The following is a 144179-nucleotide window of genomic DNA, read 5'->3' on the forward strand; positions in this document are numbered from 1 at the left end:
TCAAGAAAAGGAAACATGTAACAGAAGCAAGTAGTATTTCATATTTTCAAAATGGTCTAACAGGAATGGAAAGCAGAGGGGTTCCTTCCTACACGCTGCCCTAAGCTAACATTCACCCTGATGAATACCAAAGGGAAATTACAAGTTTCCTTAAAAATGTTTGCTGTTCCTGCAGAGCTCATGTTGCTTAGAGGGATTTACAAGGCTTCAGCTTTGCACTGGAGCTTTTGTGTTGATAGGGCATCTTTCAACAGGAAAAAAACCCCATGTAATTCACAGAAGTCACCACAAACATTCCCCTGCACAGCTACTTCTGCCAGCACAGTAAAATAAAACAGCAGTACTATACAAGAGCACAGGGCCAAGGACTGAAGAGAAATAAGTAGAACAGAAGTTAGTAATATTTATTCTCACAATAATTAACTGCATTTTTTTAAAAAAATCACATTTCCCTGCACACTAATTGTCATTCTTTAGTGAAATTGAGATAAACCATCTCTCGCAACAATCATCACTTACTATATGTAAAAAGCAAACTAACAACAAGAGTATCTTTCAGAGCTTAAATGTCCCTTTGGTATAAATATAATCTTACTTTGGAAAAAATAAAATGATTAAATCATTTGTTAGACTGCAATAAAAAATAAAAAAAAAAAAGCAAAGCAACAGATGAATGTCAAAGCAACACAGTAGTGGTGGTCCTTGGCTTAGTTTATGAACCACCACAGTATATCATTGCTAAAGTTGGTGTTGGACAAATTTGGTCTTAACAGAAAACTGTTTTAAAACCAGAGGAAATACCCTTTGTAGTACATGTAAGAACACAAAGTTTATCATGGCAAGAAGCCCTGCCAAAAGTTTACAGAAAAATATTTCTGTGCTACCAGACAACCACAAGAGACAATTTTAAAGTTAAAGAATAGGATGTTTCCCAGAGCCTTGTGCAGTTATTAGAATTTCCAGCCTAACATTTTGAGGGGATTTTAAAGCATTCAAGCTTTGTGCTCTTCTAATTTAAACAAAATTTGGCACCTAGAATAATAAAATTTTGGCTACTGTCACAAGAACTTTATCTACAAGCGTTAACAAGAATAATTCCAGTTTACTACATTCTCTTAGATGGATGCTACAGGGATGAAAGTTGCTAAAATTGTGCCAGATTAATTTTACTTCATAGACCTGGCTATCTGTCTGTGTACACGGCTGAGATGCTCTCCAGCCCTTCCACATTTCCTCCAGCATTAGCAAACCTCAAAGAGAAAATAGACACAAACCACTCTGGTAGAGAGAGGAAAATCTACAACCCCAAATGATGGCTTTGTAATAGTGCCACTAGTGGGTTCAGCCTCAAGAGGCATTCTAAGTGTTAATTTATCTTTTGCATCATCTAACTACACTAATCCTAATGCTCCATACCATATGCCTTCTGTAAAAGCTGTCCAAGCCACATCAGGCCGTTATCTAGATACCAGTATACAACAGTGTCTCCTCCACTGGCTTCTAACTGTGCCATCAATGTCACTCATAGGGACTTGTTAGGATTGCGAGGCCATGACTGCATAGAAGTAGCCAACACACACTTGACCCGCTTGACCGGGTAGGGATGGTTGTAAGTCAGGTGCACTGTATGGGGTTCACAGTACCAGAAGTTATATATGTGCAGTCATACCAAGGGGCTTCCTTTGGGAATGAGGGCTGGTATCAAGCCTCAGACTCAGCCTCAGATTAGAGGAAATCTCTGAAAATTCTGGCCGTTATAACAAGACGATGAAAATCAGATTTTTCTCCTCCCAGGTAAAAGCCCACTGCTGGGTGTTTCACAATGTCACCTCTGTGAACATCTGCTTTCCCTCAGCTTCCCTCAAAGTCAAAGCAAAAGACAGTGGAACAGGTATTCCCAGGAACCAGCCCAGAGCAGTGGCAGTAGAGAAGGGATTCAACACAGCCCAACCGGTGGCAGCAGATGTTACCTTGCATCCTCTCCACAGCTGCAGAGCAGGGCCAAGGCTAAGTGGCCTCAAGCATGGGGTACCCCTGGTAGCTTAGGAGATCAGCACACCACGTCTCCCAGCTCTGCCCCTATGGCAAAACCTAACCAGTAACAAGTACCACGAGTGTCTGTTTTATGGTCTCACTGCTGAGCACCAGGGCAGGACACCTGAGCTCCTGTCAGTCCTCTTACCAGCAAACCTAAGCTCTTGAGAAGGGCTCTGCCCAGTGAACAAGGGAGATCTGACAGCACTCAGCTGCCTGCAAGTCCCTTTGAATGTCCCTGTGAAAGGAAATCAAAACACATTAAAAAAACTGAATGTGTGGTTTATTATATTTAAGATGCTATTTGTCTATAGGGTTTAAATATGTCTGTCACATAGTTAACAGTAAATGAATGTAATCTTACATGTTCAGTATTTTGATACACAGTACAGGACTACAAGTGTGGTAAAGGAGCATGGGAAATTAATATTTCCTTGATGCACGTATCAAATCCTGCAGCACCACTTAAAAGCTCAGAGTAAGGACTCAAGCTGCAGTATTACAAGCGCTACTAAATAAACCAAGAGACATACCTATATTAAACATTACAGAAACAAAACGACACAAGGGTTTAATATTTAAGATTTGATACAGGATTAAAATACTAATATTTTTAATGTCCTGGCTTCAAATTAATAAATATAAAAACAATATAAAAATATACACCAGTTGATAAAAGGATGCACTGAGTAAGGTTAGAAAGCTAAATTTCACTTTCAAACGTATGCAGGTAAGTCTTTAGGGAGAGGATTTCTGTGTAGCTGCGACTGGTCTTTCGGAAGAAGTCCAAGCTTGTGAGCTGTTCAATGTCACGCACACGCGCAGTGTGCATTTTAAGAAGATCTTCAACCCACTTTGATTCATCCTCCAAGCTCTGAAATGTAAAAAAAAAAAAGTTTTATAACATGCCATGTCAAAAATCAGCTTTGAAAGCAAACACAACCTTTTTAAACATCGGGTCCATTTGAAGAATCTCTGTGCCCTATTCAGGAATGACTAAGGTAAACAAGTTCCAAGAAAACAGATGTGAAATTTAACATGCAAAATGATTCCTATAGTTTTAGGATGGGGTTTTAGGATGGGGTTGAGACAATGACCATAGTCAACTAGGAAAAGTGGTCCCCATGTTTCAGGTTTCAGAACAGCCATATGCTTTTAGAAGATCCATTGGTCACTCCATATTTTTTTATCTCTCAGAAAGAGCTCCATATTAATCAGCTGTGAATTACCAAAGCCCAAACACTAGGCTGTTTAACTTTGAACCCTACCCCTACACATTATTTTCATCTGACCAACATATCATCTAACAACATTATTTTAATCTTTCCACTTTACTGTTAGGAGACCATTATGATTCATTCCACAGTTGGAACTATGGGGTTTATGTTGGTATCTATAAAATCCTGTTATTGGAACATACGTATTATTCGCCGATAGAAAAAAAAGACTTTCACTAATCATTTCCCAATACAAAAAAAATAAAAAAATAAAAAAATCAGGAGGGTGATATTGCCAGAGCAATCAGGGTCAGGTTGCATGGGTGTAATCTCTCTTTGGGGACTGCTCCTGCTGCATACCTTGTGCCAGCTCTGGCACACGTTAGAGCCATCCACACGCTAATGTAACTCACCAACACATCAGAAAAATCAGCCTGCAAAACACTGCAGTTACTATGTTTGAGCGCATTAACCAGCCCAGTGACACGTCCCATGAGCGACGCAGCCAGCCCCGGGGACTACACTGCAGGGAGCAGACGTGGGAAAAGGACAGAGCAAACAGGACTTGTTCCCCTTTGACCTCTCTGGCTGGTACATCTACACCACTGCTGGGGAAGCAAGTTAGGAATGGAGGGTTGGCCTCCAGGCATTTGAACACCATGTGTGCAACTTGGAAATCTTGCTGATAAAAATGTATTACTCCTGAAAACGAGCCCTTTTTTGACTGTGTCAGCACAGTCCTCCTACAAAGTGATCCTATCACCTATGAAGACTAAGCTTCAGCAATGCCAAAGCCTACAGAAGACCATAGATGTGCCACAGAGCAGGCAGTGGGTCACCCTGCAGAGGCCAGGAGGGTGAGAGGGATCGTTTGCACAGAGAGGACACGAAGTACCAGCTATGTCAGAGCTGGCTGCTCTAAAGCAAATATCCATGACCCAGTCAGCACTTGTCTGTTTTGAAGCTTTTCGACTCCAAACCAACTTTCCTTTCCACGTCACTAGCAACTTGAGGCCCCAAACCAGGTCTGGAACATGAAGAGAAAGATGCAAATTAAGAGGCAGGAGAAGGGAGTGTGCCCCGGCAGGGCCATGCTCCAGGAGCGTCACCTGGCAGCAGGCAGCCGCGGGAAACCTCCTGCCCAGCCTCCAGCCTGCTCTGCACACCAGGCCTCAGCCACGTTATTACTGCAAACGGAATCACTGTGTTATTTTTGCTGTCTTCAAGCCTTCCTTCTGAGCAGGAAATTTGCATTTTACAGAGCTCAGAGGTAAGTCCAATTGCTACAAAGCTCACCTGGAGGACTCCTAAGAGTTTGCAAAAGATCTGCAGTATGAATAAATCACAGGACTGTGAGGTTGGCAAGTCCAGCAAGACAGAATTTGTATGACCCCAGAATATCAATCACCTGATCTAGGTTTTAGTTTTTCCGTTCCACAACTGTCCCATGAAACCTCAGGTCCAGCAGCAATGATTTGAAAGACAGCGATCAGCTAACATGGTATTATGTTACTGCAGAACAACAAATAAAGTGTATACATTTAAAACGCTAGTTTTCTCCATCTGTGCTGGTTAGTCCCACCTCAATAGGACAGTGAGACTTAGGAGGAAAAAACAACAATTGAAAATATGGAGGTAAATAGAAATAGGCAATCAGTTTAGGAGTCTAAACTAAAATCCACTGGAAAAGATACCAGATATTCTGGACAAAAGGATCTCTGGATATTAAATTATTAGCTGGAATTTTTGGTGAAAGTATAGACAGGTGGGTGAGGAACTCACTTATTAAAAGATAAATTTAAAGGCTTTGCTTAAAGGGATAAGAGTAGACTGGAGGGAGTTTTTAGTAGGGTGTCTTCAGCTTCAGTCTTGGTAAAGATTTTGTGTAATGTGTTGATACATGCTTTTTGTGCCAAGGTCATTAGTGTGCTAGCAAAAAAAAAAACAACCCAAACCTAACAACAATTGAGAGCTCCTGTCAATGCAGAGGAAGACTGGAATAACATACTGGAGGATGCAGCTGTGGGAGCCCTGGTAGAGTATGAAATGGGGTTATCCACAATGACAGCAAAAATTTCTGCTAATCTGGGAGCTTCTCGGGTGAAACAGCAGATAGAAGTACCTGGGTGTACTGGTTGTGCATGATTGCAAGCTACCGTTATAACACAGCTCTGGAAAAGTAAATCAGATAGTATCAGAGGAGTTTTGTCCAGTGGAAAGAAAATAATTTCCATTTTGAGATCTCACCTGGAGTACTTTATTTCATTCATGTTCCAGAAAAATAAAAAATTAAAAATGGACTCAAACAGATGCATAGCAAGGCTACTAAAATGCTCATCCTCTCTTACAAGGAAAGCAAAGATCTCAGGTGTCCCATGAATAGAGAGAAATATACGCCTTGGGAATCATCATAAATCATCACTAGGGTAAATCCCAAAGAAGCCCAGTGAAGGGCTATTTAAGCCATACAAAAATGTTGACATAAGAATAAATGGGTATAACCTCACCATGAATAATACAGTTTGGAAATGTAACAAACTCAAATGAGAAGAGTAGCCGTGTTCTGCAACAGCCATGTGAAGAGAGAGTAAGCGTGTGCAACAAGAGCGGAGTTGGTGTGGAAAGCTAATATTTCTTCAGATCTTAAGAAAGCTGTATAGAGGTTAAGGAAAAATTCTTGTCTTATCCCATGCATTTCATCCATAAAGTATGTGAGGTTTTACACAATCACTTCTTTGATCAAATAAGATAGAACACCATGTGCAAAAGTAAGACTGACACCATATTTGAATCGCAAAATATTGCTTAACTGTATTTTCATTCTAGAGCTACATTTAAATATTTTTGAAGTGGTTCTTTGCTATGTAAAAAGCGTAGACCAGTATCTGCTAATAACCTTGTAGTAGCACTGACATTCCCCCCAGAACTGTAAACACACACACAAGAAGTAGCATGACCTACAGAGAAAAGAATCTTCAGTTGGAATATAAGAAATCAAAGAGTAAAAGAGGCCATTATTCTAAAGAGTTCATAAAAAAGATTTCAACAGTTTAAGAGTACCATGACAGGCAATATAAGGAGGAAAATGATTGACTTTGTAATCAGATTGCATATGGGCAGAGATACAAGGACAGAGGCACTAATAACTGCCAGGTTACTAACTTCCAGATCACCAACTGGATCTCCATTCAGAGGAAAGCAGTCCAGAGAAAAAAACACAACGAAATATATTCTGAGATTCCTGGTAGAAGACATGTCTGCTCAAAGCAGTTAAGAGTCTAAACAGGAGGAAGCCAGACCTGTTCAAGAGAGAGGGATACTGCTCCAGAAGCGTGGTTTTAAGAAGAGGGATCTGAAAGCAGGCGATGTTTGATGAATGAGAAAGAGACAGTGTTCCAGGTGAATTGTGTACAGAGTTGGAATTACTATTTCTGCCTGTAGTTGGAATAGGAGTCTTAACTTTTTGTGCCAATACAAAATTCATAACATTAATGCGTTCATTCAGGAAATGGTCTCCTGGCAGCCTATAGTGAAGTGTCTGTGTGCAGGAATCCACACAGCTGTGTAATGGGAGAACAAGTTCAGGCGGAAGGACAAGTCTAAATACAGCTGCCTGGGAGGACTGCTGTCCTTGCAGAGCGCTGGAGCCCGTGGGGACCCGACTGCTCTCCGGCCACGATCAGCTGCCGAGTGTGTATGTTACTTTCTACAGTGCTGACCAGTACCTTTGTACTTCACCAAGATTCTTACACTATGGGATCTTGCATCCTAAAGGAAGATAGCAAAGGAACCAGAAAGGTGTCTGGTTATCGCTGTTAATAAGAATCCAAATGTTCCCCTTGAATCCAGACATGTTCTGGAAACAGCAAGAGCTGCCATCTACCCTAGGCAGGTTTTAGCATATAGTCTTAATACTGTGTGGGTTGGATATAATCATGCTGTCTGATGCATCCCAACTGCCATAACAGACAAGACTATATCATACCTGTATACGGAAACAGACCTCAATAAAAACATTAGGCTGGCTGCCAGCATGATATGTCTATGCACACAACCTCCTCGCAATCTGCTCTGAAATTACACTGACAATGTCTGCCAAAACATAGAAGCCTACAGGTTGTTTACTGCCAACCTACTGTATATGTCAGTTCTTCCAGATTTTAGGTGTGGTAATAGTTCCACATTTTCTCTAATATCACAGAGGAGTGCTTTTGTCTAATGAGCTGAACATGACATTTAGAGTCCCTACCCTGTGCTTTCGCTCAAGACATCAGTGAGCATTAGCATCTAATAGTAATGGGGTTTCACACGTCCCAGGGATACATTCATGATGGGGCTATAGTAGTGCAGCAGAACTTACATTGCAGCTCTCATCATTGTCAGGCCGGTGGGGAAGGATGTATGAGAGAACAGAGAGTGGTCCATCACATTTGTCGGCTGGTTGAGTGAAATCTAAGCAGCTGGTTATGATGGCATAGTAATGAGTAGGAACAGGGATGGCGCTGCCTTCCACAAACCTGGAGGAATAAAGCAAACATTTATCCACAAAGGATAAACTTGTTTGGAAGAAGGTTACACAAACAGCATGGTCGTTCCTCCCCTACGTGTGAGGACACATGTACGCTGTTGAGATGCCTTTGATTCCTAAACACTGTCTCAAAATAAGCATTCAATTAGCTCATGTTTTGATACTGTGCTATAGAAATACCACACACCAGTGCTGAAAAGCTTCTTCAGTTCAGGGACAGAGAGAAAGCATTACTGAATTAATGAAAGGCTCAACTATTTAACTCAATAGCACTGCTATAGTTAGCTCTGGTATCCAGTTGTCAACTCTTAAATTCTGGACAATGTTAGAGAAAATCAATTATTTGGAACATAATTCAGCTTTGTCTCAAGAATGAATGAACATTTAATTTCAAAGTCAAGGTGAACAGTTACCTGCTGAATTTTTACCACTGTTCCACCTACAGGGGCATTCAGTTTTGATGAACAGTAATTTTAGAAAGAGCTGGAATATTTTATCTCCTCCCAAATTTTGAGTAATGTGCAGATAATGAATTGTTTAAGATAAAGCCATCATTAAGAGAAGCAACAGCAAAGCAATTTAAAGACAAACTCTTACTGTTTTATTTTGTCAGTTGTGTCATGTAAACCATCATAGTCATAGTCAAAGATTGGCCCACTTATAACATTGACTCCATTTCGTTCAGTAGCATATCTTTTCACCAAAACCCTTTGGAAATAGTTCCATACCTCTGTTGGGAGAAAAAAGAAAAAAAAAAAGGCAAAAAAATATAAAACGCACCAAAATTTGGGTAAGTCAAAACATATCAAGATTATAAACATTTTTTTTTTCCTGAAAATAAAAATCCAGTGGACATAATTCACAGAGTGGTATGGGAAATCAAAGACTAAGTATTACAGATTTACTGCAGCTTCATTCAGTTTGGTCAATAAAGCTTATTCAGACTTCTTTGTTCTCTGTTGATTTTTTTTTTTCTCCAACCAGTGATAAAGGAAATGCCCAGTACCACTCCCAGGCTGGCATTGCCACAGACATTGCACAGAGAGTCTGCTGTTCCTTCACCAAGCAGTAGAAACAGCTATTCACACGCCTTCTGATGTCCCTGTAAACACTTCCTTTGTCTTTCTTATCTAGTTACAGGGAACGATGATGTGTATAATTCTAGAAAGGAAACAGCACCATGATTAAAAGCAAACCCCAAACATTTTAAAAGAAAGGGAAAGACAAAGGTCATATTCTTCCAGTTAAATTCTCCTTGGAATCAAAATGTCTCACTTTTAAATTAGGTGCCATCAGGGATGACCATATTATGGCATAGCATCTCATTACAGCAACTTCTGGGAAGAGCAGGATACTCTTTCTCCCACCATGCACTCCTCAACCTTAAACAAGTTAAGATGCTTACAGAGACTAGAAACACAGTGGAATCTCCAGTTACATAATTCTTCTTTTTTCCTTTCTATTTTAACATTAACAAAAGTGCGTGTAAACAAAATATCTCAGACTTGTAAAAGTTTAATTTTTGTCTTGTCAGCTCAAACTGTTAAGTCTGTGGCTCCCCAGTGCCGATGGCAATGCCAGCCCCAGTTCCCCAGTATGCCTGTCCAGAGACTCCTCAGTGCCACACAAATTCCCTGCTTGGCCTGGTGCAGGGGCCCCACAAGCAGTGGTCTAACAAGAACCTCAGCTGCGGTAACCATGTGGCAGTACCACTCTTCCAGTTGCTTGCTCCTCCAAAGCATCAGCCTTAACAATAAAAATAGCCCAAAAAGGAAAGGGTTTTTTTCTCCCCCTGAGTTTTCCGGCTGAATCAGTTTCCCACTTAGGTTCCCACTGCAGCCACACGGAGAGCAACACCAGTGCAACAGGAAGCCAGCCCAGGGGCATCATCTTGCAGCTCCAACAAGGCAGGAGCCGCTTTATCCAGACTCACTACTGAAAAGATGGATACAGAATTATTGCCCGGGGGATGTGATGGAACAGCGAATTAAAAAAAAAAACAAACCAAACAAAAACAACAAAGCAGAGGAGGGGGCCTCTGCAGCCAGCACTGCCACCAAGGCCAGCATAGCATAAAACTGCCACCTCGTATTTCCCTTGTAGTGAAAAAAGCTCCGTATAATGAGTTTATAATCAGCTCTCAGCATTGCAATCTGCACACATGCAGTGGTTTGTAATTCCCCAGGAATGACATTAGCTCCAGCATTTGTTCTCAGGGAATCCTTTACCCACTTGTGATGAAGAGGAAGGCCACTAGACAAAATGAGCTACTACTAAGTGGGTTTTTCTGCTGTGATTAGCATCTCAGCTAATTTGCTTAGACTAACATTATCATAAAGAGCACTTTTATGAAGTGATTTGAGAGTAGGAAATCCCCAATAATTTTGCACTCTGTAATCAGTTAAGTGCCTTTGCTCAGATTTCCAGCAAACATCACCACTTGTTCCTACTCAGAGGTTTTTCAGTTAAAAGCACTCTTTTCTGGTTAAAAAGAAAAAGCCTCCCATAGGCTTTGATGTTTATCCAAACCTCTCTGGCCTAAAGTCTGAATTGGAAATCTCACAAGAACAGGCTCTTGAGATTCTTCCAAAGCTTCTCAATTCCTGCCAAGCCAAAAATGCCACCAGAATAGTCATGGGTTTCCTACCTCTTGGCAAAACTAGAGAGAAAAGGGATGTGCAGACAAAAGAAATGTTAATACTATATCCCTACAGTGCTGGAAGTTTCAGACAGGTTTAAGTCATTCCTCATTTTCCATAAATTGGTTTCCTCTTCCTTATTCTTTATATGTAATAAACATGTTTGTTCTCCCTTTAAGGGCATGGATAGAAAAAACAAAAATAATCACTTAGCATGTTGCTGTAGTTCAGGGACAAGTGCACACTCCCAGGCTTGTGCACACTCCCAGGCAGCCGCAGTTGAGAAGTAAAAACACATTGCCTAAATACATTCTGCACCAGCTTGGGATACAGACAAGAAAATCTGAATGGTCTTGCCCAAACTGAATTACTGTGGCATGAAGCATAATTGCTGAACTACAGCACCTCTGTGCTCTTAGCACAGCACTAAGAAAAATAAACCTTTCTTAAAACTTGAGCCTTTCTTGTGGTACTTTGCCTGCCCATACCTAGAAGTATACAGGTGCCTACATGTATTGTCTGCTGACTATGGGTAACTGAACTTTATGTTCTAAACTTCTCCCATCAGTTCATTCTATAGTCCAACACACATATTAAAAAAAACCCAAACAAACATACATGTTGGGAAAGAAAAGTAAAGCCATGGAAAGGGCACTTACTTTTGAAAGCAGGATACATTGGAATGATATTTGTTATTAGAAAAGCATCATATTTTGCTTCTGCAGAGGAACTTAATTCTGAAAACAATAAAACAGGAAAATATTAATGTGATTAATTATCAGAAACTCAAAGAATATAAAAATTATTTGAAAAATGGCTTCAGAGATTAATCAAAGGAAATACTGTCATCTAAACAGCAATCTGAAAGCTATATTCAGAAGTGCACATTATATGCATAAAATTTGTCTTTAATGCAACAGCTGAACATAGAATGTAAGGATTTTATCCTTGCTTCAACTGTCAGAGTTCAAAATATTTAATAGCTCATCTTTGCTTCAACTGTCAAGACGGTTCAAAATATTTCATCTACTTTTACAGTCTTAAAAGTCAGTGAGCTGCTCTGCAGGCTGTTGCAAAAGAGGCAAACAATTTCCAGGGAGGAGTGTGGGATTATCTTTTTCTTCTGAGCAAGCCTCTGCACCAGGAATTCCATACCAGAAATCCACCATAAAATATTCAGCCACTGAAGGCTGAAGGAAGACAGAGGAATGAAGTTCACAAGCGTGAGACAGTTGTGTCCCTTGAATATTCACTAATCCCAGAAGATCACTGCACCAAAACTGAACCAATGTAACTGCAAAGGAGAATCTAGGACATGCATTTACACAGGTTTTCTACTAACACCATTTCTATAGGATGGTAGAAATTTTTAGAGTATGCAAGAGTCTAATTTGGATTTATAAGTCAAATATATATTTTTATTACCGCTCTTTGAATTCAAAATTAACAACTGACTAGATTCCCAGTTGATAGAAGCTGGCATCTATCTACTGACTTTAAAGGGCCAACTTTTGAAAACTGTCCTCTAGCTTCTATTCCTACTCCATGAAATTATTCATTCGCCTTTATTTTTATTAATTAAACTGGGACACTTCACTGCTTTGGTGCATGAAGCTGGGCACCAGTTTGGAGCATCTCTCATGGAGCTGAGGGATCACAGCCATGACAGCAACTTGTGGCACTGGGTCCTTGGTCCTCAGCAAGTGCAGCAAGAGTAATGTATCCAACCCCCCGGGCCCCATACGTGACACCAGTACAGGAGCAGCTCCTCTGAGAAGACATCACAGAGGAAGAAAACACCCCAGAGACAGGGGAAACTGAATCATTCCTACCTATATTCTTTCCCAATGACCTCAAAAAACCCCTTGGTCTGTTTATACTGAGCAGGAAGGCAGTTCATACCTAAGGTTTTCCCTAACAACAACAACAAAAAAGATAATTCCAAAACCTCTAGATATTAAAGGCTATATGAACTTACGGGGAGGGAAAAGGAAGCCATAGGAGAGCTGTTTGTCACCCCTGTAGGCTGCACAGCTCTGGCTGTTTCCTGGAGAAATGCGGAGGTCGGGCCTCACACAGCTGGCCAGGTGTTCCGGGACACCAGATACCTCTGCCTGCATTGAGGAACATAGGCAGAAATGACAAGAAAAGTAACTCCAGCATTTATAACTAAAAGAAAACAATTTCATATAGTCATAGGTTACACGAAATGCCTTGTGCAGAGTAAAATAAACTACCGAGCTGTACAACCAAATCCTTCCCTTCTCCTGTTATCCGCTGCAGAGCCTCTCTTTCACATAGCAGAAGTCACCATGGGAAATAATTCAAATTATGTCGCTGATTATTCCATCATAATTAAACTAATCCCCATCAAGCAAAACTTAAAAAAATAACAGTAGTAAATACAGCCCTTCTGCCTTAAAACTATTTCCTTCTGAAGGAAAAAAAAGGCATTTTGGCATTGCTTACAATGATTTTTCACGTTATTCCTGGTGGGAAAAATCTATTTGGATAAGGGAAATTCTAGGACTTCAAGAATACGGGTACTGAACAGATTTCCCCAGGGCTTTTTAAGCACTTTTTCAAGAGCAAAGACAGCACTAACCTGTTTAGAAATAGTGTAGGATGTCCAGAGAGGCATCAGGAATGTTTCACTGTAGCCACTTTCAAAGTCATGGTGATGCAAGATATTATATTTTGTGCGGTACAGTACTGCAGGGCGCCCATATAGAAGATGCTTTTCTACAGATCAGAAGAAATAACATTTATTACTGAAAGCCTTGAAGATGAAAAAAATAAAGGGTTGGCTTTCCAACACAGGCTGATTTTACAGTGCTCCTTAATGGGATACTGACCCTGAATAACTACTAAGGAAATCTCATAACAGAGAGGAGCAGTTCTTCAGTAGTTTTGATAGGAATCCCCATTCTAGGCTCACAACCTGCTTATAAGTCTTTTCTGCACTTGAAAGCTTGTTGGGGTCACAGCATGGAGAGAGAGAGTTTCTCCAAACACTGGAGACTCCACAAGGATCCTATCACTCTTCCCCAGAATTATTCTCCTTCCTATGTTTTTTTTTGTAAAGCCCCTCTCAAAAGCGAGGCAAAAATGGTCACTCACTAAAAGAACACTTTTTTCCACTTGGCTGATACAGATGATGTTCTGAAGACTGATGTGCTTTTTCTGTCAGGAATATCAAAGAAAACAAACCAACGCTTTTCCTAACTTTGGCTACAAAAAGACACCTCCAACTCTGCAAAGCTAGCGCTTTTTTTTCTGTCTTGGTGGTACATTATGGTTAAATGTCACTAATACCTCTGACAATCTTGCTTATAAAAAGACAGAAACATCACTGAAAGAGATAGAAGTAAAACAAATTTACTGGCTCTTCTTGCCTCGTGCTGCAATGATTGCAATCGATTTTGATAATCATTTGCCAGACAGGCTTGCCTCGCTTTTAGATATCAAAACATGGAAACAAGGAAAGCAGCCTAACACTGTTCACAGATAGGCATTTAACCTGAAAGAAAAGTGCAAGTTTTCTTAGTGTTTGAGTCCAAATAGAGAATACTTTTATAGGACACAGAAAAAAAAGAATAAGGGGGGCACTTCATTCCACTTAACAGACAACTTACAGATGAGCAAGTGAGATTGGTTTAAATGCTTGTATCTTAAAATACATCAAAAATACTATTTTTATATTACTGAAGTAAAGAAGCATCAAAACCTTAAACCAAATAAAGATGGTGAGATATCTAGGAGTACAATGGTGAGCGTGTTGTGTTTTTTCCAGATGCCAGAAATTGCCACAACAGGAAGTAGCTTGTCACTAATTGGGAAAATCAGTTTAACAAGATAAATTGTCTTTTTGCAGCTTTCGACTTACAAAGAAAAGGAATCATTTCACCTCTAGAAACTAAAGGATAGGCTGCATTGCCTGTTCAAAACAAAAACTGAAGAAGTAGCTTCATAAGGGACTTAAGAAAATCTTAGTCATCTGAGCAATATGATTTAAAGTATCTCAGAAGTCCACATCTAAACTCAGAGCTCCAGAAATTGCTAATTTGGACAATTGTTATCGTGAGGAGAATGCTGTGACTTGTTATACTGAACCAGATCATAACTGTGAGAAGGAAAGCTCTGCTTTGGTGCACCTTTCAGTCACTATTATTGTTCAGAAAAGCTGTTCCCATCCCCTCCCCTCTGGTTCTGTTGCTATATTCTAACCTGGACCATTGCCCTGGTGCATCCGGGAGCAAAGCCACACAAAAGTCAGCACTGGCATACAGCAGGGACTAGTGTCCAGGAGAGCAGGGGATGCTTTCTCCTGGGAGTAACATTAACTCAAACACTGAAGAGGGACACAAGTGCACTGAGCATCCCTGAACCAGCAGAGCATTTCTGCACTTCCCAGTCAAGGACTGTCAAAGCAGCTGTACCGTCCTTTCTACCAGTGACGTGGTGAAACATAAGCCTGAACGATACTGGTAAAACTGTGCAGACGTAGCCCATGTTTTTTACCCCATTTATAGCTTGTGGTTAAATGCAGTACTGCCTCGTGCACCCTCTCCTTTCCTCATCTCCCCATTTCCACAGCAGAGATCAAACCTCCTAAAGGGGATGGAAAGGAAGAGTGCTAAAACTCGTATCACTTTGAGCGATACTCTAGTCCTGGTTACAACAAAAGATAGTGTGCACTCCCTCATGTGAGTAGCACTTATCTTGCCCACTTATCTCATGTAGGTCTACGTGTTATTTTGATAGTTATTTGATAAGACTGTTTACTACACATTAAGTAAACCAAAGCAGGAGCTTCTCTCATACCAATGACACAAAGTAACTTGCAAAAGAAAACAAAAATAGCTTTTATTAACGGAGGCATCAGGATCTCACCTTCTGTTCCTTTGACGTGAAAGCGCTTGTTGAGTTCATCCAACTTGTTCTTCTCAAGAATAGAAAAAAGGAACAAGATTAGGATCACTGGAGCATTCTGACAACTTGTTTTACTAGGCATCTAGCAAAACAAAACTAGCGCTATAAAACACCGACATTTTTTTTTGTTTCCTGTTTTACAAAAAGCCGTATCAGTTCCAAAAGAGCACAAACACTTCACAGGAAGGATCTGGGAAATTCTTACAGATCAAACCCTCTCTAAATAGATAAAATGGTTACAACTTTGCTAGGCAACTACTGCTAATAGTGAAAGCATCAGCAGATCTTAAACACCTACCTTATCATCACATGTACATCCTATATCAAAATCTGATGCAGAAGGTAGAGCGACAGGATAGAGTGGTTTAGCAACTTCATCTGGCACAGTTGGTTTATAAACATTGGCTCTCAGCAGGTGATTTAAACTTCCGTGGGTGCCATTATTTGGAGCTGGCTTTAATCCAAGCAGATCTATGAAGCCACCAAAAATGAATGATGGTTAGATTGCAAACATGTATTCAGCAGCACCTCTGCCAAGCCAAGACATGTATTTGCAATACTGTTTACACCCACCACATGTTAATGCTTTTAATGTAATAGAAGTACTAACCCCTTGTCCAAATCATAAAATTGCAGATTCTGCCTGAATAGTATGGTAGTATTTATGACAAGAAGGTCAATTTGCATCAAGACACTGGAAGAGACTTTTACTATAACTACTTCTGCATCTTCCAGTGCAAACCTATGGTCAGTGTGCTAGCCTTACATCAGACATCTGGAACACAGTGTTATTAGTCACCTGCTTTACAGATAAGGGATAATTACCTTTTTGGTATTTCATGTTTTGGAAAAAAAAATAAAATAAGTGAATGATACCTTTGGTTTGAAACTTTTATCACCCTGGAAAATCAGTATTGAAGAAAAGATCCTAATGAATATGTGCATACATCATCAAATTCTTCTTCATGGCTACAGTATGATTTCAGAAAACATAATCATAGCATGAGATGCCATAGAAAATTAAGTGATGCCCCTGAGCTGCTCCATGAGCCATGCAGGTGCAGAAGCAGTCTCTGAGCAGAAACCTCCTTCCTAGACTGCTCAGGTGTGGACACCACACACTGTAGTGGTGTGTGTTTGATATCTGCTAAGCTGCATACAGTAAAACTAACGTAATCCATTTTATTGGCCAGCTGCTAGAGTAGAGCAAGCTGAGGCCCTGAAGAAATGCCTGCTGGCCAAAAGGCAAGTGCTTGAGAAGTGGGGACTGGGGAAGGGACACAGGGAGAGAGTCAGGACATGAGCTCATGGGTGCCTAAATGAAGCCCTGTTAGCTATCAGAGTGTTTCTCCTGAAATTTCTCAAAAAGGTAGCTTACCACACATGACATTGTAAAGTTCAATATTTTCAAAAGGAGGTACTTTGGTCTTGTATTTGAAGGTAGGGCCATAACCTATAAAGACAGTCTTAAAAAAAAAATAAAAAAAACAAAACCAAAAAAAACAACAACAAAGAGAGAAGAATACAGAAGAAGAGCATTAAAAGGTAGGATATTTTTCAGTGAATATTTACATTTTAGAGACCTCCAATTTCTTCTTGCCTTCAATGGCCCTCCCACAAAAGTATCTGCATTGCTCATACCTGCATACTGTTTATCTTGTTGTCATAGCCATGGTCTCCGTGGAAGAAACATTTTCCCGTTGGTTTCTTGTAAACGTCCATAGCTTTCCTAAATTGAAAAAGTATTAGAAAATTTCCTCAAAGGTGTAGGTATGGTGGCTGACCTGGCAATTCAGTTTGAGTGTAGGAGGGATAAGGTTACAAGGCAACGTATTGCTTATTTTTCTTGAATAGCAGTAGTGGGGACTGCAAGCTCATCCAACACCACCAGTTTCTCCCTCTGCTCCTCCTGTAAGTGTCATCTCTTACTCACTGATAACAACCTTAGCATCTATTTACTTGTTTTCTCAGACTTTCTCATATCACATCATCTCCTATAGACTGGAGATATTTTGGACCATACAATTCCAATCCTCAAAAGGCCAACGGAGGCTCCTAGGAAAGCACTTTCATGATGTTACAGTGCTGCAAATGTCATACAGTACTGTAAAATGCTTTCACCCATTTGCCTTGCACCCAATGAACAAAAATGGGAAGTAGAAACAAAGCTGGAGGAAAGAAAAATTGTCATGAAGATAAATGGCTGAGAAAATAAGTGCTCTATCATAGGAACACTAATTATCAGCTTGTTACTGAGTACTTCTTTTACAAAACATGTGGAAAAGTATTGTGAAATAGGAATTATAATTACTGGCTTGTTCCAGAGTACTTGCTTACAGTTTAATGAGGGCCATGTACATGCAGTGGACCAGATTATCCTACAAGTTAATTTCTTCATCTGCAGTAAAATGATGCTCAAAGTTTGATTTTGGCCTTGTAAATTACTAGAGTTACAGCAGTCAGATGTGTAACTACCATTTTCCTGGCTGTGAATATACAATGAATTACAGTTACATTAACAAATGAATTACTGTTGAATACGATTTCAGAAAATCTAACAAATAAATAAGCCAGAGAATGTCTGATGTAATTAATAGGAAATTACTAAGTGTAAATCAACTTGGGCCATCCCATCAGTTCCAGTAAAATTCTTAAAACTAAAACTTTTACAGGCCTAAAACTCAGAGTGTGATTCTTTGAAATGTACATGAACCCTAGCCACAAAAACTGCATGGGGAGGCAGGCCAGCCAGCTAGTGGAATTGTGCAAGAAAGCAACTGGGGTTTCTCATTCACTGCTTTAGCAGAGTGATCCTTGCATAATTCACGGAAAGATAAGCACAGATGTCAGAAGGCACTTGCAACACACCGTGTGTTTGCCTGGCAGCTATACGGGCAAAAGACCCTACCATAATTTAAAGCTTGTCACAGACTGCCATGAGCCAAAAGCTGTGTCATCTTCTAAGAACCCCTGAGTCAGCTTCATGCATAAAGACCTAGCCATTCTCATACTGTAATACACAACATGTGCCAAAACAATCAAAACAAGAATGTATGTTAAACCAGAAAGGGATGCACAATTCATAAACAAAGGCTACTCCTCTCCTGTTCACTCTATACATATATATGCCAACCTGGGTTTCCTTGCTCAATTTTTAGCTAAGAATATTAAAAGTTGTCCATAATTTATAACTGAAAATTCAGAGGCATATGCAGAACAACCACCCAAACCAGGGTGTTCTCTGAGCTAAAGCATCCTGGTTTTCTGTGGATTTGTTTTGCAACACAATACACTGCCAGCACTTTGATGACCACTCTTCCAGTTGTTCTCAGGTATTCACCCACGCTGACAGTGTCTCCATTGTCTTCCCATTCACCCATTGCATTGCATCCACTCAGCCTCTTGTTCCCCTGGTCATATACGCCTTTCTCTTCCTCCCATATTCCCTGCTTCCTGGTTGGAATAAACTTGCACCTCATTAAAAAAGCTTATAAGCTCCTATATTTTAACCAGTTAAAAACCACACAGCTGCTTGAGGAAACCAATTTAGGTTTCTACCCTCTATCTAGTTACTAATTTTCCCAGACTCTAAAACCAATTTTGTGTTCAGAGCCACATCCCCCTGCAGCAAATGTGACTGGTGATTGAACCTCACACCAGGAGTTCAAAACTCCCCTTGCTCACAGGGTACAGGAGTGCGTTGCTGACAGACAGGGCAACCCCAGGTGTCTTATTTTCTCAAAAAACCCCCCAAAAACAACCAACCCACAGGCTGAAAATCAGGAGGGAAGCAAAAGCAAGAGTTTACCTTGCCACATGCCATTTGCGGTCCACCAGTAAATGGACATCCTCAATTCTTCGGTTGTAAGCATAGTGCAAACGTTTAGGCAGGTGCTGTTTCAAGTAAGGCTTGAAATGCTGGTCTGGCTTTCTACACTGAAAAATAAATGGTTACAAATAACACTGCTGTCAGTTAGATTAGACACACATAAAACCCAGAACTACAGAAATCAAACTGTTAAGGTCATTATTGATGATGTCTTGAAAACAAATTGTACATCTAGTGTATGTATTCCATCCCTTTCTGTGCAGTATTTACATAAGTCCAGGGCCCAGGGAGACATTCAAAGATGTATTTGGAAAGCTTCATTCTCGTGATGGTCTCACGGATGAAGAATTTTATTCTAGCTGGACCAAAGCTCAAGTTTTGGATGAAAGTTCAATGCTCAAAATACATTTCATCTGCAGATATATTTAAAGCCATCTGGTTACAAAATTTGATTTTTTTCTATCAGCTTTTATTTTAAACACTTTTTTACCATTAAAAGCAAGATTACAGCTGAAGGCTATCAAATAAACTTTTTCAGTGTCTTCAGATTGCTAGTAAAATATTTACCCTAAAAGATTACTTTCCATTTCTGAAGGAATGAATAAATAGACTCAATTCAGGGAGTCAAGATGATCAGGGAGATTCTGGCTCTTCACTGCCCAAAAAGGTTATAAAAGCTACTACAGCAGCAAACAGTGGAACTTATGACAAACATTAATCTGTATTCATGAAGGGCACCATTTAGCACTCTTTATGCATGTTAATGGTTGATTTTCCTGCCTAAAAAGGAGATTTTCCTGAGGAGAGAATGTTGACTAATGGTCCAAATTAAGATGTGAATGGTGCAGTGTAGACAGAGATACCTCCCAGTCCTAGATACTTACTGTCAGGTTGGCCACAATCACTTTAGGGTCATCTGTTAAAGGAAAATAAAAAAGACAAAAATATAAAAGATGAACAATTTGCAGAAGAAATCACAAGGTAATAATGTAGCTTTACAGAAGCGTTCTTCCTAAAAGTTGGCTGATCTTTACTAAAAGCACACTGTATGTATCAGATAAGATATGAATATGAACTTGAATATGAACTGAAGTTTAACTGTGTACTCTTTACTTAGTGATATTGTAGTTGCTTAGGTAGTGTTTCTCACTTTTTATTATTTGGCTCTTAGTTTAGTATTTATTCTATTTTATGAAAACATATACTTTCAATTCTTTTGACTGTTCTCCTTTAAAATAAAAAATCATCCCCAAACACAACGACCTTCCTTGAAAATTTTTGAAAGCACATTTGAATGCAACAACACAGAAGTAGTAAGATAAATACACAGCATTTTTTCTCTCTTTTAACATTTCACATATTTCATAGCCTACTACAGAGTAGATGAAAAGCCACAGTAAAATATTCTAGTTATGTCTTCAGACTATTGAAGGGACATGCAAGGATGTAGAAAGCCCAAAACCAGCAACAGTCCACATTAACTCAATTTTCTTCCAGAGTGGGGTGAGGGATTGGGGGTAAGCATTTTTCAGCCCTGAGAGAAAAAACAGGCTAAGACAAAATCCTAGGAAGTTAAAAATCCCTTGCTTAACTATTACTGTTTTGTTGCTTAAGGAATGAGCTTGCTGAGCCTGAAATGAGTTCTGCTGAATCTCAAAACACAAAGCTACAGGCTTATTCATTGCAAAGGTGTGTCTGTAGTACTGAGGCAGTATTATGGAACAGGAAAACGGATAATGAATAAAAAGTTGGTAATTTGCCATTTGAGGGGGATAACCCCAGTTCTAAAACTAAGCAATATGCTGCTTTGTTCTACGTTCAAACTGCTGATTTATAAGCAATTTCAAATATCCAAACAAGGAAGCTGCAGACAGAGTCCAAAAGAGGAAAATGGTATTGTGGGAAAACAAGTAGTATGACTCAGAGGTCAGTCAGAGAAGCTGATCTTTTTGGAAGATACTGCCATTCATCCTCCGAAGAAAACTAGTTTTTTTCAGCAATTTTAGAATTCAATGGTTGAAATATCTTTAAAAAAAAAAAACAACCCAAACCAACAAACCAAACTCTTCTCAGAACTGAAATGTAAGTTTTCAGTACACTGTAAAGTGTAGGAATTCAGTATTTATGCTAGACTAGTAAGTTGTGTCATCGTATGCACTATTTTCAGGAAATCTTTACGCACTCATCCCATATTTGTAGAGCCTAAATACCCAGGTAAATTAGTTAAAATAAATGCATACATGAATCATTATCTAAAAACATTTTATCACATTCTTATGATTTCTGCTACTATTCTGAAAATATTTAATCTTCAAAGATCAATTTTTTTGTGAAATCTTCCTCAACCAAAGTATATCTGAAGCGTCATGAGGGGTCAGTCGGCTGTACCAGCTATCTGATCTCCCCCTCTATCAAAAGTTGTCACCCTTGTCACACATTGAAAAAACATAAGTAGTTATAGTTAGTTTATGAGTTTCACAGTTTGCATGGTATCTTAAACTGCTGGCAAAGCCAGTTTTTCCCTGAACCAGAGCAGTCATGCTGCTGGCACAAGCCCCGTCCTGGCCCTGGAGGCGTAGCCTCAGCAGAGCAGTGGTGGGGCAGCTGGGTCTGTAACGCTTTAAACCACAGGACTGGCTTCACAGAGCTCCTGGGTGAGCCCTGAGCGCTCTCATCAAAGATCAGCTAATCTCAAACACAAAGTCAGGGTGAATTTCTAACAGCATGGTACCAAAAACCAGCAAGTTCTACTGTCAGCACTGCCCCTGAATGCATTCTCTAGATCTCCTTATACCCTTCAACATCCCCAGCCTGTTGCTGTTTAGCAACCCACACTGCTTCTCATCTGTACCAAAAGTATGAAGATACTGAATTCGAAATTAACAATTCACTTTTTTCTGTTAGCTCAGAAAATGTACCACTTAATATCCAGTCTGTACAGTGCTGAGATCCCCCAAGTCCCAGTTTGTTGACAGAGGGGAGAACTGCATGTATAAAACTCACAACGATGTGTAAGCTGGCATGTGAAGCTTGCTTTGAGTTCCCACTCCTCCTTGCTATAAAAGGGTGGGTTTTAACCCAAAACATTTCAGCCATCCACTTGACACAGCATTACTGCTGTGGGGTCTGTGACTCTACAGACCAGGAAGAAAGCAAGGAGCTGGTCTTCATGGGCTTCCCTGTGAACAGTCCTGCTGACACACTGCAAACTCAGATCCTTTGGGCAACGTCAGCCTAAGTAAGGGATGGACTCTAGTTCTCAGGACAGGTACAACTTAAAGCGGATACAACTTAACTTACATTTTAGGTTATTGCTAGACCTAGGGCGAATTCGCCCTAAAGATCCAGGCAGCAAAATTATATCTTCCACGTTAGTCAGATAGTTGCTTAAAAATTCAGTTCTTTCACAAGTAGTGTCTTCCATCCCTGCAGAAGGAAAATGCAAAATTAATTCAGCTTAATAATAAACATGTTTTCCAAAACAACACAAAAAGAGACCCCAAACAGCCTATGTATTCTTTTCTTTTGGATAACTCTTATTCTTGTTCTTTCCAGTCATGTCATTCCAACATCAGACACTCATAGGAGTCGAACTAGGGGTGATTGTAGCACTTGCCTACACAAGAGAAATACCAATTTCAATGTCGTAGAAACAGTCACCACATATACGATGCGTGCACTGACACATCTCCAAATGAAGCTCACGGGAAAAAAAAAAAAAAAAAATCAAAGTCTGTTTCTAGTTTAGTGTACTACTTTGGGGATTATTTTTTCTTAAACAAAGGATTTTAAGAGAAATTGCACACAAAAGGTATTGTCTGTTGGTGGTCCGTTCTAAGGCAGTGCAGATAAACAATTCTCTCCTACAGCCGTTTGTGGCTGGAAGGAATGTATTGCCAGTCACAGGCAGTTCTCAGCACAAAACATGCGTCCCCTGGAAATCATTCCTGTCCCTTACCCTTCTCTCCCCATAGCCAGAAAGGAGGCATATTCCATTTTATTGCTAATGTAGCAGTTCCTGTGAGACTTTCATAACCAAAGATCTAAACAAAACAGAACCTTTGGTAGCATTGCTAAAAAGTTATGCAAAACCAGATTTATCTCAGACATGGTCATATTTTTCTTTAATAAGACTTTCTTTTTCTTTTGTCTTTGTTAGTATTTACTATTTCTTCAATTTTAAGTTACTTCTGATGTCTGAAAGAATGAGATTTATCAAATAATATCTCTGCTTTTGCATGACTCTCCATTTGACCCTGAAATATCTATTTATCATTTTTCTTCTTCCTCCACTATTTTGATGACATTTTCCATCCAAGCTGGACACAGTCTATTACAGATATTCCAGTCTTTCTCCTGGTAGGATAATTTGACCCAGTAATTGTCATGGAAATGTCTCCCTCTAAAGTCCTACTCCTCTCCTCATGAAAAATAAGGCAGTACTACTAAATTATTTCACAGAATCATCTAGGTTGGAAAAGACCTTGAAGATCATCTAGTCCAACCATTAACCCAACACTGACTGTTCTCAACTACACCATATCCCTAAGTGCTATGTCAACCCAAATAAATCCTTCCATAAAACCTGCCAAAAAGATAACACTAGGCACACAATACCCTTCCAACACATGCAAGGAGAGCTGCACTTAGATGTGGTTGAAAAACTCTAAGTGGAGCTGTAAACACCCAAATCACTGTTATGAAGAACTGTTTTCCAGTAACAATTAATAGACAAGCTTAGTGGTCTGTCCACATTGACTGGTTTTGAGATTTGAACTACTAGAAAAAAACCAGCACAAAAGTATCTGAAATGGAACCATTCATTTAAGCCAGCTACTATAAGCACAGCTACATTGCTGAAGCATTTATATATGTGGATTTAAAAAAACAAAACCAAACTGTTTATTTTACCATGATCACCAACAAATATGACATTGACACATCGATGTAGTTTCAACTGTTTCAGTCCATCCATTAGTTGTCCTACTGTTTTGTCAATCTCTCTCAGGGGATTCACCATCATCTGTATAAATATGCAGAAAGGAAAAAAATTAATTCTGTCATTGCAATGTTCCCTATTCTTCTACAAATGGAGGCCCTTTGGCAACACTCTGATAGGATAACCATCCAGGTCAAGAGGCAAAGCCTTGGCTGAGCTGTTACACCTACAATTATCATACCATTTCTTTTTCTATAACCACACTGATTTCATCATGACAAAGCCCTGCTGAGATGCTGACACAAGACAGCAAAAGATCTTTATGGCTGATCCTAGGCCTCCCATGGACACATGTACATTTAATAAAACAAAGTATAGATATTAGAAAAATGCATGTGACTTTGGGATTCAGTTATTTCTTACAGATAAATAGCAGTACTTTTAAAAGGCTATTTTATGTGAACAGTTCAGGCAAAACGTGAAATGAAACTTTGGACTTGGGTTTCATATGCCAAGTTGCTTAATGAAATTCACTTCAAAGGACATCTGATACTAGGACGACAATATGCAAGTCACTTGAGTAGCACATGGAGTCGGAGAAGGCGTTCTTCAGCTTCAAAGCCAAGAGTTTCCAACATCTCAAGTGACAGTTTTGGCAAAATTGTCAGCAGGCCCCAGAAGACATGAATATTGTACTGTGATTTCTTCATTTAAGTTTCCTGTTCATTAAGAAACAAAACAGAAAACACCAAGACATGTTCACAGGATTGTGTTTTCAGCTACAAGAAAATGAAACATTTTTTACTAGATGGCACAGAGAAGAGATATGTTTTAAAGTAAGATTTTAGGCAGATGACTCAGATTTTGTTTTGGTTTTGAGAAGAAAACATTTCTTGTCACTCCATGCCAATTTTCTCCTTGCCTGTCTGTTTGATTTGGCTGGTCCAAGTATCCGCAACAAAACATTCTCCCAGTGACAAACAGAATGCTAACAAATTCTGGATGAGAAAAAAACTAGATTTTGGCAGAATTTTCTAAGAAAAAAATAAACACCACATTAGCATGACCGAGAAAGATATGGTTCAGAAATTCTCCCTCTGCCCGAGTCATTAAGGGATGGATGTTAAACAAGTCTGATAGGTTATGAGACAGGAAATGTCATCTCTCATGTGGCACTATAAATACAAGAAGTAGCTCATGAGAGATTGAATCACAGAGGGGAACAGGAGGAATAGTTTCTTCAACATATGGAAGCAGTTCAGGCAAAGGGTGAAATTTTGAAATATTTTAATTCAGGAAAACCTAAGTAGTCAGTTTAGTTAGAACTCAGAAATATTTCAAGTTTAGAAAAAAGAAAATTGTCTCTTTCAGTATTCTTCCACTCTCAAATATAAAGAATTTATTCAATGAATGGGAATTCCATTTTTATGTCACTATTTGTATAACATCAATCATATAAGGAAACACAACTTTTCCTCAGAATCCGAAGCTTATTCAAGGAAGCTGGAAATCTAGATGGATCTCCCATTAATGTTTACTTTTGTCAGCAGGCTTGAGGCTTCTTTTAAAAGTACTAATAAAAAAAAGAGCAACAGTACTTCCAGAGATTTCAAGTGATGGTAATTTTGTTTAGCTACCTTCATCAGTGTACTCTGTAGACCTGCAGAGATATTTCTGAAAGTGCAAGAAAGTCAGTCTAAATGAAAAAATAATCTTTTTAAAAGACACAAAAAACTCACACAGTAAACCACAGCAAAATCACCAACTTTGAAGTTTTCACTACTTTAATGTGTTCAAAGTAGCTCTTAAAAAGGCCCTCACCAATATTTCTTCTTCTCATTGCATTCCGTCTCTCTTTAATTTTTAAATTCAGCTATCTTTTATTATTCTATACAACACTCAAGTTCTTCTGCAAATGCTCTTTGCAGACTAATGCTGGCTGTAGGTGGCATATTCAGGCAAGGATTTTGTGTGGACATGCTGCTCTTACAGCTCATGTTCTTTCCCAAATCCAACTTCCAAAGTGTTATTGGCAAACAAATAAAACTCTTGCATATACCTTTCTTCACCTAATATGTTGATATCAGGGCTGAAAGGCTGTACAGAATAATTTTATCTTTCAAGATATATGAATCTCTAAGATGGTGCTACAATAAAAGTTGGTACTACGGTGAGAGCTTTGGGTATGGGATCGGAGACATACAGGTCACAGTCGGATTCTCTCCTGAGTTTTCTCTTTAGAATAAGCTTGATTAGAAGGAAGAATTTCACTTTATCCCTTTTTTTAATTTTACTTTTAAATTTGTAGGATCCAGCCTGTACTATATTCCATTGTTCTCAAACAGCACCAAAAGATTAAGTTGCAGACATGATGTCAATTATTGTGTAATCTTATGATGGTTATTTTCTGAAATAATAGTGATAAATTTTCACAGTGGACTTATCAGGAAGAGTTCTTTAGGGATAAATTTGGATGACCTTTTCATCCAGAGAAAGAAAGGAAAAAAATAAGAGTCCCATACGCACACATCAGTAGGAATTTTAGAAGCTACCTACTATACTTTATGCCAGAAGGGTATAACTTGGAATGGTAAATTAATGAGTAATAGCAATATCATCCATAGCAGTAATCAGTTCTCAGGTAAATCTATATTAAAAGTTCTCTGGAAAATTCCTTTTTTCTTATACGTGTTAATTTTTTGCATGTGCCTGTATGCCATGCCTTACTTAAAGAATCAGTCTCAATTAAGTTGAATCATGCAACAAGTCAGAAAACATCTCCAACAAAAAAGCTACTTAGAAGAGTGTTTATAGCCTCATGGAGTATACAGTGGAGTGTCAAGGCTTTTGTTTAAAGCCTAAAGGAGAAATATTTAAGTTGTTTATTTGAAGAGTTTTTGAATTATCCAGTTAAATTTCTGAAACTCAAATAATACTGAAGTGGTCTATGACCCCTCCCAGTGTGTGTTAGTGCCAGGTGGAAAAAGACAGTACACTAAGGAATACGCTTTTTCTCAACTTGCACCTTTTTCTAATAAAGCAATTTCTATTTGACCTTTTTCTTGTGAAAACAGACTTACGCACCACTTCTACTGCAAATACAGCATTTAGAAATCATGTAATCAAGAATCCCCTAACCTCCAAAGTCTCAAACTGGCTTTAAAATATGTATTTTAAAAACAACAACTTTTTAATGTTCTTTCCCTTTTAGATTTTATGAGTCACATTTTCAGGACTTTTCCACAACCACAATGACTAGACACAGTCAAATAATCATCAGGCTCCCATGAGCTAGGGAGTTAAGGAAGCTACAACATATTGCAGAATTTGTAATAGCTCAGAAGGGTGAGCAACACCGGTAATGTCTTCCCATGGATTTATCTGACATTGCCTCCAGCTGATGCCTGGATTTAAAAATATAGAGATTATAAAGATGGCTTTCCCTAATGCAAACAGAGTTTGAAACAAGAAAAACGTATGTCCCAGAAGATTTGGTCTTGTTTGGCTGCTTTCCTTTGGGTCCTTCGGTACATTTAGAGAAGTTTTGTCTGCAAAATCCCAACCTGAAGCATGGAGTGAACTCCCAAATTGAAAAAAATAAAGCTAGAGTAGTGCCTAAAAAATGGCACTTCCATCATAAAATTTTGGAACATATGTAAACTTACTTTCTTCCGACGAGCTTCCGCAGCATATTGATCCACTCTATGTACTTTTCTTCTTCTTTTCTTTGGAGCTGCAACTGGTCTTTCCTGTCTCCTCTTAGGAGGAAGCTTTCTCTTAGGTCTCTTAGGCGGAGTAAGAGGGGAGCCATAACTACTCTCCTGTACTGGCAGGGAGAGATGTCTGGACTCAGAAAAAAAGCCTGTCTCAACTCACATCAGATAGTAACGCTACCTGTACCAGATAACCCTGAGGCATAAATGCTATGGCCATTTCAAAAATTTAGGCTTTTGGACAATTTAGGATCTGTCTCTTTTTAAGGAGGAATCCACCAAATTGTACTGAAAGCAGAACAGCAGTTACGAGAGCAGACAGCATAAAAGCAAATTAAATTGGTGTTTCAGAAGATAGGTGTGGCTTCTGGTTTTGAAAATGTATAGTTACATGGAGGGCTTTATTGATCAGATATTAAGTCATTAATATCAAAATTTAAGTAAACAATTTCAGTTCAAGTAAATTCATTGCATACAATTTAATGAGTGTCTGGGGTAGAGTGCTGTATGAGTACTAGAGCCTCTCCAGTCCAAACGGCTTTCTGCAAGGTTTCCCACACCAACTTTTTGGCTGAATCAGTGATACCAGGTACTCTCATCAGAAGCATTAGCAGGTGCCACATACACCCCATTGAAATCACCAGAACTCCACAAGCCACTATCTGGGGACTGCAGGTCTGCAGGACAAAACTACAAGGGTGAGACTCAGTTACCACAGATCGTATCCTTCACGTCAGCTAGGCACAGCATATTGGTGGCAGAGCCTCAGAAAGCTGCACTGCTACCTGCCTTACTACCAGCTTTATGGGCAATTTGAGAATTTAATTTCCTAGCACTTTCAGCGTGGCATCTTATTGGCTAATGTTATTGTGCATAAATGCACAAATACCTGAGATAAGACTTATAAAAGGGAAAAAAAAAAGTTAAGACATAAGTGGAAAAAACTACTATCCCATTAATCAGCTTGTTCATAATTTTAAACTGTACAGCTTTCACTGACTTTACACAAGTTACAGGCTCTTGGCACTGCTTGGGCTTGCGTGTGAAGTGCTGATGGATGATGCCTACTGGGAGATAGTAACTACAATATGCCGCATATAACAGAGAACGCCGAGTGGGCTTGAGAAGAGTTGGAGATTTATGATGATACTTAACTTCTGTGTACTTAGGCAGCTTCTCACAGTTGTTCAGTTACAGAGCTATGTAAACAGGGAAGGGAAGGAAGAGGATGTTACCATCTGCCATGCTGTTTCATTGCTTCCAAGGCAAGCAGCTGGAAAGGAGATTCTAAGTCCAGTCTCATTCGTCTCTCTCCAGAAAGGCATTTTAATAAAGCAGCACCAGTTTTCTGTTTTTAAAATGCTTCAAGCTTTGTGCAGTCCTGATGAGAGGAGCGGCAGGGAAAGGAAGGATTCTTGTTTTACCGTCTCTGAATCGGCTCAGACAGAGCTCCACAATGCCAGAAACACGCGCACGCAGGAGACCCAGGTCTGAACACTGAAAACGGCCGTCTCCAGACAGCAGGTTAGAGGAGCAGCAGGAATGGCTTAGCAGCGCCACATTTCAATGTGTTTTAGAGCTCTTATGTAGTATATTTCTAGAATATTTTATATTTTATAAAAGTTAGCTAGGGAAAAAAAAAAAAAAGCCAAGTTCTTATTAACCAGCCAAATCTTAGTCTTGCTTGAGAAGAGTCAGAATAGAGTTATGGAGGAGGGAAATGAATCCCTCCCCACTTACAGAAGGGAACTGTAACATCATAAGGGTAACTAGCCAGCCAAAGCTCTGCTTCTTGACCCGGACGGACCAACCTACCAGAGTTCAACTGCAAAAGCACAGAGGGAAACAAACAAACAAAAAAAAAAAGCAGAAGTAAATCAAGAGCAAGCACATATTTGATAACTCCCATAACTCCTCCTGGAGATGCAATGAAACCCACTGAAATACTCCTTAAGAAGTTTATTCATGTGTCCCGTCCCACACCCCGAAAAAAACCCCAAACCCCCCAAAAAAATAAAAACCAAAACCTAGAAAACCAACATATTTAAACAGAAATTCATAATGTTAAAAGATATGCAAAGTTACACTAGTGGACACTGGCCGTAATCTGTATTCCATTTATATCAACACTGGCAAATCATCAATAAATTTTAAGTGCTACAATGTCCCTTTATTTCTAGCGACACTCTGCACATAGGCTATTGTGCATGTCCTGCGAAGCTCTAAGTACCATCTGCTGAAGTCTGGAAGCTGAATATTATCAGTAATGGATGCCATTAGACCTTTAAGATTATACATTTAAAATACATTTAGAACATTATTTGACATAATAGCCTGTAGTAAACATTCACTTTACTCCAATGGACATTTGTAAGATTTTGAGGTTTTCAAGGTATAAAACTATTCCTCAAGCTACAAATGCAGCATAAAGTCTTCACTCATCAAAAGAAGAAATAAGAAGCCCATCTTAAATATAACACAGAATTGTTAAGAGCTTGTTTTCAAACATTATTGTTTGGCTGATCTGCCTTTGCATGAAGTCAGTACTACTCCAACTGTCTAACTGGTGCCAGCTGCATAGAAGAAAAGAATGATTTCACGGGGAGGTTGTGCTCTCTGCATCAAGGAAGCAGCTGGAAGGGATCCCTTTGAGGACTTCCTTCCCAGCTGATTTATGCCAATTTCATAGCTCCTAAAAATTGTATTAAAAACAGTATCAAGAGAAACAATATATTTCCTAGTTTTTCTATCCTGAAACCAGGCCCCTAGCAAATCTCAGCATTTGTATTCATTCCCATTCATTTCCATTCACAGAGTTATGTCCACTGTTTGAACTACAAACCCATACATGCTCATTTGCTATCTCGTCTGTTCTCAATTTACTAAAAATCAATTTCATGCTGTTCTTGGGTTTAACACAAATGACATAAATCAATTTATTTGTAAAACTTACATAAGCTATTAATTCACACTTATTAAGAGCCAGAGATTTGCCTTGCAATTAGAGGTCAACCTTCAGAACCATTCAGAAGAACCCCTAAACAATAAGACCCTTTGGGGGCTTTTCGCTTTTGTAATGACTTTTCCTATGATGACACAATTACACTTCACTTTGACACTTAAAATTAACCTGAAACTAGATTACCACATTGGATGCTAAACTGGTTTGTTCAAGACTACAACTTAAAGAACAAGTTCAATGTCATCATCTTCATATTGTCCTTTAAGTCCATGGAAAGAGTCCCACAACTCTGTTGAGAAGTGGTTGTCTACAGATAAATAAAATTAGTTTTGTCAGTCATAAGTCACACATATTTATAACACTTCAGTAAGAGGAGCTATAAAGCATCATTCAGTACATTCTCCAATCAGAGAGCTCTCGTTACAGATAACTTTCTTGACCAAGTCAGACACCTCTCCTGTTCCGACAAAATGGAGACATATCAATGCCTGTTAATTTAGCAAGAGCGTTGACAGATTTAAACCACCACTTATCCAGAAAAAGGGCTACTTCTTCCTATTCAGTATCACGTGTCAGTGCTGGTTCGAAATAAATCCTCATACCTGCCACTTTGGGACCATGGCTCAAACTGCTCCAAACAAGGATGCTACCCACAGCCAGTTCACAACCACTGAAAACTTATTTAAACAGTCCAAAAAACTCAAAACTTAAAAAAGATTAATGCTGGTTCTCTTTGCTCTCTTCAGTAGAGGACAGCTATCAGATGTATACCAGACAAGTAAGAAACTACTGCTTGGTACCTGGCTGCTTAGGGAGAACTGTATTACCTTCCAAAGGGTAAGTATGTGATACACTCTTAGTTTTTGAAGATTTGCAAACATTTGTTTACCCTTTAAGAAGCATGTTTAAAAACTTAAAGTCTTGTGAGGGCAATCTGCAGGCGTACATTTGCACTGAAACTAGGGGACCTTTGCCAGATGTGAGAGATCACTGGAGATACCAAATCCCAGCCACTCCAAGTAGCAGGATATTCAGGTGCAGAACGAACTTACCCTCCCCACAAATTGCAGAAAAGTGCATAGTCTTTGAGGTCTTGTCACCCTGGACAGTGTTGGCAGGGAAGCAGTATTCATCAGTCCCAGCCAGCTACCCAAAGCTCAAGCAAGGGGTTAAACTACTGTAGTGTTTTGCACATAAATTTTCATTAAAATACCTTACGGTGCTTCAAAACTTTTTCCAAACTCGACAGTCCAGCCCTGAGGGAACAGTACTGGCAAAGCTTTCTGGACCCCTGTAAGACCTATATGAAACTGGAAATAGCAGCTTTTTACAGTTCACGACAGACTGAAATTATTACTTTGGCTACTGGAAGCTGTCAGCTTTAAAAAAAAGCTTTTTCTTCTCTGCATTTTTGCTCAATATTTTCTGCATTATATTTTTATTACTTTTAAGAAGGATAAATTGCTAGAGGGAAGTTAAATGATACTGTTACACCCAAATATACTCCTGTCTTTGCCAAATAAATCTTTCCATTTGTGTTATCATATCACACAGAGAAATAGCCTTCTGAAAGGCATGGGCATTCTCTCAGAAGTGTATCTCACATGATAAACCCTTTAGACAATAACTTTGCTTTCTCTGGCAGAGGGGAAGCACTGCAGAAACAGGTAAAAAAAAAGTAGCCAAATTGTTACTCCTGCACAGTGGCAAATATTCCAAAAATATACTTGAGACAGGCTTTTACTGCAGAAGAAAATCTGTACTAACCTCTGAGTTGAAAGGACCATATCTGTGGCCAGCAGCATCTGGTTGCTCAGAGTAGAAAGCATAAACATAAGGCCTGAAAGAAAGAAAGGTCTTGTTCTGGATAGCTTTCCTTCGACAACAACAAAAAACCCCGAATCGGTTAGGTCAGGTCAAATCAAGTCAACCTTCCAATGAGAGTTGGCTTTATGGAAAAAGAACTGTTTCTCAGTCATATGTTTCCATGGTTTGATTAAGCAATTAGTTGTTCTACAGTTTTATTAAATCCAAGAACACATGCGGGGAGGCACATGGGGTACCATCTGAGGACACGCGCTCTTTCTAAGTCTTGTAGAAGACATCACAACAGCAGCTTGCCTCAGCTTTGCAGCCAGCAGCATGTGGGGACTTGTGTACTAAAAAAAAATATTAATAATTAAAAACTTAACAATTTCCCAGTCCTCAGGGTTCAGTTCTGCAACTGCCATTGACTGAAAGGTTGTTAAACCATATTAAACTCAGTAGGATAAGAACAATCCAAGTTAATCCATGTAACTAAATGCTTCTTGATAAGAAATAAATCCATACCATACATTTATTGAGAAGAATCAAAATTATGATGGTTAAAAGCAGAGATAAAAAAACCCTACCTAAACACAAATCCCAAATAAATCCTTAAATCAGTGATAATGAGCAACAGACAAAACTATTTTTAGAAATAAATTTCCCCTTGCTCTTCCAGATACTTTTAAGGAGAAGACAAGCTAGCAGTTATCCAACAGCAGATGACAATAAGTGAATTACCTTTCATTGTCTGGAAGGGTTAGCCACTGCAGTATTGTTAATATTCTGCGCTCATGGGGGATGACACTGGACCACAGAATACAAAAAAATACCTTATTATCATAGAATACAAAAAGTATCAACACAGCCTTGCAATGAACTGATCCTAACATGATTAAAATCAATCATAACAACTTAAATTGATTTTATGTATATGCCATATCTTTCTAGCTTGCTTGATACTGATACTTATTTTGCAAACAGAATCACTTCACATCTCCTGTACATCCACATATCCCAAGAGAAAGATGATTAAAAGTTTGTAAGTGAAGTCAGAACTCAGGGCAGTAAATCTAACTGCTCTAAACGGAGTGAATAAAGATCCATTGTGGTAGCTTAAACCCAGATGAACCTTTATTATGCACAGTGGTGCTGCCATTGGATAGCTGGCATGAGTAAAAACCATTAAAATGCTCACATCAGGACAGGTTTAAACAACACCCTGCTCTGGTAGTCTTGAAGACACTGGAAAAATTCCCATTGACTTAGTAGCAACCAAACTGAGAGCTAGGCTGGTGTAAATCAAAACAGAGCCATACGAAACTCCAGGCCATCAGCACAGTGATTTGCACAACTTTGACAGCTTCTCACTCTGCAGAACAGACTCATCCTATTTCACTGTTTATATCCTGAGACTTCTCACTTGGCTGCTGAGGCCAAGTTCATGCTATGAGAATGACTAACCTTATAAACAGCTGTTAAAAGTTCCAAATATCTCATCTTAGGAAAGCTCTGCAGGTCAGTGACCACAAAGTTATTTTAATACAATAGCACAGTCAGTCCAAACTCCATTAGATCAATAGCAGAATCCCAAGGCAGGAATCAAATACAACTGTCTTGGATTCACCATACTGAATTGAATTCATCACTCTTTGGAAATGTCTGATAGAGAGATGCCAACAGCCATTTTGCAATAAGTTAGTCTTTAATGCCTTCAAGAACAACAGCAGTCCTCAGTCTCCAACTACACAGAGAACTTCTGGTTGTAAAACTATGAGAATGAGAATTTATGCTCAAATTTGCAAACAAGGCAATATCATAGAGCAGAATAATAATCTTGTGTATGACCCAGTTTTGAAATTTTTATTCTGTAATTGAAATAATGTGTTTTTTTCACAATAAGTAATTTGTAACTAAGATCTTTTTAACACTTCTGTTTTCCTAAAAGAGTTTGCCTGAAAATTCTCCCCAAAAACATTGTGTCCCAAATTAAATAATACATTTTTAAGGCATATATATTTCATTCATACATGAAATGGCTGTCTCACTCCCTTACTATTGCCATTCATACAAAATATCCTTGGTTACCCTCCAAAACATTTTATATCCTTGAGCATGCATTGGCCACGGTGTTTATGGTGACTGTGTAGCTGTAGAGCTTAAGAATCACATTAATTTCTTTGTTTTGTAGAGTACCAGACTGGAGCTCTGTCAGATAACCATCTTGCAAGCCTAAACCCATCATCAGCTTTGTACATGGTACATTTTATTATTCCCTCCATATGCTATATAGTATTTAGGAATAATATTCTTTGCTACTCTAATAGAATCATGACAAAATAAGCAAACCCCTTTAGTACTTCACTCTTGTCAGTTTGCCCATTTTCTTTACTCCTGCAATCCTGCTACTAAAAAGGGGAGACTGATCCACACAAATTCCTCAGAACTCAGAAATTAACAAAATTCATTCATTTTCAGTTAGGATAATACATTTTAGCTGGGACAAGGGAAAATAATCTGGAACCATAAAAAAAAAAAAAAAAAAAAAGGAATAAACAGCAAAGATCCTCAAGGCTGTCTTTTAGGAAAGGGAAATTGGATATCTTACTCAAAGGTCAGACTGGATTTTAAAATGAATGAGTCAGGCTTTTGAGTCAGTTAGGCTGTTGATGTCAGATGACATAAGAGGACAATAAAAGAGTCTTCCACTAACACTCAAGAGGACTAGGAAACATTGCTAGCAATACTAAGGAGGCAAACTAACACACTGTGAAATGAAAGAAAGTAAATTTTACATAGTTATGGATCTTTTCTTCAGACAACTGCTAAAAATCAGTGTATGAACTTAAAGCAGCAAACTGTAGCATCAGCTTTAATTATCAGAAACATTGCACAAATGAAACAAAGGAGGGTTACAGGTATGGTCTCCAAGTTACTGAATGCTTAAAGTAAGGAAAACAACTTAATAAACACTTGTATCCAATTAATTCTGAATTAGTTACAAATCTGCAGAAAACAGAAGGCACTTACACAGACCAGAAGAACGTGCCAGCTTTCACCCCTTGCTTGGCTGCAGTAATCCAAATCTAATGAGGAAAATATAAGAGGATTAGAATGTGTTCAGATCTTTAATGACCCTCTGAAATCAAAAGAAAATGTTTTCAAGACACATTCTTCTACCCCGAGCCTAGAAGTGAAAATTGCAGTTTTCAGTCCGCGTCCCTAATTCGAACACATGGAGGGACAAACCTATGCAAATTCTGTAGCAGTGCATCAGCCACTGTGCTGTAGACTTTTACCCCTAAATTTGTGTTGCTTTTAATGCAAAGCATTACGATTTGAGGCCACGGATTTCTCCAGTATTCCATTTGATTTTCAAAAACCAGCCATTACTCACCTGAGCCTTTTAGTGTTCAAGTTTTGGAAGATACTCAGTTAGGAAAGAACACAGCTTAACACTAATCAGTGTCTGCATGAATGTCCCTCCTTCCCCTTATTCTACTATCAGTAGTCATCGACAGAAAATGTGTTAAGGAAAGAGTACACAAAAAAGGGCACAGGTGAGTGAGCCGGGGTATAAAGAAAGCAGGGAGGGACACCTTCCTCCATAGATGTTTAGGAACTTTGAGCTCACCCGAAGTAGTGATTGATGGAAATGATGGAAACAATCTTCATTAGTTTTTCAATCCTTCACATCCCATATATTTTTCTGACTATAAATCAGTTTGTAGCAGAAAGTTCCACAATGTAGTCACCCACTGCACGAGTATATTTTTACTTTTGTTTGCTTTAAACCTACCGGTGTCACTGGTCTTGGGGTAGTGTTCTTGTCATTTGAAAACAGGTTATTAATCCTTTCTCTTCCCACTTCTATACAGCATTCATGATATTCCCCTCTATTTATTCCTTCTGAAGCAAGAGTAGCTTTGGTCTGTTTGGTCTTTTTCTAGTGAAAGCTATACCATACCCTTCGTTATCCTCATTACACACACCCCCCTTCACCCTCTTTCTCTCTTCTGTTCTGTGAATATCTATACAAGGCAGGGGAAGGAGAATGACCAAATGTCAGAAAGGTCCACAATCAAGGAAAGCAAACAATATGAGTTTTTAGCCCTACAGAACTAAATTTCTATTCAAGGAACTATCCAAATTAACTCAAAACTCATTTCAAAAGTGTAATGGTTTAAAAAACAGAATTGTGCATACAAGTAGAGTATTTCTCCCTATTATTTATGCATATTACTATTTACCCATTTCACAAGCAGTTAAGTCAAAAAATAGCTCCTTTACTTAATAATTGCAAAATCTTTGGTTTACTTTAAATCAGCTTTTTGAAAATATATTCAAGGCTCCTCTACCTTGCTCACACAGGCACTTATAAACTGTCATTGTTATTCAGGCATACATTTTTCAAATGTCATGCCTGAATTATTAATGTATTGGTCTTAGTTGAAATAAATTTGGCACAGACTGATGAAAGATCATATACACAGTGAGGCTATAAGTTAACAGGAATTAAATTTGGATACGGTTATGTTATTTATGGGAAAACTGGACATCTTTGCCTTTCCAGTGCCTGGACACACCCCTTATCTCCCATCTGCTGTTGCAAATCTTACTGGACTCAATCCAGTTAAATTTAAATCACTGTTAGAAAAGATAATTTGTTTTCATAGTATTCTAACTTTTTCATAATGTATCCTCTTTTCCATTGTAACTCTATAGAAATGGTGGTTTGCTAAATAAATTCAGCAAGAGCAGGAGCAGAATGGCCATGGATTTGCAGCCTACCCTTCTCTGTTTCCAGGTGTTTCTCCTCAAGAGTCTGATTTCAGAGTTGGTTCATATTAATCTAGCTGCCACCAAGTGGGGAGTCCCCCAGGCATCTCCCCCAGCCTCTGCAGTCCCAGCCTTCCACCAGCACCAGGGTTTGCATAGTGGCAGTGATCATGACGTGGCTGCAAAGTAGCTCCCCCCCCAAATAAAAAAATGGCTTTGATTTTATACTGGAATTTGGTTTTGTATTCTTGAATAACAGGGATGATTTTCTCAGATGCTCACAGAATACTAGCCCTGAGAGGATGGGACAGAAGGATGCGAGCGAACAGGAGAGATGAGGAAGTGTGCCTACAAGACACTGATGATGTCACTGAGCCCATATGCTGCAGTCAGAGGTGTGACTGCAATACAAGGATGCATCCACAAGCTTGTGTTGTTGTCAGCACAGGGTATGTTCAGCCTGGACCCTCTGTCTAACTAAGGCTGGAGCTACTCCACAATCATTAGTGGTGCATGGGCTTCCCAGGTGAAAAAGGGACCACACTTAAAGTAACTGCATTTTTCTTTGCATTGCAGATTTATTCCTAGAGTAGAACCTGTAATAGCAGAAAAAGAGGTCAAATACAAATTCAGCACAAGGACCGTCAGCTGCACTGCTGTTATGCTCTTTGGTCTTGCTATACTTGGAAAACCATTGTCCCTACAGAGTTGCAGCAGATTTATTTTTCTTTGAAAGTGTTTGTGTTCCTGCAAAGTTTAAATCTTTTTGCAGATATCTTTGGGAAAGTACCAACAAACTTAAGTCCAGGGAATTCAATATTTGGATTTTACCATCTGTTAACTCTAGTTTGACTTTCTAGTGCTTTGGCCTGTGCAGGTCCAAGTGGTCCAGCCTGCCTGGTTCGCCAAATCAGACCAGCCAAGTTCCACCCTCTGCAGCTGAAGCTGTCCTGTGCTGCTCCTGACTGTTAGCACTGCTGAAATCACTCGTGACCCTGTCTATTTTAAGCAACAATTTTAAACATGTGCCAGAAGACACCCTCCTTCTGGCCAAGCAAGTAAAATGGTAGTTATCTTGACAGATTAATAATTAAGCCCTACATACATTGCCAAGGTACGCAGCATGCCTGCAAGAGGGCAGTGGCTATTTTTTATTCCTGTTGAGCATAGAACGTGCTTCATGAATGCCACATGAAAACAGCATGAACGCCTTTCTGAACCAGGAGTAACGGAGGTGGAGATCACTACTAGTTGCATACTCCTCGGTGAGCAGAAAGGGCCCTCCAAAGGCACCTGGACTGGCGTCAGACAGGGAAAACCTGCAGCATCTCTGCTCCCAAGTAAGGAATCCCACCTTGGGAATGCAGCCATTTACATTGGCATTAACTGTTTGGATGAGGATGTGTCTGCTACGCTTGAAATAAGCTCAACAGCTAAGACAATGTTCTGTTGAAGTCAAAGACAAGCATATCAAAAGGCCCATATCTGACTGCAACATCTGAGAAGTGAGTCTGAATTACTCCATATTGATCTTGCCACTCTTTTTTTTCAAGGGGAAAAAAAAAAAGCACCTTTGAATTTTCTTATTTTGGTTTTAAGTAAACCAACACTATTCAACATCGTATCTAAAGCTGGTACTCATAACACATTTGAAGAGAAGCAGCAACCATTAGGTAAAAGAATTTCTAGCTGCATTGAACAAGCTTTAAATAATTTTTTCATAGTGTTTTAGAGTTGTGACAGTTATTGCTGATGAATCTAGTGGTAGCAATCTCTACCAGAAGTGCCTTTGGTCAGCCAGACCCTTCACTGGCTAGGTAAAATTAGACAACAGACTGGAGCAGCTGATAGGAGCACATAAGTTTCCTTACTACCCTGAGCTATAGGAAACTAACACCAGCAGAAAAGCGTGTCAAACTGTTAATGCAACCTAATCATCAGTGAACATCTCTCCCTGCCTTTGAATTAAATTAATTGTCTTTCAAGGCAGACTATAAGTCATGCCTCTCAGACTAACATGAGTCTACATTGTCAGTGTTGGATAGAAAAAAAGTTGTCTGATGCCCTCTCACAACCTTGTCCATCCAATACAATTGAAATTAAGAAGAGAATACGGGTTACTGTTCCATTTCCTTTCTGTTGGTTAGAGTCACAGTCTTAATTAATCCTAGATGTTCCAGTACTCAGCATGTAAATGCAATATGTTATATGCACTCTATGGCTGGTCACATCTGTTCAGGTCACTTACCATAAAGTTTACTGTGTTAGGCGTTGCAAGGTCAGTACCATTTGTGAGCTTATGTAATTTATTTGCCATATGTAAATACATTGGCTTTAGCTGTTAATACATTAGAATTTTATAGTCAGCTGTTTAACTATGCCAAATGCGCAGCCCTGGTTTGCGTATGGGACAAGCTTTATTGTATTGTAAGCTCTGTAAAGACCGTATTTCTGAATTAATTTGCTTAAGCAGAAAGGAGGGGAATAAATATTTTTAAAAAATAAATAAAAAAGATTAACCATTCTGTCTTCATACCATGCTGCAGGAATTAAAGAACATCTAACTTTTTCAATGCAGAAAGACCTGTTAAATTATGGTCCCATGGCTTCAAACCTAGTACCCTTGCACATGTCCCAAGAAATAAGATATGTGCTTTTCTAGATGTATATGAAACATATCCTGTAAATCGATTTACTATCCATTTTATATCTTCTGTGTTGAATGACTACAATTCTTTTATTTGATTTATGGATAAAAATAGACAAGCTAAGCAACAGTTTAGGTGGCAATGCCATATGGAACATGGAAGCCCAACCTTCTCCCTTTTTTTAACTGCTAGACATGTTTACACACAGATACTACATACAGAGTTATTCAAGATAGTTGTTGATTTGTCTTTAAAAACCCACACAGAAAGTTGGGCACTTCCCTACTTTTAATCTTCCATAAATAATTAAGAGCCCATAACTTTGCAAAGGCTGCACCTTATTTGTTGTATTATGAAAACACTGGCAGCAACACATCTCAGGTCAAGACCGATGTCTGAAGTCCAGCCCTTGGGCCAAGTGGCGCAAACATGCTCCCAGTGAAGGAAGGAGATTCGTGTCAGAAGCAGAAGAAACGCATACACATGCAGCAGAGACTTGGTAATACATAAATGGGAAATCCCTTCCACATCCAGGCAAAAGTGGGAAAGGGGAAATCACAGCATTTCCCAGGTAAACATGTACAAGACTGATGCAAGCATGCAGAATTAATACCAGGGTGCACCAAACGTTACACTCCTGCACCATTTGCAATTTATCCTGCCAACAAGGTAAAATGTGGCGCAGTCCCTTCCACACTCCTTACTCTTTAACAGGACACAAATGATCTCACAGCCTTGACAACTAAGCATTGTCTTCTTGCCCAGACAGAAGATTTTGGTACAAGAATCCTACTAAATAATTAGACAGACTCAGATAGCCCTGTTGCTTTTTCAAGGCTCAAGCTAGACAAAAACAAATATTTATAAAAAGGCAATTATAAACATGCCTCCTTCTGCTTCCCCCACCAACCAAAGTGATTGCAAAATGTGTTCAGGACAAAAGGTAGATCATAGCTTTCCTCAGAGTCTGGGCTCCTCTGATGTAACTATCCTGTCAATGCTCAGGCTGACGAGGCAAAAAAATGAAAATGAGAAGTTCTTTCTGTAATTGTTAGTCGAAACCAACAAAATACCAGCAAACAGAAAAGCAAAATGGTTTTATGCCAAAGATTAATGTAAAATGTGAAATTTAGATAAAATCAGCAATATTCTGTTAAGAAGTGTAGTGATGTCGTCTAGGGTCTACAGGCATACCTTGCAGACTGTAAAGACAACTTCATACATGTTGTCACTTATCTAGGAATGTCATGGCCCTTTTTAAGGATTATCTCAGCATCTAAAGCTAGGCCCTTTTTGAGGGTTGTATTCTCTTTAAAAGGTTAATAGTGAGGAATAAAACTTCATAGAAGGTTCCCTACACAACCTTCAATACTTTCATAATTAAGATATTTCTGAAGAGAGAGGCATTTCTGGAGCCAAACTCAGACCCAAGCTGGGTAACCCACTGAAGAAGCCTCTCTGTCCCCATTAACCACAGGCTGGCAGTTTTATACCTGTCATCTTCGGACCTTGGGGAGACCAACAGATTATTTCTAAGGAACATGAAATCTCATTTTAAAAAGCAATTTATTGTCTGTAGCATAGGCTTAAACTCACTACATCAAATCAAAGACATGGAAAACTACTGCTTATCAGAAGCCAAAGGCAGCCGAGGCCTAATTTAGTGTTTAAAGTTACTTGGGACGGAAACAGAGTTTCAGTGCCATGAAAAATGAACAGTAAAGTTAGTTTCCCCCCTTGGGAGCATGGGCCCTGATGCTCACCGTTTCTGTGAGATGCTGCAGCAAAATAAGGAGAGGTTCTGCGGCTGTTTTCTGTCAGACGCTTTTGTTTTGAAAACAAGGTGATTTTAAAGCTCATAATAAATCAAGGTTGTATACTAAATCAGAAGACCAGATTTCAGGAAGTTCCACAACAAGCTACAGATCCTCGAAGCAATTCCAAACTACCTTCTCCCCCCTTCTCCTTTTCCTAATGCTCTTAAAATTAATTTCTCGTAATTCCTGGTATAGAAATATTCAGCTACTCATGTGCCAGTTCCCACTGATGTCCATGGTAATCTGGATGTTTCCCAGCAAGATGCTGAGTATTAGAACAAGTAATTACAAAAAAAACCCCAAACACAAACACCAAAAGCCACACATTTTAACAAAGCCATATACAATAGGCCAGTTTCCAGGAACAAGAAAGTATTTCAGAAATTATCAACATTAAATAACATTCTCTTTTAGGCAGTTTTAGCTATAATAGGAGGCTGGGGCTCCCAGACACTTTTCCTGCCTTCCTAGGCAGGAAAATAAAAATTCCCAATTACATGCAAGCCAAGTACCCCTCTGCCATTGTTTGAGTACTCCAGTTTGAGACCCAAGAGCTAAAAATAACCAGATGAATATGTGATATGACAGACAATATTTCTGTGATATGCCGACCAGATTTCCCTTCATCCCTCCTTAATTTTATTGTCTTGTCTTTCAATACTGAGCTATTTTTGGCAGTCTACATCAATGTGATATTTAGAGAAAATTATAAAAAAGAGTTAGAAACAGACTGTATTTAATCCACATATAGATGGAGATAACCTTTTTCTTATAAAAATCTGCAATTCTTTTCTCTGCAATTCTTCCACATGCAGGGAGAGCATCATTTATATCGTAGTTCTGCAAGAGATCTACCACCTCTGTACCCAAACCATTATGGGCACTCTATCAGGTTTGTCAAACTTAGAGGTTTCCCTCATATTAAGTATGTGGGGACTGAATTATAGCCCGTCCTCTACACGTTTCCAGTTTTCCAAAGAAACTTCCAGCTTATTACATTATTTGTATGTTTTTCCTTTTTAGCACTTCTTCAGGTCAGCTGGTTTATTTTATCATCCTTACTTGTGTATGCAACACTCCCCCCCCCATCCTCTGAGGATTTCATCCAGCGTATGGTCATCCACTGTTGTGTAACTTTCTTGAACTCTTCTCAGCTGACATTTTTCAGGACCCTTGTTTACAATACAGAAAAACTTTTATTCTCTGGAGCAGCACAGGTGTTTCTAGTGGATGAGCGTAGGAATTACCAATATTCCCCACTCAACACAGCAGGTGATGAAGTACTTACAGGCTTATATCATACTTTTAAAATATCATGGTTTAAAAATAGAAACATTTGTATAGTCCCCAACAGGTAGTTCCCCACAAACTCCTACCTAATTGTGATTGAGATGCACTATTAAATTTGCAATGTACAATTAAATTACAGCTCCTTAACAAGTCATCACAGAGCAGCTGAGCCACAACAGTGTCTGTGAGCTCGATGCCCGAGTGCAGCAGGCACACTTTGTTAGCTGTGTGGCTCTGGCTGTAGCTTTAGATGGAGGAAGAGGTTACCTGCTGCTGCCCTTTCACTGCTCCTAGTTTTGATCCTGCTTCCTTGCTCACATCTAGGAGGATAATAGCTAGGCAGTTTGCTCACCCTCTGCTCTCTACACAACCCATGCTGAAAGCTAACCCAGGTCTTAACTGGGCAAGGCAGTGACCACGCTCACTGTTATGCTGACAAATTTTACAAGAGCACAAATACCTCATTCTGGCTCAGTTACAGCCAGACACATCTGCCTGTCACTCATCTGCCTGCAGCTCTAAACTGTCTTGTCTCGCATTTGTTGCGGACTAAAACCACATGCAGACAAATAGCACACACAGTTACTAAGCCTAAAACCATCTGAGTAACTTTCTTTAGTCTCTTGGGAAACTTCTGTATTAAGAGATTTGTGGGATGATACTGATCACTTCAGCAAACAGCAATGACAGATTATGAAGTTCCCAAACCCATTCCAATTTCCCCACCTCTATCACCTCACTCTTTTGTGGGTCAGGGAGCTTTTAATCTATACTTCCCTAACCGATTAGTGCAATGAAATGTGCATGCACCTTGGCTGCTTGCACACAAAATGTATTAGTTTAAATTTAAACCCACTTTTGCTGGCAAAGCAAGCCACCACAGCATGCACTAGTAGGGGACCTTCTTAGCTGTAGTAACACAGAAAACTTCGAAGGATGCCATTTCCTTGCCCAGAATGAGGATACAGAGCTAGAGAAACCACCGAGTCCAACACGAATCTAAGAGAGAGGACCTAGTTCAGCCACAGCTGCCGTGCTGAAGGCAGAAATTAATTCACAAACTTCTACAGTCTCTGCAGCAAGTCAGGTAACAGCAAGCACTTGTGGACTTAACAAATAATAATTATGAAGTTGTGCCACGCTATGCTGACAGAACATTAATACTAAAACTGCCACAAGAACATTACTAGGACGAAAGCCTGAGAAATCCATAATGAAAAGGAAACATTATGCCACGGTGACGAAAATAGTGTTAAACTGATGCCTAAAGTGAGGTTATTTCCTAGCCACATCTAATTTATACTTATCAACACAAGCACCTTTCCATAATCAATGGCTTTATTATTCTGAAAAGCAAAAGCCAACTCAAAATGTTACACTAAACTGATAGACACAGGGCCAGCCAGGGGGGGAGCTGAGGTACAAATTGTTCACAGATGTATTTTTTTAATTATTATTATTGGCTATGTTCCACAGCACAGGGGGAGGGGAGGAGAGGGAGGAGGGAAAGAGGAGGAGGGAATCTGAAACTTACTGGTTGACCTCCCCACCATCTGTGATTGAATTTCTCTCGCCCTCGAAGACTGAAGCTGGCATCAAACACTGGGTCATACATCGAATTGCCAACGATTCCATGTGATTCAGGATAAAGTCCCTTTGTGCAGAAGTAGATTAATTAGTAAAATCCTAATGCACACAAATTCAGTTCTTCATAGCTATCTGCAAATACCACTAAATTATTTTAAAATGGGTATCTTTGTAACTGCAGTCCAGAAAAGGTTTTAACTTTAAGATAAGCACATTTAAAACTGGCTGTAGTGGTGAAAACAGTAGGAGATGATTGAATTGTGCTAAAAAGCATAAGAACTCCTGTTACTTGATACTTTGAAGTATTTTCACACTGGTTAAAAGTTAGTTTGAGACCATCTAAAGTAAGCAAAAATTTACAAAAAGAAGATTGATTTGAACTTTCAGTTCCTCATCATTAATTCCCTTTCTGGAAACAATAATTCATTCTCTGGTTGCAAGTGTAACATCAAGCATTTCCATTTTATAATGTTTTATCTTCACCAGAGCCTCTGTGAGATAAGAGTTACTTCCAAGAAAAAAGCGAGGCAAGTCACCCAAAGCCATGGCTTGATATCACAATTTGTCCAGCAGTAAAGGCACTTTAAGAAGTTTCTGCTGTTCATTTCTCCATCTCCTCTTTTCTCATTTAACATTTCTGCAGAGGCTGCAGGAAAAGAAGGGCAAAAAATGCAGCTGCAGGTAGGGAGTCCCTTAGCCCAGCTTTGGGGACACTGTCACATGAGAGCATCTGCATGCCAAGGCGGGGACAGCCTGGCCACCAGCCATGCCACTGGAGTGCAAAGTGATGGTTCGTTTTACTGCAGGGCCAACACAGCATCCAGAAACACTCAGCAGCTGTAAATTTAAGTCAGCTGCTAAGTCAGCCCCACTGACTTCAGCTACTCCAATGAAGGAAGAACTGCTGGTTGTATTCTGGGTAGGATTTCAGGGGTGGTATGTTTTTCCCCCTAGAAAACTGTGTCCTGTAATTACACAGCAGCACAAAACTGCAAAAGCAAGCATAACAAAATGCAGGAAAGCTGTAACACAGTGTATAATGGTGAGATACACGATCTCATAACTCCAAAATACTGAAGAAAATACTGAATATAACTGAAGACTGAAAAGGATAGAGAGTGAATCAGTTTTATTTAAAAAAACACCTAACCTTGCTTCCCACAACCCACATTTCAACAGCAGTGATTTTACCAGCATTTTACCATCAAAAACTCCTTCAAAGGAACTTACAGTAGCAAGGGTGTACAAGTTGGGGAAGGTTTTTGTAGGGTAGACAGGTCTCATGTAAGGAGAATGTGTTCCACAAGATCCTGAAAAATCAATAGTAATTGCAAACATTAGGAAGAGAAACTTTCAGACATGGAAAACAAAATCAGAAGAAGTCATTTGCTTAGTCTCAAAATGCTGCAGAAACTGGTTAAATTTTAACCAATTCAAGTGAACATCCTGCTGCTTAACATTAACAGGTCTTCCCACGGAACAGTAGTAAATTCACTCACACACTCTTTGTACTTCACACTAAACAACCAAAATAACACAGTCAGAGGAGTACAGAACCAGCTACAGTTCTGTAGCTGTTTCATAAACTGTTTTCCTTTCTAAGCTAGTCTTCTTCCAGATTCCAGAGCCGCTGAAAGTATCTTGCTAAGTAAAACAACATGAGAAAACGCAGGCTAATTTTAAGTGGCAAATATACTAAAGCTGCAGTTTAACAGTGGGCTTTGGCCACAGCCCCCCAGATCATAGAATCACTTAGGTTGGAAAAGACATTTAAGATCATTAAGTCAAAGCATAGATGTCTACACAAATACAAGGGTCAGCATACACACAAGGAAAAAAACCCACCACCTTTCAAGGGTATGGGCACACACATACACATGGACAGCAGCTCATGTTGTGTCCAGTACTCCACAAAGGATGCTCACTCCCTCCGCAGTGAGTGCAGGACTGCTCATCGCTGGGGCACGTCCCCAGCCAGTTGTCACACATTCACTTACCCGTATCTTCAACATTTCTGAAACAAGTGGAAAATTCTGAGGGCCTCTCTCAACTAGTTTATACATGATACATAGTGCATGATACATACCACGTACTGAAGATGCATTTCTTTGCTGACAAAACCACATGAAGGTCACTGATTCTGAGCAGCATTCCTCAAAGCAGCAGCTCTCTCCCCACTCTGACTACAGTCTGCTGCTTCAGCCAGGGTGCTTTCAAGCCACCAGTTGTTACCATCTAAACCAAAGGGAACTTCTGCCATTTTGCTCTCATGGAAAAAAAGACTTAATCTTTGCTAGACCTTTCAGTCAGAGGAGCCCTGCGTTTGGCACAGCCCTTCTACCACCAGCTCCACACTGACTTCTGTTGCTCAATGAACAATGAAAACAACTGGGTTGCAAGAGATTGTCTTTTGTTTATTGTAAGAAAACACTTGTACTCACTCAGTTTTTCAATATTGGGCATGACCTTGTTCCCTTTCTTCATATATGATGCACGGAAGCCATCAACAGAGAAGATGATCAAAGGGGGACGAACAAAGCTAAAAGCAAAAGCAGTGGGAGTGTAAGGCAGCATTTCAAAATAATTTTATTTCCACTTGCTCACTGAGACTCCAGAAAATATAAAGTACAGTTACTGCATATGCTACACGTCTATAATTTTTTTTTGCATACTTAACAGACCAGGACAAACTGATAATCTTCACTCAGTAACACGCAGTGTTCACTCAGTCAGTGGAAGGGCTGAGCAGCTAAAAAGCATATAGCCCAAAAAGGCAAGTACTTATAGAAGGAGATGGAGAAGGAAAAAATATAGTATGCCTGAGTACCCACCCTATCATACAATCTGTAGTTAAAAACCACATCTCATGACAGCTGGTCTTCTCTCTTCACAAACAAAAGGCCATGTGGTATTCTGAGTGAGTTTTGTGAGGCATTCTCACATACTAAAGATGACAGTATTTCATGTTATTTTATCACATTTTTATTTTCTAATCAAAATTTGGCAGAGATGTGTCCTGGACAGACACACCTGGACTTTTAGTCACCTGCAGTGGGGGTGAGCAGCCATCACTGTCACCAGGAGAAGCAGAGGCTCCCATCTCCTCCAAACTATCCTCCTGATAGCACAGACTGAGCTGCAACCCAGCACAAGCACCTGAGCAGACACTTTTAAGGATAATAGTGAACCAACTGGTTTCAATAGCGCTTGCTTTCTCAATGTTATTCATGTGCTCAAATACCTCACTAAGTCAAGCCTGTATCCCATTGCAATTTAGGAATTCTTTCATTTAGGAACATAACACTAAAAGTACAAAATTCAATTAAAAAAAAAAAAAAAAAGCCTGAACTGTGTTCACATATGGCTCCACCTAAATTTTATCAAAATCAGAGAAACCTAAACCTTTCCACTGACTTCAAGGAAGTTTGGTTACCTTCCCTGTAAGTGAAGCAGGCAAACCCATCAGCAGGTGATCAAAGACGCATTCATCCAGCAGCTCAAAGGCCAATGCATTACAATATTATCAATCTAATTGTACAAATGGGGAAGCACAGGAAAGCATCCAACCCACAGCCCTTCAGCCTGTGTGACAGGGCCAGCGCAGACATGGGTGTTCAGAGGTCCAGGGCGGAGCCGGGGACCATTGGCCTTGCCCCATTTGTGAAAAACACTTACCCCGCTGGACATTCAGGAGCCTTTATCTCTTCACAGTCATCATCCACCCAATGGGTTTCTCCTACCAGAAAAGTCACATTGCAGTTTCAAAATAATTAAATAAATAATCTGTGGACACAGCTACAGGTCTCACAGAAAATGTCAAAAAAAGGTAAGTCTAGCTCCAGTTAATGGACTGTCTTGTCATACTTCCCATGAATAATGAGCAGGTCTTTTCACAAAGCTGAACAAATGATGTGGTTATATTCTATTCAACAGGAATATCCAAACTAGCACTCCTACAAGTAGCTATTAAAACTGCAGTTAAAAGTGTCCTTTTGGCCGCAGGAGACAGTGGTAACGCTTTAGGCACAGTGGTCATCTATTTTAATTTTTTTATTTTTGATCTGTCAAAAACAGGTAGTGCTGCTTCTGGCTGTGAATTCCCACCCTCCTCCTCACCAGCTCTGATGTCTCCATGAGCTGATTCAGCTGGCTAAAGACATAAAATAAAATTCATTCTGGGGAAGAAAAACAACTCTAAATAGTTTCCAGCTGGTTTAGAGAGCTGATCAGCTCATGGATCAGGTGAGACTCAGACACAGCTAAAAAAAGCATTAATACTCTTTCAGAGCTAGATTAGTTAAAATTACTTTATGTAATCAACTATTTTCTTAAGGTTTTCACTGCTGAATGCTGACTATAGAGTGGCTCATGACTTGCACTTTCACAGGTCAATTGAAAAACAAATTATTAGCTAATCAGGGAACTTGGCACTACTAAAGGAACTGAAGTTCAATTAAAAGAACAAAACAAAAAGCACCATAGAAAAAATCTGCAGAAAATGTGTCCTGCAGCAATTCCAACTGACCGTGACAGGAGGTGGAGGGACAATTTCCAAGAAAAAAAACCCAAAACCAACACACTATCCTCAGATAGGCTAAGGCAGGAATAAAGAGGAAACACTGTTCTCACATAAGGCTTACTCCTGTCAGAAAGCCAGGGTCACTGAGATCATTTGTTATTAGCCAAATGAACAAAGATTATGTACATTAAACCTGGAGACATGTAAATTCCTGTCTTGACCCTTGTAAGAGTCACCTCACAAAAAAGGCAGGAATTGAAAACTATACCAGCATTTAAGTGGTCTCAGCCTTGTGATTCTTTGGGAAAAGGAAGAACATAGTCTATGGGGACTTGCTGGAAGACACATTTAATTTGGATTCCCAACAGCAAAACTCGAGTAAGGAAAAGCCCATTTTCAGTGTATGGATCTGGACTGTTATGATTTCATGAACTTATGCAGTTGGCCAAAATGTGCAAAAGGACATTTCAAACTGTAACCCTCCCACCAGTAAAGTTAATGAATGAAAAAACTAAGAACTAGCTGAGATATAGAAGGACAACCTGTAGTGTTGACTACCAAGAATAAGATGACCTGCTCCAAATGGGAGATACATTACACAAGGCAGTACATGCTTCAAAAGATTGGGGTAAAGGATGAAAATTAAGCCTTCACAGCCCATCCACCCACCAACCGGTGCAGGCTGTACTGCAGTCATGGCCTGTCTAGAATTTGCAAATTACAGCCCTCATCATCTCACAAGTCCTCTCTCACAAGAAACAAAGCCTGCAGGTGTTAGGCCAAGTAGTTTGAGCAGGAGCTTTTGTGGAGAGTGGGAAGAGGTCTTCAAGACAGAGATAACATATCTAGGAATGCTCCATTCCTTCAGAAACTGTCAGGTATCCCTGCTTTCCCTGCGATGCAGACAAATGCATCTAAACACCTCTATGTTTTGCTTTAAATTCTTCATCCACCTACACCTTCTCTTTTTCTATCAGTATCTCTACAGACAAAGGCAACGTCCTTCTACCATCAATAAACTACAAGTATTCACCTCTGGTAGTGCCACAAAAATTACAAATGTGATTCTCCATTCTTTCCCCCCCCCCCTCCAACAAAATCAGAACCAAGAAGGTTCCTCCTTTAGAAGAAAACTCTTTACCCACAGGGCTGTCTTCTATCTGGCTTGGAAAGATAAGAGGTAGAAAGACCAAAGACGTACCTTTGCAAACGACTTGGTAATTAGTACAACAATCTCCTCTACTTAAGCAGTCTTCAGAGCAGTGACAAGCATTGTCATCATTCCTGGTTTCTCCACAGCGATCTTTGGTACATTCCCAGCCCCGAGCTAAAATATTCACAAGGTAAGCAAGAATGAGAGATTATAATCGAATCAAGTAGTACTCACTCAAGCCAGTGACAAAAATCTAGTCATTAAAGTTGGATGTAAAGTTTATGGCCTCATTTGAGTTATTTCAAGACTTCTGAACTAGGCATGTCAACCACAAACAAAAGACCCCTATGTCCTGCAAGTGCAGGAGAGCTCCTCCACCCACACACAGGTGTTGTACTCCAGGTTTTGTACAATCTGAATGCCAGAAAAAGTGTGGAAAGGCATGACAAGAAAGGATCTTGACAGATAAATGGTGGGGCCTGAAGCACAAACTAAGAATTCTAGTGCTTCTTGAGTAATCCATTATTTTTTCCCCAACTACTTGAGCCCCCAGTTCAATCCATAGGAAATAAGAGAAAATTGAAAAGAGACTATGTGGGTGCAAACTGATGCTTTACTTCCATCAGTTCCTTACACAGAGGTCAGATTCAGCACCAACTGCCAAGTTATGAGAAGAGCTGCTCTTCAGAAAAAAGCGTGGCAGGACTGCTGTACAGCACTCCAGCTCTTCTCATCTTGTGAAAGTAGTTAGGAACTAAGGGCCTGTCTAAATTGCAGTGATCTCTCAAGGGCAGTACATCGCTACACTATGGAATAGGACCTAAGGATGTAAGCATATGGTTTTCCACATCCTGGCCCAACCAACAAGAAACTAAAATTCACTTTAGACAAGATGCACCCAGCAATGTCTTCCTTTTCTCCATCATTTGGAGCTTTTTTCTAAAAATATGCAATATTTTGAGATTGTACATGTGATAATTGCCTTAATAAATGCCTATGGGAGTATGTGACAATTCACACAATCCCAAGGGCTATGCAGGTATCCATACGCATATATGGACAGGGTGCAGGGCAGACAGGAGGCTAAGGAACTGAAAATCTGCCCTTTCATAGAAAGCATCTTGTATTGTGCTGAAAGTCTTTAAAAAGAGCCTCTCATTCTGCAGCCATTTACACCAAGGGCAAAACAGTATCGGCCTAAAATTCAAAAGTTTTTGGCCTGAAACCATAGTAGTTCTTCCTATTGGGTTAGCTCACCATTTTTTGGTACCAAGCTATTGAAAGGATATCACTATAAACAGAACTGAGGAAGTCAGGACTCTCAAGCATGGCACATCCATGAGCAATGATATTTTTAACTTCTCTTCTGGCTGCTTAGGAAGTGTAATTCTTTGATAAAGCAAGAAAATATTCAGTGGCAAAAGTAGAAGGCACCTGTGTCAACTCTGACCACTGTGCAAACACTCAAGGAGATGGGCACAACTACTAATTTAAATGCACTGTGCTAAGAAGTAAAACATAACTCATGGCCCTCTTTGAAGTTTTCCTTGCCTATGACTCATGAAAAACACAAAAAGAAATTGAACCTTGTGCTGTATTTCCACCCCCCAGGGTCCCATGAATTGAAGTCAAGTTTTTACCAATGTATTATATGACATCTGGGAACCAGAGTCTGAGGCGAGGGTAACAAGCCCAGCCTGTCACTTGCAGGTCACTCCGAGGGGACCCGTCCTGCTTCAACCCTCCCAGCTTCCGAGGCACCTTCATGAGTAACCGCAATGCACAGCCCAAAAGCAAGCATGAATTGATCCAGTATTAAGTTATCCTTTGGGACAAAAAAGGATGGTTGACACACAGTGACCTACCTCCAGCCTTTACCATGTCTCTCTTCATTGTAACCTAGAGGTTTAAGTGGTGTCTGAACACTGATTATTACTTTTATTTGAGTATCAGAAGATCTATTTTTCATGTAGTATGGATAGTACCCTGCTGCTTCTGTCCTGGAAACCATGGCCAAAACCCAGCAGTGAGGAGTAATAGGTGCGCATCCCTACTGCTCCTTGCAAGGAAGCATGGGCTGTATTTCGGGCTGAGCCAACCCTGCCTGGCAAGGCAAGGCAAGGCTAGGAGGAGGTGCAGGTTATGGCAGGGAGCGCTGGTTTATCATGCGGGTTCCGACTGCTGGCAGAAATCAGGTGCCAGCAGTGCGGGACAGGAGGCCCATCGTACCTGTCTTTAAGCACAGCTCATCAAAGTCAAAGCAGCAGCTGTTGTAGCTCTTGCACAGGTTGTCACAGCGGCAGCCAGGAGGCTCTGCCTCTTGAAGTTCAAAGCATCTGTTCTTGCAGGAGCCAGAGGTACTGATCCAGGGGGAATCTGACAGAACTGTGTGGAACAAGAAACAGGGCAACATCTGTCAGGCTGGCAGCAGTGGGACAGGCAGCTCAGCCCTGAGCCACTCAGATGAGCAAAACCTCGTCTGCCTGCTCTGGGGAAGGAAGCAGAGAGAGGAGAAGGGTTAAAAAAAAAAAAAAAAAAAAAAGAACAAATTCCAAAAATGTTGCTCTTTTTGGGAAGGAAAAGAAAGAAGAAAAAAAAGGAAGCAGCATGCTGTGATAACATCCCGCAAAAAAAACCAGCCCTGGCTTTACTTCTGTAACAATCAAGAGATCATTAGCAGAAATGTATTGAAGTCTCCAAGGCCCCATTCCAGGAGCTGCAGCTATTCCTCAGAAACAGGTCTTTGTTTTCAGAAACCAAGTGACATTTTCATGGCTGGCTGGGCAGTTTGCATAGGAAAGGACTGCAATTAAAGGACTGCAATTAATCTACACGCAGTCAGCAGGACTTGGTTGGCCATACTGGAAGGGGCCAAATCAATGTCAAGCGTGAAAGAAAACTGTAAGATGTTCTATAAATTAATGGTGAAGTAAAGCAAGGCTTTTCGGTAGACTTCTGCAGAGCATTATATTATAAAAACTTATCAAAATACAGAAGTATGTAAAAGATCAATATATTTGATGTGTATAATTAAATGGAGGACTGCCAGTTTGAAAACCATGAATAATGTATTAGATTTCAGTAATCTATTTATCAGTAAGGGCCCTTACTGTCAAAGCTACATGTATTTCTCTCTTCTCAAAACTTACTAATTTTTAGATTTTTCTTATAAGAGAATCCTACATAGCAGCTTATATGAAGCAGGACAATTGTATGCTACTCTCTTGGGTTAATCGTATTTTATGAAATAAAACAATAAATGTATGATATTCTTTAAAAACAGAGGTGTCCCAAGGAAAATTTCACAATGTCTTTTGTTCCTTGAGAGACCTATTAAAATTAAGTGTTTGAAATGGTCTTGGGGTTTGTTTTCTTTTAGACCAGAGCTTGGGTTTGGTAAACCTCGCCATGACTAGCAGTATGATTCTAAGACGACTGATGCAATGGCACTTTTAGGAAACAGCTGATCTGATCTCTTCTTATATATTTTTCCCCTAGTCTTCTACACTGCTGAAAGTTTAGTCTCTACATAAACTGAGGGGAAATCTCTTCCCAGACAAGATGGCATCATCCCAACACTGTGAGAATGGATGGAAAAAATGATAAGGGGGAGTTTGGAGGTGACGCTGTCATAGTTGATGATCCACAAGCTCCCATCCCCAGCACTACTCTTCCACCACTTCCCCTGGAGCGCCACTGGGTTGGACACCAGCATAAACCACTTCAGGGAGCAAGCATGGCAGCAAATCAATACTACAGCAAGATAATGGATAAAAAACCCAAACCTACCATGGGTGCAGTCATGGATCATGACAGTGACAAGTCACATTCATATGACTGCTGGAAAAGGTAGTAGTAGACAACTCTGTCTCTCTGCTTTTGTGTTTTTTTTCAGTCAGGTCAGTAATGCTCGAATCAAGTGACATCATGCACACAGTAAAGTTACACTCTAGAGGAATACATATATATATTCCCTATATATTGCCCTGAAAGTGTGCTCTTAATGAGCCTTCAATATTTTGGCCATCTGGAGTTCCAAGGAGCTAAAGGTCATGTAGCTATGCTGGCAACACACAGATCAGTATTTTCTTTGCTCACATAAATAGGCCACAAAGCCATGTTAGAAATTAATCGCATGAGAATTGTTTCAAAGCATGCTAACTCAGATTTTCAGAGATATGAAGTCTTGTTCCTTATTCTTAATGACAGCTGCTTCCTGCCAAATGCTTCTGAAAATCTGTTACTAAATAATATTTCCACATTATTTAACCTCTTATTCTACTTTTCTTTTTGGAAGATAGGTCACAGATCCAGTGAACTGCAAATCAAAGGTATTATGGACTCAGAGGTATTACATACTAGCATACACTATATATCCCTTACACTTGCATTGCCCTCTTCATTTCAAAGGGATGAGAGTGGGATCATTTCAGAAGGTCAAAAACCACATGTCAACATGCATTTAGGAAAGAGAAGGTGTAAATCTGACTGCAGATTACATAAGGGATAGAGTCAACTGTAGCTCAAGGAATGTCTAGCTGTTGTAAAGAGCAGCTCATTTATCAGGAAACCACTGGAACAAATTGCTCACAGAGGCTGTGCAGTCTGATCTTGGAGATTTTGAAGAACAGGTTAGACCATGACCTGTCAGGAGCACTTCAGGAATAACTGACCATGTCTTGGGATACAGAGAAGGTCTACACAGCTGTTCAAGGTCCCTTCTAGCTCCATCTTCTATAATTGCAAGTAGGGTTTCCATTTCACATAAGAAAGGTTTAGCCCAGCTACCTTGCCTGTTATTTTTTCACATCTCTTGACAACCACTTTATTACTGATGTGACAAATTATCCCGTATTACTTAGCAAATTCAAGACACACCTCCTGAGTCAATGTAGGACACTTTCCATATAGCAATACAAAAGAGGACTTGGTTTAATTCCTCTGATCTCTGAATACATCAAGACTGTTCCTTTGTTTATCATGCTTGACCTTGCCTTTGCAGCCAGACCATGATTTTCAGGTCGTTCACAATGCCATGGCACAGGTACTGGTGCATGCAGAATAGTTTGAAAATATATCATCAGGACCTCCATTCCTGATGAGCATTTTCAGATTAACAGAAACCCTTGTACAGAACAAACTTACACAATTTCAAAAAACTTTTCAGTATTCCTGCATCCCTCTAACAGCTCCTGCAGTCAGAGGGACCTGAAGATCCTGCCCTCCTTATTTAATACATAAAGCTTATCACATCCCTTTCCATGCATTCTTTTTTTGGCCAAATAAGCTCAAAACCACCATCTAACGATTGTCTCATGTCAGAGGTTAGAGAGAGAAGTTACATAGGGTCTTCCTGATTTGGTCCATGGAGGTTATTACATTTCCATTGTAAATGTGTTATATCTGCCTTGGAAAGTGCCATATCAAACTACTTGCTCTGATTCTATCTGATTACAATATTTAATTTTTTTATTTTTTTTTTTAATCAAACCCATTTATTTCCAGTAGTATTTCAGTGATAGGACTACACAATATAGACATGCATATATAGTTGTTACAGGAAGGAGACTATCTGGTAAGAATCTGCCATTTTGGATTCTATACAGAACCTATATGGATCAACCAAATACCTGTACAAAATATCTGGAACACCAGTTTTACTAGATTATATTCATATAATGAACTTGCATTTCATTTTTGCAGAATGCCATTACAATGAGTAAAATTTCAATGAAAAGTGACTTAAAGTAAAAAACACATGTTATCTGTTCCAATACAAGAAAGATATGCCTCCATGTTTAAGGACACACTTCAAAATTCAGTGAGAAAGGATAGAAAAACTACAGTATTTCTTCTTCCAAAATTTAATCTATCATCCTATCATGACCAAGGAACATGCTTCAGGAGACTACCAAGGCCATTTTCCATGAAAGAGCTTACAAAGATGTCTAGAAAGTTCATAAAGCAAAAAAATTACAAAGGCAAAGTTATGAAAAAATGGGAGCCTTGGTTCTCTAATCTCTTTTAGAAATTTCAAATCAACACATTATTTCAATTGAATATTTTTTTTTTGGTACAAATATTAAATATCTTAAATATATAAAGGCTTATATATCTGTACACTGTAAAAAGAGATCAAGAAGGGATTTTTAAACATTATGGCACTTCTTTGACCTGCATTTATAAGGGACTAGGAAAAAAATACCACATTGTTTTTGACTCAGAGGAGTTCTATGCTAGATGAAAACCAAAGTTTGCTTACAATCATGGCATACCTCCGGAGAATAAGAAAATGGTCTATACAGCAATGGTTGATAAAGAGAGTGTTTTGTCAATCCAAAACAATTAATTCTAAACATCAAGAAACTTGGAAATAAATAAGACAAGGAAGTTGGAAAAGAATTTATGCTAATTTTTTATTCTGGATATTTCATTGCACTGGACTTCTGATTAAGTATAACTGGAAGTCATGCAATCAGGAGAGCCTAAATAGGTTCTTTGATCACAGTGCTTTTAGTTTATTAAGCGCTTCTCCAATCTAACATTTTACTTTCTCCTTTAGACATACAGGACTATAATACTTTTTACTGCAACAAAAGTAACCAAGCTGCAGAAACACAGAAGTGACAAAACACTCCAATACTTTCCCATCTCTCATTGTTGCACCCTGGACTGGACTATTTCAATACCAGGGGCTGGTCCAATCCCACCTGTAAGCAAATTCTCAACAGACTTGCCAAAAGTACCCCTACTCCTGCCCTCTTGCAAGAGATCCTGTATTTCTTCCTATTTTCCTTGACATTGAGCTAAACCCCCTGCTAGTGGAAACAGCAGGCAGCTGCTGACCCAGCCCTGGTGGTGTTGACCAGCGCTGGTTGGCTCAGCAGAGCTGGCACTGATGAGCTGCAGTGGGTCCCCAGTATCAGAACTTCGGGACTTCAGTGAAACTCAGCGGAGCAGCCCTGCCCTAAAGCCGAGACTGTCACCAGCGAAAGCAAAGCAACCGGCAGTCAGGTGCTGAAGACATGAAAGGCAAATCCTTCACATCACTATTACACACGCTACGCATCGGCTCTCCAGTTCATGCACTCGGGGATAAAAATAGAAATACATTTGTTTTTCAAACAAAATGTTTACTGTTCTATAAAGCTCAAAAGCAACAGTCATTATCTTTTTGATTACCTAAAATGCCTCTGCTGAGTGATCAGCAGCCCTGATAGTGGCTGTGATTAGACAGCAATCCCTGTGAAAGACCGGGGAGGGGGGGTAGGGCTGGGGAGGAGAGAGGGACACATATATTACCAGGAACACAACAAACTCTGGCCACGGCAAACAATTTTATAATTAAAATTCACAAGCTATCATTACAGACGGGTACTGCAAATGAAACCCTTTCACTTCAGTTATATTAACCAACTCTAAGTCAGTGACCACAGGTTTTCTTTCTCCTGCCAAAGGAAGGAACAGAGACACAAGTCAAGCCTACCTTTTTATTTTTAAAAAAAAAAAAAAAAAAAAAAAAGACTAGTTTTCCATTTTATATATTTTTCCACTTGGACTATGTCTGAGCTCACAAAACCCTATACTGCCCCAGAACACAAACAACAGTCCCTTCTGTGGCATGTTCTTGCTTTCCTCCAAAGAAAAAAGTAGGAGGTGAAAGAAAAACAGCGGACTCGGTGACAGCACATCTGCGGGAACACCTGCTCTCCTCTCCCCGGCCCTCTCCGCCGTCAGATGTCTGCCGTCTACTGTTCACAAACCAGCATGACCTCAGGAGCCACAGAAATCCCAAAAGCTTTTCTCACCAGCGCCTCTTGAAAGCATTAATCAAGTTTCTCGAAACCGCTTCAACAGCTACCAAAATAAAACCAGTACCCTTAAACCCACCGGGGAGTTTCTCTTAGCTCTAGAAGGAAACTGTGCAGAGCCCAAAACATGGCAAATACTATGTAGGAGCTGATGAGACCGGTCTCTGTGAGACTGACAGTGCTCAGTCCTAAAATAAGCTAGATTTTCCATAGTCACATGCACACAGAGCAGAAGTTTAAGTAAATAGGAGACCTATAGGTGAGTCCCAAAGGTCAACTGACTCCAGCTCGGCAAGTTATTTATTCTTCTCTATATCCTAGAGGGAAAAGGAACAAGCAAACTACTGTTTTGGAGTAGGAGCGGTTTCTAACCGCAGTATATAACATAAGGGTATTGCGAGGTACAATTTATGTCCGTTACTGTACCTGAGACTGGGCCCTCATCCCATTCTTCAGATCTCCTAAATCGATGTGTTGTAAATCCCATGCAGACATTTACTCCAAAGGCAAAAGCAAATAAAGATATAACCTGCAAAAGTAAAACAGCAAAGTAAGCAAACTGTGCAAAAAGCAGGACTCTCGAGCTCAGAGCATTACGATTAAAGGGACAGAGATGGTCCTCTGTACATTCGAGCTCCCCAGCACTGCAGTTCCCATCACTGGAGCAGCAGCTGACAGCGTCACCGTTGGAGAGTAACACAAACCAGAAGGGGTTTATGAATAAAACATCTCTTTCTGAAGCTGAAACGCTCCTTTTTGTAGGAGCTTATTCAGGAGAGACGGGCTACTCCTCCTCTAAAAGCAAACACGCTCCGCTCCTCTCCTCCCCTACCTGGTGCGAGTGGACGCAGCCCTTCTTAGCCATACTAGAGGATTCTTGAAAAGCCTGCGCGGCACCCTGGCCTTTTCTTTATAGTGAGCGCAGAGCTCTGTTTGCTCTGGGAGTTCGGGCTATTAGCTACAAGTAATCCCACCTGGTGAGGTTGACAGGCTCGTGTGATTTGTCCAGGGGGCGATTTCATCATGTTTCACTCACAAATCGCAGCTCCGAGTGCAAGAAGCTCCAGGCATCATCCCTCGCTGCGCCCTCCCCCCAAACACACACACGCACGCTTTTATGTGGTTTCCTCTGGCAGAGCAGGGCTTTCTTATGTTGCGGCGGCCAATAGCTGTTCCTGCTCATTTTATTCTCCTTGCAAAAGTAACATGGTTAAAAGAGAAACCAAATGCGTCTCCATCTGGCTCAGAGAAGAAGGGGGGGAAGCTCATTCGGGGCTGCGAGATGAAAATATCCCGATGCCACCCTCCAGGGTCGCCCAACGTTGCGGGCGCCGCAGGTCGGTGGGCTCGGCCGACGGGGTCAGCACGCAGCCACAGCTCCCGACCTCGCCACGCCGGGTGGGCTTTGGGGAGCTCAGGTGCCACTCTCATTCTCCAAGGGTGCTCCTGAAGTTTCTAACTGGGTTGCAGAGCAGAATGCCCCCCAAACTGGGGACACCTTCAGAGCGGGGGGTCATTTTTCCGCGCTGTTATCCCGTGTCGCTGTGGCGGTGCAAGGCTCGGATCGATGGAAACGCAAGCAGTTTTATCTGAATAGCTGGAAACCGCGGACTTCCAGAAAGGAAGGGAAGTGACACGTTCCCTCTGCCCCACATTTTCTCATTTTCATCAACAACAGAAAGCTCGGCTGTTTAGATAAGCACTTCTATTTACAAAGCAAATGATAATACTGAGCAGAATTACGGTTCAAATCGGTGGCTTAAATATTATTTGCCAAGACAAATTATTTACCAGGTTAGTTTGCTACTTTTTTTTTCACTGATGAAAGCTTCTTTCATTAAAGTGTTTACTAACAATTACATTTAAAGGGACGGAGTCAAGATTTGTAAGCCCTTGGATGGACTGAGCTTCCCTTGGGACCTGTCCCATATTCTGTACTGGCGTTAAGAAACACGGTACAGTTTTCTTTAAACTATCTTGCAATACAATTTTGAGCTTTATTTAGAGGTACCTTTTACCTGCTGTAATATCTGTCCTTCCCCACCATGTAGCTTTACAGGGCAGTGGCTAAAAAAGCCCTCTTCTTTGCTACCCACATCTTATCAGCCTGCCAGCCTTTGCTAGGAGCTGATCCTTTTTTATGCAGTTTCTTAAAAAAAAAAAAAAAAAAAAAAAGGGGCATCTTTGCACTGCAAGCCTCAGGGCCTTAGCCTGAGACCTACATCTTAACTACACTAGAACATCAGATTCCTCTCCCTTGTAACAGACCAGGACTGTGAAGTCAAGACCCATCTTCTAATGTTCACTTCACCACTACCTGGGTTGAAAATTAAATAGGTTGCAATAGGCAATATTTTTCTTGTAAAAAAAACTGCACAGAGGTCTAGAGAAAAGTAATCACCAAAACTTTTACTAGCTGTTCCTATAAAATCCTGCAGCCTTAGCCTCTGGTATATGCTGTGGTTAAACAACTTCACCCCCAAGCACTAGGTAAGTACAGCAGTGTGTGATAGCAGAGAAAGGAAACCAAAGATTTTACAAATAAAATCACTCAATGCTGTTGCCTACATATCTCAGATAATGAAGTACATGTTTTCATGGGTAAAACATGGGAATCAGCAGCCCCAAGCTTTCCTCCAGCCTGGGACGCTCAGCTCACTGTGTGATCCAGGCAAAACACAACTGAATTTTCAAATCTGGTGGCCAGTTTTGAGTGGCCAAGACAATACGTTCAGCCTCATTTTCAGAGATGCTGAGCCTTTGCTGTTCCTGCATACCTTCCTAACACACAGGTGCTCAGTTCTTTTGAAAGAAAATTCCTACATAAGTTAAAAATGGCCACCCAGAAAAATAAAGCAAGAAACAAAGCCAAAAAATACAGCATCATGGATGACTTCTACTGATTTGAAAGTATGTATTTCATTTTTCCATTCATGTAACCTCTCCAGAGCTTGTAAACTGCACAATTTCACATAAATGGAGGAGTTCATTTTATGTTTCCTGGTCCTTGCTACAAATATATTATATTAATTAATCTCCTTTGTAATATCCTTTAGAATTATAGATGATGACGACTCTGAAACTGCTAATCTTTTTCATATGTGTTATGTAAGACACATTTTCCAGTAGCTCTGAACTGACCACATACTCAGATGCACAATCATCTTTGTGTCACAAGGATTCTGCCTGAAGCCACCCCACAGATGCACAAGGAACTTATTAGAATAAGCAAGGTCTAATGATTTTGCTCAGGCAAAATTTCACTGTAGGGATCACTGGCAATTAACTTCTTCAGCAATTAATAGCCATTTTACTCATCAAAAAAGGAAAGACTAAAGCTGAACTAATGTACTCCTGGCCCAAGAATGCAGTGGTTCAGTCTAAGTTTTAGTGCTTAAATGAAACACATTCCTTTATAAAGGAATTTTAACAAAACCAACAGAATATGAAATGCCTCTTCATCACTTATTGTGCATAAGAATTGTACTTTGGCTTTTATGGCTTATATAATCATAGTGATTCTTATTTAACTCGGGATGCAAAACTTCCAACCAGCCACTAGGTGCCACTTCACATGAGAAGTTCTTACTGTATCATTTCCACAGTTAACAAGCATTCCTGTTCTGCTGTTCCACAGAATTAATATACGAAAAGCAACATTTACAGCCTTATCTAAAACTGATTTTTCTTGAGTGTTTTTTTTCATGAGAAAAGAAAATGCAGAGAAATCAAATATGTTAGCTGAGTCAGAGGTGGGGGATGGAATGGACTCCAGAGAAATGAACATTTTAGCTACTCATCTCCACTTTGCTCTGTATGCTGGATGCAGCCACAACGGGTGACCAGGGGGGCAGGGTGAAAGCCTCCAGTATGCTTGACAGCAGCATGAAAGGCAGAAAGGTGAAGGACTTCTCCAAAGGGCCCCAGAGCTCTCACCCCTGCAAACACAGCTTCCACATATAGTTGTAGTCAAAAAAAACAGTTGGGTACATGAAATAGCAATTTCGAAGAACAACCTTTTGATAAACTATAGAAATTCAAGCAGTGTCCACATGAAGCCTCCTCAGATACAAGTACTGTGAAACCAAATAAGCTTCCAGCAGCAGAAGTGAACATGGGAAGATGCAAGTACCTGGCTGAAAACACCCTGAGGCCTTTTAGCAAAACCAGAGGCACAACATAACAAGAGCAGCTGATTCGTGTGTTTAAAGGACTTTAAACCATATTTTTATATGACTTTGTAGATCAAAACCAAGTATCTTTGGCATTCAGCCAGTGCACTGACTGATAAAAAGAAGGAAAGGAAAGCAAGCGTGTGAGGGCAAGGACAGAAAAAGGACAGCAAAGCCAGCCAGAATCAGCAGTCTGATGACAAAAAAGAGAGGTGAGAAGAGTAAGAGTAGTGCAGGAGGGCGATGACCTTCGATGAGCAGTCCCTCGGTAGAGATCAGCCAAGGATTGAGGCTACAGCCACATACAGGAGGCCAGAAACATGATTGCACAGCCTGGATATGCAGGGAAAAATACACAAGAGTTGCTGAAGGACAAGGGAGCTCTATCTGCTTGGCTTGTAATAGCACCACTGAAGATCCACAAACAGGGTCACTGAGAAGTCCTCTTTACCTGATGGAGGCAAAACACTCCATCCAGTGATAGATTTCAAATGGCTGGCAATGTGATCATAAAGGGTAGGAGAGGACACAGATGTTCACATGGATGCTTTGAGGGGGTAGGTAGGGTATCAAGGAAAACAAGCTATTAGCATAGACAAGGGTCAGACTATCCCTTCCTTGGACATATTGTGGGAGTTGCAGCAGCTTCTGCAAGTATCTTTTGTTCTTACACAGGTAAAAGCTGCATTTTGTCAAGGAGGCGATCTCCCTGGCAGAGGGTACAGGACTGACTGCAGAGGAGTTGCACCACCATGCCCACTGATACTCCATGAGACTGGGAAGACCCACAAACCAGGCTGTGCTCATGAAAGTACACTCTTCTCACAGCAGTGCCTCGAAACTCCACCCAACAGCACCCTGAGGCTTGAGGAACAGTCACCAATTATCTGTCTACTCATCACCACCCTGGGGGGAAAGGTATGCAAACTATGGTGCCTGGTGCACTGGAGGAGTGTGCTGATGATGACTTTCCTGTCCAGAAAGATCCATAAAGGGGTGCCAGACCCTCAGGGACAATCACGGACAAATTAAAGTCTTCAAAATTACAGTGTGCTGCAGCCCAACCCCTGAGGCACCTATAGGCCCATCAACATTTCTGAGCACCCTACATAATGCCTGCAGGGTTCACAGGGCTGGGAGGTGAGCACCCAGATCCAACCCAAACCTCACTGAGAACGAGCAGCAAAGCACATCCATCGCATCCCTTGTCACCTCATCCTCCTGTAAGTGCCCTCCCAGGATGGCTACCAAACCATGTCCTGCAGAAAACACAGGTGTACGGGGTCTGTCTGTCTGAAACTGAGCCTACATGCTCTGCCTACCCAGAGAGAGAAGAGGAACCATCGGCCAGGGGCGGACCTGAGTCCCAGTCTCTGCTTTGCTCAAGTCAAACACTGGTATACTTACTGAGGACTGAAACACAGGCAAGTAGCTTGGTGAAAAAAAAGAAGTGCATAATGCAGTAGAGAGATAAATTCTCCCACACCCCGCATCAGATACAACAGCTTCAGCAGCTAAATGAGGGCTGTGGATTTGGCGGTAACACTGCAGCTACCTCTGATGCCAGTGGAGCAGCCTTAGCTCAAGTGCTCCCTACACATGCAATCACCAGCTGTGCCTGCACACAAGCAGGGTGAGGTTTATAAGCGAGGCCATGTCTTCTGTTAGAAAAGCGAGGTTAGCTGGAGAAAGGAGGAAGTTTTCAGTGACAAAGGAAAGCTTTGCGTGCCTGAATGACTGTCTCTCCTCGCAGCAGTACTACAGCTAGTAGAGCAACCGTTCCAACACAGGGCATTACACCTCTTCTAAGAACCACACTCAGCAACAGCATTAGCACTAGTCCTACATGTATACCTTCATCATCTTCAAAGAAAATAACAATTTCCCAATTCAGTTTTGGGACAATATTAATATTACGAAGCAGCACGAGTGCTTCACTAAAATGCACTGAGTTCAGAACTATGTTTCTTAAGATAATAATATATAAAAATTCTACCATGATGGAGAATAAAAACTGTTCCACGATGAAAAATCACATCATGGAGGATATGAATGAGTGAAACATGAAGCCAAAGAGTCCATATGATGTCTTTTTAATGCAGCCCATGCAAAGCTAAGTATGTCTTCAGGTCCTCATCTTTGTTTTCCGCTGCCGGAGTTGGTGATCGGTGTCACAGGTGCCCATCAACAGCTTTACATTCATCTTTTTAAAAGCGTTATAGGCTTCGGGGGTGTGAAAATCACCCATCTACCTCCTGAGAGTTGTCTGGAGGTCTCAAGGGCCTTGCATGGTACCTTACATGTGACACACACACAGAGTCACTGCTAATTTATTTGAATTTTACAAGCCATACAAGCTACTCTGTCCCACAAAAATCATAGCCCTCTAGAAACAATGAGATAAAACTAAAGATGTTAAAGCTACTTAAAGATGCAATAAAGCAGGTTTTCTAGACTTCAAATCATATTCCTAGTTTCTTTGTGTAACTTCTATGTATGTCCTTTACCATGTTTGAACATTTCTCAATAGAATATTAGCTTTAAATGTCCTGTGTATATAAAAATTCTTGTAGGGACTTCTACAATAATCCTATAACATCTCTCTTCTATTTAATCACATTTACCCTCAGCCCGAACTCTATTTTGGCACACTTTTCAAACTCAAGGCTTGGATATGATTAAAAAATTTCCAAGTGCTAATCTTTTCCCTACAAGTAAAATGTGGATATAATTAATAGTTTTGTTTACTTTGAGTTTGTTTTCTTTGCCAAACAAAAGTTTCTGGTTGTTTGTTTGAAATCTCTTTTTTAAAAATGTTTTTGGCACTTGGATCAAGAAAGAAGTATTTTAATTAATATTTTTCTTCTTGTTAATCGAAAAAACCCCAATTATATTTTCTAAATAGCTAAATCCTATTTAATTTCAGTTTAAAGACCTATGTCACTAGGAATATTGTTCTCAACTTGCCTTCTCAACTTTAGACATCCATGCTCTACAGCACCAACACTTCTGAAGAAAAAGCAAAGTGGGGTCAGGCTGGAAACAGAGGATTCCACCACAACAAATGGGACATGCTTTCACGTGGGCATATTTTCCTCCTGCTTCTATGCATAAGGAGGCATCTCAAGCCTGAAGAACTGGCTGCTGTTATGGTGACCTGTAAGTGGCTGCACCTATGAAAGCTTTTTTTGGCATGGTAAATGAATGCATGAACATAGAACAGGCTGTGGCAGTGTTGCAGTTCAGAAAAAAAATAAAAGCTGAGGGCCTTCTGGGGCTTGAACCTACTTCACATGAACACAAGTCCAATTCTAGTGCAGAGAAGTTTTATTTTCATAAGGACTGCAAGAGTGCACCACTAAATGCAATCAGTCCAGCATAAGGAGATGGAAATCCTCTATGAAAAAAAATTCCTGAAAAAAATCGGACAGAAGATGAAGAAGAGATGTCCTCCGAAAAAGAAAAATAACAATTATTAAAGCTGCCTAAACTGCCTCATCGGATTCACTGAGTGCCCCACTGAACCCTATGTGGAGGAGGATACAATGAGAACTGTACAGGCTTTTGCTCAAAGAAAAATGCGTAAAATGAGAACACAGCCAACACTGTCACAAACTTAGTCCCATCTGCAACCCCTTTTTGGGGATATTTATTTATCTCTTAGTTGAAAGACACATCTTTATAACTTACACAAGCTTAAGCTATCCTCAGCTGTCAAGACGCGTGAGGTATTTGATTAACTTTGAAATAACTGGTTTTTCTGCCTTTTTCCTTCAGAACAGAAATAAAACCAGCAAATAGAGTCCAGATACCAAGCATCTACCAGGAATCCTGGCAGACTGACTAGTCCTTGCCATCATTTCCATCCCTCTCACCCCAAACAACAATTCCTAGGGCTGCTTAGCAACTCAAAACAGGTTAAAAAAATACCCTTTCTTTGGCAGGTTTTGCAGTTGGATTAGTTCCCTACTCTGGTCCTCAGCCCTGGAAGCAGCATGTCTGTGAGATACAGTGAGCTGCAAACTGCCACTGCTTCTGAACCCCAAGCCAGGTACCGTAAATAAGCAGCATCCCATGGCCCAGGGGAGCGGAGGGCAGAGCACAGACAAGCTCTTCTCTTCGCCCCCACTTGCTGCTGCTCTCAGGAGAGCAGTGTCACTGCAGCATTTGCTCAGTTCTCCACTTTTCTTAGCATGTATCTGCTGCTGCCTGCTTTAATGGCAAAGCACAAAAGTGTAAAACAATTGTGTATTACTTTTGGGGTCATTTCAGACAGATGGGCCACTTTCCAAGCATCACAAATTTTCCTAAGTTGAACCATGACACCGCCACTTTAGTTGAATGCCATTTTTTTTTGGTTTTTTTTTTTCTGATTACAGCTGAGTGCAAAGATGACAAATGTAAGTACAAAGGGAAAAACATCCTGTTGGAACAGTACTCCCTGTTTTCTATGGGTGAGAAAAGTATAAGCAACATTCAACAACAAAACAATGTGATCCGTTGCTGGATTTTTTTTTAAAACTCATATCATAATGTGTAACTGAATAAATGTCAAGCTCTGCAGGAATATTAAAAAAAAATGAAGGAAAGTGCTAGAAATCAAAAAATATACAACTCTGTGCTAGCATGAGTTTACATAAGGATTATTGTTTGGGGGCTTTTTGCTGTAAATACTTTTTTTCACCTTTACAGCATAAAACTTCAGATAAGATTAAAGATTATTTTTTTAATGGATTAAACAGACTGTAGGGAAACTCTGGACCTCAAATATGAATAGATTTCTTCAATATTTTAAAACAATCTTACTGAGTTAAGTTTTAATTAATCTCTTTTTTTCATCAAGCAATACAAGATTTTCAGAAAGAATCAGTTCCTTGGTTTAGTGATTGCTGCCTGCTGTAAAACAAAAGCAGCTCTGCTTCACTCAGCCTTCACAGAAAGCTCCCCACCCCAGTAAATCTCTTTACACAGCAGACAAGACTAAAGTCATCTTGAAATTATATTCATTGAAGTTTCTCAGGGCAGAGACAGATGTTCCTGGGTATCCACAGAGAGCCTGCAAAACAGCTGGGACTATTTAATTTAGCAACCTTTCACTGTACATTGCTACCCCCTCTCCAAGAAGTCACAACCAAGTATTTTTGAAGGCAATGTCTGGTCCAACCCATGTAAAAAAGGACACCTCCTTTTCCAGCAGTAGCTTTGCCAGCAGAAGGAAAGGCCTCCAGTGCCTGCTGCACCTGCTCAGGTGTGTGAGCTCAATATTCCATCCTTTTGGGTGAGGAGTTGCGCAGGCCAGCTGATTCTGTCCCTCCTCTGCACGACACCGACCATGGGAGTTTCACTGCTTGGGTGGTCTTCCTCCAGTCTGGTGCTGAGGAAGACTCTAAATCACATTTGAAAAAACCCAACAAACAAAACAAGCCACTTTGGGTAAAGAAGCCAGGATGGATGATGGAAACAGGCAAGGATCAGCAATATCTTGAGGTGACAGCTGAAGTCAGCAGAGGGTGAGCACCCTTACCCCTGGGGTGAGCTGGGTTCGCTTTGCACTGAGACAGAGCAGGAGCACATACACGCCTCCTCTGTGGTAGCTTAAGCCATGACAGCTTTGCTGAAAATGAGTATTGGGCTATAACCTCATGTTCATACTCATGCTCATAGCCAGCCTAAGCCTGCTGAAGCATCTGTTTGATTCTACAGATAATTCAGCATGGGTTTGGAAGCTACTGAATCACAAAAATGACACTAGGAAAGCTTCTGCTTTCCTTGCTTCCTACTCTGTCACATTATAAGTGAAACAAATAAGCCAGCCCCAAAGCCTCACTGTGTAAGGGCAGGTGAAGTGCAGTCAGACTGCAGGACAGAGGGCCCAGGGCAGAGGTGCAGCAGGCATTTGGAGAGGTGGCAGCTTCAGCAAATAAACCAGGCCTGACCGCTGCCAGCAGCAGCTGCCAGGACAGCACAGTAGGTGAAGGGTACCCAGTATCCCATGACTGTCACAGCCATTCCCGACAATCTGTGGGAAATGCTAAGCTGGCTGGGCAGAGGAATGGAAGGTCAGAAAAAGACATCTTAGCGTTGGGGATGAAAAGAGGCAAAATGTATTAGGAAAACAGAGCTCTGGAGATTCCAAAAGGGAATCTTCCCTTGTTCCCTCTGTTGTGGTGCTTGGGGAGAGGAAACCATCCTTGTGATCTCTGCTCTATTGTTAAAGCTCTGTTCCAGTTGTACTCTACTGCACAAGTCCAATAGATGTTAAGGGACATCAAAAAATTAGAGCCTATTTAGGTGCATTGAATTTATGTGGTCAAGCACAAATGAACCAAATAATGAATCCTTTTGGATTTGGCAGCCAGCTGAGAATGGGACCCTTTGGGTTATTCCCTTTAAGGAGGATTTAAATTTCGGCATTCTGTCATTTACAAAGAATGTACAAAAAAATAGTTTCCCTGAGCAGGGAAAGGAATCCTACTGTTTTGAATATCCAAGAGGTACTTAAGGGCTTCTTACATTTATCCTGAATGAAGGGCCATCAGCTCCAAGGGAATTTCACCTGATTTTATAGCAGTGATCTCTTCCCTCCGTCTCACCCCAAGGCATGACCTTGTCTGGGGTTTACCTGTTGTCTTCACTGCCACCTTAGCTGTGCAGCTCCAGCATGGAAAGAAAGGAAAGCAAGCATTTACAGGTGATGGCAACTTAATTATTTACAAAGTGTTGTTTCATCAAGACATTTTCTCCTCACCTCCTCATAGTGGCCATATTTTAATCCACAGCATGTTTTTGATTGTCTCAGCTAAAATTTGTTTTGTGGGTGCAAAGAGAGCCTTTGAAGAATGCCCAAAATGATGAGGAAGCTGTAACTCTCCTGGGCTGAACAACGCACTTCCAATGTCACCTGCTGCAGGTACCAGACCACAGACACAAACTCATACTCTTCTTTCTCCAAAGATGGCTGAACCAAGCCATATTTTCTCTGTATACAGTCTATGAAGTTTTTAAGTATTGCACCCAACATCCTTCACCAATTCTTATACAGCTGAGGACTGATCTGAGGCTGATGCTGACATACTAAACCACAGACTGGTGCAGCCGTAGGGGTGGCAATTTGTTACCCTGAAGTTGAAATCAGAGTTTCTTTTTCCCAGCTTTAGTAGCCCCGACACTAAATTTGGTGCAGGACTGATCCCCCAGTCTCTCTGCTGCTGCCACAACATGAGTTCCTCATCACCATTCTGTTCCAGCTCCAGTAAACCCCACCAGCCCTTGGTCCATTCCCCTATGGCCAGAAAAGATTTTCATGCTGTCACATTCACCAATAGCACCAGGGACATAGTTAATATAACCAAAAAGGTTTTTCTGCAAGAGGAAATGTACAGCAATAGGTGAGCAAATACTCTATAGAGAGTAACTTCTATGTTGAAATTCACTTTATTGTCTTTGCCCTTTTTACTACTATTTGTCAAGAGTGATGGTACAACCAACTGCACCAAAATCTCCTCCTGACTCAAGGACTCACACTTAAATAGGGCAGTTTGGAGCAATTCTGCAGAGCTGAGCTGCTGGAGTCATCACTGAAAACACAGGACATGGGACATGGGATGGGGTGTCCCTAGGCTACATTCCTCCCCTCTTCTTTGTTATGCTGCTTGCAAAGTGCTGAGGGAAGTGTTCAAATCCAGTCCAAGGTTTGCACAGGGCTCTCCTAAAGCCTGGAGTGATTCCCTGTGGAGCCCATTCAGAGAAATCCTGCTCGAACTGCCTAACAACTTTTGCTACAGCGTGGACAGAGTATTAAAATCATCCTTTCTTCAGGTCCACACGTTTCCCCCTTGCAAATTATCCATGTTTGGCAAAAGAATGACCTGGTGGATTGGTTTGTGTGTAAACACAAGCATATGGATCTGTCTGGGAAGGTCTCCTTTTGGGTTAGTCCTGGTTAAGTGCACATGTGGCCCGGCAGCCTAGGGAGCACGCCCTGCCTTGTCCTTACACTTACCTGCATTTCAACACATGCCAATACAAAGCCAGAAGCTTGAAATTTGGCATTAGATCATAAAGTCTGCATGAACAAACTAGTATTATCCAGTACAGTCCATGTATCCCAAGTTCTTTGAGCACCACAATGATGAGAGGAAGGACCTCAGCTGAGCATGCTATTTAACAACATGCAACAAGAAATAAAGAGGGGTGAAGAGAGTAAAATGGGAAATTGCAGTATTGGGGATAGGAGGTACCTGCCATGGGAGGGAGGGTTTCAGGAAAAGAATGGCAGAAACAACTCTGGCCACCTTCCACAAATGATGTGCAAGTTTCTACACCAGATGACACTCGAATTAAAAATAAGGTTATGTTCAAGGATGAGTTCCCAAGAACTCCTCAAAAAAGAAACCAAATATCATTGAAGAGGCAAGTGATAACAAAGGCAGAGACAACTTCCAAAGCAAGAAGGCTTTCAGGTTAAAATATTTAAATAGCCAAAAAAATACATGGAAACAGAAGATCAGAGGCTAAGAGGTCCAGAAATATGTAAAATTGCGAATTATTTTTATAAATATGAGGTGAAGATTTAAGGCGCCTGTATTGGGTGTCACTGCCCAGGGGTGACCCGTGCTGGACACAGCCAGCTCCAGTGGACACACCACAGGGCACAGCTGAGCCCCTCACCCATGATGGTGACACCTCTGGTAAATCATACTGAAGAAAGGGTAAAAAATGCTGTGCAGGTAGTGAGGAAAAAGTTGTGAGAAACAGCACTGCAAACACCACGGTCATGAAGAAGGAGGGGAGGAGGTGATCCAGGTGCCAGAGGAGAGATTCCCCAGGAGCCCATGGAAGAGACCTCAGTGGAGTGGGTTTATCCTGAAGGACTGCAGCCCGTGGGAAGGGCCGATGCTGGGGCAGGGAGAGGAGTGAGGAAGAAGGTGCAGCAGACAAGGGCTGTTATGGATGGACCACATCCCCCATGACACCCAGGGTGGTGGGGAGGAGGCGGAGGAATCGGGAATGAACGAGTGAAGTTGAGCCTGGGAAAAGGTGGCGAATGGGGAAAGGTGATGTTTTAAGTTTTGTCTTTGCTTCTCACTATATAAATCTATTTTAATTGGAATAAATTAATTTTCCCCAAGTTGTGTCTGTTTTGCCCATGATGGTAATTGGTATGTGATCCCCCTGTCTTTATCTTAACCCATGAGCTTTTCCATCTATTTTCTTCCCCTTTCCTGTAGAGGAAGGGGAGTGAGAGAAGAGCTGGATGGGCATCTGGCAGCCAGCCAAGGTCAACCCACCACAGCTTCCTATTAAAAATCTCTACAAGATATTATGAAATTAGATAAACAAAGGAGAAAGCTTATAGATTAAACTTTTGAGGTATTTCACAATAAAAAGAGTGGAAGGAGCACATGAAGTCTCCCATAGAAATGAAAAGAGAGTGGCTGGACAGGAATTTTTTTTTGGGGGAGGCATCTGAGGAAACACTTTATCTCCCAGTCACAGAGGTAAGGAAGGTCTGTCTGCAGCAGGAGAAAAGCTCTGTCTGGCTCAGGGCAAGAAGACAGAAATTGAGCATAAACTGCTATTATTTTGTATTTTTAATCTCTTTTAATCCAATTTTTCAGGTATAGCACTACAACTGGAGCTTCTAAGCAATGGTATTTAAACAGTACACAACAGCAAAATATTCCCAATGCCTATAGAGCCCATACATATTTATTTATGTATATATAAATATTTCTCTGTGTATTGAAGTGACAGTGACCCTCTTCTCCTTTAGTCTAAATGTGTGGAGCACACACAGTTTCATGTGTTCTGGGACAAAGAAAGACTGCGAGATCATTTGGTGTATCACCCCGCAGACAGTCATCATTTCACCTGGTGCTGAGCTTAAGGGAGGCTGCATCCCAGCAGCACTGGCGCAGGTGACATGGGGAGAGGCTGGGAAGCTCAAAAGTTCCCATCCAGCAAGATGCAGCAGAAGCCAAGGATGCTGCCAGCTTTGCAAGCACACCATACCAAAACCAGTTTGTGTTACTGGTGTGTCAGCAATAACAGGTTCTGCTACGTTTCTGTAAGCGACCCATTAATTTGGTGAAGCACCATAAATGAACACTTACAATAGTGCATGGGAATTTGGATGAGGTGGTGCTAAGCCCTAGCGCTGCCACGAGCAGTCTCACGCCACCACCTTTCATTCATCTCTCAGAATTACCTCCGCTTCCAGTTCAACTAATGTCAAAGGATTACATTTGGCATCCTTGGGTAAAGGCTGTGCAAGTGCTATAATTAACAGCTTTCAAGAATGATGCTAACATATCTATAGCTATCTGTCATTCAAACTCAGCTGGTGTCCTTGATGAATAATTGAAAACCTCCCCACTGCAGTGACTTTAAACCCATAGTTTAACCATCATATTACATCCTCTGAAATAAGGCAAGATTTTGTAGCATAAATATTGCTACACAAACGTACCACTGTTTTGTTTTCTTAACATCCTATACAGGCCAGCCTGTTAGGAGGAAACAATTCTACAGTCTTGGACTTCATGAGAAGTTCTCTCTTAATCTAAAAATGTCTGTAGCTATCCCTGAACAGTTCAGCAGATCGCCTGTGGGCAGCCAATGTTAAGGGCAGAGTCAACCTCTTCTTTCTTTTAGGTACAGGCAGCACCCCCACACCTCTCTCTACTCACCAGGTCCTGGTCCGCCAGCCCCCAGCCCACCTCCCCACAGCACATCCTGCAAAGAGGGCTGGGGCACTCGTGTAAGCTACAGACAGAGCTTTGACACCACCCTGGTAATGCAGTCTTTCAAACAAAGGGAGCAATACCTGCTTCACAACAGAAATGCTCTATTTTTGAATCCAACAAGTCAGCACCTCACTTCGACTTGCAGAGCTGAGCGTTTCCATCAGATATGGTGGCAATAAGGAGCAGCCTGCTCAGCACTGACAGGGGCTGACGGGAAGCTTGCATAGATCAGTAGTAATTAGAAGCAAATCACAATTAAAATCTAAGCAAATCAGAAGCAAAAGAGGAACCCAATGATTAATACTTCAAAATCAGAGTAGTCAAAACCATTATGGGGCCAACCATATGGAGGGGAACTACAAGGCATGCACTGTTTTATTAACACCTTATCAACTTGCCTCTCTAACCAGCACTTTACATTTTTGACATAGGGAGTTATGAAAAAAATACAGATCCTTGAGGTGTTAGTGCCCTGATCAAAGAAGTACATAGATTTTCTCTGGAGAAAAAGGCTTAGTAGAGGTGCCTGTAATAGGAACCTTATTTAGACAGATTGCCTTTAAGCCCAGGACTTTACCAGTGAATCTCTAGACACTGGAAATTTTAATATAAATCAAAAGCCAAGTCGTGTGGGACTTTAAACTCATGATTATGTACTTGCATAATATTAATATTGTAGGAGGTAAATACAAAACACAAGATACTTTGCTTGTGTGTGCTGGATGACAATTTTAATATTGCTATAAGGTAACTACATATGTGAAAGGCGGTTTATATTAAAAAGGTTAAGAAAGTAGACATCTTCAGAAGCCAAACGAGTTTTAAGAGATCAACTATGGTTTTTAAAATACATTTTCACCTCTGTGCATTAAATAATACTTTCTATTTCACTTATGAATCAGAGCACTTCTAACATCACCCCTGAACGCACATTGAAAGGACTTCCAACTTGCGAAATCCCAATCCAAGTTGCACTTGGCAAAAACACATTAATGCTACTTCATAGCCTGACTTTGCTTGTAATTATATTTATTTAAGACTATGTTAACAAGCCAGAAAAGCACACAGGGCGGAAGGGGAGGAAAGATGCGCCTACCGTACCAGCGGGTCTTTTTTCTCCATGACTGAAGCTTGTCGTGGAAACTTCGCTTTGCCCTGGCCACGGCAGCGGCTCCTAGCAGATGTGCTTGCCCAGGGAGGTTGGCCCTGGGCTGGGTCCCGGGGGGCTGCCTGGCTGCCCTGGGCCTGGGATCCCGCAGCAGCGTGGCTGAAGTCAGGGTGCCAGCTGCCCCAGAGGGACAATGGCTCCATTGGGAGATAGCTGGGGGACAAAGAGGCTGCTTTCAGGAATGATTTTATATGCACACATGTGACCTTTGCCTGAAATGACTCTATGGAAAGCGTCCCTGTCCTGAAGCTCTGCTTTCAAATGCATCAATCTGAGTGGCTTGCTTAATCTGTCCTTTTTTTTTTTTTTTTTTTTCTTTTTTCCTTTTTAATTTTTTTTTACCACAGATGCCTCAGGAGAGGTCATGTGCAGATAACAAGGTGGTGCTGAGCTCTTTCTGATCGTTTAATAGAGCTATTCAGTAATTGATAGGACTATTTTCTTCACTTTGAAAAGTCCTTCACCATAATCTGCTAACTGGAGTACTTTTATCTGCTTTCAGGAATTTAACTACAAAACCAGAGTACCCTAACTTCCAATCCCACGTCCTGAGCCAGCCTACAAGCCGCTTCCAAGCTCAGACCACATAATTTTAAATTTATGCATCTAGATAATAACAGCAGAGCCTCTGGATTTTTAATGTCTAAGAGTGACTTATTTATTTGTTATAAATTCATTTAACTGTGATTTCTAAGTATTTTGAAGGCTTCCTACTTGACTGGATATAAAATAGAAGCTGTCAACACATAACACACATGAAATCCCAATATCACTGTAGCTATACCGGAGGTGGGGGGTGAAGATGGAGTTTATCACCCTTACATTGGGATACGGCAGTGAACACTGCAGCTGTGGCAGATAAAAGGAAGGTCCCTCAGACCGATTCTGTGTTAGACTATAGGGAAGGTTAATAGCAGTGTGCCTCTAAGGTTAGCCAAATTTTCCTTGTAAGATCTTGATTTTTGCTGTTTATTGCTCTGACAAATTAACATTTGCACTGACATTTCTGTGCTGAAAAGAGTTGGGTTCTTTAGTCTATTTTTAATTCAAGGCAAAATATGCCAAACATTTTGGAGATGAAATCAAAAGATGTATACTTTGCTATACTAATGTTAAACAAAATTATCTGTCCTTTCCATAACAGATCACAGGCTTGCATACCCTAGAGCAACAGATTGGATTTTGGGGACCAGGGAAGAAAGGCCTTTGTTAAGTGAATATGTTCATCCATCCCTACCAAATTCCAGCCAGATTTGGTCAAGTTATACATCTTTAAGAGATCTTTGTGTATGCTCAGCACTGTGTGCAACTTGCTCACACTTAATTGCTGAGCTCTCTGAAGATCATCTTCTCTGTGTGTCTTTGAGCTCTTTACAGACCACGGGTCACACTGTAGGTTTATTTTAAGGCAAAGGAGTTTTACTTACAGTCACAACAGAATTTAAGAGTGGGTTCATGTCTGTCTGTCTGTCTGTCATGCACACCTCCCACCCTCACCAGCACAGCTGCACACAGAGCCCACATCTCTCCCATGAAAAGTGTGTGCTTCTGCATGATGGGGAGAGGGATTTCTTATCCCGAAATAAACCCTACCCCATCCCCTCCCAAATCAAACCCCACTGTGAAATCTCCCCATGGATTCCCCATTCACCCTCCCTGCTTTCTACAGCTCCTTCCCTCACCATAAGCCCTTCAAGAGAAAGAACACTGAAAAGGAGGATAAAATCAAAGCTTTGAGGAGCTGCTGAATAGGTAATGGGTCCTGTATTGTAAATGAAACAGGTCTGCTGTTGGAAAGACAGCACAGAGTATGTGACAATGCACAGAGACCACAGAAGAAGACAGATTTCAAGTGTTTGGTTTAGAAACCTTAGAATACCATGTCAGTGTTTTTGCATGTCAGGTCAAATAATTTTAGATACAAATCCAGTTAGAGTTATATAAGTACTAAATGCAAGCATTTAAAAAAAATAAAATCTGCAATATCTAGAAGCAAAATATCTGAGCATCTTACCACAAGGGAGAAAAAAAAAAAGTACTGAAGCAGAAAAAACAAATTAGCAAACTCACAGATCTCCCCGCCTCATAGCAGGCTGTTCCCAGCCTTGTACTCCCTAATGCTTATTTGAATTCCATTTAAAAGAAGATGCCTCTCGCTTCCCTTTAAAGCTGATGTGCAGCCTGCCATGCTATTGACAATTTTTTATCCTTTGATCCCCATCTAATTTAAAAAAAAAAAAAAATTAATTTCAGTTTATCACTTCTAATTATTTGTTGCCCCAGGAAAATCCACCCATTCTACAGCAGAAGGGCTTAAACTCATTCTTACAAGTGCTCTGCTGAATAAAGTCATCTTTACATAACAAACTAAATGATTTCTCCACATTTACAGAGTCTACACATTCCCTGTATTTGAAGGCAAGCACAAGCTTCCCCACTTAGTCTCGTTTCAGCATGGTTCACAGGAACTAGCATGATTTAGTATTTCCCAATATTTTCATTGCAATCTAAAAATATTTTGGTAGATCTTTACCCCTGTTTAACACCGCAGCATTCTTGGTCATATGGCTATTGACTTCTTTGAGTCATACTCAGTTAAAATAAATCTTAGTCAACTCTCTCATTCTGTATAAACAAACTCAAGCTATTCAGCAAAACAGATGCTGCTGTCTCTAGATGTCATGGGGAGCGGTGGGTATTGCTTTAGATAATGCTTCGTCAGAATTAACGCACACTAACGAGCACAGTTCAAGCTGGGGCAGCCGGCCAGGGCAGGGCACAGTCAGAGGAGCACACAGTGCTGCAAGTGGGAGCCAGTGCCAGTCCTTAAGGGCCCAAAAGGCACAGGAAAGGCTTTAGGAATGAATGTCTACCCATACACACATCCTTTTAATACATATAAATCTAAAGAGGTAGTTAAGGCCCCTAAGAGGGAGTCTGTGCAGTGCCACCACCACTCTTTTACAGACTGGCCATCAAACACCTTCTCCCTGCAGCATATCCTTGGTGAGCCAAGACCAGAGCTGTCAGAACTGCTTTCTGGACTTGGCTTTAGGCAGCAGTGAGGCACAAGCTGCTCAGAGCAGAGCAGGGCTGGACATGCACAGGAATATAGCTGCTGCACTGAGGAAATTTCCAGGTGTGTCAGGCAGCTACTTCCCATTTGAAGGAGCAATGCAGCTGGGCAGACAGTAAATTGCAAGTCTTGGATGAGGAATTAAAAATCCACCAAAGTCCTATTTTGATCATGCAAAACATCCAGTCTAATGAAAACCAAAACGACAAGTTTCCAGGTATACTAGGTTCAGAAATTAGTATTCAGGAATTTGATTTTACAACAAATGCACTGATGAGAAGACTTACTGAGGGGCATAGTTTCATGCTTTCATATGCGGCCCAGGCCAGGCTATACTGGAAGGTTAATGAAAACAATAAAAAAAAATATTCTTTTCCTATATTTAGAATGTAAGGAGATAATAGTGGGTGAGACTGAACCTTTGCAGACACATAGGAGAAAAAATTATACAGGCTCAGCTTTAAAGCAGCTGTTCTCATCAGAATCAGAAATCTGAACATCTCTTGATCTTGTGCAATCAGAGGGAGTAGCTATATACTTAAATCAGGCCACACATTGAGCACCTATATATGGATCTCCGGAGCTAACATTAAGATCCTATTTTTAAAAGTTGTGTTTACAGATGCCTCAGCCTGCTAGAAATAAAGACCTTTTGAACATTACTCCTTTTAATCCCTGCATTTTTTGCATTCATTTTTGAACAGTATTGTTGCAAATAAATTAATTATAAAATTATATCTGCAGTTAAATGTGTCATGGGTAGTGCAGCACTAAAATCAACTGTAAAAAAGAGCGCTTCAAAAACAATTGCACTGTAGTCGTGAATAAAAGAAGATTGTGACTTACAAGAAATATACAACCCCTCCTCCTGTTAATCTGTTCCATATTTGATGATTGAGCGTGAATTACAGTTGAAAAATATCCCGGGGGATTACTTAATATACCGCCTAATCCAACCATCCACCCCCTGCAAAGTACAACCTCATGTGGTTTTGCTTCATTAGGAGTTTCTCTGCATCTCCAATGTCCCAGCTCAGTTTCACCTCCTGCAAACAGGTCTGAGCATGAAGAAATGGCTTCTGTGGCCAGAGCTGTGCAGAAATATGTAATTCTGTACAAACATAATTGCATGATCTGAGCTAATGGAAAAAACATACTCTGTCCGGCTACCTTCTAGGCATGGCTGGAGTTACCCCTTCTGCAATGTGAATGGATGATGTGGTCTTGTATCTCTGGCTTTGCTTTGGCATATTTTCCTTTTCTTAACCCTTCATTTACAGTATTACATCTGCATAACAGCTTTGCTCAAACTCCAAAGGTTTACTGCTTCTTCCGTTCAACAACATTTTTCCTCACGTGAAATGTTTTATTTTCACTAGACTTCACCCGCCACCAGGGATGTTATGGTATCCTTTATGCTCAGTTTATGCAAAACCTTATCTTCAATTAAAAAAGTCATCAGACCCAGAGCTTCTAAAGATCCTTTGTCAGAAGATTAACCCTCCCCTCCTGAGCTCTGCTAACCACAGTACACCAGGATACGAGCAGCTATAAAATAGCACAGCTTTACCAATCTGCACCAGCAGGATCCACCTCCTCGAGGGTAACTGCCATGGGAAGCCTGTGATGGAAGAGAAATGGCCATAAACTGTAGTTATTGGTAAACACATGCGGGGAGACGAAGTGTGGATATGTGAAGAATCATAAAGATCATAAACTGAAGCTCAGTTCTCTCTGGCCAACATGAAAAGACTCTGCATAGGCTGAAAGTTTCCTCTGAGAAAGCATGAACTTGCTGAGATACCTTAAAGCTTTATCACTTGGGCCATCATGCAGGGCACTCCAGAAAAGGGCTATAGAGGAGAGCAGATCATTACCAGTATCAGACAAGACACTGCTCCTTGGCTTGAGGGCTGACACCATGGCTCCTTTATCTGCTTTCCATATCACTAAAACATTGCTTTCTACACCTCCTATCCTTCTCTTCTCCTACCGGTTTTCTTGCCCAAAGACAACCCCTATGCCCTATCCCAGACAACATCTCTGTAATCTAACACAGATACAGCTCCACCTCATTTTGGAGTTCCTAGTCTTGTACAATATGTACAAGTTATGTCAAATTCCACATTCAGAACAAGATGTACAAATTTCTTAAATGAAACAGTAACTCACAAATTGTAACTAAGTATCAAGTTAATAAAATCCTTCAAGAAACTTGAGATATATATGCCCAAAAAGGGAACACCACAAGTTTCAAGGTTCTTCTTATCCTGCTACAGAACACCCAGTGCTGAAACCCGGCTGTAAAGGCTTGTAAAGAGATATTCCACCAGGAATAAGGGATATGTAGACTAAAAAAAAAAAAAAAATTACAAAATGAACCAATATCATAGCTACACAGTCCCCACGAGCTGTACCTTTTTCACTAAAGATGAATGCATGAGATTGTAACACCCATCCACAGGTGAGAGTAGCCAACAAATACAGCCAACATACCCTAGAGAACTGAGAAGTCAAGAAACTCCAGAAAAGGCTTTCAGAGGAAGGAATGATGACTTCCAAGAGGTCCCACTGCAGCACAGGTGTGGAACACACAGATGGATTTGCAGGTCATACAATAAGATCAGCCTTTGAAGCACGGTGAGGAATTTTGACCACCCACCAGCTGCTGTGCCAGCAAGAAGCTGTTGGTCCAATATATCCATGGCATGACTTGGTTTGTTCATGCATCATTTGTAATTCAAGACCAGAAGGTTGGCCACCATTAGAATAGTGCCTGGATCTTCATCTTCCTGAAAAGAAAGTTATCATCTGGAGAGAACATAAACATTTCAATCTTTTGGGAGTCGGGGAAATTGCTTGATTTTTTTTGGAAGAAAAAAAAATATTTCTTGTTTCTTATCACCTAAAATTGGGGTATAAAAGCTACTTCAAATAAATGAACAACTCATCCTTGCATTTCATGTGAAGCCCATTGAAAATCCATTGTGAAAGGAAGCTACAAGCCCAACTGCAATGTGGATCAGGGACTTCAGAGTGCTAGACTGAGCAGGTATTGGTCATGATGACAGCTGACCCTGCATCAAAATGCACTCAGTTCTGGGGAAAAAACTGGGAGCAAACTGACCTAGTTTTGGACACTACAGGGAGGAGCCGCTGTGCAGTGAAGGGTTTTGGGCTGAACAAATGATCTCTGACTTGAATTTTACATATAACTATTTGAGACTTCTAAAACAACTCCGGTTTGTTTTCAAAGCTCGGTTTATATTCCTGCTTACAATTTATCTTCTGCTTTTGATTCCTCACAACATCTGTGTCCTTTTTCCAGACCCCCCCCTGCATGGTTTTATTCACTAAAGCTTTCAAAGTTTTGTTTTTGTTCTAACGTTTTTGCCTTCTAAGTTGTTTTTATTATGATGTATACCACACTGAGCGCTCTGGCAGCCTGCAAGGGATGTTTTCTAAGAAGAATAAATTATGGGCATTAATAAAACAAAGCACAGAACTTTTGAACATTTGGTTTCAACGTGGAAGGATTCTCTTTCATATGAGAATCATGTTGAGGATTTATTTCTAGGGGGACTTTTTCTGTTATTAAGATCTAACAAAGCAGTATTTTACTGAAGGCTTTTTGTTTTTTCCTTGCCTACTCTGTCATGGTTATTGCAAAGCTCTTCTGCTGTTTCTCATTTCACTGCAAGGTACCTATGTGCATATGAAAGGTACACTGTGCAGGGTTTGCTTTCAAGTTTTTCAGTTAAGTGGGGGGAGGGAGGTTTTGGGGGTTTTGTTTGAGCTTCTTTTGTGGAGAGGGATTAAGGTAAGGATACGGAAACCAGGGGCAAAGTAGTTCTTTAAAATAAATCCAGATCTCCCCTCTGTAAACACATGCCAACCAAACATACAAATTATGGCAAATGGGTTGGCTGTGTTCACAACTGGGTTAGTGCTAAAAACCAAGAGCGCTATAAGCATGAGTTACAACATTTATTCGGACCTCCTTGAAAATTCTTCCTTTCAGTAGGCTCAATCCTGCACCATAAGCAATTTAGCTCTCATGAGTAGTCCCATTGACTAAAAGCAGGGCCTGGATTTACAGGGTCACCTAAACCAACAGAAGAGTTTTGAATGCAACATTTTCCCATAAGTCACTTCCCATTATACCCTTTTGCCACCTGGACTCCATCTCCTTAAATCTGCTTTATGGGTCCCATATGCCTTTATTCAGCAAAGTGCTCAAGCTTTGATGGAATGGAAGGGATGTAAGCGAGCACCAAACAGCTTTACTGAACGGGTGCTGCAGCCGCACTCCCAATTAATGCCTCCTTTCACATAGCTGCATCCCCACACTACACACAGTGAACAGCCTCCCACTTGTAGTTCCCAAAGACACTGGCTTTCTCTTCCAAACCCACTTACAAAATCCAGCCTCCAGCTTACAGCTTTGCACTGTTGTCCTTTACATGCTGGAGGTGCCTTTTGCTAAGTATTGTTGAGTGCTTGACCCCCCCAAGTCCTTCAATTCCCACAGGGTTCAGTTCCTGCTGGTTCACAAGAGCAGGGTGTCACCCACAGCCCAGTAGATCTGGGGGGTGGCAGGCCCCAGCTGGCACCGCTTGACCACCTCCTTGTACCACCTCTGACCCTCACTTGGCTCTCAGGGGATTTAATTTAGGGTACCCTAAAAGGCACAAAATAGTCTTTTCCTACCCTGATTTTGGTTGGATTTTGTTTCTGGCCATTTAGCAAGCTGACTCACCCCATCAAGGTGAGCCTCTGGTCTGATGCACAGGAATCTCCAGAAGTGGAGTGGGAGGATGACAGGACCACCATGTTCAGCAGTACTAGATCACCTACCTGTAGAATCATACACTAATTAGGAAAGAGACAGTGGCAGCTCCATATATCTTTCCTGCAGTGTATCTCCATGCATCTTCTCCTTTGTGTCTACATTTTACACTAAAAAACTAGGAGAAAATATTTTACTGTAGATTTCCCCAAAACAATGGTAATTTTTGCACTGGACAGATTTTTATCAGCATCTAAGCATATTTCAAAGCTGGTGTATGTTATATATACACTTACTTTTAAGATTCAAACAGTTTGATTATATCATACTCCATATGAAAAAGTGGAGGGTGGGAGCCATAAACTTTGCAGTGTTTGATTTGAACTCAGGTGAAAACATCTGAAGGTTTTTATGGGTGTTTGTATTTCTCAGTGACAGGAATCAGGTAAAAGCATCTTTATTGTTTCTTTTTATCATTTTCCAGCTGTGGTACAAAACCAGAAATATGTTAATTACTTCAGACACCAGTGGGGTTGGATTGGCAACAACGAGGAGCTCTGAGCCTTTTCCTTGTAACTGCTGTCATGAAAAACTCCCGTGTGTTTCCTTCCTCACCACATGTATCATGAAGAGATTTACAGCTGTGTTTTAACCACGTGTCAATGAGACATTCAAGATTTACAACAACAAATTTGGAGACTTATCTGCAACAGAATTTTCTCACTGATAGACCATAATTTATAAGTGCTTGCATATTTAATTAGCTGTGTGATGAGATGAAATACTACAGAACCATGACCTAAACGAAGGAGGCAAGTCAATGTCACCATATCCCTTCCTAGGAGGGTAAAGAATAAGCAGGACCTGAGGAATGAGATCAGATTTCTTAGTTGCACCATACTGTTCACAAGCAGCAGCAAGTAAGCATACAGCAATACTAAGAAATGGATGTTTATTTGCATGTCCTGAGGTTTTGCTTTAGTTCTTGCAGGATCTCTTACCATCAATGCTACTTCTGTGAATTCGTTTTCAAATGGGCTCCCAAACTTCCCAGCAGAGACTAGGACCTATACACTGTGTTTAAGCTGGTGATCACATTGACTTGTTTAGCCACTTTCTACTAAACAAAAGGTTTGAAAGCCACTTCTCCAGTGTGGGTTTTGTTTTGTTTTGTTTTGTTTTTTGCAGTCCATGTGCACAGGACAGGGGTCTGTGAGGCTCGAGCAGAGTGAGGCAATGTGCTTGTGAGAGGACACCAAGGAAGAGGCTTGGGGCTGGGGCAGGTGAGAGCTTTACATGCCATCTCTTGTCTCCTGGCACTGTGTTTCCTGACAGCTCTCAACTGCCTTCATGACAGGCATGCCAGAGAATGGGACAGCACAGCAAGGAGTCCCTGTAGAAGGTCTAAGCAATACAGTTTCCTGTTACCAGACATGCACTTTTTTCTCAGGTCTTCTCCCAGCTTATTACTTTTTAGCCAACAAAAGCTCAAATCCAGCTAAGGCAGCGTCAACTCCTCTCTCATTTTTTGGCATGTGCCCAGAGCACAATCTTCCTCCACATTTCAAATATCAAACCTTTCATTAGGGCTTTGAGCATTTCCAGTTTAAGTAGTTGTAAACTCTTCTGCAACATATCCACATAGCCAAAAGAGCATATACAACTCAGACACCACAGCAACTTGCCAAGTTGTGTTCAGTTAAGTTTCTCGCTTCCACCTAGAGTTTGCTGTTATGGATCACAATATTAAAATAAGCATGTGTCAGACTTCATTAATTAAGACTTGTTGAGCTGACTCAGAAAACTCCAAAAAGCTCTCTCACAGTCTAATTTTAGGTTAGATTTCTTTGGTTCATCTCTAAGGTTCAGTAACTCCATTCCTCCACGTCTGTTATTCTTAGTGCCAGTGTTGATATTCTTATCACCCCTTTTGACTGAAAAGGTGAAAACACCTTCAGGCTTGGCCTGCTATGACTCTTATTATCATCCCACCCATAAATCCATTACTTCAGAGAGAGAAGCACCTAATAGAACAGCCTAGGGAAGCCTGACACAAAGGAACAGGTGACAGCACCTGTCCTTCCAATTTCTCGTCTTGCCCCACCGACAGTCATTTCCATTTAATGTTCAGTATATAAACACCTTGGCACAAACCCCACATTTTACCCTTTACGAAGTGCTCATAGCACCTTCAGAAGACATGTAATTACTATCAAGGTAGAATTTTGCTGTTTGAATTATCAGTCCTCACACATCTTCCAAGGGACTGACGTGAATTTCAGAAGTACAATTAAGCACAGGATATACTTGAAAAGACATTTTAAAGGATTTACAGAACACAATCACACCTTGTTTCCTTCTCAAGTTACCTGCAAGATGCTCAGGAATTTCTGAAGCACAACAAGAAGCCAATTCAGGTGTGAACGCAACCTATGCATAGTAGAAATAAAACAAATAATCCATTTTTAAAAACTAATTATTGGAGCATGTATTCTCCAGCATAGTTTCACCCCTCTATTAATTCAGGTCATTCGTTAGCAATAGTTAAAAACAGCAGGATCAATGTGGAACTGTGCAAATAAGTAAGAGCAATGGTATAACTTGCAAAGGGTTCTAAGAAGGTGTTGCCTCTCTCTTTCAAAGCAACAGTCTTCTCTCTCTGATCCCTTATGCTTTCGCCATTCATTTAAGGTTGGAAGTAAGACGAAATTGTTAAATCAGAGGCTGGGGAGTTCGCCAGGCTTCCAAGCCCAGGCTGTGAAAGGCCCCCTCTGTCCATTGCAGAGTTTTACAGGGACTGCAGACAGCAGATCTGAGACAGCCTTTCAGGCCTGTCTTTATCTCTCAAAGCTCCTCTGGGCTCTAGAGGAGCCCCCTGGAGAGGCTTCAGCCCCCCTGGTCATGCTGGCGTGAGGGGCTCGGCTGTGCACGCCCCCAGCCAGTCAGACCTCCAGGCTGCCAGACTTTCCCTTCACGCAGCCAGTTGGCTCTCAAGCAGCACTGGCCTCCCTCCGCTTGCAGGACTTCTCTTTCTTACACCACTTTTGGTGTATGGAAAAATAAGATACCTGTCAGGAGAAGAAATTAAGCCCTTTTCAGTTTTATTACATTCCTTCCATTTTATAGGTAGGCTGTTTCTTTCTTGTTTGCTTTGCAAAAGACATTATAATAATAATAATAATTAACCAGTGGAAAGAGTTTGCTTTTGATTCTTTTGGATGAACTGCCTTTGAGAGACTGTGTCTGAAGTAGAAGAGTTTAATGCTATATTTACTAACACACCACAGGCTCAGTGAGAGAAGGGGGGGAGTAATCTCTCAAAAAGGGCTGTTTGTTATAAAACCTAAAACAAGTAATCAATATACCCTGAAAGAGCAAAGACAGAAAGACAGCAATGGAGTAAACCCTTAATGTGAACCAGACCGAATAACATGAAACAATCAGCTTGATGGGTGAAGTAGTGATTTGGCAAATGTTCTGACGCTCCTTGCCATGGGATTTCCGGACAGTCATGGTGAAAGTAAGTAAACATGCCTCATCAGAAATAACATTAGCAACAGGCACAGCAGTAACGCACAGCTGGGTTGTTCATTCAGAAAAAGGATTCCTTCCTTTACCTGATACTAAGTCTTACCCTCCACATGGTGCCACAAAGCAACTTGGATTTGAACTTTATATCAAAAGTTCACTTCCATCAAAATACTGTTGAGCTGGTGGTGCAACAACATGATGGCTAAGTTCACACTTCATGACAAAAACAAGCAGTTCCCTTTGAATGAATCCATAACTGTTATGAATGTTTGAGGGAACAGTCCCGGAGCTGGCACTTTCTGGCTCCCAATCTTGTGCTTTATCCATTACACAAAGAAATTCTGTGTTTCAGTGACAGGATTACCCAGGCCTTTCCGGGGAGTTTTAAGCCAAATCAATTTCCTCACTTAGAAAACATGAATAAAAGGGTTAAAACAAGTAAAGAGTTTTAAACATTCACAGCGTTGTGTGACTGAAATGAAATTAAAACATTCACACTAATTGCTATTCTCCACATAGCAACTGAATCTTGGGTTTTTTGTTTATATTTAATTGAAGGAACTCCTCCCATCCCTGAGGAGCATGAACTGTGCAGAGAAGTAGAAAAGGGGTGTCTCATTTTGTGAAGAAAGGGATTCGGTCCCTCCAGGAAAAGGAATATAATACACAAAATCACTTTATAAATCTTCAGTTCCAAGGCTACTAATCCAGGGTTCCTTCAATATCTTCAGACTCAGATGATCTCCTAATGCCCAGCCCTTCTCTCTGATTAGCTGCAAAGAGATGTGAGGGTTTTTTTGGTGACACCAAACTTGGGGGGAATTTGAGACACTCTCCTAAACTGGGAATCAACAGCAACGATTGTATACAAAGATTTGGATTTTTGGATGAAACATACGGGCCCATGGGGAACATTCCTGCATTAAAGTCAGCATTTAATTCCAAAATTTGACATCTCCAAGATGTTAGAGAGCTTTCCAGAAAACAAGACCATCACTCAAAGTGTGACAAGGGCTTCTAACTGTTACAACATCATCTCCAACAGACATCAACACTAAGCTTTAAACACTGGTGCTTGATGCAGCTCCAGGAAAGTGCTTTGCTAAGCTTCGGAGAGGATGTGCTAAATTTGGAACACTGTCCAGAGAGAAAACCAATTATTTTCACCAGAAGTCCCTCTAATGTTTTGCAATGACCTTAAAACAGGCAGATATAACAAGGGATGGCAAGTAGCCACTGACATGAATTATATTCCATCCCAGCTCCAAGGTTGCTTGTCAAATAGAAATAGTGATCAAATACTGAGGAGACACATGGTGTTCAACATGCAGCACAAGGCTGAAGGGAGCTTGCAGTATGGCTGAGGGAGAGGGACTGTCTCCTGCCTTCTACAGAAGGAGCTCCCAGCTGGTTGTACATTTCACTGCTGCTGAGGACCGGATCGAGACAGTGACCAATTCTGTGTTGCAGAAGACACCAACATAGGCCAACATTTCTCCTGCACTTTTTACTATATTCATCTCTCTGCAACAACCAGCTTTAGCATGCTCTTATAGGTATCAGCACAGTCACCTAAATGCAAAATACTCAAACTAGGGTAGATTCCCACTCTCACCAGAGTATGTCCTCTGGTGAGACATTGATTCATGGCTCTGCTGCTCTGACCCCAGTGTATCCTGTTTATTCAGGTGCTTTTTGCACAGGTCCTGGTGCTGTAGACCCTTGTTTCAAACTACATCGTCCACAGCAACAAACAGATGGTCTTACAGCATCCTTGCTCCATCTCCTTCCCCACATCAACACCACACTGCAAACCAAGTCAGGGAGCTGTTCCAGATCAGAAATTCTGAGCCAGCTTGCTCTCAGTGAGATCCATTTTGCAATGTTAAATGCTGCCGAGAAGAGAGGGGCCCAGTATCACACTCTTTGCTGTTCATGTGCTGCACAGCTGCACATTGGGGCTGCAGGACCAGCTGAATCTTCCAGGTGCTGCCAGTGTCACGAACAGCAACACAGACTAGCCCAGCATAATCACTGCATACAAACTCCTGACTTCTTTATTTATGGAGAACCATTCAAAATCATTTTCTGGACAAGATGGTCAAGAAAGATGTCCTTGCAGTAGTGTCCAAGCAGTTTCTAAAAGATTGTGACAACACTCCTTTGAGGTAAAGGCAACATTATCACTATTTTCAGATGAGACATTAACAAACTATTTCCACTAATGTTAAGCGCCTGCCTTAAGACTTCAAGAATCCCAGTTTCTAGAATTCATAGCATTATATACCACTACTACTACAGTCTGTAACAGGCACTACCCGAGACTTGCTGTACTGGATGTGTGCAGCACATATCTCCAGCTGAAGCTATCAAGACTCAGCAGTGCTAATTGGAGCTGTGTGTCTCAAGCTGAGAGCTGAACAGAGAAATTAAAAATAGCCTCTTCTGAAAATTATAGCCAAAATGACCTGGCAGCATCCCATAATAATTCTGTCTGTAGAGACATAGAAACAGGATTCAGCCCTCCAGAACAAGACTGAGCTGATCTGAGCATGACCTGATTCCTCCTGCAGCCTCATTCCCCACTCAAGACACTGCTTTAAGATAGTATCATACTTTGATGCCAAGGAGCTGAGTAAAGTTGCCCAGTTGGTCTTATGTCCACTTGAATTGCAACCTTAATAATATTCTCTAAAGAGAATACTTTGTGGGTTTTTTTAAAAAAGATCGAATTCAGAGAAGAGCAATTTCTAGTGTCGATGAAGTGGTACCTGTTGACACTTTTGTGATTCAGCAGCAGCACTGGAAAACATAAGGCTCACACAAGGTAAAGAATGGCAACTAAGAGCTGTTGCAGTTTGCAATCCTTTTGGTAACTGATATCTACAGAGGAATATAGCATGTATTTTAGCAAACGATTATGAAACCTGTTGTGTAGGAGCACTGAGACTCCCAAACCTCTGTCCACAACCCAACTTCTGGGATTGTGGTTCAAAGGGATTTTGTCATGTGATCTTTGCCCACCATTCCTTGATGCCCAGCTTCTCTTGTTGCTGTTCCCTCTCAGATCTTCCTTTGACTTTATTCTCTGTCACTGATTCCTTGTTCCACTTCTTGATCCATTCACATAGTTCCCTGACTCCCTGGGCTAGCTTAAACTTTCTACTTCATGTTTGACTGACTTTCATCACGGGTCAGTCTAAGTCACTCTGGAACACTGAGCCCAAAGCACCTGTTCCTGCCGCTGCCTCTGCCCTGGGAGCAGTGATTGTATGAACTGTTTCAGATGTGTATCAAAAAGTAAGAAGTCTCATAGAAATTCACAGGGCTTTGATTTCACCATGCAGGAGTCTATTCTGGAAATTGGGCAAAGACTTCTAAATCACATGGATGGTTTGGCCCATTTTACCTCTCATGTCCACTGAAAACTGTGAGTCTTTTCATTATTTCAGGCAGATGTTAGCAGATGATTTGGGGAGCAGATACACATAGTTGCCAGTCACTGAGCTGAAGAAGTCCAAGAGATGATAAAGTTGAGAAGAATTGAGAGTTATCCAAAGCCTGTAGCTTGCACTCAGCTCCCCTGGGAACACACAACACACACTGAGCAATGGATTCCAAAACATTAAGAAATAAGCTAGCGTGTAAGAAAAATAAGGATCTCCTGTTGAATTAAGGAGTTAGGTCATTAATGCTTGTTCATATTACATTACTCACACTTGAGAGACAAATAACTATCTGTTGCCTCACTAACCCACATATTTATTTGAACAAATATTTCCCAAGAAGTAGGGAGAGAGAACCATTTCAACAGAAAAGTTCTATATTATGGTCTTATCATAACAAGCCACTTCACAGTACGCTGATGTGTATCGTATACAAGCATCCATTGTAAAAAGCTATTAAGTGTATCTCATTTTACGGTGCTGACATGTTCGTTCATTCACAGAGGTCATTAGCTCACAACGGGGCCTCTCATTTCCATATGCCTTACTGAGGTTTTGCTATATTTCAGAATCAAACCTTAATATGAGCATTATTAACTCAGAAGGACATGGTCAGTGCCATATAAAGTCAATTTATATAGCAATCCTGCAATCATTCAGAACAAATTTTATATATTAAAAAAAACCCCTACAGTCTCCGAGTGGAAAGAACATAGTACATGATTAGCTCAATTTCATATGCTTAATATGTTTAACAGGAGGCTACCCTTTTAAAAAGAAAAAAAATGCCCAATCCTAAACAAAACTATCTGTTTTCCTCCAGGCTGAAAATGCTGCTCAGCTGCCTGTTTACAGGCTGGCCTGTAAACAAGGAGCTGGATGCAAGCTGTGTGTAGAGGTGAATCGCTGCTTATGTTTTGATCAAACAAGTTGGTCATTGCTGCTGAAGTGCCAGAGCGACCCTCAGCCCAGCAGGCAGAGCCTCTCCGATCAGCTCCACTGTGCTGGGGCTGTGTTGGGCAGAACTCTGTCCATCCCGGCAGCAGAGAACACACTGAAGAAAGTCAAAAACTCTGAGCAAGTAAAACAAGAAGCTTTGGAAGTAAACAGCAGCTAATTAACAGACTACTCTCACCCACACAAATGCACAGTTTTAACCATCTCTGTAATTGTCTCAAAGACTATTTGATGGCATGTACTGGTGCCTTCTGCATAAAAATACTTCCATCTCCTGGTTCTGTTCCTCATTCCAAGGGGGTCTGAAACCTTGACACCCTGAGGCTATAGAAAACAGACGAAAATATCAGTCATGATGCAGAAGGAGAAAAAGTCCTGGCAGTTACAACTGCAGCTCAGTTGGGTGAACTCAAGTCTTTCTTATCTGTTCTATCCTGTCCCCCTGGAAGAGCAGAGAGGTTATTTGCATGCAAATAGAGGACTTGAGTAGTAATGTAAAGGAAGAGAGAGATGCTGCCTTCACAGAGAGGAACTCTGCAGATGCAGAAAACCCTCTAAAAAGTCTGAATGATACAGGGATCCAAAAAGCTGGGATAGTCATGTCCCTCTAATGAATGTCAAAGTCCCAGGAATATTAGGTATCAGACATGTAACAACTCACCATCTGGAGCTTCTTTTAATAGCAATAACATTATGAATGCCTTATACTAATTCATCTTGACTTTAAATAGGAGTTTCATAAAAATGGTGTAACATTTACAGCTTCCCTGTTTTTCTGTAGCAGATAGGTAACTGTCAAGAGCCCAGCACATGGAGCAGGATCATCCCAGCCTGAAAGTCTGCCCAGACTGAATCTTCCTGTCAACCTTGGGTGAAGCCTCCATCATATTTAATACAAGAAAAGATGAATGAGGAAAAACTGGCACTCAAACTGAGGAAGCTGGAAGGGGCTCTCAATGGCCTCATATTACCTGCTCCAAATGGTGAAACTAATGGCCTAAAATTGGCTCAGAATCTAAGGGCAGGTACAAGTCATTGGCTCAACTTAAAACTACAACTGTATTTCTGATAAAAATATAGCTCCTCTGTGCCCAAAGGCCAGTTCCAGACTCTAGTTCTGTGTGGCCCAAGTACACATTAGATACATAATTACAGAACAGGTAAGTTACATTCAAAGTATATTTGATTTTTGCAGAACAACAGTAAACCACATATTTAGAAGCTTTTTTTATTCCTGATAGCATAAATCATTGAAGGAAATTTAAAAGAAAATATCCAAGCTGTTGGTTTCAGTTAGATGACAGGTATTCTGTCACAACACATTGCTTGACTCTGGAAAAGAAATGGAGCTCTTGCTAGGTTCCCAATTAACACCAAGGAATACAGCACTCAAGGACAACAGTCAAAAATTAAGCAGCTGTTGTGTTATATTATCAGTGTCTTGTTTTCATTTTATAAATGCGTTTGTCTCCAACTAAATTGTTGAACTTTTATTGAAACAAAAGTACTGTTTTCAACTGCCCTCTCCACACTATTTAGAGGTTTTCGTATCTCCTCCATCATAGCAGTAGTCAATAACCAATTCCTTGAAATTCTTTATCAATTCTCCTACAATGTAATTGTATTTCTCTCTTCTGTGAAGAGATGTACAAAAAAGCTTTGTTCTCTCTCCTCCTCTGTGTCTTGTCCTAGCTTGTAAGGAATTAAATGACTAAAACTAGCAAAACAATAATGCACTGTGAATAACTTTCATGACCGTCATATCAACTTGAAAAGCTGTACTCAAATATTTCCAAAATTGCTAAAAAACCTTTTTCCCTCATATGCTTCAACTGGACTCCTGGGTGGGAGATAAGCTAAGAAAAGACCAAAAAGTCTTTTCAATAATGCCAAAGTTTAAGGCATTAAAAAACCTGAAAGATTTAGTGAAGTAAGTGATGAGAAGCTCAGCAAAGCCAGTAGTGTAAGGTAAGCCAGGTCCAGGACTGCTTCTGTATATGCTGTAGCTGGGCATGGAAGGAAAACCATGGCCACCTTTCCGTTGCTCCCATGGTGTCCCCTTGGGTCCCACACTGAAACCCACACCCAGGCAGACACAGCAAGGCTTGGCACAAGCCATTCCGGCACCCACGAGAAACAGAGGGTTACTCACATGAATTCAAACAGCTTTTAAAACGTGAGCAAGTTTGAGTCATCCCTCCGTTTCCTGGAACGGTGAGGAACAGATAACTTCCAGAAGAGGCTTTTTTTTCCTGAAATAAGTTTTTGAAAAGGGGAAGAGTCAATCAGGTCTTGAAATATGCTTTCACTCCTACTGTACTTTCAGACTTTTTCCTTCTTTTTAAGGCATATTTTCATTTAGAAGTTTTATTAGTTACTAATATTTTACAGTATGATTTATTTATAAAATACAGGAACATTTAGCAAATGAAAAGTGCATTTTCAGAATGAAATGCTTCATGTTAACACTCCTTTGAAATTCAGTCCTGTGGATAAAAGTAAAATAGACTAGAATAAAATAGAATAATAATCTAAAAAAAAAAAAAAAAAATTAAAACCACCTATTTGACCTGAAATGACCTTCGGAGTAATTTTTTGAAGAGAGTTTCTTTAGCCCTTTATTGTTGAGACCATTCCGTTTTAAACACAGCAAAGAAAAAAATAACTGCCAGTCACGTATGCTCATCTCACTCCAGCCTTCCAGAATTTCCAAAATGAATCTGATTCAAAACATTCACTCGACCAATCCACAATAAAATTACAACTCCCAAAGAGACACAGATGTAAAAACTTGAATTCACCCTATCGTATTGTTTTCTCGGGGTGAAGTCGCAAAGAGCCATGGAGCCAAACGAACCAGTGGCTGCTGCCAAAGAGAGGTTTGCTCCTCCTCACGCCTCCCTCCCTCCCTGTCCCCACAAGCTGTGCATCTGCCTCACTGTCAGCCTCTTTCCAAAAGTTTCAGCTCACTAAGGCAGCAAGAATTACCCTGATATTATTTGCAGGTTAGAGAAGAGCACAGTTAGGTCCCAGAAAATCCAAGATGGGACTGCAGGGAGGAGCTGGGGGAGAAATAGCCCCTTGCCACAGCAGTGGCAAGCTGTTAGATCAGCCCAAAGCACACTCATGCAGTTTCACTTTCACCCAGAAATGAAAAAATCTAGCCAAATATGCTTTCAACTTTTGCTGTCACTTTATGATGTTTACCAAATCCTAAGCACTATACTAGGTGAAGTATTTTTCAATAAAATACAGTCTTTCAAATGAAATCATGACTCATCTACATCAACAAAGTTTACTAATGTTGCAAATTTATCTGGACAAAAATAATAATAAAAGAAAACCTTGGAAATGTGTTTAGAAAAACTGCATTTACTCTATCAGATGACTATGCAGACTTTATATATTAGCTGTCATGGCTTAATGTGTATGTGAACACATATGTTATTATTATATATATTATTATTGCCATTTAAAATTGTAAAACCAGCAAATAAATACATTCTATTAATAAAATTTTATTATAATATATGAATATAGTATATAATATTATTTATGCAAATTATATTTTATGCATATATAAAAATTTATAAGTAATTAAATTTAATCCAAAACATTTCTATTTACCTTGTGTCTTTTAAGGGCCCCTGTGCAATACTGATGCTTCATTAAAAAATCAGGTTCTTAAGGCAGTTTATTCACAGAAACTTAAGGAACTGAAAATATCGACATGAAAAAAATTCCTTATATTAAAATTGACAAAAGCTATCACATTTCTAGGAATATGAAATCAACTAAAGCTAAACAGCTTTTATATCTCAAAAAGCTGAACAATGTAAGATACCTTGTTGTTCATTGATATAAACTCTAAAGCCAGCTGGAGTACTTTATGGGATGGCACGATTTATGATAGAAGGAAGGCACCAGCGCACCCAAGAAAACAATGAAGTTGTGTCCTGATGTCCTTCCTCAACACAAGGACAGACTGACAGGGCCTGGTAGTGAACCCCTCAAAGCTGAAATGAATGCTTACTTGGACACCTAAGGAAAGAAGCTGTGTCCTAGTTAGGTACTTGAGCATGTCTATGAATCTGATGCAGCAGTTACTTCAAGGACATTTTATTCTATAATTATGATGAGAAATAAAGAAAAAAAAGCCAAGATAAATGAAAAGTCTGCATTAAAAATGCATATAGATCTTAATATTACACATTTCCCCTACATTTATGTGTATTATAATGTTTATAATAAACAACATAAAGGAATTAATGTTAGAAATGCAGATGTAAAAATAAATTTTCCAGACTCTGAACTCTGAGCATTTTCAACAACATATGAATTTCTACTTTATCTGTGTAACACATATTCTTCCAGTATTTTGATATTATCCCACTTAAGTATTTCTCTTTTTATTTCAAGAGTGCACTACAAACCACAAGTTTTAACTGAACATCAGAACCCAGATCAAAATCAACTACATAGGTTACAGCCAACCTATGAGGTCTGAAGGTGGCAAGGATAAAGAGTTTAATCTACCATTCAAAATACAAAGTTTAACTTGAATTGATGTCAGGTCATAACTTTGAAATAGTCATTGATTTTTTTCAGTAGAAGAAAAATCCAAGCTAAATCACAATCAATAAGATCTTTGGCAAAGACCTCCGCTTCCTAAGCCTTCCACAATTGCCCATCGCATTTGGGGAGCCACTGCAGTCATTTCACTTACAAAAATGGAAGATCAAAGAAACCAGGAAAATGAAGTATAGCAGCAAGGTCGCTGCACTGTGGTAGGATCAAGAATCCCACAGACGTACTCTGCAGACATCTGCCAATCTGCTGTTTAAAAACCTACAAGAGCTTTCACATCATCATTAGGTGCCTGTTAGGATATTTTCCATTTTAACATTCAGCAATTTTTTTTTCTTGCAAATAAAACTAATCCCTCCCTTCTCACAGGAAGTATCAAGAACAACTGATAAATATTTTTTGTTGTAACAATCTTTTAGATATTAGAAGGGAGAGTTCTTTCCTCAGACTTCTTTTCATTCTAAACAGGGAATACTCACATCATTTTTTTTCTTATACACAATGTGTCCAATTGTTTTATTTGGGGGCTTTTGCCTGCCTCTTTCTTAAAATGTGTTGCCTAAAATCACTGGCACTTGATAGAATAATTACTTTCACATCTTACATTAAAAAAATCCTGTTAATCCTCAAGTTTTACTTTTGCAATAGTATCAAGTTCCCCACCTCTGTGTGACCAGGTGCTTTTCTACCTCACTGCACCTTCCAAGACAAGGGGAACAGCTGGCTTTCATGCACTTCATTTTCCCCTCAAGTTCAGTATTTCATGTTCATTCCTACTGAATTTTAGCTTGCTGCTTTTGGATCACCTGTGCAATCCACCCAATTATTCTGACTCCTGAGCATATCTAACAGTTTGTGAGCATTGCCTGTCCATGTTGTACCACCTGCAGACCTCAAACTTTGTATCTCATCGAACACATTAATGGATATTCTGAACCAGGACATGACATAACCTCAGAAACTGCACGGAAAAGTCTTTTTAGTGTTTTGTTGTTGTTGTGGGGTTTTTTTTCCTTAACTAACAGTGTCTTTGCCATATTTCCTCAGCATATATTCAATAGTTCACTTAAAGTCATACAGCCAAATACATGATGGTAGAATTACCGTGTTACAGCTCTGCTTTAGTTCTGTGCCTTTATCACTGAACAATACATTCCCCCTCAGCATAAGAGTGTAAATCCACAGCTCCAAAAGTAGAAACTATGCCAGACTAAGTTATCCATGACCTCATTTTTAAAACATAAATGTATCTGCCTTTGCTCTCCCGAACAATGACAGCTTTCATTGCTTATTAGTCCAGATCTCCCACAAACACCTTTGGCACTGTTACCTCACTCTCTAGCCAAGGGAAAAACACCTAAAAATATTTCCATCAAGCTATTACTATGGCCTCCCAACCTCTCCCTGTGATTCGCAGTTCACAGTGCTAACATAACAGCTACTGGCTCAAGAGGCTGCTAAGCTGGTCAGTACCTCATTCTACCCACACTTAGGTGTGTTCCTGTTGCACCTTTAGCTCATCTAAACTGTCAAAACTTGCACTTGTTGTTAGAGAGGAAGGTAAGCACAAGGTGGGCTTCACCTAATGCAAAGAGCTGTGGGCATGGTAGCAGACTGGGACGGGCTGTGATGCTGCCCAGGTCCATCATGTCTGAATCCAGCCCAAACATATCTTAACATGTTCCAAGCACAATGATTAGCACAACTATCCACGCAGTACTATTCAAACATTTTGTTTGAATAACAAAATAAGTATATGTGTATTATGAAATACCTGAGTCTATCATCTTTCCATTCTACAGATTTTTGTTATTAGAAAAAACTACAGGATTCAACAGCAGGTATACAATATAAAAGTATTTATTAACTTCCATGAAACTCTTCAAGAATATGGCTTTAAAAAAAAAAATCTTCTTGGGTCCCTATTGAAATTTCTCTCTTTGCCCTACGAAGGAGAATCAGTCTCACGCAGGAATTTGGGAAAAATTAAGGAAAAAAATCTTTAACTCAGATACAACCATCTTATAGGAAGCTAAATGTGAACTCTGGGCAACAGAAGTCAACCAGTGCACTGAAATAAAACTCCTGCCTCTACATACAAATGAAGAAAACACATAAAAAGTGTCAGAGATGATTTATCTCTATTATCAAAATTTCTAAAACCTCAAGTTTTTAAATAAAACATTTGCTGGGTGTAAATAGTACACTGCATAAAACACAGCTAAAGACATTTAAATGTATCCATCATTTAATTTCCCAGATCTAGATTAATCTACTGAAGTATTTCTCCTGTGGATTCATGAGCTGATCATATAGAATTGCTTCTAAAAAACCACCCCTCACCTCAGCAGAAGGAAATATATATATATATATATATATATTTTCAATCTTTTAATATTTAAGCTTTTCAAAAATATTTTAATTTTAGCAAATCCATCTTTCAAAGGCCTATTTCAATGTCAAGTCTAAAGAAAAAATTCTGCCTCTGTCAAAATAATTCGCAAACTTTATTGGATTTTTAAAAGCCTGATTACAGGACAAAACATGCATTAAGCATTTTGCTAAAATTCCAAAAACATAATTGCAGAATGTCATTATATTCAGAGGGTCATGTCCATAATAAATACCTGCAGCTTAAAAGCAGCTTGGATTTTTTTTAAGAGTTTTAGTATCTGAAAAAGGCAAATATTCCATATACCGTTCTTAAAATTCTGACATTACATTGCAATGGTTAAAGCAAGAAACAGCTCAACTGAAGACTACAGAAAAACCCCGTCTTCTCAGGAGGTCTACACTTAGTTATACAATACTACTCTGGAAACAGCACTTCACCAAAGGTCTGGCAATTGGCTTTTGCTTAAAACATACTCTGTCTCCTAACATTCTTCAAAGGATTAAAACATAATTGATTCTGGCAGTACACATGGTCAGCATGATGTGCAGGGGGTTGCCAGTGGACAAGGGGCCCTTACATAAAGGACTGTTTTCTTTGTTTAAAATGGAAAAAAGAGTGGGAGGTGTGGAGAACAGTGAAATAGAAAATGACTCAGAATCATAAAACATATTTTTTGAACCAGATTATTTCAACAACCACATATGTAAACAGAAGGCTTCAAATGACGATGGTGGCAGAGCTTCTGAATTGCTAAGGCAATTCACATATTCTTATTTCCATAAAAAAAGGTAGAAGCTATAGTTATATACATCCTTCTAAGTATTCAGAGAATATTGCAAGTTGAACTCCAGAGAAGCCACTGATATCAGTCTGAAAGTGATGGGGAACGGATCGATCGTGCACTGGCTGGACTGTTAGAGAAAGCAAAGGGATCCTTTTCCTTTTCTTTATTATCGTGTTTATGTTTATGCTTATGCTTATGCTTGTGTTTCTTCTTCTTTTTCTTGTGCTCATGATGGTGGTGGTGATGGTGATCACTATGTTTTGATGAGTTTGATTCTTTACTAAACACAGACAGTGGAGCTGCTGAGACAGGGTGCATGTTCATCTCTCCTGAAGATTGTTCTTTACCTAAAAGAATGGATATAGTGGCATTAGTAAATGTTTAACTTGCATTGTTTTCAAACATAAGGAATTCTGAAATATTAGATAGAAACCTGCATTATCATTTAAACATGTAAACATAGAAGATATTATGATACTTGTACCATTAACTTTTTGTTTTTTTTTTTTTTTCCGAAAAGGCTCTGAACATGTCATTAAAGTTCTCATCCTACTGGAAATTTTTATGGATGTATTCCTTCCTCCTTCAAAAGTATAAATATATCCCAGACAATTAGGAACTGTAAAGAGCTAAGGAACTGCAACTTAAGCTACTTACCAGAAATTAATTTTTAAACAGAGTAGGAAGGCCACTATACCACAAATAATTAAAATATAACTGCTTATGGTATAAAGTGTAGGACTGGCATACGTTAAGTGCAGCTTTGATCTGAACTCCTTTTTTGATCAGGAGCTAAAGATCCCTGCAAGAACATACAAACCTTTTGATACTGACCAGAAGAATCAAATTGCTTTTTCCAAGAATTGCATCTCACCAATTTAGTCTACTTGAAAGATTATACAAAGTTTTGTTCCTAAACAAAAAGCAAATTCCAACAAAGACAACTATACCATCTTTATTAGCATATATTTCACAAATACACTGGAACTACTTATGTCTTAAGTAAGTTTGGTATCTGAATCTGAGAAAGGAAAATCTGATCAATAGACTCTCAATTCCTGAACAACTTACTTATTCTCTCTTTGGCTCATTTAATACTTCATTATTTCACACCAAGTGCAATACTTTCAATAGTAGGGATTAAAAGGCAACAACCTAAGAATAACATTGTTAAGGAGGGGAAACACTCAGAAGGTAGGAATTTCTTCCTTTAGGCAGAAATTGAATCAAATCACTCACATTGCAAGAACATGTTTTAACTACTAGATAAATGTAGAAAAGCACCACCAGATTTTTGAAGGCAATTATTCCTTTGAATTTTACTTAAAATGGATTTTCTTCACAGCTGCTTAAATGTGCCCCCCCCACTTTTTGCTGAAATATCCCTTAAATAACAATGAATTATATTATATACTTTGTAACTGTCTTTTTCTGTATATTTGAAAATGTATTTTTTTCCAGTACATCTTTTTGTTTGGTTGGTTGGTTTTGTAACTTTAACCGAAGAATGATTTGTCTATGTTAATGATTCCTGGAAGAATCAGCTCCCTGTAATATGACAAACAAGCATTGAGAAAGACTTCCATGCAATCTTTCTAGCATCTTATCAGAAGATTAAGAACTGATTCAATCAAGTACTTATGTAGGAAAGTTTCTAGACAGTACAGCTGTTCTGTTTTTTGGTGTGGGTTGGTTTTTGTTTGTTTGTTTGTTTTTTTTTTAATATGGATGGAAAACCCAAAATCTACATATGTATGCATTGTTTAGAAGTCAGAATACAAATACAAAACTTCTACAGTGAGGATAATCAATGACTTACTATCAGACATGGTGGAATCTCTATTGCTTAAAGTAACAGCAAAAGTGATGTCTTTCTAAAAATATTTTTGGCTCAAATGCAAGATGTGAATATGATGTAGTATAGAATTCTGCTATGTTATGAAGACAGCTAGACTAGAGTAGAATAGTTTCCTACAGACTTAAAATCTCTAATATACAAGTTTTTTTTAAAAATTATTTTTTATTTCATCAGAACCATGCACTAGTAAGCTCATGTTATCAATGAAAGATTTCTTGTTAGAACTCACAATTGTATATTGTGTGCATAGCTTCTGTCTGCCGTAAATTCAAACTCACATTTGCTGACTTCAATGCACAGCTACTACAACTTTTTTACATTGTTACCTGGAGCCATTCTCAACAAAGCAGAGAGCATGAAAGTAAACTGTATTTGATGCAAAAAGGCCTAAGACAGCTTTACAATTTAACTATTTCTAATTATATTTCTCTTAAGGCACTCCTACCTGTATGTAAACCCATCCCTGTAACCTGAGCTTACTCCTCGAAAGCTTTTAAGACAAGTAAGAATTAGCAGATGGAAGGATGCAAAACCAGCCATTAAACAGAAGACAGAATAGTGGAAAACGGAAGCATATCTGACTCAGGCCATTAGAAAAGGACTCATTGGAGCCTGTACCTCAGAAAACCAAAGTACACATTTGACACCATTAAAACAGGCTATGGTAGTTAAACGTGAACTGTGGCAGGGACATAAACACAGCTTCTAGGAACCCAGAAATAAAGCTTGTGGCAAAAAGCCTGAAGAAGGCCAATCAGTGTACATTCATGAAAGATGTACAGATTATTTTGTACATCTTTATGTGTACAGAACACATTCTCACATGTTCTCATGTGAGGCACATGGCACATGATGCATTAAAACATACAAGGCAAACTAAAGTCAACTTAAAACTAACACCCCCACCCCCCCCACCCCAACATGACAAACCTTTAAAACTTCACAAATCCATTAGTTCCAAATTGTAGAGTTATTTTTATATGGAAACCAAAGCTGTAAGTCTAGACACTACATTTGTAAAAACCTGAAACCAAAGCTAAGCCTCTGAGCTTTAAAAATTTTAACCCAGTATAACTGGGTATAAGATCATGAGCTTAAGTCTGCAGGGATGATGCAGCAGTAGTGCCAAGTGCCTGTGAGGACCAAGGATGCAATCAAACAGACCCTCTTAACTCTACTGCACTACCTGCCACTTATACCAAATTCCTGTTGTTTACTGAACTATCAGCTCTGCTAAGGTTAACAGTCTGCATTATCACTTCTTTACTTATTTCAGGCAGGTTATTAAAAAAAATAAATCTATTTTTTAAAGCAGTTAAACACCACTGAGCAAGTTAAGGAGCAAATAAAACTATCTTAAGACAACAGAACTGAAGGGGTGGTGATAAGCACCTAGAAACTGAGAAAGGCAGGAAGATCTTCAGGAAAGCAAGAAATGGGATCCAACTGCAACTCAAGGGCTACTGGCATTTAAGACAGTCAACTCCGGTAATATGGCACAAATGTCAATAACAAATAAAAGCATGTCATTACAGAAATCTACTTATACTGAGCCAGTACTAAGAGTACATACACACTTTCTTCAGAGAGGTCAATGATAGCTATAATCTGTTGGTTTTTAAAATGAAAAAACAACAATTATCCAGAAAATTTCCTCCTACTGGTAAAGAGTGCTTTGAAAACAGGAATCAAATATATTGATCCTGGACAATGGCTCAGAAACAATGTATGTAGACTACCAAACTCAGTTGTCTGTAAAATGGACAGACTTGTAAAAACTCTATGAAAAATTTTACAGACTTGTACCTGTAAAATCCACCATTAAATATGCAGAACACTTTTTCTTTGTTTTAATTTCTTTTTAATTAATATATACTTAAAGCCCATGCCAGGAACATGCCAAACTAGGAAAGCAAGGCTAAACAGGAATTGCTTTACAAGGCACTAATATCACCCTCATATCAACGGGGGTAGCAGGACTGCTGCAAGGAGTCACAGAGCACTCCCTCTTCCTGCAGAGAACCCACTTCCTCCTGGCACAGGGAGCAGGACTGGAACCTGCATTTCTCAAATCACAGAAACACACAATAAGTGGACAGTGAGCCCAGGAGCTCACTTCTGAAGTGGTTAGTAGCATTCCTTGGAAGAAAACGCACATACATTTGTCTATCCACTTGGATCTCCTGTTTGGGGTGTGGAGATTCCAATGTAATTATTGGCTTTGTGGTGTTCCAGCTAGCTGGGTAGGTGTTTAAAATTAGACAGGATTACAATTCCATGGGAGAAAGATCACAAACTTTGTGCACACCTTGTCACAGAAACTGATACAAATGCTGTAGATATTGTGAGAAAGGATAAAATATGAAAACACAGATCTTGTAGTTTAGTTTTAGAAAAAAAGCAGTTTAGATCTTGATAAGCTTTAAAGTAACATTTTATGTCATAATAAAAACCACTGTCAGATAATTATAACATCCTGTTCACCAATTACCTAGGGTAAGTTATTTTCTTCTTAAGAATCATTGGTGCATGAACATGGAAAAATGTTATTGGGCACAGTGTTTTACCTATTTTACTCTTTTATTACTGAACCTTTAGAATTTGGGAACATGCAACTTGAGACTTTAACATGCCAACAAGCTTTTGTAAGATCTTCCATATGGCCTCTCCTATATTTCTGATTTTGTGTGAAGAGGGTGGGACACCACAGACTTACTGTCTCTGTTTCTTTGCATGTACAATCTATTTAAAACAGCTGGCTTATGCATGACTTTTCCAAATTGACACTTGTTAAATATTACCCCATTTGCACCCTGATTTATTCAAATGTCAGAAAGGGAGAAACCAACTTCACACTAATCACAGCAAAGGGTAAGCCCCATGAGTCCAGTGTTCCCGCCGAGGACAGGCTGGTGCTCCAGAACCTGACACCAAACACCTCTGAGAAGGGGACACCAACATAAGCATGTGAGCACTTCATATATCTCTCCCAGAACCCAAAGAAAGCTTGCTAATGAGAAAAATAATGCACTTCCATTATGCACTCTTTGCTTAGCAGCTCAACTGCAGCTCTGGCTAGCATTTTCTCTAAAGAGATAACAAAAAAGCTGAGAAGATCTTAAAAACTGTTTTGACAATTACCTTGTTTTTCCTTATTTCTACTTTTTTTTTTTATTATTACCCTGGAAACATCCAAGACACACTATTTTTTAATTTAATGCTGTTTTTATGCATCTGTTTAGCTATCAACAAAGCACATGCAGCAAGTTATCAAGCCTAAATAATTCCAAGCTTCCAGAATGCAAAAGTGTCTTGTCATTTGTCTTAAGAAGCAGAAGTGCCAAATTATATATCTCTGGAAAAAAGTTATCACTTTTCTGTCTAGTAGAGTGTTCTTCTAAGGACTGTATGACAAAATTTACAGTTTGACAGTGACAAGTTAAGGTCTATTTAAAGAAAATAAAACCACCCGAAAGTCTTCTGAGGGTGTGCTAAACAAATCATTTAATTTTGCTCCAACATAAAAATTTTAACTAGAATTTACAGATTCATTTGACTTCATACTTTTTAGTGGGATTTATATCCAAATAGGTAATTCCTTATACCTACACCAAAGGATAGCCTCTGCTTAAGTACTGCATAGACAAACCAGTGATTTAACTAAAATAAACTTTTAACTGATAACTTTTATTGATTTCCTCATTTGACTTTCATGTAACTATATTGCTTTGTCCTTACATTAAAATAATAGTTTAACTGTGGTGTTATTTTTACTACATTTACCTTAATATTCTATACCTTCTAATTCTAGAGTATTCCCTACTCCAAAGAACATTTAAATCAGCAAGTCAATTCAGAATACTTTTTGCCTCTAACCATTTCAGGCACTTCAGTTTAAAATTTAGTTGCTAGCCTTATCCACCTTCAGGGTTTGAGAGTGATCAGTTGTCTCAGAGACACTCTCAACTACAATATTATGATGTTTTTATTAAATCAAGTAGTTGACACACTGATGCAATTCTCATTTACGTTGTCATTTTATCTGCAGGACTTATGTTTCTATTAAAGCTGTTTTCATACACTATAGGATAAAGCACTTGAAAAAGCGTATACTTCACCTTCCTTGTGAAGTATACAATTAACCACATACTATTTCAGTGAGGCAAAGTGAGCTACAAAACCTCAAAGCCAATGAGTTACCAGTTTGGAAACAGTTCTATTTCAGTTAGTAAAGTCAACATTTGTGTAACAGGTATTATCAAACATAGATACTATCTTAATTTTATGTTATTAAAGGGTACTCTAACAGAACAGTTGTAATGGCTTTTCCCTCCTTAAAAAATAAAGCAAAAATCTGTCACTGTCAGCTGTCATTTATATATTTGTCTGTGTGCTGATGTTTCCATAACCCCTTTTGGCAAGAACCATAACCCCTTTTGGCAAGAAGACACTAACTAATAGCTGAACTTAAGAGGTACTGAAGCTCTTACAACTAACTCGGGTGACTCCACTGAATCGCAGAGGATCTGGCTTTTTATAGAGTTCAGACTGAATTCCTATTAACAACTATATCCACACTTGAAATGAGGTGATTTGCACCACAAGCTCCAATCTACTGTTGTGAAAGTACTGTTTAAACATAATGACTACAGTAGTTTCCCTCTACACTTTACAGCAGTGTGTGCAATATTGAGTTTCAAATCATTCCAGAGACAATTCAATCCAGCTAAATTATAATTTCCTGAAACTCCAGACAGAAACTGTGATAAACAAGACCACAATCCAATCAACAGATATGAGTGTGGCCTAGACCTTCAAAGTTTCAGCTACATGGGAAACAGAGTGACCTACAAGGTCAGCAGTGGAAATTTCCAGTTTGATTATCCTGGAAAACAGCAAAACGATTAATAGAATGGTCAAAGGATTTTTCTGATCTGAGTTCAAATGCTCAGATGTGCCCTCAAAGCTCACTGTTCCTTAATGTGATCAGAAAAAGGATGGCTAATGCACAAAGAGTCATCACTGCATTTACTTTTTTTTTTCCTTTTGTAGAAATAAAGAAAAGAGAATTGGATACTGCTTTGTATCAACTATCAAACTACCAAAAACAGGTGGGAAAATTCTAATTAACAGTTTATTAGTGATGACCTGTTGAGCCACAATGTTTAACTTCACTGACTGATCACGCAGGTTACAACCAGGCATTTATTTTGGAAGCAGAAAAGAACAGGCCAATCAACAACTACTGACATATACATCAGAACTTTGAGAAAGTTAATTTTGAAGTATTGTACTTTCAGATGAGTGAAATATCAAAGTACATAAAAAAGAGTATCTTAATCTGATTTCACTGAAGTCAGCAATGCATGACAAGTCACCTTACAGTCTGAAATGAGAGTTTAAATCTACTGCTTACTCAAAATCTGATCTTGAAATTCTTCTGATCTTAAGAGTAGACAGGCATTACTACTATTCTTGATGATTTGGTAGCAAATAAAAATCTGTTCTCACATTAGAAATGTGACTTTGCACCGCTTTAGAGGTTCAAAGGAGGCTACCATGTTTCTAGACCTTGAGGCAGATGAAATATCAACACAACAGCATTCTTCAGGCATTTCACTAGCGATGTTTTGTTTGTTTTAATAATTTCTGGAAAAATGCTCAGAATCCCTTATAACTACCAGAGTCCACAGTTCTGCTATTGTAAACAAGGTGTTTCAGTAGGATTTAAAACATTTTCTATATGAACTAGGAAAGGTGCTGTAATTATAGTACTGAAACCTGTAATCCTGCAAGAACTGTATTACAAGACTTCTTTTACTGCCCTTGCAGCATGTCTCAACTCTAACCTTTTCACATCCATGAGCATACAGAAAAAAAAGCTTCTGAAGGAAAATAATATTTTCCTGGCTTTATGGGGGTTACATAAACTTGGACAAATTCAAATTATCATTCAGGGTGGTGTGAGGAGTGTATATAAAAAAATAAATAATACACAGATACAGCAGGGTTCAGACCCAACATGAACTTCCTCCTGGCAGCTGCTATTCACAGGCTCTGTTTGGCTGATGACCTAACACTTCATGTGACATGTGGGGACATAACCCACAGCTGTGAGAGGAAAACTGAATATAGACTATGAGCTTGCTGCCTTCCAAGTAAGAGTCACGGAACCGAGGCAGATATAAGATCTTAGAGATTTACTATCAATACTGAGACCATTTCAGAACCTGTTGTCAATCTGTTTCACAATAATCACTCACTGAAGTGCACCCACCCTCTGTCATTGCTGCAAAAACTCAGAGGCCCTCAGGAAATATTATCTGCGATTCCTTTGTAAAACAGAACACTCCTATATGGGAACAATTTTATTTATGTATGCTTTTATTTTTCTCCATCTGTTTCTTCTCAGAAGTATACCATTTCCTAAAGACTGAACTGTATTTACTCAGTCTGAAATTCATACATCTCTGCTTCTAAGAAAAATGCTATGAATAAGAAACAGGTGAAATTTTAGAAGGAAAGAATATCTGAAGTGGAACTGTTTCTAACCGCACAAACCAAAGAAAATGAAATTAATCTGAAGTGTTTCAAAATAATGCTTTTCAAAGGCTTATTATTTAAAATGAATTCTGTGGCAAAACCCAGCATTTGTCTTATTTATTATCTCGGGGAAAAAAAAAGTATTCCAGTGTGCTGAGTGCCTAAACGACAGAGGTGAGAAGGTCATTCAGTACACAAGTGAAACTCCAAGTAGCTTTTGTCTGCTGTAGGCCTACAAAAGCAGCATTCAACTGGCCATTACTCCACTCCTGATCAGACTTTACCCTTTCTGAACTCTAGTGCAAACTTAATAGGCAACAGTCCTGGAGCACAGAGCTGGCGTACAGAGGGTCCCATAAGTCCTATTTGTGAAGTATTTGGCAGAGTTTTGTTTATGACTTTATATTCCGTAGAGTGTGTAAATCTAGTAAAAAAAATAGTTGCAAAATACCATGTAAGAATTATAAATACTAATCCCCAGCGGATCAACTTTGCACTCGCGTGCCCTGGATGTGTCATTCTTTGCCGTAACAGAAAATGTGATGGTTGACCATAACACTAAGGACAACATTCAAAGCAGCTCTGAGAGGTTTAAAGTAAAGGTTGTACAGAATTAGGGTCCTATATTCATGACAGCAACCTGCAGGCAGCCTTTCCCTTCACTCTGCTGAAATGCTTTAAGTAAAAAGTTGTGAGTTTTGCTACTCTAACAGCAAATCCATGCTGGTGGAGCTGGCTGTACAGGCACATGTCATTAACCGAAGGCCATCTGGAATCCAAAACTAGACCTCCCTGTGTTTTATGTCCCCATATGAACCTCATTTGTTAGCAGAGCAATGACAACAGTTACCTTTATAAAAAGAACAAAACCCCTTAATGGCTAGAGCATCTGCCAAGGAAGTCAAAATGTTAAATCCTAGGCCCTAAGGGAGTATGAGACTACAGCTTCCACACCCCCAGCCAGCACCAGGGCACCAGCCTCAGCAGGATACTCAGAGCAGGAACATCCACCAGTCCTTCTCTTAAGTGGGGCCGGGAATTGCCAGGTCATGGGGAGAGCAGATGAGGTCGCCTGTCAGTGAAACTCAGGGCCTAGGGCACTTAAGACAGAACCAATGTTCAGATCCTGCTGCTACTTGTGTTTTACATTAGGCAACCACTGGACAAAAACAGAAAAACAAGCAAGAGGGTAATTACTCTGAATCTACTTCTAAGGCTAAATACTTCACTTTTATACATTGCAGTACTGCAACCTTAAAACCTTGTTTTAGACGTGTACAGAAAATCTCCCAAAATGCTTGTTACATAGGCACAGTACCTCAGCTTAGCTCCAATGGCACATACTGGAACTAAACTTATGAAATGTCATTAAAATATTTTGAGAAAATGAGACTCACCACTGAAATTTTTTGCTAGCGACAGAGAGGCAAAGAAGATGGAAGTTCATTGATGAAATTCAGCCTGCCTTAAGGTTTCTAAGAAACACTATTCTTTGAGAAGTCATTTTGACAAATATTTTATGAATAAGATACTAAGAGAAGGTGTAAAAGAAAAAAAAGTGCTCAAAATGAAACCATTTTACTCATAAATGTAATGTTTTCACCTTTGAAAAGCTCTTCTAAGCATCTTTGAGGATTGTAGGTTTTTTAACTACTGATCATAAGTTATAAATCGTTAAGATTAAAGATTTTTTTTTACCTTAACACTCTGGCTATTTCTTTTAAAGTTAATCTTCAAAATTACTGGTTTTTAAATGACAAAAAAACCCAAACCCCACAACTGAAATAGTTGAAAAATTCATACTATCATTTTGCCAATAAATGTACCTGGTGTGGATGGTCTCTCCAACATATTCAAATGATGATAAATAAAGGCTTGACTGTCATGAACTGTGTCCATATCAATTTCCTCCTCTTCTTGAGAGTTTGAGAACTAAGATATCAGGAAAAAAAATAAGCAGATGCTAATAACTCATAAGAATATCACTAAATAGAACTTAAAATATTTTATTTTTGAGGTAAACTGGGGGTGAGAGGGAAAGGAAGTGATATCTACCACCGCAAAGGAATAAAAATTCAATAAAATAAAAAAGGGTCAGTGCCTTTTCTTCTTTCTAATTTACCGTGAAGCTGTGTGAACATGAGCATTAACTGTCAACTTTAGTTCTTGCCAGCCAATAAAGAATCTGATGGGAAATGATTTTGCCAAAGTAAGCGTAACAACTACTGTACACATATACACAACATGTCTTTGTTTGAACACAGCTTTAGGGGAAGTCAGCAGAAGCCACTGCTGTTATTTTGAATGCCCTACATATTGTGCAAGTTGAATTTCCATTTCTTACTCTGATTTTGAGTTTGACTTTACTGTCTTCATTCTTCTCTAGTATTTGCCCTGGCTCCAATGGAGACCCGAGTGGCATATCAGCCTTCCTCTTCACCCCCTGCTGATGACCAGAAATGCTGGATGCTGTTTCCTTAATAAGATGATCATCCTCCTGAAGCAGCATTAAAAGACCAAAATTAGAAGATAGCAAGAGCCATGTTTCAGCCTAAGAGAGACCTGATAGCTGAAAACACTTCTGAGTAAAGTGGGTGATTTGAACAAAGTTTTCCCTGTAGTTCTGGTAAAAAGTATTTTCTAAAACCCTGCATGGATTTGTGCCAACCTCTCCTACAAACATAGTTTCTCTTTACTTCTATCCCTGCTCCCTCTGCATATCTAGCACTGGCATCTTTTCTGTCCCTTCTCACAATCATGGTACTGTTGGTGTGCAACAACATTTGCTGCCTCTGAATAGCCTTTCTATAAATCTGTGCCTCGCTGACTCTCCTCAGTCTAAATCTCAGTTGACAAACTGTGATAGCCTCTAATCTACACATGGGATTTAGCTAAATCTTCTTTTAGTTAGCTTTAAAAGCTAATGCTTACTTTGTTGAATACAAATCATAACAGGCACTTATAACTTGGGGGTTTTTTATTTCATGACAGTATTTATTAAAAAGAGTTAAAATGTTTTGTAAATTTCTGCTTAGATTATCATCAAAACTGGGTCAAAGGAATATAAAAATAGCAGGAGAGTCTACTAAGTTATACATATAGTCATTAAAACAGCAGACAGGTGTTCCAACAAATTCAATACACAAAATATAGAAGGAAAAATAAGCAAACATAATTAAAAGCCCACTAAAAACTAGATTAAAGCTGTATCACAGACTCTCAAGAGCACATGTGGCTGTACTGAACTGCTCTTCCTCTATCCTACAAAGGGAACTCTAGCACCACAAACTCTTGCGCTGAACAATTCCAAATCATTTTTATTAAGTGGGTAACTTTTACCATCCTCAGCAAACTCATTAGTCTATTGTTATTGATTTTAACATGCTAATGCTCTCAGAATATACAGTCTGCTTTAAGGAACCTAGTTAATCTGATCTATTCTATCATCTGTTAATTCTTTTTTCACTTAAGTATGTATTTCCCTCTTTACATCCCTATTATTTAACCTAACACACTGCTGCTGTGAGACATGTTTGGATAAACTTCGGCTGATGTGAGAGGCAGTCTTTGTTTTATGCTGATTTTTTTTTTTTTATACAAGGAAAATTGGTTCCCTGAATTTTGGGGGAGTTACAGTGAAAATGGTAACATTAAAGTAAGGGGTAGGAAAATGGAGATAATGCATAGGAGAAGATACGAGGGATGAAATGTGAAATGAGGCTTATACTAATGGTCTATTTTCACACTAGTGTAAGCCGGTACTGCTGCTAAAAGAAGAAGCCTCTCCCTCTTCCTCACACATTTCTGTCCTGGGCCACCACAAGCATGATGAACTGGACCAGGAAACTGATCCAGCAGGAAATTTCATAAAAAAAGGTTTTTTTCAACTAGATCCTCCCCTGATCCAGCTCACTATGCAGCAACAACTGTGCTAGCACAAGGGAGAGGATAGTATAGGAAAAAGAAGAGTTAAGAGGAAATATTTTGATTAATGTAGTCTGGCTGCAAATAAAGTTTGGATGTTCACTGAACTGCAGCTTAAAATTCTGCCAACAAAATGTCTCCTGCTATTTAATTCTGATGTTTACGCACAGCAAATTAGGACTTATTACATGTTCTGTAAATATGTAGGATAGCTCTAATGATATTTGACTCCATCATCATTTTCTCCCCCTACTGGAAACAGCCTGCAAGATACTGTGATAATTTACACTCTCAGTGTACTTCTGAATAAAAATGATTTATTAACTATGAGACTGATAAAGTAACAGTAAACCATCTCATCCAAAAGGTTAGAAAGAGTATTAAACATGCTAAACACACGTTCACATTCTCTTTCAGGACCTACTCCTAATCAGTTTCAATCAAATGTAGTTTTTGAAACTGTTAAGAAAATTATTAATGATTTCCATGTTTGTTGGGTTCCCCTGCCCCCTAATTACATGTGTCCAACAAGAAGACTTAGTTTTGCAGCAGTGGCAATTATTCTTAAGTATGACTTGAATAGCTTGTAAGATCTAATTTTTTAACTACACAATGGATTATGTGTTAGGACTGATGCCTCCAAAGCCAGAAAGATATCAATCTTAATGTATGTGATTTTTCAGAAGTTGTTACAAATCCTTCAGAGTACAGTACTAAACAGATTCAAGTGTTCAATGAAGATGTGCTAAAATTCCATCTATCACATCTCTTGAATTTTTTTAAAAAGAGGTATATCTGTGTATTTTAAGATGTAAAAAATTTACTGATAAAAGATTTTGTTTTGGAAAATTGCATAACTTGCCTAGAATCAATATTCTTAGTCTAATAAAAAAAGTTTTTATCACAGCATCAAACATTTCTGTGAATCACTTCATGTGTCATAAGCAATATAGAAAAAGTAAAGAACAGAAATGATGAGACTAGAAAAAAAACAAGTAAAAAGCTCGCATAACTATGCAAAACAGTCAAAAAGGTTATAGTATACGCCAGCTTTTCAAGTGGAAGGAATAAAGAGTAACAAGGTATAAAGGCAGCTTAGGTAAAGCATAAGAAGCTTGAACACAACACAAAATAAAATCAGCAACCAATGCAAGGACTCAGAGCCAGCTGAATGGGATGTATGCAGATGGTTTGTGCTTACGGTGTTCTGAAATCCTACTGACTGTCCATGATTGTTAGTACTATTCACAGGTTCCTGATTATTTGCAACTGATTCAGGGATAATCGTTGGATTAAGTACAGCCTTCTTTTCTTTCAGATTAAGAACAAGTCCAAGCTCTGGTAAAGGTAAACAAGAAGGTCTGCTGAGGCCAAAAAGTGTGAAATAGAGGTCTACAGCACCACATCGTAATCTCCAGTCATGGGAAGTTCCTAAAATCCAAAAGAGATTATTGTTAATAAAGAGATACAATCTTCTCCTTCCCCACAAATAAAACAGATTAAGTGATCTGGACCTCCCAGAGCATGACATTTTCTGTGTTTAAGATACACTTCCCTCATTATTCCTGCCTCTGATTGACTCAACTCACCTGCCACATCCTGTTTAAAAGGAAGGCTTTTAGTTGTTTGGGTTGTAAACTGGAAATATTTTGTAGCACAAGACTAGGAACCTAAGTGCCATAATAACATAATGAAAAATAAAAGGAAAATAATCACCCCCATATGCTTTTATTTTAAAAGTTTCACTCTAAGTTTTACTATTGGACAATTAAATAGAATATTCTGTTAACAAAATGGCTTCCCATATCAATGTATTTGGTCACACTTGCCTATGTATTCCATTAAATGTAGTAGAAGCCTCAAGCATGACTGAGACCTGTACCCTCTGGAAACCACACTGATAGAGAACACAAACCAACAATGCATAAATACTCTTTCTGATGTCACTGCTACATCATGTACTTCACTGGGTACTCAATACTTTACTTTGTATTCAAACTGGAGATATGTATTCCTACTGCGCAAAACAATGCTACACTGATTTTATTTTTCACTGCAAACTGTGTCCTGTTTTTATATCTTCATACACAAATGGTCAAAGCACGTTTGGCACCAATCACAACAGAAAGACATCTAACATCTGGTGCAATGCTGCAAATACAGTGATTCTGGTGTTAACGCGGCCCAGCTCTTGAATGATTGCAAGTTTATTGAACATATAGTTCCACAGCAGGAATAGAAGTATATCTGGTAAACAAGACACAGATGTGCCAACTGCCATGTTAATGTGGATGTGCAAGACTTAGCACAAAATACAATCACAAGATCTATCTCTGTAAATCCTAAGTGGCATGGGTTTAAGTAGTGTTTTAAGTAAGCTTAGCTGTACATACACTTGCCCAGTTACAAGTGAAAGCAATATGAATATTAATCTGGACATTTCTAACGTTAAAATACTCTCCAGAGAATGACATATTTGCAAATATTCATTTAAAAACTAGTCTAATATAGCAATAAATAATTTACTCAACTTCTTAAACTAGTACATCTTAAAATGATAGGATGAATTCCCATTCAGTGTCTCTCTCCTTTTCAGTGGAACAGCTAAACTTAATTACAATTGGTTGCTGAATTTCTCTGCAATCTTTGGAATTTGTGAGCATTGTCAATTTAATGCAGATTAACATGGAAGAAAAAAAAAAAATTACATATATCAATCTATCAATCAGTCTGTTTTCTATTGCATGTGCTTGTGTTAAATGAAAGCTACATGTAATTCTAGAATCATGCAGCTTTAAACCTAGCTACTAACTTGTCTGACATTAACAAACATTTTTTTCAAGGCATCCTGGAATGCTACAGTTATGCCTTACAGAAAATAAACTGAAACATCATGTCATCTTGATGGTAGAAATTTAAGTACTTAAAGCCCCATGAATCCTAGTAAGAATGTATACACTATTTGTTACTTGCAGAAAGAGGTAATGGTTGTAACGCTGCAAACACTCTTCTCTCAAGAAAAAGAAAAAAAACAAACTCTCTGATGGGAACATCAAAATTGTTTATTTTCTGTGACTGACACTTGGCAAATCCTGCAAAACTGAACTACTAGTAGTTTCCTCATTTCAACCCCTGGAGTGTAGCTATAAACTTTTAAACACTAAAAATAATGATGTACAGACAACAGACAGCCTTCAATGACCTAAAAAAGCTATATAAATGTTTATATGTAATCTATGTAGTAATGTGCCAGATGTTAAAGGGCAGTTTGTCAGGACTGGATAAAACTGCTTCAGTAATGAAAAACAGGTCAAGATGCAAGTCCTTCTCTCATTAGGATCTTTCCTAATCACACAAGGTAAATTTGAGTCTTAGGTTTATAATACACTTCTAAAAATCTCATTTAAATTATCTGTACAAATGCTACCCTCTCATATTCTCTCAGAGTTCAGTAAAAGAGAACAATGAGAACTATCTAATCTAAATCAAACTATGAAGAAAAAGGTAGCAGAGACACCACCATCTGAGGAAACACTTGCTTTGAACATCTGAGTCAAAGAATCATTTCATGCCAAAAGTACATCAAAACACACTACAGCAGTAGGCAAAAGAATGAAAACCAAGGTTTGGTAAAAGTTCTGGAGGTATGTACATGATATTGAACTTCTGAGACTGAATTTCTAACTATCACAACTAAGAGAGCTCTTGGTATATTCTGAAGCAAGTCTTTAACACTTATTTAAAAAAACCTTAAAATAAAAAAAAACAACCAAACACCCAACCTGAATTCATCAGTTTCCAAAGCTGATCTACCAAAGCTTCGTTACATAAAGGGGACTCCATGTTCTTCGTAAAAGGTGGATTCTTAGTCAGCATATCAAGAATCTTATGTCTAAAAAAGAAATAGAATGAAACATCTTTATTATATCTAAATGAATGCATTAAGAAGTCTGTTCAGTTTGCAACAGTCTTAGAAACTTATTCCAATACAAGATTTCTTCCAGAATTTTAACCAATGTTCCTTCTGTCCACAATATGCATAGACACAGATCTACCATTAGAAACATAAAGATAAAAAGGTACAAAGCATCAGGATGTTGTTAGACATCATTTTTAAGTCAGGTACAAAATTATGCTCTTCTGTTTAGTTACAATCTTTTCTGCACACTGACTTGACTATTGCAAAGAAGCAGCAACATTGGCAAATAAACTCCTTACACACTGACACCAAAGAATTTTTACATAACTTTAAATGTTTATGACTGACATAAAATGGCAGGACCAAAACCAGTGACTTGCACATTGTTCTGGGAAGGAACACTGTCACCTCTTAAGTTAGACCGGTGTATAAAGATTCTTCACTTAACATGTTTGCTTACAATATTTACATACAGAGATAAAAGTAAATAAATTTTTCCTCATTTACTTTCTTTAAACTTGGCCTTGAAAGCATTTTATGATTGAGAATAATTATTTGTTCCATTACTTACTATTTTAACTATCTTCCCTGTATAGCCAGCTTTCCCCTTGCTTCCCCTTACACATTTGGGACAATAAAACTCTTAGATACTATTTTTTTTCTTTCAGAAGAGGCTTACATATTGTACAAGTCAAAATTTGAACTCTTCTTTAAAAGATACAAATCAAATAAAACCTCCTCCCTAGATTGAAGCTAAACCTCCTCTAGTAAATCTAACTGCATCTACTTTCATTAGAAGAATGACAGAAATAAAAGAGAACAATCTTGCAGCTATGATCTTTGTAAGAAATCACCTATAGAGAGTAAAAGTAATACAATATATCTTTGAAACCCAGTATTTTAATGGTTGCTATAAGAAGAAAGTGTTGGGGAAAAACAATGATTATGAACCTTGGTGTTCAAAGGTTTATAATGAATGTGCTAAAATATCCAATCACTCACTGTTGAAAACAAAGTTGAAACAGGCAATACTAGAAACTACACCATATTTTCACGTTATCCTTTCACCCCATCTACAGTCTAACAATTGCTCTACACTCCTTGTTGGCAAAACACTGTGTGCACTATGTCTCAATCTGTCTTTTCCAAACATCATCAAGTTTTTTTGCCATATACAACATCAGATTTATATACTTTATTTATGATCAGGAAACGACCTCTAGCTTCAGACTTCCACCACAGTGGTAGAACATAAAACCCAAAAATAATATAATAGAGAATAAGAACAGAGTATATTCATTTATGAGATGTGTACTGATGAAACACCAAAACACATTTCAATTTATATAAAATGACAAGAAGAAAAAAGAGTTTTAGGAAGAAGTATTAAGCAGTTAAGCATTTGATCTATTCTAGCAATTCCAGACTAAGAATTTACTTAGTTGTTTCGGTATTAGTAAAAATACGGGCTCTTTATTAACACACTAACCTTATGTAGGGTACAGGATCATTCTGAACCATAGTAAGCAACCACTGTAGTTCTTCATAGCTCCTATCAACTGCAAAGAAAAATAAAATAAAATGCCTATATACATAAACTGGAAGGATTTTGATCAAGACAATCATAAGTTCCTGAATTAACACACAAAGAGCTTGAATCACTGCAACTAAAGAGGAATTCCATTAATTACAGTACAAATCGAAAGTAAAAGATGGTTTACTTTACACTGAAATAGAAAACATGCACAAAACTCCTTCATGTCTCAATTGTTCAATAACCACCAGTTTGACTATTAGCAGGTAACTATCACTCCTGAGTGTTGATTGGGAAGATTACAGAGTAAATGACCATCTTGATAATTCATGCTTACTAAAACACACACATTCAAATATTCTTTCAACAACCAGAAGTACAATATTTTCTACTGGGAATAGAAAATATACAATTCTCATACTCAGGAATCTGTGAAAGATTATTATCTATAAACAGGACAGAAAGAGGAACACTGCAGGGCTAATACAAAACTTCAAGCATCCTCCTCTCAGTAGCCTTCCTTAATTTTTAAAAATCAGTATACTATGCAATTAAAATGGATTTTGAAACTTATCAGCACATGCTTCCAGAAAATTGCTGGCTCACACTGCTGGAAACAAAATCAGCTTGTTAGTTTAGAATTTAAATTACATTACAAAATTCCTTTGATTGTCAGAGTAACAAGGAAAAATAGGAAACAACACACGATATCATCATCATCGCCAATTACACAAAAATGAAAGAATTTTTATCTAATCTTTCTCTCACATGCATAATTATATGATTTTACAGCAGTATTCCCATTTCCTCAAAGCAATGAAAAGCCTGTTTAGGCTTTGCTTTAATCTGCTTCAGAATTTGGCATGTATTAATCACAGACAGCTCCAAAAACATTTCTTTTGCTTTCCAGTTTGTGATTCTAGCAATGCATTTATTTCTTCCCGAAGCCTACTGTATTTGCAGTTCTAAATACCTCAGTTCAATCTTCCTTCCTGATTTCAGTCAGTTTTCCGTCAATAATTTTTGACTACAACTTTTTTAGCCCAACCAACTCTAATCTTTATTATTCCCTTGTTATTTCACTAGGATGTTGCTTTTAAAGGAAGGGGCAATTAATTAAATTGTATTATGAGAATCAGCACTTCAGTTCTATTAGAAGTTCTTTAAATACTTTGGACAACTTGAACATAACATCTCTTCCTGAGTTGGGAGGAGGCAGCCAAGCAATTAAAAACTACCTTATAATATTGCTTAGGAGATCTCTGAATAGTCTTTTGCAGGCCACTTGCAAGTCAGCTCTGCTATTCCTAAAATCCAACCAAAACAAAACTAGTTACACTGGTGAGGCACTGGATTGGGCTGATAAACCTTGTTTAGAGGCAGAATGTATTAGCTCACGATTTGCACCATTTAGGCCACAGCTCCACAGTTCTGGATGATGCCAGAACAAATTTGTATCCATACAGACCAGAACTGCAATCTCAGATTTGCCTTAAAAATCAGAGAAATCTTTGAAAAGCTATGCCTAGGGCCTGCTTTTAAGGGATTAGTGACTGCCTGCACTCAACTCCATGCACAGCTGCTTTCCTGGAAGCTACCTTGCTTGGGATAGAAGGCAGCTAAACACTGCATACAGAAGCTGCTTTGCATGGAAGAAAAATATTGTATAACCATGCAGCAAAGACTCGTAACATGGCGAACACTTTGAGTCACAACCATAAGCAAACTTCAATTACCTCAGCGGCTAACAAAAGAGAATTTAAAATGGTTTCTGATTAGAAAATGAGAAGTCTAGGAGACAAATCCTTTAGGCTAACAGTACTAGATAATAGAACCAAGAATCACCATACTTTTGTAGTTCAAAAAAAAACAGGTCTTTTTTGCTTCTTAAACTTATTTCTGCGTGAAACAAAGTCAGTTTTGCCTGCTGTTTGCCTTATAACATAAACTAGACCTGCTAGACTTCCAAAGCTTTGCTACTAATGCATTTAACCACTCTTCAAATTTATACAGCAACTATGAAACTTTTAGGGAGCACTGACAAATTAAATCTGACCTTGGGCAGAACAAATCTTACTAGCCAGAACAATCATAGAATCATACAACAGCCCAGTTTGGAAGGGACCTCAAAAGATCATCTGGTGCAACTTTCATGGGAAAGGAAGCCTAGATGAGATTATCTAGCAACCTGTCCAATCACATCTTGAAAACCTCCAAGGATGGGAACTTCACCACATCCCTGGGGAGGTTGTTCCACTAATTGATTATTCCCACTGTAAAAATTTATTTTTTCTGTTGAGATGACACCTCGCCCTGTGCAACTTTCACCCATTGCCCCTTGTCCTTTCCACACGGCTCCTTGTGAAGAGAGAGCCTCCGTCCTCTTTATCGCCACCTTTTAAGTACTGGAGTACTGTGATGAGGTCCCCTGGAGCCTTCTCTTCTCCAGGGTGAAAAGACCTAACTCCCTCAGTCTTCCCTCGCAGGACAGGTTCTCCAGCTCTCTGATCTTTGTGGCCCTCCTTTGGACCCTCTTCAGTCTGCCCACATCTTTCTTGAATTTGGAGTCCAGAACTGGACACAGTACTCCAGGTGAAGCCTGACAAGTAGAGCGGGGATGATCACATCTCCATCTCTGCTAGCAATGCCCCTGGGGGTGCAGCCCAGGATCCAATTTGCCTTCGCTGCTGCATCAGCATGCTGCTGACTCATGGTCAGCTTCTTGTCCACCAGGACCCCCAGGTCCCTTTCAGTGACACTGCTCCCTAGCCACACAGCTCCCAGCCTGTACCAGGCCTTGCACTTGTCCTTGTCAAACTTCATTCAGTTCTTGCTTACCCACTCTTCCAGCTTGTCCGGGTCTCTCTGTAGGCTGTCTCCCCCTTCTGATGTGTCTACCTCACCACCCAGTTTAGTGTCATCAGCAAACTTGGTGAAGGAGCTTTCAATGCTGTGGTCCAGATCATTTATGAAGATGTTCCCGGGGGACCCTACTTGTGGCAGGCTGCCAGCCTGAGTAAAACCCATTGATAGTTATCCTCTGAGTGAGTTCCATGACTCAGTTTCCCACCCATCTCACAGACCACCCACCCTGTCTGTATCCTGCCAGTTTGTCGAGGAGAAGGCTGCAGGAAAAGAAAGATGTGTAGATTTTCATACTTCTGGTAGCCATAAAAACAAATGATTGCTTTTTGAAGTAAAAATCCTCCTGAGATTTTTTCAAACTGATGTATCAGTTCTTAATTACAGCAGAGCATCTCTGAGACCCTAAACCTTAACATTAATGAGATTAGATAATCATGGGTATTTATTTAGAACAGTTTATTGTTACCCCTTCTAAATATACAACTGCTTTGTTGTATACATATAGCTCCCAGAAGCTAACTTTAAAAAGTTAATAAACCCTGTTCACTTCAAGCCAGTTTAGATCAACTGTCCAAGTCCTTATATGCTGCCTCAAGCATTTTACAGTTACTGTGTCTCAAAAAAAGCCTTACTATTAACAGCAAAGAAAACAACTTACTCAGTTCCATAGAGAAATTATTTCTTTTAAAGTAACTTAAAAAAATGCAGTGCTATTCCTACCCGGAGAGTTGATAGAAAAATATGGGAGTTCCACACTGCCCCAGAAAATACAGACTTTCCTTTTTATGGAAATTACAAAGTCTGTCAGCTTCCTTTACAAGAACTGTTAAAAAGCCAGCTTTGGCAAAAGCAACAGGCATTTGATAGCTCCTGGTTTACATCCAGTATGAACTAGAAACCAGGTAACTGGGAACAATGAGAATCAGAGCTCTTGGCAATAGACGGCAAATCATTTCTCCTTCCAAAGCCAGGTTTAGAGCTCTGCGAGACAAGTGCTGCTAAGTTCTATACTGGTAGCTGAAGAAGTCAGTTAGGACATTGAACTTCTGGATTTACCCCTCCAGCAAAAACTTATGAATCTTACAGCAGGAGCAGAAGCTAATGTGTTCAGTGCTGGAAGGTTGTACTTGAGAAATGATACTTATGACCAATTAGACAGTAGGTTGTGTTGCGAACTGTAGTGACTTTATAGCAGATATTTACATCTGCTACCTCTGCATCAGAGAAAAAGCTGTTGGCAAGGGGCAAAGCAGTTAGGTACAGTAATATTCTCATCCATCATTTCCAGAACTCACAGTGAGCTCAAGCAAAAATTACATTCAACTTATTCATTGATTTCTTCAAGCTGTCTCTCTACTACATTTCACCATTCAAGTTTTAACTTCTGTAGAGTATTTTGAGCAAGTTACCCTATCTTGCTTATACAGCAACCCATGTGATCAGCTGTTTTAAAGATGTACTATATTACTTTGCAGTACAAACACTTTCTTCTCCAGGTCAGTTATTAACTATAAACACCATCCATAAAAGGTCAAGAATTTAATGAGAAAACATTCTTTCTATCAGTTTGTCCTTCCAAAGGGTGGGATGAATTGATGAGGAAATTATTCTAAAGGAAGCAGGCTGATGAGTAAGCTTTCCATTCTCCAGCAAATCTTTCCACTAACACTCTATGAAGGGAGTAACAAAGCAAGTAGCCTAACAGAGAGAGAGATGCATAGCACCAGCAAATTCTAGGTGGGTATCACTCACAGGGTCACCAAGTGGTACATGTGCAGTGGGTTATGGATCCAGAATGCCCGGTGAATGCTCAGTGGACAGCCTCCCATGAAGTTACTAGTTTTTCTGTATGACAGTCTGGTTTCAGTCTGTAAGTTTGAATTCTGCCAGATGTGTTCACCCAAAGAATCCAATTGCTTTAAAACCTCCTGTCACCTATCTAGTTTCAAAATTCTTTGGACAAAATGACAGCTGTAAGATTGAAGTAATAAAGCCTTTATAAAAAAGAGAAAATAATTATTCATGCAAAAAGCAAAGGAAACTCTCCATTGTCCTTAAAATTAAAACATGAAATTTGAGGCAGAATAGTTAGAATCACCAGTCCGCTCACAGAGGAAGAATTGAAGGATTTGTGCACTTTGATAGGGATAATCCTTCAAACACAAGAACTGTCACAAATCTGATGAACAGAGAAAGACTAACGCGAATAAATGAACAGGCCAATGTAGTACTAAATGCATTTTATAAAATGCAAATCATTAAAGCTATAATTTCTAACTGGCTCTAAAAAATCTGACAGGATTGAATTTCAACTTCAAATGGCATTTAAGAAAGCTATCAAGTATTTTTTCATGGACCTGCAATGGTCAACTAAGATAAAGACAATATTAGAAGAATGGAAACAACTCACGAACATAAGCTATGTATAAAGAATGGCAAAGTAGAATCAACCAATAATCATTAAAATAATCTAAGTTTCCAAAATTTATGACTATAAGATGCATGCAAAAAGCAAAATAAAGAGATTAGCAAGAAGGTAAAGGAAACCCAAGAACTCTGATTAGCAATTATGGCTGAACTCAACCGAATCAAAATCACGGAAAATGAAGTGTTAAAAAAAACATTTCCAAGACCTGTTACCAGTACTCATTGTGCTGTCTACTCATTGTATCAAAACTTAGGTATCTGATTCAACTTGCAAGACACTGAAAAACAATGATCACCACATATTGATAAAACTTGCATTCTCTAGGACAAAGCATTAATAGAAGTCTCAGCTTCTTTTCAAATACCTCTGTCATCACACAAGTTCTTCTGGTAGACACTACTTCAACCTAATAGTAACGAGGTTAAGTATTATATCTTTCTACTATATCAAAAGTGTTACAATGTGTCAAAATACTTGAAAAAAAGTACCTTTTGTGTAATCAACAACAGCCTCCAATGCTGCTATTCGGACATCTATGAAGTGCCCATATTCTGCATATGACTTGAAGAGAGCAGGATCACTTGGGACATGACCATTCTTCTGAAGCACTCGAATAGCTTTTAAACAGCTGGATGTGGTAGGAAGACGAAATTTACATTAGATTTATAGAATGCCAGACAAGAACAATAAAATTGCTTTCTTCAAAATCAAGTACTGCAATTTTTCTAGAACTGTATTATCCAAATGAACATGCTACAATTACTTTCAGAGCATTAACACATAATTCTCCTTAATTCTGAATTAGGCAGAAACACAAACAAAATTCCCCACTCTTGTCAAATCATTGTTTTGTTTCAGCAGAAACTGTACTAACTTGCAAAGAAAATGCAGTTCAGATTGTGTTGTGTACTCTACAGATATAGCAAACTTTTTGAAAAACTTTAATAAATTCTCTTCTTAGAGGTACAAGTGTGATCAGCTTATGTCTGCTATTAAAAGTCTACATTAACAGAAATTAATATTGAAAAATAAAGCAATCAAGACAAACTTGCACTACCAGCTTTTAGAAATTGGAAGGAATTTGACATTTAAGATTATGACACACAAGCTAAAATCTCAAATAATAACTACAGAAGGGTACATAAACTCCAAAAAAGTAGCATTAACATGTCTGTTCTCTTCATGCGTACAACCATCAGTAAACCACACCTGACTGTAATGGTATGCCTGTAACTGGGAAGAAGCTTCTCCATATTTAGGAAACGGGTAATTTCCTCAAGAATAAGGCGAACATCAGGATTTAGGTTATCCAATGTTCGAACTTCATTGTTCACACTGACTGCAGGAGTTACAGAGTTGGCTAGGGCATCAATCAGCTCAGCGCGATAGTAGTTGTCTGAAAACTAGATAAAAGCAGCATTTAGATAAGGCAAATATAACAATACACATTCTTTAAAAACTAAGAAATGCTGAACCACTGTCACAGAACAAGATGTTAAAACAAAAACCATCTGAGAAACTGCCTAAGAAAACAAAACCGGAATATATTTATTCTGAAAATGGATTAGAGAGTGATTGAGCAAGCAGACATATTATCAAGCACTAATCTTAACTCCGTAATAAGAACATATTAATAGTAATATGAACATATTATTAGTAATACATTGTTTTATAAAAATGGAAAAATCAGGCATTGAAAATTTTCCAGATATGGTAAATAAAAGCCATTATTTCTAAATGTGAGCATCTAAAACTACCTTCTGTTTGTATATTCAGTACCATGGTTAAGGGGTGCTTCGCACCTCAGAAAACCATGCAGTTTATCTAGACAGCAACTTCACAAGCTTCTGAGGTGAACTGATGGGTACACTGCTGCTTACTGAGGAAAATCTTGCTTCTTCGTTCACTCCTTTTACCTGGGCTCACAGTTTCACCCCTTCCATTGTGCTGCCTGTTATATTTGTTGGTTGTGTTAATTTAGTAAGCAGCAAAAAGTATAAAAGTGAAATTTAAAAAGCAGAAAAAAAGTACAGGATTTGAATATTAGTTTATTTAATCTAAACAAAGCTGGTATCTGTCAGATCCAGTAGAAGGTGTCAAATACATGCGTGGAAGGGACATGTGGAGAAGTGAGTCAAATTCTCTCCTTTGGTGGTGGGAAGATGTTAGCACAACTCACCACATTCTGTGACTACTGGTGCTTGCATTCATGTGCTTCTCTCTACCTCTCAACCTCTATTATCCTCTTATTTCAGTAATCTTGCAACAAGTGTCTTGTTACAGTATGCATTTCTACACACAAAAAAGTAATGTTTAAGGGGCTTCAGAACTGTTCCACTTAAATTTGGGTACTTATTTGGAAAGATTATGCCAGGCTCCTAGCAGTTGTAAACTTCCTCAGTAGCTAGAGATGGAATTTAGTATCACTTCAGGATCTTAAAGGTCATCTCATCATCCTTCAGAGGTGGTCTGTGTAGGAAGGAACTTTACATAACAACAGTTCCAACTCAGATGCTTCAATTTAGTGATGCAACAATATTAACCTGGGTTTCAGCTGTTATTTAACTAGATGAAGACAATCCAGTTGTGTGAGCTAAAACTGACATTCAGAACGCAGAATCTCAGAGTCCTGTATATCATTAAAAAAAAAATTTCCTTTCTGTGCTCTTTCACATAGTCTTCTCAAGGTGAAAAAAAAAAATATCAAAAAACTGAACCAGTGCTTAACTTTTCATGCTACATGTTAGCCTCATGCACATTTTCTCAAAACACGTGGGTCTTCTGAATGAAAAAGAGTAAAGTAAGAAAAGCATGTGTGCAAATGAAGACAGGCAGGTCCTTAGTACATCAACAAGCACAAAGAGCTTTGAAACATCCAAGAAATGCTGCCATAGAAATGTCAGCTACAAAACATTCTGTAACATTTACTGTTTAGTATATCACCTTTTCATCAACTCTCCTAGCCAGATATTTACATTAGTGGCATAAAACATCATGAAGTATATTAAGTAAGACTTTCTTCAAGGAAAAAAAAAAAAAGAAGAGATTAAAATAAACACATTTTTTACCTTATTCTTCCTGTTATCGTTATACTTGATCAAATCCAAAATAAACATTAAAACCTCCTTAGGACAGAGGTTGTGAACATCTCTCAGAAGGGCCATGGCAACAGGCATAGTCTGTGTAATAAAATCAATACTAACATCACTCTTAATTTAGTGAAATGTTAGGTACACCCTCAAAATAAATTACATCCTGAAATTGAGTAATTAACAATTTTACAATACCAAATCTCTGAAAAGTGGTATTTAAATGTTTTTTCAAAGTCATACCACATGCTATATAATTCTGAGATCAAATAAACTATATAGTAATTGCTCAATAATTAGTTGCAGTGTAGACATTTGAAGGAACTGTATATCCAAGAAGACTCTTAAGTCAAGGCATTATCAAACTGGTAACAAATGAAAAATAATGAAATAAGGAAAATGATGATAGAACTAATTCTGAGACAGACACTGAATTTGGGTGTTTCATGTGAACATGATTCTAAGCTTCCATTACCATTGAGAGATACAGATCCAACACAGTCAGTGAAACCTAAAGATTTATCAGCCAAACAGGTATTAGTCTGACTAGGTATTTATTTTAGCATGCGCTAAGCAGCTCTCTAAGCTCCACTCACATAGATTTAGGACTCTTACTCTGGATCTGAAAACTTGAGATATGGGATTAAAAGGGAGAAAGCATAAGATTTAGTGGGAAAGAATGGACAATGACAAAAAGAGCAGAAAAATACAAAAGAAGATCCAAGAAAGAGACATGAGGAGAAGGATGAAGTTTTGGACAGAGTGAGAAAACAAAATTTGAGTTTTCTCCATAGCAGGAATATGAAATCTGTGAAATATAAACTCAATCATCCAATAATTATAAAGTGAATCTTGAGAGAAAACCATTCTAATTCACTGTTATCCACTGTACACCCTACTATAGGTCACAGTAAAAAGCCCTACATTAACATCAAAATAAGCTGCAGCAATACATGATGTTGACAATTAATAGAAAGGAGAGGGCACAAAGGATTATATAGTGCCTTGAACTAAAAACCCCACTAATTTTCTATTTGCAATATATCATTGCCAATAATGAAAAAAGACAACTGCCGAATTCACCTAAAAGATAAAATGAGTAGCTTTGTTACTGTGCAATAAATTCTATTTAAGAATGAGCTCAGAAATATTTGTAAATAACTATTATATGTGCTCCATTCTTCTGAAGAAACTGTTAATTTAACTTTAGCTACTCAGAAAAAAATTTGAAACTGATTTTTGACTAAGATGGAAAAAACAGATGCCATGTAAGAAAGAACTAGTTATTTTTTATTTTTATGCAGGGGTAAAGCAAGACTGCGCTATTCATGTTACTGTAGCTGTCAACCGTATGAATGTTTTTGTATTTCGATATTTCTTTTAAAACATTAAGTGAAAATAAAGAAATTTTACCTTTTGCAGAAAGTAGCTTTGAAAGTTCATGAAGTTATTGGTCTTCACAATGTTTGGACAAGTCTTACAACAAAACATACGGGTAAAGAGTGACTTCATGGCTGGTGGTCCTGTCCACGTACTTACCATGGAATTCGCAATCTGTGTAATTAGGGGGGAAGGGAAATCATATTAACATCACCACTGCAAGTTTAGCTTGGCTGTAGAAAAATACACATTTCCCATAATCAAAAAGGATAATTGCCAAGTACATATTGACCTTCAAATAGGTACGTATTTTTGTCAATGTATTATCTTATATTAACTAAGTTTTCACTGACATCCCCAATGTATCTTCTCTACATTAAAGGTACATTTTATGAAAACTGTTCCACTCGGAAGATGTCTGCAACTAATTATCTTTCCATGATAAACTTCTGTTGTTAATTATTTTCTCATTTATATTTTAGATGAAAATTCTGTGTTTACTAAGCCAAGTTTTCTGATTCTACACAAGCCAGTGATGGAAGAGGCTTTTGCAATACCAACTTCCCAAATTTATCCTGCCAGTAACCTCAGCCTAGAATTGAAGTAGGCCTCAGCCACCCTAAGACTAAAAGACCACCCCTAAAGTGAAAGGCAAGTCAGCCACCTCTAACTTTAATTGTCATTCACAAAGAGACTGTGTACCAAGACAAATTTATTGCTATAGTCTGTTTTGGTGTATGGCAATAAGGTTCCACAAAGATAAAACTGCTATTGTGTCTTCCCAGCATTCTTGGTTTCATACATTTGCTGTGTGGAGCAGTGAAAGCCTGCAGACAAGAACACTTAGGCCTCATGATGGATTAATCTCGATGATAGATTGAGTGTGTGTGCACAAACAAATGAGGCCAAGGCACCCTACAATGTAGCAGTCTCCACTGTTACAGACCCACCACAAACTAAGGAAAAATCTGTTTACACAGAAGAAAATTGAGGATTTCCTTCTAAATTATTTAGCTTGTTTCAAGGGTATTACATACGCAATAAAAGAAAAACAAGAGGCAAGTTGGGCAGCAATACATTTCATCATTGCTTTTATGTAAGATGTGTGCTTTATTACTGAAAACCATTTTCCCACTAAGTCAGGTTTCAAAGGTTTCTCTCTCTCAGAGAGAGAAACAACAGTCAGACTAGATGTTCCTCTTGCAATAACTGAAGATGCAGGCATAACTTTTTCAGTAAGGTACATAACGACTCTTCCAGCAGAGGAACTTAATCTCGAAGATTGCTTAGAAACCATGAATTTAAAACTGCAAATGTGAAATTCATGTAGCAGTGTAAAATAAAACCCAAGCTCTTCAATGCTGGGCAGGGAGTTTGGGGTGGTGCTGTTGCTTTTCTAAACCCTACAGCGCATACCCAACACTGCAATGGATCTGAATGGAAAAATCAGCCTGCATACTCCCAGGAATTAATATTGTGACATTGTTATCTCCTTTCTGTACAGGGTTATTTGTCACGAACTACTCAGCATCTGTTAACTTCTTATCAATGAGAATTTAATATGTTACCTGGATAATTTATACCTGAGAGGCTGAAGTGTTGTTTTACAACAAAGTATACAGTACATTTAGGAACTGTACTAAATGCTGTTTTATAATTGCATTGTCACCTATAATTTCTCTGTATCAACAAGAGTACATAAAAAATGTTTTACAATAGTAACCACAAGCCAGCTATAGGTTGCAAATCAACAAAGAACCTCCCCCTAATAAAACACAAAAGACTTGGCTTTTTTCAATAAAGAATACAAATCTTGAATGTTTACAAGGTGAGAAAATTAAACTGAGCTAGTGACAACAGGAAGTGATTCTACCTAATGCCCTGATATTGGAGCTAGTTACAGAATATATTACACTTTCCTCCTAGGTAACTTACATGAACGTATCTACAACTCTGTCCTGCCATACCTTTTGCTTAGCATTATATTCTCTTTTTTGTAAATCATCAACTTTATCTTGTAGACCCAAGATATTTCATACAATTACAACTGAACAAAACTGGTTATGATTATCTGCTTCCCAATTGCCTGAGAATTCTAAGTAAAGACAGAAAAAACTATTACATTTAAACGTTGTAACAACAGCTCTTTTAATATTTACCTGTAAACATAAACTTTTAAATATTCCATGTGAATTCATTACAAAACATGCATATTTTAAGGCAGATACTGGCAGTACCAATACTAGCACATACACTGGCAGTATTATACCAGTGTTCCATAATATTAAAATACTGTCACAAATATTTCTTGGATTTTGATTTTCAAAATATGGCCAAAGGATTTATTTCTATACAGGTACAGAATTATTCTCAATAGGTACACAGCAGAAATCAACCTATAAGCCAATAACCTGAACTCTACAAATTGTTAATATGTAAGCCTTTATGTCCATAGAAGTATGTCAACAAAATGTATTTTCAGCAGTTCTTACTATTCTGTGTTTCCACCCAATTGTTTTATAGGGTTCTCTTTAATTCTTAATGCCAATTTTGTGCCTAAAGAAAAAGATCTTCCCTTTTCAAGGCAATTATTTGGCTTTTTCATACATAACTGAAGGCCAATATGTTTGTTTTGCATCCCTATTTAATCTGAAACAATATAGAGTAGCAATCTAAATTCATTACAGATACAGACAAATTTCAGAACTTCGTAGTTCTCAACAGACAGACCAAGGAACTTCCCAGTAAAATAAAAAAATACACATTGGCTCTGAAGAAAATTAAACAAAGGTTTTTTATTTCTGCCACTTAATGAAATGTGGAAAAATCCCTTGTGGTTTTCATGTCTGACATCTTAATTTTGACAATTATGAAAGCCTTCTGTTGTCTCCTTTTACAGACTAAAATAATACAGCTTTCCTTTCAAATCAGTCATGTTAAAAATACTTGGCAAACACTTTTAAGAGAATAAATATCAAGCCAGTTTAAGAACGGCAATGAGTTTTGACCCATTTTCAAATGTTTACCATGCCTAATGGATTTCTTGCCTTACTTCCATCCACACAACCTCACCTTTGCAAGGCAGAAGCAAGCCAGCATTCTCACTCGGTAGAAACACTGTTCCTGTTCTAGTATATCAGTCAGTGCGAGCCGCGATGCAGGAGTAGGGAACTTTTCCAATGCCAGAATGGCTTCTTCTTGAGCAACCACATCTCTCTCATATCGAAGCTGATACTGCCACATGAAATCAGACTGTTCAAATTCTACCTTCCTCAGTACTGACATATCAGGGTCTATTCTTATCCAGAGCAAAGGGGAATCAGCACTAAGACAGACATGAAAAACATAAATAGCTTACAACATTTCAAGACTACAGAAATTGAAAAGATTTTCTAACTTGTTATGAATTATTTTTAAAGCATTCAAAGAATCACAAAAGAATCTAAATTAAAGGGGACTTTTGAAAGTCACCTGGTCCAATTTCCTACTTCTAGTATGGCAATTCTATAGTCTCCAAGGGCAATTTGTCCAAACCTCTAATATATAAAAGCAAATACAGTGTTTTAGTATTTTTAACCTACAGATCTGAGTTCGTGGTAAACTACTGTATAATCTCAATATATTTAATTCTACTTTCTTAGACACTGTAACTTTCATAAGTGAGCAGCATTTTATCACCTTCTACAGTTTAAGACTACCAAAAAAATCCAAAAATAATCTGGTGGTAAATATACATTTTTTTATACACTACTTTTTATCAATAGATGTAAGAGTGCTTTACAAACACACACATGCTATGATGTTGACAGCTGCCAAAAGTAACCATGCAAATGCACAGAACTGCCAAGCCAAATGATGATAAAAGCAAAAGTATCAGACAGGATTAAAGTTTTAATCCTACAGACAAAACTACTCAATTGTATTCCACCCAAAACGAGTGTTTTATACTTTAATATTCATAGCACACCATGACTACAGAAGTAATTTATGGGAGCAACAAGCGTAAACTATATAATAAAGTCTCTTACTCAGTTTTCCACATAAAATTGAGAACAGCAAAATACAGACATGGAATTAGGAAAGAGTTTGGAATGACGAAAAGAGCATCATTTTAAATATGATGCGTATTTCTATAGACATTTCTAGAATATCTACAATTACTATCAAGATAGCAGGTAGAGAAGAAAGGATAGAAAAGAAGAGTGCATACATGGGATTTAGAAGAGGAGAAAAAAATGCACATTATCATATATGCTTGGAGCAAAGGAGTCCAAAGTGGACAAAAGAATGACAGCAACACAGATCAGAAAGTTAGCAGGTAAACAAAGCACAAGTGACTTGCTTAAAATCATATACCATAATGATAACAATAACTTCCTCAATGAAAATATCCCTTATAAAATTATTTCTCATCATATTTCAGATGAGGTTAAATATATGATAATTTTCAACACTTTTAAGGTGACAAGCAAACTATCCTTCTTCAAAGAGACACCATTAGTCTTCAAGAGCAGATTATTTACTTCCCTCAGCCAGCAAACAAGGTATCAACACCTTCAGGTATTTCTGAGAGCATCCCAGCTCCATCTCAAGAAGGGTAAAGCTGGTATTTACACTGAACAAGAATTTGCTTCCAGAGAGCTCAGTTCCAACTGAAATTAATGCCAGTATGAATTTCGTTACAAAGCATTTCATCACTTATTTTCAAACTAAAAGGATTCTTTTGCAATTAACCACAGATTTCAGGAACTTGTCTGTCTTCGTGCAAGTTAAGTGGTCTTCATCAAGGTCCAACAAAAATTGCTCTTAGTTTCAAGCAAATTCTTGTTTACATTTTACCTATAAAGTCAGCTGAAAGATATCATATCATTAGAAATTTGTAAGAAAGAATCAAGTAATTTATTGTATCACTTTATCATGCTTAAGGGGTTTTTTTTTAAAAAAACCGATTATAGTAGTTAACCTTTACATTTTATACTTCACCAGCATTTTCCCACCTACAGAAGTCTCAAAGAAGGCAAAGAAATGTGGTATAGTTTTGAAATTTGACAGACATATAATGAAGTACAGCATTACCAAATTCTTCAAAAATAGCATGCTTTAGAAAAGGGGAACATGGCTCAGTCTCACACTGAAGAAACTCCAACAAGCTAACTTACTCCATAGCAGAGAGGTCCATGTCCACCTCTTCTCCATTCATCAGTGGAATTTTTTTCTTCTTATTTCTATTAAAAAAGAGAAGAAAAAAATAGGTATAAATTACCATACTAGCAAAGATACATTCATAAACGGAGCTTAAGCCTGCAAAAGTCTACTTTCTGTGCACTTCACCACAATGAAAAATAATGTTCTCTCAAGCAAAAAAGTTACAAAGTTGAGCTGTGTATCAGTTTCGTTCAAATAATAATCACCCATACTTGACATTGGTTTAAACCTGACTTCAATCTTTTTTTACAACTACACATAAGCACACAACTCTAAGAAGTAGAGGACAAAGTAATTTTTAAATGCATGAGGAAGCTGAGAGAATCTATTTGGGAAGTATGTTACTTTTCTTGCTCATTACATTTAGTGAACAGCCCTGTCACTCTTATAGAAAGGAAAAACTATGCAAGTGCTTCATTCCTGTATCTTCACTTGAGGTACTCCTCCTACATTTGTCTTTCCTCTAATTTCTTTCCCATTCAAATGCATTTTTAATAATTTAATTAATTAGTCTTCATTCAACTCATTCTATATAAATAAGCCCTTTATAAAGATTTTATAAAATTACTGATCATTAAGAACTGCATATAAAATGTAAGGTCTCTTGCTGTCCATAAACAGTAGTAAATTCTATTTTCTTGCCATACATCACAGCTAAATCTTATTCTGTAAGATTAAGAAAATATAAACAGACAACTTAAACCCCCATATATTTATCATCAAATGCACTGTAAGTTTTCATATATTCAAACTAAAAAAACCCTGAAGTTTGTATTTTAGTTCTTACCTTCTGCTTTTAGAATGGCAAGGTATATCATGTTTAAGACTGTTTTCTTCAATTTGCAATGTATGGTTGAATGATCCATCAAGTTCTTGCACTGTCACTTTAAGAGGACCCTTCAAGTTCACAAGATTGTTATTAACATAAAAATTATGCTTATTAATGTCTGCATCATACTTGTACGTGTAGGTAAAATATGGAAGATTGACCTTACCACATATTTCTGAGTCCCAGGAGATGTGTAGTCTTGCTTTATTTCCAACTCCAATACATTCCGTTTTCTATTAAATGCAAAGCTACCATAGAATTTTACCACTCCACTCTGATCCCTGATAAGCAGTATAGGAATTCTAGTGCACAATGCAGCAGTTATAAACAAACATCATTCTCAATGTTTTCATTCTTTACACTTGCTTTATGCTGCTTTATTCCTAAAATTTCCCATCTCAAGAAAATCAGGAAATAAAACCACTTATGTTCATTCGAACTTTTAATTTTTTTTTCTTTAAACTGTTCTTTAATGTACAATTATGTATCTTATGATGAAAAACTGAAGTATAAGGAAAATTATCTAATAAGAAAGAAGTAATTATAAAAACCTACATTGGACTCCAACACATTCAATGTCCTTGGCATGCTCTCGGAGAAACTAATTGACTAAGAATTCAGTAATTTCAATATGATTTACTACATATTTCAGTTAAATAAAGCTCAGGGAAAAATGTAGACCTTAGCTTCTGTTTTCTAACCACACAATTATTTTATTGCAGTTTTTCAAACTGGATCACCGTGAGCATTCATATGTGTGTGTGTATATGTGAGTTCACATATACATGAGAGTATACAATATGATGATAAAAAGTAATGATCTCACTTCGCATTTTTATGCAAGGCAATTATTTCAAGTTAACTGTTCCTGTGAATAACTTCATCATTCATTATTTGTATGATAGCCATTACTACACTTCATTTATAGTAAAACTAAAACATGGGAATGAAGTATTTTAATCTAGTGCATGTTCCCAACAAGTCTCTGGAAATACAAGACAAAAGCAGGGAAAGAAAGCATATTCTTTCATGTCCTGATATTTAAGGGAGGAGCTTCCAGATTCAAAAAGGCTTCTTATGGTACATGCATTATTAACTTTTCTCCTAAAATATCATCATTTGGCTAAATGCCTCAGACTGGTTCTGTTCACAGTAGCTGCCTTCATGAATGTCTGTGTCTTTGTCATGAGGTACAGCTTAAAGTATTTTAATGGTTTCTTCAGCACAAGGTTTAAACTCAGAACCAACACAGCACTCATTAATAGCATAAGATAGCACTAGTTAAGATCAATAAGATATCCTCCCAACCAACACAAAGACCTACTGTGGTCTTACAGGCTGAAAAATCTATTATCACAGGTGAAACAGTGCTTGAAGCATGGTAGGGAGGTTGTAATCACAAGATTATACAGAACTTACAGTTAATAGGATCAGCCTTTGGGCCAAAGTCCAGAGAAGCTGAAAAATCCCCAAATCTAAGAGTTACAACTCTTCCTTGCTTACAGAACAGACATAGTTAAAGATTCACCCAGCTCAGAGAGTAATGCTGACATTTAGGTATATACTGCAAGTGTGAATATATCTACATATAGAACCCCTATTTTCCTCAAGTACTTGGCACAGCTAAGTATGGAAATTAGAATAACGTGTATTTATACTTTATGAATACTTCTGATGCAGATAAAATATTAACTTCTCATATTACTATAAATATTAATTATACGGTGGTTTTTAGTTAGATATTGAGATGCATGAATATTAAGACATCTCAAACAAATAATGTCTAAATACAAATACTCACTTTTGCTTTCAGTTAGAAGGTATGGTTTTGCTAGTCATGTATGATTCTAGCCTCCAGTGACATTAAACTATCAATTAAATCTGTTAAAAGGAGCAAGTTCAAATTTACCCTCATATCAATCCAAAATGACTAATATCACTGAAATTTGAAGAATCAACACACAGAGGTTTATTTTACCTTAAATTGTGACATTAACACAAGCCACCAAGATATTAAATGTTGTGTATTTTAAACCATCAGTCTGCACTTTAGGTTACTTATTTCATAGTGATTTACTGGAAATCACATCTTAAAATTCACCAGACTATAGCATTTTCCGTGTCAGACTTCAGCATATTTCTAAGGGCAGTGTCCTCTGGAATCCCTTTAGTATAATTTGGCCTTAAATTCCAGCAGAGTTCTTGTGTTTCTTTCAAAGTAAAACTTAGAATCATGAAATCCCTTCTAGTAAAGAACACGCAAAAAAGCCAGCATACTCTGAAAGACTATGAAAGAGTGTGAACCTATGGCTCACATATATATCTAATTCAAAAATAATGTACTTAACTGGTTTAAGCAAAGGTATTTCATACCTTTCTTCACATTCCTTTAACAGTGCCAATTAAAAAACGAATTCATTCTCCATATTAATAATCCAGACCAAGAATAAAAAGGATACACCCACTGCTTTATTAAAGGTTGGATGTCTTTGCCAGAGACATTTGAGATAGATTTCAAAAACCCAGATGTGGAAACCAACATTTGACTCCACATGTGTGACTGGAACTTCTGAGATGAAGCAGTGCTGGCCAGACTCAACAACTTGTTGAAAACCTAAAATGATAAAAAGTTATTATTTTCACTAAATACTTCAATATATAAAATACACTTTTCTGTTTAGTTGCAGCTGAACTGCAACTGAAGGCAAATAAACTCATCTTCTGATAACTGGCCTCAAAAAGAGTCTTTCAAAAAAAAAAAAAAACAAAAAAAAAATTCTGAAAATTATTTGTTTGTCCATATCAGAAATTGTGATTTGCAGACACAAATTAATTTTTACCTAAGGCAAACAGTCTATGATGATGAGAAAGCTCTGAAATCCCAGCTTCTTAACATGAGAAATGTTTAATGGTAACAAAATTAAACTAAAAATGTTGTCTTATCACTGCTACAGATACAAATTATCATGCAGCTTTTTAACAGAGTTGAATTCAAAGTGGAATATAGGAACAATTTTTGGCATGTATTTTCTAGTTCTAAGCACCTCCCTCTATACTTCAAAACCATGGAATTTGTGAGGTTATTCACTGCAAGCAGGTATGGCCTTCATTGACCAAACTGTAATGCAGAGGGTAAGGGATGTATTTTTAATAAATTCTTTCCACCTGAGCTTTTTCAAAGAACTTCCTCAAAGTTACATATACACGCAAAATCCATTAAAAGACCATCAGCTTTCAACATTTATCTACAGTAAAACAGATCACTATGTGCTTTTTTGAAATAAAAGCCATAAGGTTCTCTGCTTCGCTATTCCTTTTTCAAAAATTGCAAACAATAATGAAAATTTATATAAGGAAAGCTTTAAAAAAGGTTCATCTCCTGTATTTTCAACCTGACAACTGCCTATAATAACTCTAGCACAAGTACATACATGTTTTCCTTAAAAAAAGAAAAATCAAACCAACCAACCAACCAACCAAAAAACCCTGAAGTTGATAGGAAAAAGTAAGTTTCTAACCAGGTGTTTGTTTATAATACCCTATCTTTTTTAAGGCATGTCACAAAACACATGTAGTAAAGAAGTAAAACCATAAATCTAGAGAAGTTTAGCATCTCAGAATGAAATCACCATCTTCTCTTCAACTGCTTCTTCATATAAAGATCTATGCTCCCTCTAGCACTGAAAATTTTATACAGTGGAGACAGCAGAAGATGGATTCTCATTACTTTCATTATTTATACTTTGATTAGACTAGCTCACAGCAACACCAGTCAGCGTCAGTAAAACAGGTCCTCAGTGTTACCAACCAATCACAATAACCCAAAGCAATTAAAACCTTAACATTAAAGAGAATATGCAGTATATAAAAAGTATTACAAGTTATATATAATAGATAACCTTATCTTAATACAAATTACCTACATTTTATGTTTGTTCTATCCTGCTAAAACTGAAACGACGAATGGAATCCCATGATGACTTGTTTTGTTCTTCCTTAAACTGCATTTAACGAATAGAAAAGCAACTAAAGACAAAAAGTTGGCTATATTCCACATAATAATTTAAATACCTACCTGTAACATGAACTCCATGCTAATCCTGTTCTCAATCAGTCTCATAACAAGATGTGCTTTACACTGGAACATAGTGTAATATTCCCAGGACAGTGTATGAGGGTGTTTGATAGAAAAATGTAAATGTGATGCAGGGCTGAAAAATAAAAAACCCCAGTTCTCTATTTTGCCTTTCATGGAATAAAACTTAAAATGTATCTTTGCAACCAAGATTATAGATGCACCAACAATTATTTAGGATCTCTTATACTGCTTTAAAGTTATAAATTATGACATGGTTAAAACAACTGCATACTTGTACAGAAAGGTAACATGGGCATATGTACCCGCATACAGCAAGTACTGTATAGAGAGCAGTGGCAGGTAATACATATTGTGTATTACTGTAAAGACAGCAGCAACAACAGCAAGGAATCTGTGACTTGAATCTAGAAATTACTCACTAATTAATATTCTCCCTGATCAGCTTCCAATTAAAAGTGACTTTACATAGTGAATCTTTTATATTTAAACAAATTATTGTTTCAATTAAGGAAAAGTAAGAGTTTTAAAATTCACAGCAAACTTTCACACAATGAGCCAAAGGAATTGTTTGGGTTTTATTTTAGTTAGCAACTTTATGCTTCCAATACTTTGGCAAACTGACATCTTCTAAATCAGATAACATGCCAAGGAAGACTAGGCAGAGCATCATGTTACAGTTGCCACACTGTTTCCATAACTTGAACTATCTGTGGTGCTCCTTCACACATATCCTTTATGTCTGTAAGCAAAACACTTTAAATAGTTTGAGTTCATTCCATATCAGAAGACAAACAAATGGTGAAACCCTGAAACTTTTAAAAACAGAACTGATTTCTGGATAGCTGTAGTGGCTGTACAGCAATAAAACACAAAACCCCTTAATCTTGCTGAGCTTTAAAATTAATTTTCTCCACAAGTTATACATTTCAGAACATTTCTGACCTATAGTCCAGTTTCAAACTAGAAAAGTAGCTGTAATACTGTAATTCTCAAAAAACCCCAGACCTTTTGCCCCCTTTCAATGACTTAGAAGTGGAGATAATTACAAGTCTGACTTTATTTTATTGATGAACCAATCATGTGGCAACTGTATTTTGTTGTGCTATGTTTTTTCTTTCGGTCCTTTTCACAGAACATTTGAGTTTTCCATGAATGAATAACAAACATCTGAAGAAACTGGACGCATCAGGCCAACTTAAGAAGTGGGAATCCAGACTTATTTTATGCTGGTTGATGGAGAATAGCAAATCAGCCATTGTGACACAGAAAATGCCAACTACTTAAAACTTCTGGGCTCAAAACTGGATTCTTCCCATGATTCTCTCTTATAGGTAACCTAACTAAACCAGATGGACTAGATACCTGATTTGTCCAAAGACTTTAGAAGACGCTGCAAGACAGAATGAAATAATTCCCTAATTGTAATAATCAAAGATAGGTGCTATAAACCTGATCTTTCATGTCAGCTACCTCAGGAAAAGACTGGTCTTCCAGAACCTTCAAAGACCTATTAACAAACCATTTTAATTTTGACCAATCTTTCCATGCAGTTGAAAGACGTATGCAAGGAAGAAGTGTTCTGCCAGGACAGGACCAGCACTTAGCTCCTTATCTGCAGCACTTAAGATTTCAGGAGATGGCAAGAACCAAAGTAGCTATGACACATTAATATTTTTTTCCATCTTTCTGTTTACTGGGAGACTCCCTTGACTTTACTCATGATGTCTGTTTAAACATCTTAAGATGATACAAAAAGAAAAGTATTCCTAAATTTAAGCAAGTACTACCCTTCTTAGGTATAATAAGTAGATGAACAAGAAGGTACTTTTGTTTACTACTTACTGTTTCTAGTTGATAGGCAATTGCTAAAGTTCTCCTTATCAAAATTGTCCCTGTTATTTTGGATACTTCTCTATTCCAAGGTAGGGAAGGTTTAGCAACCATGAAAGAATTGAAATGCAAGGAGGAAACTGAGGTTGTGGCTCAGACATTATATAATAATTTGGTCGCAGTATAAGAACTATTTATCCAGCTTCAAATTATACAGTTGATTGACTTAAGATTCTTTTGTAGAAAATTACAGTCAAGCCAGGACCCACATTCTTGGCCTTCTTAAATTTAGTACATGTTGATTGATTTTGGTACTGGCAACTATTTAACTACAAATCAAGACTGAGGCAAGTTTGCATCTGACAGTTACATTTTGTAGTTTGTTAAATATAATGGGAAAAAATGTATAAATATTGTTCTTCAACCATTATATTTCTAAAACTTTTATTGAATTGGCATCAAATGAGAATTAGAAACATGGACCTAGAACCTTTGTCAAAGTGAAAATTGAACTAGCTCTTCAGTGGAAATTTATAATGCTCATGCTCTCGAACACACTGGTCATTCAATATAAACCTGTCAGTATTCTTCTTCCATTTAAAAGATATCTATATAAATTCCTTGAGGATCTTCATTTTTACAATAAGACTGTACCAGTACAATCAAAGACTGAAAACCAAAATCTGAGAGGGAAGAACACAAAATGAAAACTTAAAATATGAAGCTTTCATCCACACAGCAGTTAACCTGCAATTTCCTTTCTCTCATTTTCCCAAGCTCTGGGATTTCTTCTCTTAAAATAAGTGCTCTGGAGAGCAGTGTCTGTTTCACCAGACATAAACAGGAAGAATCTGTATGTTGCACAGAAATTAATTCAAGTGTTAGAAAGTCCTTTTTTCCACAATGATTTATTTCTATATTCTAATTTAGTTGAAAAATGGGATTATTAATTAACTCTTCTCCAGGTATTAATTGGGACTGTTGCAACACAAATATGTTTGCAGGAAACCATATCACAACAGCCAGAACAAAGAAATATAAAAACTGTATCGGACAGTTTTTCTAGGGTCAGGAGCATATACTTAATTTACATACAAGGCAACTTTGCAATCTACAAGAAACAGGATGTTGTAATTTACACTTAAGTGATGTTATGGTTATTATTAACATGCTGTAATACAATGAAGTAATGAAATAGCTGTAGAACTCAGTGTCTAACAGCCATACGTCATAGAGGAAACATACATTTAAGAGCATTAGAACAGGATTTTGTCAATTATTTGTGTACAATTCTAGAATAAAAACAATAAAATTAATGCAACTGCTAGATACTTTTACTTCAGTGAATTTCCTTTTTTAAAGTTTCATCTAGTTCCTATTTCTAATTTCATCTGATCCTATTAATGTAAATTTAGTTTCTCTGTACAGGGGACTATGTTGACAAATTGTAATGCTGGCAATTAAAAAGTCTGCCAAGACCTAATTCAGTACCCCAAATTTTCCTTAAAAAAAAAAATCATCGTCACCAACAGGATGCTTTAAAATGACTGCTGCTAGCTGTAACTTGCTTTTCAGAGGTATATGTAACAAAAGCATCTAGGTACTTGGTCTGCTTCACTACTTGGAAGAATAAAATAGTAAACTAAATCAAAATCCATCATGGGCAGACAAATGGAACTGAGTAATAGCTTGGCATGCATACAGATGGAGAAGCTACATTCATAACTGTCAACATCCTCATGCTGAGGATTCACGTGGCTGGGAAACCAGCATGTCCTACTCCTGATTTCAGAAAACACTTTGTTCTTTTTCATCTCTCAAAATCTGAATAGTGATCTTTTTATAAATGGGTTATTTGTATGCTTCATTCAGTTCTAAACCCAGAGTTTTAATTTTAAATTAACAAAATCTGGATTTGCACACACTTGAATGCAAAAGAACGACTGCTGCAGTCAATTTCGGTTGTATTTTCATAATACAGGGACTTCTACAGTAAAGACTTAGAACTACACATATTCTCCACCTGCACATGCTCAACCTCACACTTTTGGAAACTCATGAGCAGTGTGTGCAAAGAGCGACAATTTGTGAGGCTGTGTCATAACTAGATTAATTTAGCCAAGAAAAGAAAAACCCAGCAAAAGGTTGTCAGTGAAACCTGGATCAACTTACTGATCTGACTTCTAGTAATATTCTTCTACCTCCAGTGGTTAGCACTAATCAGTACAGAGTATCACAAAAGAGGTAAGGGGAAAATTCCTAAGCCAGCAATACTGAAGCTACAGGTATGGGAAAAATACAAACCCAGCTAGTTCACAGTTACCAATGGTACTTCACAGATGACTAACATAATACTTTTTTTTCCAACTGATTAAGAAATTTCAGTATGATTGCAAGGTGAGAGTGGAAAGAAAAAAGAGCAAAGAAAAAGAAAATTGATGATACTGTAAAAAGCCTAAAGATTACTAACCACTTCAAAAATAGCTCAGATCAAAATTCTGGCTTCATACTCTCTCTCAAACTCTTACTAAAAAGTAGTTTCATAACAGCATTGAAAACATTCATTATACGTAATTCCTTTCAAGATTTAAGGTGAAAAAAACCAAAAAACTAGCAGTGATACAATATATTCAAGACATACTTTATGAGACTGGTAATACATGCCTTGGGCAGCTGTAGATCTTCAGCCTTTGGCCTTGTGCTACACAACACACCCAAGGCATATATTAATGGCCCCATAAAAACATACCCTGTAATGACTTGCGGCTTAAATAAACATACTTGTCTTTCTCTTTTCCTCCTCCGAATATTGGATGCAGTAAAACTCCACCAGTCTTCAGTTCATATGCCACTATTTGATCTAACTCCTAAAATGTACATAAGCAAACAATTTAAAAAAGTAGAGAAATTATTCAAAGAAGACAGGAAAGCTTTTCATACCATTGTTCAAGCCATAACTCCTAATTAAACTTATTTACAAACACGGAGAGCATTTTAAAATCAGGTATGTTCCTCAGCATGGCAAACAAAAATAAAACAGTAGAAATTAGCAGTTACTACTTGTTCTGGAGTCTGGATTATGGGTCAACTCACAACAATATTTAACTATGTCTGAAGAGTTTTATTGTTCAATAAGTTAGCTGTATTTGACCAAAAGAAATAAAGGTGATCACCATTTCCTTGCACTGTAAATTAATACTGGGTATGCCTACACAGTATACTGCAGCATATAGAAAATCACCTTTACCCATGCCCAAGCCAGACAGAAGCCCAGCTCTGAAGCAGAACAAGTTTGAATTTGTGCCGTGTTCTGCCCATTTTAATGAGCACACTTCAAGGCAGGATGTTTGCATGGGCTCACTATCACCCAACACGGCTTTTGAAACAAATAGGGTCAGCTTGAGCACAGGGAGAGTTAATTGACGTCTGTCTGCAACCCAATGTCAGTCAAGGGATTTCCAAATGTTGATCAATTCATATAATCTTACACACTTTCCTATCTTGATACATTCAAAGCAGTAAAGGCAAAACTGGAGGCTGTGACAGTAGCACCTCTCAGTTTTATGTGGAAGCACTTAGCTAACTCATAGGGAAGAGCATGAGCAACTGATATCCAGAAGCAACTTCTGCTGCATGTAGCACCGAACTCTCGAGACAGACCTTCATCCAGTTTTGCTGTTCTCTGTAGCACCCACACTTTAGCACAGACAGCACATGACTGGTGAGCTGAATGGACATTAGGCAGATAAGGATATGGTATTGGGTCCCCATGTGAGTGAGAGATGTAAACGGAACCCATGGGGTTAGAAATCTAGTTTTTGGAATGGAAAAGTATGAGGAAGTGTTGAGAGGAAGAAGAAGAAAATAAACATCTTTCTGTGCATGAATATTACTGGCGAAGAATGAGGAGTCACTGCTGCTATCACTAGAAAGTGACTGTCTCGGAACATTACATTCTGAAATGTAAGGTATAGACAGAAAATTCTTTGCCAAGACAAGAAATCCCTTCAACAGAGATTTTTTACTGTTTCATTATTTCATTTAGTACTTAAACAACACTAAAAGCTATTTAATCCACTACTGATTCAAGCTAACACTGGAGCCCTTCTGAGCTATATGGATGGCCATCACAGCGTAACAGAATTTACCAAACACATCTCCTTATGAATCCCATATTCTACTCTAAGTGTTCAAAAAAGTACAATCTTTTTTTTACTTTTTCTATTTTTTTTGCAAAAGCCCAAACAAAAACTAATTGCACAGAGAGACCATGAAAATTATTATTCATTAGGCAATCACAGAAACATATTTTGATTGTTTGGTGTTTTTCCTTGCAGCAAGCAGCAAAAATATTTCAGCTTTAAGTTTTGTCGCTGCTAAACATTTCTTTAAGTTGCAGTGCAAATCTGCATCATATTCTGGTTTTACATTGCATCTTCTTTGATGTAAAATGTTTGAAAGATTAAAAAAATACTATTATCTTGTTTACCTGCTTAATCCAGTGACGATACTCATTAACACCAAAGGTTTTTTTCATCCAAAGGCCATAAATATAACCAGAGATTCCCTTTAGCACCCATTCATCTGACCTGTATTAAGAAAGCAGCATGAATTACAACACTTCCGAAGGTATTTTGTAAGGGATGGTATTTCTGACCAGCTCAAAACAGCCACAAATTTCAGCAGGTTATATAACTTCTCTAAGTCAACAGGAGTCTGATGAGCTGTGAACCAATTTATATATCTAACTTGGAACCTGGATGGGGATGATGAAACTGAAAAGGAGTGAAAACTCAACTTCTACCACAGAAGCCCCGATTAAAATATAAAAGCAAACTATTTAGCTGAAATAGTAACAACAGAGCAGGGGATATGGACATTAAATTCAAAATAACTGCTAATCTGTATGATTGTTGCTTGCTGATAAACATCTCAATACAATGGAGAAGTTCTGGACAGCAAGCAGACAAAATACCTATCTCACACTCTGGTGGACACCCATTTATAAACACCTGTTCTGAGAATTATGTTCTAAGAGAGAAAAATATGGACAAAACCTAAAAATGACCATGAATCAGAATTCTAAACATAAGAATGACATACAGGCTATGATAAAGTGAATAAAGACATAAATAAAGGGAGTCATTGTTAGAGAGGAAAAAATTGTCTTCACCATGAAAGTAGGCTAGAAATAAGGACGAGCAAGAGAAATTATAATAGTACAAACAGCTATTTAAAACCACATTGATTTCTCTTTTTTTAAGCCAAGGATACTCTGGAACTTACACTTTTGCCATGAAAAAAAGTAATAGGCTACTTGTATCTGATATGTAAAGTATATGTAAAAGGCTTTAAAATAAATACTGATCAGAACTGCAAGAGCCAGTAGGGAGAGATTTTCTGAGATGGAGTTACAGGCAGCTTACCACACCAATGGATTTGTGCATTTCACACTAATTTCTGCATTCCTCTCCCTGAATTTCGTAACTTATTAGTTCTGCACTCCACAAGTACTTCCTATGCCAGCTACACTTCTTCATATCCAAAATATCTGACAGAAATTTTACTGATGATACAAAAGACTCTTCCTTCTAAAATCTCCAGGTGCCAAAGCCCACTACGACATTCAATAGCATTAATTTCTGAGAGAAGACATGTTCAATCTCTGCAGTCTTTGGAACCTTTACATCTCACATTCTCCTTTCAAACAAACAAACAACAAACACTCATGGATTTTCATTTATCGAGCAGGTTTTATTATTTCTCTTTTTTTTTTTTCCTTTCTTCTACAGTTACCATTTCACTTATTCTTCTGAAAAAATGCAACATGTAAATTAAAGTTTTAGTTTCCTAGATTTTTCCCATTTTCTAGAGAGTATAATGGTAAAATACTTACCAGGACATTCTGGATATAAAGCATCCGAAGAACTGCTGGGCCAGGGCCTGTGCTAAGCACCTCCTTGTCAGTGGTGTTTCATCTATAATCATTGCGCTGTGTAAGAGATTTGTGCTGGACCCCCATAAAAAGAAAGTAACACAATATGAACTCCAGTTCCAAAGAAACAAACTAGAGATCTTGCTTTAAAAGCCAAAACAAATACTTCCTTCAGTGGTTTTCCAATGAGATAGTAACATCTTTTATTTAATACCCTTAAGCCAGGCAGATCTCCTGCTATTATCATCTATAAACAACTCTATGTGTAGAGGCAAAGTAGTTTTCTTTTTAACTGGTGAAACTCTCTTGGATTCCTGGTACATTACCCCAGCTGAAGAAAAATAAAACATAGTCAAACTTCTGCACTTAATTTGATCTTAATATTTCATACATGGTATTTCTAATTTAGAGAGGAAGACACTGCCAATTGTTTCTTAAAGAAGATATAAATGCAACACCTTTATAGCATATAAAATTAGAAATGGTATTAAAAGCCTGTAATGTCAACAAAAGCCATTCTTTTCAAACCAGAGAGCCTAAAACTCTGGCTACAAAACCAGTAAGAGCTTCACGTATTTCTCAACAGTTTTGGATCTAGAGCTTCTAGGCCTGTGAATTTAGAAGGTGTAATTTTCTCAAATACTAACCTGAAAATACTCATGGATGCATAAGCAGCTACTTCAACATAAGCTTCATCTATAAAAACAGTCTTGAAACAAGAGTATGGATAGCGACAGGTAAGAATCTCCTCATAAAATTCAAACACCTCGTGAAGGTATGACGTGGTATGTTTGAGCAATGGGAGAAGTTGTGGTAAGCAGAAGTGAGTTACCTACAAGCAAAGGAAAATTTGATACAAGACAAATATATTTAAATCCATAAATA

General features: G+C 38.7%; 2 protein-coding genes across 9 annotated transcripts in view; both read right to left on the bottom strand.

Annotated features, from left to right (window-relative positions):
* Positions 1-2300: 2300 nt before the first annotated feature.
* On the bottom strand, positions 2301-74434 carry ENPP2 (ectonucleotide pyrophosphatase/phosphodiesterase 2). 6 transcript variants are annotated; one of them, XM_026843141.1, is made up of 27 exons: positions 59036-59083; positions 58630-58732; positions 52622-52777; positions 50441-50566; positions 48396-48456; positions 47162-47259; positions 45951-46030; positions 44668-44787; positions 35630-35685; positions 33341-33406; positions 32561-32633; positions 29647-29656; positions 27784-27944; positions 24091-24202; positions 22480-22605; positions 20064-20095; positions 19159-19286; positions 16992-17079; positions 16729-16816; positions 15649-15821; positions 15312-15363; positions 13024-13160; positions 12397-12532; positions 11078-11155; positions 8377-8509; positions 7612-7768; positions 2301-2908 (listed from the first exon to the last, which is right to left on the bottom strand). In XM_026843141.1, the coding sequence occupies exons 1-27, from the start codon at positions 59066-59068 to the stop codon at positions 2738-2740; spliced, it is 2754 nt and encodes a 917-aa protein (XP_026698942.1). In that variant the 5' UTR covers positions 59069-59083; the 3' UTR covers positions 2301-2737. The 6 variants fall into 6 exon arrangements, with proteins under 6 accessions (XP_026698942.1, XP_026698936.1, XP_026698938.1 ...); XM_026843135.1 differs by lacking the exons at positions 27784-27944; positions 29647-29656; positions 59036-59083 and adding an exon at positions 74225-74434; XM_026843137.1 differs by lacking the exons at positions 27784-27944; positions 29647-29656; positions 59036-59083 and adding an exon at positions 59178-59498.
* Positions 74435-97093: 22659 nt separating this feature from the next.
* TAF2 (TATA-box binding protein associated factor 2) overlaps positions 97094-144179 on the bottom strand; it is a 62668-nt gene continuing 15582 nt past the window's right edge. For 2 of the 3 annotated variants that reach the window (XM_026842107.1, XM_026842110.1), the window contains 20 exons: positions 143942-144126; positions 143256-143369; positions 141849-141948; positions 140141-140226; positions 135506-135641; positions 133890-134044; positions 131597-131711; positions 131389-131498; positions 130556-130621; positions 128469-128721; positions 125430-125570; positions 123996-124106; positions 122137-122330; positions 121416-121555; positions 115590-115659; positions 113964-114073; positions 111383-111612; positions 108602-108754; positions 108084-108189; positions 97094-98203 (listed from right to left, as the gene is read on the bottom strand). In XM_026842107.1, coding sequence (XP_026697908.1) covers positions 97938-98203; positions 108084-108189; positions 108602-108754; positions 111383-111612; positions 113964-114073; positions 115590-115659; positions 121416-121555; positions 122137-122330; positions 123996-124106; positions 125430-125570; positions 128469-128721; positions 130556-130621; positions 131389-131498; positions 131597-131711; positions 133890-134044; positions 135506-135641; positions 140141-140226; positions 141849-141948; positions 143256-143369; positions 143942-144126 — 2841 coding nt within the window. In that variant the 3' untranslated portion in view covers positions 97094-97937. The remainder of the gene's footprint in view (positions 98204-108083; positions 108190-108601; positions 108755-111382; positions 111613-113963; positions 114074-115589; positions 115660-121415; positions 121556-122136; positions 122331-123995; positions 124107-125429; positions 125571-128468; positions 128722-130555; positions 130622-131388; positions 131499-131596; positions 131712-133889; positions 134045-135505; positions 135642-140140; positions 140227-141848; positions 141949-143255; positions 143370-143941; positions 144127-144179) is intronic. The other variant, XM_026842108.1, reaches the window with a different exon arrangement.

Source organism: Athene cunicularia (genome assembly GCF_003259725.1).
Source record: "Athene cunicularia isolate RWA chromosome 2 unlocalized genomic scaffold, athCun1 chr2_part1, whole genome shotgun sequence".
In the NCBI taxonomy this organism is placed as follows: domain Eukaryota; kingdom Metazoa; phylum Chordata; class Aves; order Strigiformes; family Strigidae; genus Athene; species Athene cunicularia.

Coding starts and splice junctions, on each gene's coding strand:
- ENPP2 (XM_026843135.1), bottom strand. CDS start 74,434: ATGGAGCCATTGTCCCTCTGGGGCAGCTGGCACCCTGACTTCAGCCAC. Junction 15,822..16,728: donor ACTTTACAATGTCATGTGTG/GTAAGCTACCTT, acceptor GTGGCTTCATAG/ATCTGCTTGGATTAAAGCCA. Junction 7,769..8,376: donor ACAACTGACAAAATAAAACA/GTAAGAGTTTGT, acceptor TTATTCCTCCAG/GTTTGTGGAAGGCAGCGCCA.